A 139,732-nucleotide genomic window follows, 5' to 3' on the forward strand; every position below is an offset into this window, starting at 1 on the left:
AAGAATTTAATCGGTATTTAGATGCGTCACATCACGTGTCGGGTGTGATTGTCACACCCCAACCCCTCTTTGGAAATATACTTACAATAAACAAATACAAATTTAAATAAAGAAAATCATATATTAATTACATCACCATCCAAATACCATAATGACAAAATCCATCATTTATTAGCTTACATACAAATATTCTATATCAGCACACATAACAATAATCATTAATTATCATCAACAGTTTTATATCCATATGCATATGCCTCTATGTTCAATTTATTATTCTGTGACAAATCAAGCATGGTATCTGCCCGGGTTTTCCATTGTATACGACTCGTAGGTCCCATTGCCTTCGTACATATATATATGACCCAAAGGTCCATAGTCATTGTATAATATGACCCGGAGGTCTCATTGTCATTGTATACATATATATGACCCGAAGGTCCATTGTCATTGTATATATGACTCGTAAGTCCATTGACATTGTATATATGACCCGTAGGTCCATTGTCATTGTATATATGACCCGTAGGTCCATTGATATCAGACCAATGGCAACAATCACATATCCATATCATATTCCAATAAATAATTTCAATTTGCACTAATCGCAAATCTATATCATCTTCCACCATTAATATCAAATAACACATAATCATATCAAAGTCATACTATATAATCCAAATATTCACTTTAGTTAGACACTTAGAAAAGCACATAAATATGTAAAATAAAAAAATATAAATTTTCCATATCTAATTATGATGGATAATATAGTCGGACACTAGTAGTACTTCTCGATCTACAATCCTTGATGTATATACTAAACACCCATTAATTTAATATTCCCATTTACATATTTTCTACTTCAGAAGCTGATTTATAATCAAATACATAATGTATAAATATATGTGTATAATTATGATTAAACTTTTAACTTGTTAAATTTGCAATAAAGTCGGCCAAGCCGATATTTTAATGACATTTCTTTTTAAATGAAAAGCATAGACTATGATTCGAAAATATTTATGGGTATTCCAAAATTATGGTGATTGATTTAGTTCTCTCATTTCTAGTTGATACATATATAGTGATATTTATCTATGAGTATAATCCTCTTTTGGTCCTAAACATATGACCGATTTATGATTTTGGTCCAAAACATTCACTTTTTGAAAATCGAGTCCAAATCATACGAAAACGCTCTCGAATAGGTCCTTTTTCGATGGAACCGTCAATTATCGACGGTCAACCGTCAATTAACGAAAATATAACCCGATCAGCTGATTTTAAATACTGTAGCTAATTTAAATTTTTTTATTTCGGATTTTACAATTTAAAATCCTAAATGAAAATAGTGAAAATGGGGTAATATTAAACACAAATCCCAACACTTTATTTCATTCAAATTCCCCCCATCTCCCGCTCCTTCTTCATCTTCCTCCCCAAGAACCCTAATTTTTTTTCTCCATCTCTGCAACAACCAAACACCTTCGAACATGGGTCGTTCGACGTGCAGCCGGGACTCCGTCGACAGTCACCGCGTTCGTGACTTCGGAGACCTCCGATTTAGCTACACTTTCTACTACTGTAAGAAGACGGTAGCGCTCCGTATTGTCACCGGACAAGTTAAACCGTCGAGGGGGAAGCTCTACTTCGTATGTGAGAGGAAGGAATGCAGTTTCTTCAAGTGGTGCGAGCCAAATCGTGATGTTGAAGCTCGAGCTTGTTCTTCGTCAACCTCAGACGGTGGTGCCGATTTTGAGGATTTGGCATTGAATTTAACCGAAATTAAGGTTAAAATCTAGAAATTAGTGAATGTTTTGAGCTATGGTCTTTGTTTTGTTGTTGTTGTAACACTTTTTGGTAGGTTCAAATAATTTGATGGTTTGGTGGAGTGTTTGAAAACCCTAATTTTTGTTCGTATTTGAATTTTGAAGTGAATCGTTCATAATCTTCTTAGAAAAATCGACAGAAATGCTTCTTATTTTGAAGTGAAAACCTAGTTGGACAATCCTAAAATACAAGACAAATTAGTTCTTCATATAAATTATTTACTTCCATTTGGTCCTGAACATTTAAGCACACCAATTGCAGACTTACAAGTACAAAATTTTGTAGTTGATGTTGGTTTCATACGTTATGTGATTGCTTCTTCGTATGTGATTGTTTCTTCGTCGACTATGTCAATAAACTGACATCAAATTGAACCAATAAATGGACAACAAAATACAATACAAAGTGATCCTTCATATTCATTTTTTTACTTCGAATTGGTCCTGAACATTTACACGATCAAAAAGCTATTGTCATAAGGTACTGCATCAATCCTACCACCAACAAAGCTTAAAAACAACCACAGTTACATCCACAAAAAAAATATTGTCATAAGACAATGTATCAACCTTAACACCGTCAACAACCAAAAACCATCAAGACCCAAAAACCATCAAACCCCAAAAACCATCAAGACCAAGTATTCATTGTATTTCTTACACAACATGACACGTTTTTTAAAGTAAAATGCCAACATCAAACACCCTTCTCCTTGTTGGGTGTTTTCTTCTTCGTAGGAACAGAGGAGGCAGCAGCATTCGAGGAGCCGGGTTCTGCAAACATATCCGCAACCGCACTTGAACAACTTGCCCTATTGTGGCCGGGTTGGTGGCACAACGTACAAGTCGGTTGTTCTTTATCACGATTACGTTCCTTCCTAACCATTGGCCTTACAAATAGTTTAGAAAAGAAGTGTCATTGATTATGGTTTACAATTGAATGAAAATAGTTCAAAAAAGAAGTTATACCTTTCGGTATGCTTAATTGAATGCCTTGGGGACATCTCCTTTTGTTGTATCCTTTTTCACCACAAAGCCGACACTTGTACTCCGACATCAGCCCATTCCTCGACATTCTCTGGCGTCCATCCTCCTCATCCCGAACTGTGACAACTTGACGAGCTATCGTTGTTGCCTTTGCTTTGGCCTTGCTTCTTTCAGCTAGTTCTTCAGCCGTTTTTTGCCTTGCTCCCTTCGGATGTCCGGCCAATCGCGTAAGGTCTGGTGGAACGATATTGGGATGGGGAGTCCTCGGCCACATGTCCATGTACCGGGTAGATGACGGGCACATACACCAATTGCAACGTCTCCGTTGAGTAGCATTTAGCTATAAAGGAGTCCACATCATCGCTTGTCATCTCAATAGCAGCAATTGCGTGTTGGCACGGTAACCCGGTCAACATCCAACGCCTACAGCTGCAACTCCGATCTCGTATATCGATCACGAACTGCTCATTGAATTTGGTGTTCACCTGATACACCCATTCACCAGCCTCTCTCACCATACAATCTCCAATCTTTTCCTTTATCTTCTCAAGATTTCTCCTTATCTTGGGCCCGACACAATCCTCCAACTTTGCAGCCATCTTCCGTCGGGAGGTGAACCTGTCCATCAAATACATACGGATGCATTACAGCATGCCTTACAAGGGCTTCTCTCGCACAAACAATAGGACTCTGTTGTAACATTCTGAAATGTTGTTGACTAGAATGTCACAATTAGCATCAAAACCAAAGAAAGCTCGGCTCCAACTCTCCTTGGCAATGTGCGCGGTAAGCTACGTGTGTGCAGCAGTGTTTAGCCCTTTCACCTCCTCTATGACCTTGTCGAAGGCGTATACGTTTGTTGCACGGGCTGCTTCCTAAATCTTGTCCTTTAGCGTTGGGGACGGGAAAACCTTTTTGAAGTTGTTGTGCAAATGCCATACACAGAAGCGGTGTCCGGCATTATGGCAGCAGCTTCGGATGGCATTGATCAAGCCCTGCCTATGACGAAGAAAACGATTAGCTAATAGTTACCGACTACTTTACAATTTAATTCTGTACCTTCTGTCTATCGGAGATGAATGTCCACTTGCTCGAATCCTTGATGTCAAAATCCTTTACCAACAAATTCAAAAACCAGCTCCAAGTATCATTGTTCTCAATGACTACAACACCATATGCAACGGGAAAGATCTGATCGTTCGGGTCTAATCCAATGACAATGAGTAATATGCCCTTCCCTTGTCCTTTGAGGTGGCAACCATCCAATCCTATGATGTGCCTGCAGTGCTGCTTGAAGGAAGTCTTACAAGCTTCATAAGCTATATAGATTCCATTGAACTTGTCAGTTCCATCCGACAGGCGCGTAGTTGCTAGGACAACGGTGCTCCCTGGATTTGTCCTCAAAATCTCTGCCCTATAATCATGCAGCCTCTTGTACTGCTTGATTGTATCACCCTCGATCATCCTCCTTGCACGTGCCATTGCACGCTTCGCCTTTCCCACAGAAATGGTTATCTTCAACTCCTAATGCACCTTCTCCACAAACTGAGCAACAGCCATCCTTGGAAATACCCTCTTATCCTCCTTTAATAGTCGTGACAAGTACTTGACATTAGCACAACTGTGGTTGTAACAAGCACACGCAGAGCTGAAATCTGCCAACAGCCAAGTCCTCTCCTATAGGATATGGTAACCGTCCAAGGTTGTTGGCAAGTCCTCTCCTATAGGATAAGGTAACCGTCCAAGGACAACCTACTTTAACTTTCTTACTTCGCAACAACCTCTTGCAGTAAGAAGCACAACGAATTTTGTCATTCTTCTTGAGCCTCAACTTCTTACCCAACTGGACACCTTGATGACGTATAAGGTCTGTAAAATCTTCCTTGGAATTGAACCGCAACCCTACTTCCAACCTTGGATCATTTATATCCGTGGCAGGCTTATATCTCCGACTCAGAGTTTGGACGACATCACATTCACCTTCACCCGCCAAGTCATCCTCGCTGGACCCCGAGCTAGGTGAGTCACTGCGAAGAATGTCACTTTCCCCACCATCATCTAAATTACCAAGGACTCTCATGGAATTCACCACATCATTCCATCCCTCAACTTGAGCCGTCATGATGTTGTCCTCTTCCTTATCACTTAGATCATAATCATTGTCTACAAATGTAGGCTGCCCCGCGTTGTCGTCATCGGAATCAGCCTTTCCTTTTTCCTTTCCCTTCTCCTTGTAGTTCCCATTTCCCTTTATTTTTCCCTTCACAGCAGCCCTTCCCTCAGCATTAGCTTTCCTTTTTCCCTTTCCCTCAGCCTTTCCCTTCCCCTTTCCAGATCCTTTCCCGTTGCCCTTCACAACCACAACCCTCTCTTCATCAGATTCCTCCTCACTCTCCACCTCGTAATCATTGGTTGAATTCTGTACTAACCAATCATCTCTACCAATTCCTAAACCCCCACCTTCTCCAGCTCCCTCACCCCCACCTTCACCAGTTCCCTCGTCATCACCATCACCAGACCCCCCATCATCACCATTACCATACCCCTTAGCATTACATTCCTCTTCGCTCTCATCGTCTTCACTTGCGGTTAAACCATCTATACGCTCTCTAACCGGACTTTGAATTTTCTCCTGTGTTAACTGACTAACAGGCTGTGAGCCTGTTAACACCTCACCAACACCCCCGGGGTGAATTACATACACATCTATCACCCCAGCACTGACCCCTAGCTCTGCCATTTCGATTGCGGACTTGTTGTCAAAAAGCCGCATCATTCCATCCTTGAAGTTCATCCTAGGAATCCGATAGTAGTACTCTAACCCAGTCACATAGATCCCCATCTTCTCCAACACATCATCAACCTTGAGCTTCGACCATTTGTCTGGATCACATCTGTGAACATATTGAAGCTCATCGTTGACATAATTCTTCTCAAACCCTTCCTCAAGGACACCATTGTAGTGCAATCTTGTAGTGAATGTCTCATCTGTATGCATACATGTATACTGATATCAGGCATCATAACATATTGGTCTCATATTTAAGCAAAACATATCAGATTAGTCCTAAACATTTACAGACAAGATAAATGGTCCCATGTCGTCTGGTTCCTCAACGCCCTTTACAAACCCTTTACAACTCACATTTTTTTACAGATGCAGACAAATAAACCCTTTTTACATAACACCAAGCCCTAAAAATTCTAAAAATCATTAGCATATTCAATGGGACCACTTAATACACCACAACCAATAAATACAAACCCTAGATGCAAACCCTAGTAAACAAACATGAAATCCATACCAGATTTTGAACTTTACCCCACAAAGTCAAACAAATTTCTTTCGAACATTACCTTCTGAATGAAAATCAGGAACTGGAGGAGGAGGAGTTAGAATTTGAGGCGGAGTTCGTCTCTGTTCAGTACGACGAAGTAGATGGCCCGGCGGCTTCGGAATATGGGGATATCGAGACTTCTTCCTCCTCTCAAAATCGGGGTCGTCCACTGAAGGACTAGGGTTCATTTTCCGACTTGCTTCCTCGTCGTCTTCAACTTCTGGGATCGGAGAAGAATGGACTTCTGGAATCGGAGGAGAAGAACTAGGGTTAGAACCCACAACATCCGACGAAGCCGATGCTCCTTGTTCATTAGGCGGACATCCTTGTGTCGTCTTCCTCTTTCTCGAGTATGCGTGCGAGTTGGGCGTAATCCAACTCATGACAACTAACAATAATCGGTCGGAATCATTGGTCGGAATCGGAGCTAGGGTTCTTAGGAGAGGGGCGAGAGAGAAGATAGAAAAGAGAGAGAGTGACGTTTCGTTTTGTTCTTCAAGACTTAGAAGATTTTGGAAGAATGAGGAGTTTTAATTTTGGAAGAATGAGGAGATTTGTTTTTTTTTTATTTCAAATTCTAATATTGAATTGTTTAGCAAAATAATTAACATAATATTAACCAATTAATAATCTCAGATTAAGTCTAATCGGGTCAAATTTTTACTAAATGACGGTTGACCGTCAAGGATTAACGGTTCCGTCAAAAAAGGATGCAAACGATAGCATTTTTCATTTGTTTTGGACTCGATTTTTAAAAAGTGAATGTTTTGGACTAAAATCATAAATCGGCCATATGTTTAGGACCAAAATAGTACTATACTCTTTATCTATTCTATATCTCCAAAAAAAATTATACTATGATTAGTTGACTTAATTACTCTAATCCTATTTTTACAATCCACATGGAAATTGATCACTATATGGCTACATCCTTAATTTGGAGTTATCAATTTCTTACGAAAATGAAAGTATTAGAATAACTTCATATTTTCAATATATACTCCATACATAATAATTATGTGTTCAGTGGTGTGATAAACTACAAACCCTCTATAATACAAATTATACAAACTTTAATCCTACTCACTTAATACAATTAATCAATGGTTAATATAAGAGATTTTTCTAATGTTAACATTTCCTACAAATCTGTACACTTCGTTGACATCGAACAATCAGAATTTGTACACCCCCGTCGACATAATTTGTACACCTTGTTGACATCAGCCCCCGTTGACAGAATTTGTACACTCCGTTGACATCAGCCCCCGTTGACAGAATTTGTATACTCCGTTGACATCAGCCCCTGTTGACATAATTTATACACTCCGTTGATATCAGTTTGTATAGTTTATATTATAGAGAGTTTGTATTTGATCACACCTCTGTGGGTTCATGTGTATATTAATGCATACTTATATAACTAGAAGAGTTCATGTGTATATTAATGCATACTTATATAACTAGAAGAATAAAGCCAAATATTTCCTAACTTTGATTATAGTACTCCTGAAGCCTTTTCATCTTTCTTCTTCTTATTTTTATCTTTCCTTTTTTCTGCTCCCCTAGGAGAACTCTAGATATGGATATTAAATAAATTTTCTCCTCTAACCGACTTAATCATAACCAGTGGCGGATCCAGACTTTTTCAATTGGGGTGCGACTTTCATGCTAAATTAATACACATATAATAAAAAAATATGTTTAAAATTATATCTAAAAATAATGTTCAATTTAAAATCACATATATTAAAATAAAAAATAATATTTTTATTGAAGTGATAATTTCATTTTCGATGTCTTACCAAATACAATATTAATAACAAACAAAATAAATCAATATCTAAAACAGAAAAAATCAAATTTATACAAACACAATAAAATTTAAAATACTCCCTCTGTCCCGTGTTACTTGCACGTATTTCCTTTTTGGGCGTCCCAAGTTATTTGCACTCTTTCCATTTTTAGTAAAAATTATCACCTACAGCAGTAATATTTGACTTTGTCTATCACTCATTCCTTAATCTCCGTGCCGAAAAGGAAACGTTCAAGTAACGCGGGACGGAGGGAATATAAAAGAAGTAGAATAAGTATGTAAAAGGAGTACGATGGTAAAAAAACATAAGCAATGATAAACATAAAAAATTATAGTAAAAGAACTGCAATAATAAAAAGCAAAAAATAAAATATGGGGAAGAATCGAACCCCTGCCCCCAAGTAGGAAAGAGACATCAGCAACCACTAGACCAATGCATATTTTTGAAATTGTAACTCAATTAAGTATATAAGAAGAGATATTGGGGGTACAGTTGTTACCCTTTTTATGAATTGGATCCGCTAGTGATCATAACTGAGATATACAAGAAATAATTTTAGTTATTTTCACTCACACTCCTCACACGTGTATTGTTACAAATAAAAGAAGCTTTTCTATTACTATTTATTTTCCAATATCTGAAATACTAAAATAATAATCACTAATATTCTCTAACCATGCGTCACTAATTTGCATGGAATAAGAGGAAAGGAATAAGTTTACTATTTTGTCTCTACTACCTTATAAAGTAACCACCCATAAAACTATCATAACTAAATCATTTGGTAGCCATACCATAGAAATGAAAATATAATATGTGATGATAATAAAATATGATAAAATACAACATGATGTATATTTCGGATCACGAATGCCACAGTGATAATGCATTCGTACCTTAAAAATTCGAACTATGAAAAACCACATATTTTAATAATATAAAATTGATAAAATGTTAGAGATATAAAAAAAAGTGATTGAAGCTATGTTAGTGGATGATGAATCACACCTAATGGAGAGAAAAGAAATTTATCTAATACTACTATATAAAATGCACAGTTTAAAAGTAGTGAATAAAATAAAAATACTTTATATTTTTTTTTTGATAGTGACTTTATAGTTTTTAAGGAAAGGTGAAGTACTACTTAATATTTAGTGATTTAATATATAGTGATATCAATACGATGCATTATCAATAAGGAAGGGTGTTATTTGCTTTGTAAATACACAGACTTTGACACTTTCTGATTTTTTTTACCCAAGCTTTAATTTTTTAATCTAAATACATAAACTTTGAGATTTTCTTATTTTTCAATTCATAAACATTTCCAGTCAAATCAAAGCTGATGCAGACTACACATGACATATTATCATCTATGTAGCAAGGGTGACAAATCAATATGATATAGTATTACTCTCTCCGTCCCACAAGAATATGCATTGTTTCCTTTTTAGTCCGTTCCATAAGAATATGCACTTTCCAAATTTGGAAAATCTTTTCTCTCTAATAAGATGAGACTCATTCCCCACACTAACAATACTTTAATTATTTTTTCTCTCTACCTCTCTCTTACTTTACCAATTTTGCATTAAAACACGTGTCGAACCAAAGTGCATATTCTTTGGGGACGGAGGAGTATTAGTCTACATATACAACAAACTTTCAACATATTTTGTTTTTTCTCATGAACTTTTATTTCTTCTAATTTAAATGCATAAATTATGAGATTTTTCCCCATAATAACAATTAAAAAATATTTTATGAATTGCTATAATTTTTTCATTTTCTAAATTGAATTGGTTAGTTTTTTAGACCATATATAAGTATTTTTTTCAATTACATTTGACTATGTTTAATGTCTTAAAAAATAAAATTTTAAGAGATTATGAACCGAAATATTTGCAATTTTTGTCTTGCAAATTTCATTTTGTTCGGATGATAATTATTTTAATTTATATATATTATTAATTACTAATGCCTATTTTTTATGATTTAAAATGATTAAAATAATAATGAAATCCATCAGTTACACTGCGAGTAATATCATAACAAGGAAATCAAGTCCTTCTTTACAAAAGAATCACTATTTTCTGCATCTAAATACATATAAAGAAAAACAAATCCACTATGATCACTTAGCTAGAGGTACAAAATGATCACTGAATCAAAAATAAAGTAAAATGAAAATTAACCACTTATTCCCGTTTATTAATTGTTAGAATCCACCGCTCCCTTATTTAGTAAAAGAAAACGGATCCAACTGCGGCGGCGGCGGCCACTGCGCTCGCGGCGGCGGCGTTGGTTCCGTGCTCTGCGGCATCGCTGGCCTTAGCATGCGAGCCGTCAGCCGCCGGTGGGGGAAGCCCGTTCTTCAAGGCTCCTCCGGGGGCGGCCGCCTCGTTGAGAGCGCCGAGCACGGCGTTAGGGTCGACTCCGGCGGCGGCGGCAGCGGGGCCTAGGTTGGCTGCGGCGGCGGGAACGTTGGGTTCTTCGGCGGTGGCTTGCATCCCCACGGCTGCGAAGAAGATGATCAAGGCAACGACATTCATCTGTTGTTTTGCCATTTTTTAGTATTTTCTTCTTTTATTATTATTATTATTATTATTTTTGTATATATTTTTTTATTTGTGATTTTTGAAAGAGAATACCGCAGCTTGTATGTGGAGATGTGAGTTGCGGTGGTGGAAATGGTGGAGGAAGGAGGTAATTTATAGGGCGGAGGAGCGGCGTATGTTGCGGACTATTCATGCATGCAAAATAGGCTGAATTGCGTTATTTCTTCGAGACCATTTGCTATATTTGGCATGAGAGATGGATCATCCAAATATTTTGGCAATTTAGGACCATTTGAATTTGCTACTTTTCTCATTATTTCTTTTTCAAAGTCTTGTATGGCGTAGATATATGTACCCTATTTGAATTTATATATGTCACATTCATATATGCTCTAAAAACTTCTAGGTAAAAAGTGCAACATATATATGGTGTTTTGAGCTTTAATAATATTCTATATTCAATGTGCACAACTTATTTGGGAAATAAGTTGCACGGTTTGATGAAATGTACAAGGACATATCTATGGCCACGAAAATTCAGCTAAAGTAAAAGAAATTCATCAACTCCAGATTCATCTTTCTAACCAGCATGATGCAGAGGTGAAGCTACAGGGAGACAAACGCGTCGTCTTCGTTGAGATTTTCCTTTTGAAATCGTAAAAGAAACTGCAATCTGATGGTCAGTAAGGAACACATGAAATGGTGCTGATGATGGTGGCTTTGTGATTTTGATTTTGACCCGAAAAAGTGTCTTCTTCACTGCTGTAAGAATCTAGTTTGATTGATCTTCATGTATATGAATCAATACATCCCCTTGAAAACTGGGTTCGTGCGGCATATGCTCGCTCCACATTCCTCATACTCGGCCTTCGTATGGCAAGCCTGTGTGAGGAGAAGATATTAAGGTTTAGAATTTAGGTTTGAGAGAGAGAGACAAGAAGTCTACAAGACAGTATCATAGGTTGAATTTATAGAGATCAAAGTCATCAAATGGTAGCAGTTCTTGAATTGTACTCTGAGTTAACTAAATTGAAGCCTTTATCGAGATAGTAATGATGGTGCCACATGTTTCTGGGTATAGTGATGTTAAGCTTTGAGAGGATACGGAGGTAGTAAAACTTACCGTGAAAAACTCAGGAGTGGATGCAAGCACCGAACCTCCAAACCAAACCGCATATCTCTGGATTGGGTGGCTAACAACATTTACTTCCACAGGCTGCGACTGTAAGAAAAAGTTTAAGGCACTCAACTTCAGTAAATGGCGAATCACAACATGTCGTCAACAATCAAGTTAAGAAAAGAGCTAATACCGTTACCTTTATTTCTCCAGCTAGCCTAGCATCAGATGCAAGAACTCGGGCATCAACAATCTTCTTTATATCCCTTTGTAGCCTCCGGTTGAAGTCCTTGAACATGGTTGATCCTCCAGATAATACGATGTTCTACAATATTGCAGATCAGCTCTAGTTAACTGAAAAAGGCAATCTAAGGATGGAAGTTTATAGCTATTTAACTACTAGTTTTTACCTTATACAATGCCCTTCTTGTATCTATTGGTGCGGACTGAATACATTTATCGATGACATCAGGCAGAGGGGAGGTAAAATCAGTAGTGTAGATTTCAGGGTTAAAGAAGACCTGACCACGAAGCACAAAACATAAGTTTCTGTGTTATTCCCGTTGGATATATTCTATACCATTAACATGTGGAAATAACATTAAAAAACATAAATACAAAGGGATGAAAAAACACTCATTATAGAATTTTGGGAACTATGTGATATGATAGGGAACTATGTGTTATGATAGATAAGGCATGGTTTACAGGGGATAAAAAGAATAGTACAAAGAGTGCTGCTCAGGTAAAACACACACATAAACAGCGTAAACGAAGCGAACCTCAGGACCGAGGAACCTTTCGTAGCCTATGTCACAAGAGTACGGAGCCCCAGTCTTAGGCTTGGTACCCCGCCACTGCTTGATGTATTTAGCAGGCTCTCTGTCATGCTTATTGAACTCCTGACTTGCCAAAGAAAACAGATTAGTAAGAATACGAATTATTGATATCTATATAACAGAAATATTATAAAATTTTGCACATTCAAACTTTTTTTTGAAGTATGCTGTGGTATTTGAGAGATTGACCGTATCTACTTTCTTGAGCATTTCGAGAGATTATACACAAAAAATCCTTAGTTAAAAAGTTGGTATTTTTTAGACCATACCTTGACAATGTCCGAACAAGTGTAACAATACATTTCCTTCACTCTCCGGGCTACATCAAAGGAGTCTTCAGGTGGAACATGCTCCCCCCTTTCCTAAACGGAGCAAATGCGGTTGAGAAATAATACTTGGCTCTGAAATACTAGTATGAGCTATACTTTGTCTTAATTACGAATACTGCAACCCCCCTTAAAAAAAGAACACCACAAACAACATCGGATCACAAGAACCCCCCTTAAAAAAAGAACACCACAAACAACATCGGATCACAAGAACGACAAAGAAACAAATATTGTTCGACTAAACCATATACTTCTCATCATATTCTACGAACCCTCTTCAATGATGTACAATCCAAATCGACAAATTTCAGAGTCCAGCATGGAAATACATGTATTTCAACTATTTGCAAACGATTGACCAATTGTAAATACAAAGCAGTGTAGAATCATACTTTCATGAGTTGCTGGATGAACCGAGTTACGTCTTTCCCTGCAATTGGAATGGACTTAATGCTGCTCCCGATAACATAACCATCTGCAACAGGCACCACATGAGTAGCCCCATCTCCCACGTCCACTACAACTCCTGTCATCTCACACTAAGCGAAGTATTGAAGAGTAAGAAAAACAAGAAATCACGAACAAATAGGTTGTGTGATAATAATGTTCATCCTATTGTCCACATGGCTCGTCTTGCTTTATCAGTGGACAGTCAAAATCACAGTAGTTGTGACTAACTATTCAATCTCAAATAAGTAGGTTACGTATGTGGAGTCAATCTGTAAAAGGAAAAAGAAGAATGCCAATCTTCCCAAATTGATGACCGCATATTACTGTTTGGCAATAGGGGTGTGCATTCGGGTTTCGGTTCGGTTTTTTGTCAAAACCGAACCAAAACCGAAAAACCGAATTTAGTTCAAAATCCAAACCGAACCGAACCCGAAAAACCGAAAAACCGAAAACCGAACTTAAAAAACCGAAAAACCCGAACAAAACCGAAAAACCCGAAAAAATAAATATAATATTAATATATATATATGTGTGTAATTTATTTTATTTTATATATACTAATAGAATATTTATATATAATATAAAATTAATAATACATATAATATATATATAATAGTGTAGAATTTATTAAAATAATATACTATATTATATATAATATAATATATTAAATTAATACAATATATATATATATATATATATAATTCTGTTATTCGGTTTTTCGGTTTTTTTCTTCGTCCGAACCGAACCGAACTGAAAAACCGAAATTTTTGTATTTTCAAAACCGAAATAACCGAACCGAATTTCAAAATTTCGGTTTTGTTCGGTTTTTTTTTGCTCACTCCTATTTGGCAATCATTTCCCCCCTTACTGGAACTTTCCTCAGATCGCATATGTCACTGAATCAATGACTCATATTGATAACTTAAAGATATAAACTTTCTGCACATGTTCAGCCATTACACAGACCAGTGATATCCTCAATTAACGAAGATTTGAAGTCAATAGATGCATCTAGCTTAACTCAACTATTGAGTAATTCATCTCACACAAAACTTTACTGAAAGTCACTGGAAATATCTACATAATTTCAACTCCCGTTCTTGAAAATATTAACATGCTAACTCAATGTTAAACAAGTTACTATTATTTCTAAACAATCAATCCCTAAATTTCAAGGAAAAAACAAAAGCATTCCAATTCCGTTATTCCAAGGCTGCTTGAGTTAGCAGTAGCACCAACCTTGGATGTGGTGTATCCAGCAGCCAAAGCAAGCACTGGCTGAACCGCGATATAGAGCCCTGGAATATTAAATGTCTCGAACATGATCTCTCCGGCGTACTCCCGACTCTCCGGTGCAGTCAAGGCACTCTCTGTCAAACAAAAATAGTGATCCTCTGGATCGCACCGCAGATAGTTGAATATACAGTGCTGCCAGAACCTCTCCATTGAATCCCAATCATCCACCTTGCCTTGCTTAATTGGATAGCTCAAATTGTAAGTGCTGCTAGATTTAGATCTAGACAACGCTTCATCGCCTATATAGAAATCCAGATCCGCCATCACCCCTGCATTATGCTGCCCTATCCAATTGCTGTTTTTGGTCGAATTCGGCCGAGGCTGGTTTAAGAACGAGTTGTTTGACGCAACTACAGTCGGAACTATAAAGCACGGCTCCACATTTCCAGCAAATCCCATTTTTGTATACCTAAATCCGATCAAAACACAGCATTCTTTTACAGATCGAAAACAATGAGCTTAAAAATTGATTCATTGAATATTCAGCGAAGTCAACACAACTGGACTCGTTGACGCATTTCAACAAACAGATTCGCCTCAATTTCAAAAAGGGGGAAAGACCATTGAACAAAGCTGGACTCATCATTGACGCATTTCATCAAACAGATTCACAGGAATTTCAATAGGATAAATCAAATACTAATTGAATCCTTCAACTTACCCGGTGCCATTGTCGATTACCACAGCAGGGCGGGAGGCGCCGGAATCCATTAGAGTAAACAATCCAGTTGCTTAAAAATTGCGATAATTTTAAGGAGAAAAGAGATCATAGTCTTTGGAATACGTCAACAGCGTTAGGTGGGAATGAGCTTGACTTCTCAACTCCGGGTTGGTGAAGCAACAAACAAATCTAGTAGATGAAGAAATAGTCGCGAAATTCATCACCCAGACAAAAAAATAGTCGGCTTTCAGCTGGTTTGAACTCTTATTGAAAAAAAACAAAGGTACGAAATTTTATTCTATTTTTTCCTAATTCGAGCAATCAAACAAGTAACGGTTGGAATCTGGATTCTGAATTAAATGCTGTTGCTCGATTTTGGTTGGTGAAAAGGGTACTCATTGATTTGGTAGGCCATATTTATTTTCTTCATTTTCTTTACATGAAAGCAAAATTTTGGTTGTTGAATTGAGTAATGACAATAGTGGACCTGTGTTCGTGTTCATCAAAAATAAAAAAAAAACTGCAAGTACAAAATTTACTAGTAGTAATGATACTTATTCCCTCTGTCCCATTAGAAATGAAACGTTTCCTTTTTGGTCTGTCCCATTAAAAATGAAACGTTTTTAAAAATGTAAACAATACTCTCTCTACTTTTTCTTCTCTCTTACTTTACTCTCTCTTCATTAACTCACAAAACAACACTACATAAAATCATGTGCCGAAAAGCAAATGTTGCATATTTAATGAGATGGAGGGAGTATTTGTTAACACATTTGATATATTTAAGTTTTAGCACGTTTATTACTAGAACCTATGATTAAATATTCTTATATTTTACAAATAATAGATACTCCATTAAATAGAAAACTGAGAGTACAAAATTTACTAATATTCGATGATACGTATAAGAATATTTAACCATGGGTTCTATTTAATCTCTATAATTGTTCATTTGTAAAATATAAGAATATTTAATCATGGGTTCTATTTAATAAAGGTGCTAAAACTGTAACTTAAATCAATTCATATTATTAGTAGTACTAAGAAATAAAGTACTCTACTGCATATCAGATACTTCCCCATACAATACAACAAGCATTTGAAATTTGAATGACGCCTAATGCAATGCAACTTTCCCCAAGTATCTCCCGCATCCTCAAAGCTCATCCTTTGGTGGCGACGGTGGTGGCTGCGGATTATCCGACGATAACTTGATAGGATACGAGGCATCCATCGCGATTCCACACAATCCTTCTCTTTCTCCAACACCGCGTTGCATCCTAATATACCCTTGCTCGCCCCACTCAGGCCCCCACGAGTTCTTCACTATCCAATATTTAGTCCCATCGAGCGCGGATCCATAACCAACAACCGCTACCCCATGGTTCAGCTCCGTGCCACATTCGCCGGTAAACACTCCCTATAATCAAGAAAACGATTTATAAATCTGAAAATAAGATTTTATTGATCTATCATATAACTCAAAGTAAACGCTTCCTTAAGAAAATTTTGAAATGTTAACTGCACCTCAGTGTAAAACTGGAAATTAGAACCACCAGCATCTATAGCAACAGATACAGGTTGATTTGCAACGGCTTTCATCAACGCATCCTCATCGTTTTCTGGCACGTTCTCGTAGCCGTCAATGGTAACCGCCGGTGCATTCATCTGCAACACAATATTACAAGTCATATAAAGAAACACAGTATTATAATAAGTCAGATAAATAGAGAGTGGTTAAAATAAATATGCTGACTTTGGTTACATCACAATTCCCATCGGTGGCTGTATAGGGATAGATGCTCTCCGTTGCTAGGCCACCTTGTTTCTTGATATACTCAAATGCATGTTCCATCAATCCCCCATTGCAACCTTCGTTATCTTGCTCACAATCAACCAATTCTTGCTCAGACAAAGACACCAACTCCCCACTTTTGATCTTGTTGATGCCCTCAACTCCCACCACAGTTGAGAAAGCCCAACAACTACCTACAAAATAAACAAGATTTAAAATATATACACACAAAAAAATACTCTTATATATGATCAAGTAAAGGCCTCCAACCACAGCTCCCTTGATTCTTGACTCCAGTGACAGCACCCTGAGCCCTCCAATCAACCGAGGGAGGAAGATCCCGGGCCTCCTCATGCATGAACCCGGTGCTGGCCCTGGCGCCACGCAGCATCCGGTGGTGCCTGATCTTCGAGGTGTATGAGGCTCTGAACTCGTGGTTGGTCATGTCAGCATACTTGTTGAGCCTCAGCTTGTAAGGCTTGTCCATCTTGTTCACGGTGTGGATGTGGTGCACGTTGGCCTTGAACACGTTGAATCGCCTCTGTTTCTCAGCAAGATCGCGGGAGACTGTGTGGTGGCTCCTCCATCTCTTGTACAAGTCCCACAGGCTCTCATCCGAGCTTAGGTCCTTCTCTGTGAAGTCTATGCTCACTGTGAGGCTGAAAACTGAGGCAATGAGAATAGAGAGAAAGAGAAACTTTGCTATCACCATGATTTGAAATCTAGAAACTGAATTTGTTGAAAATTGGAGGCATGAATGCTCTATTTATGGAGCTTAGATAAAGGTAGTAATCTCGCAACTTTGATTACATACAGACCTGCAGCCCTTTTCATCTTTTTTAGGATAAAGTTGAGGAAAAAAAGTGGCTATTTTTGGAGGAGAGTTATGATATGGCTGCTTAGCATGAAAATCATGCTGTGTTTGTTTAGCTTCTGCTGCAAAAATGTGACGATTTCTGTCATAAAACTGTTTGAAATCTCTTCAATTTTCTATTCTGTGCAGAAATCCAACCTTTTCAAGAAACAGAAAGTGGAAAGCAGGCCATTTTAATTTGTAACTGCACTTCCCATTCTGATTTGTTAGCTTCTCACTCCCTCTCTCCTAGATAATTGCAGTTAGAAATTCTGTATTGTATTACAAGATTCTTGAGCTGCCGAATGCAAATAAAAACGAAAAATGAAAAGGAACATAAACACTCTTCATGAGATGATTGTGATTGATGCAGCACACTTAATTAGTTTTGTTTGGGATTGTTTATGTTAGTTAGGAAAATTTTATAAAAATATACAAAGGATGATCAGAAGCAAAAATATATAAAAAGGAGATCAATCCCATACAATGATTTACTTTATCAAGATATTATAAAGCCTTGTCATGTGACAAAATACAATATTAACATGGTTCATTTTGAACAGAGAACTGAATGGCATGAACTATGAATATGAACACAGACCATTGGGCATTGGCTACAGAGCATATGATCTATTGCTCCCAACGCAGAAAACTCATATCAACAACAGCGAAACTGTCAATGGTAATAAGGCCTATTCAAGAAGAAGCATTCAGATCCCAAACTTCAAAAACAACACAGGCATTCAACACAAAATATACCAGTGAGTTACCAAGCAAGACGAAGAAGTCTGGAATAACGAAGATCAATGGTTTCACACCGCAGTGTTGATCAATCACAAGTTTTACAACACATATCATACAGTAGAAAATAAAAGGAATTGCTGAGAATGATAGACTGGAAGCACAAAAACTGTAAAGTCAATCGATATTCATAGTGAAACGTCAAATCAGCATGTATGGTACAAGATCCACACTTTATCTGAATACAGTCGAGCATTATTGCCAGAATTTAAAAATGACAACAAAAAGATAGACCATGATAGCAAGATTAGACGCTAGCATCCTTCTCTCTCTGTTGCTTATATAACTCTGCTTTCATTCTCCTTATCTCAGCTTCGTTCTCCATTCTCTCTTTCTGCAGTTAACAGCAACATCAAGAGAGAAACTGTGAGTCAACATTTTCGCAGTGAATCAATCTAAGATAATTCATTTGTTAACAAATACAATTCGCAGAGAATCAATTGGTGATCTATCATGCAATGTTAAGACATTAACGGTTCAGGCCAAGAGCTCAACCATAATCCATATAAACGACGACGTTTGACTCTGATGCTAAATATCAGAAGACAGAATTCACCAAGCAAAACCATAACTAAGGTACAATTCTATTGATTACACACCCCAAGCTCAAATTCCAGCTTCCAAACATTCCATGAGTAATTTCAAGGAACCCTAAAAAGATAGGTTTTGTGAATAACGAATTCAGTTAAAACATTATTCTCCCGAAGCAGGAGTCCCATATTTAAGAGAAGAAATCAAAGATCCAAAAGGAAAATTTCCCAATTCCTGTTCAAAGATTTCTCTACTCAAGGAGCTGAACAAGTGAAATGTAATCTGATCCAAACCGAAAACGCCCAATTGAATAAACCCTAAATCTCCAAAAATCGCCAAATTCTAATTTCGAACAAAATTACTCATTTTTCAGCCCTATATGGAACGAAATCAGCCGACTCAAAAACCGCAGATCCCGAAAGAACACGTTAAAATCATCAATCAGAAAAAAGTGAGCGCTCACAAGAGCCAGAGGGTGCGAGAGAAATACCTTCTCATCCTGGTGAAGAGCGATCCAGACATGGACCTTGTCCATTGTTTCCCAGAAAAGGAATGCTCCAAATGACATAGCGAAAAACGTCCCAACTTTCACCATCTTGGAAAAATTGCAGCAAAATCAACGATTTCCCGAGAAGCTGAGTTCACACTACCTGTGAATTTTGGCCATTGTAAAGTTGAAGACTCATATGCGGCATGTCAACCAAAACGACATCGTTTTCATATAAAATTTAAAACGACGGCGTTCAAGCAATCCCATTGCAGTGTAATTTCATCATTGAAAAAATTTGTAAAAAATATTAGCAGAGTGTAATTTGAATAAATTTCAAAACCTTATAAATAAATAATTAAGCAATGGAAAAAGGCTCAAAAACAACTTCCAAATAATACATCGCTGATCGCTTCGATGTGACATCCAAATAATATTCGTAAGTATTCTAGTTTTCATTTTGGTTTATATATACTCGAAGAATATAGAATTGCAAAGAATGCATTTGTTTTTTTAACTTGATAAAATGTATTTTAGTATTCGGTTTTATGTGAAATGACTTCACATTTTCCCTAAATTGTTGCATGCAATGACAAGCCAGTAAAATAAAAGAAGTTGAATGTGACAAACGCAAAAAGATTTCAATTTAGATATTAAAATTGATGGGGAGATAATTTTTCTTTAGAGAGAATTTGTCATTCTCAGGTAAACTAAGTACTCCAGTATTTGATTTTTCTCAAATATACATATCTACACAAATAAAGAAGAAACTGTAATGTTTGTACTTTGTTGAAACAACTTATGTGAAAGTTTTGGTTCTTTACAGTTGGATTAAATCTAATTTTTAGAATAGATTTATAATTCAATTAGAATCTCATAAATAAGATTCTCATAGACTAATATGGGCTATTTCTTCTTCTTCTTTTTTTGGCCGAGTGTGTATACATCATAAAATGTTAAAATGTTTACCAAAATTTTAAGATAGGATTTCGATACATCTGCAGTCATTTGTTTGTTCATATTCTATTATTCTGGTAGATGCTACCTATGATGACTTCAAACATCTGTCTTCATCTTGATCCTGCAATCTAGCCAAAGCCTTGTGCCTGCCTGCATATTATATGATGTCTCCACTTTCATTATTTATACCAAAATCTAGAGAGAGAAGATGTGATCATTACGTGTACTATATATCAAACATTTTCACTACTTACAATCTCAAAAGAAAAAAATGAGAGACCTTTTGAGGTGTGCTGATAGTGTTGACAGACTGCTCATGCTTATAGGCACCGTGGCCGCCATCGGAGAAGGCCTCTCGTCTCCTGTCACCATGTACATGTTGAGCGGAGCAATAGACGCGTTTGGCAGCGCAAATCAGTCCATTTCCAACGGCGTAGTGAATAAGGTTTGATCAAAAAAATTGTTTTTTATATGATTTGAATTATGCCTTTAACATACCTTTTTTTAATCTGTTCTTTTCTCGTGCAGTATGCACTTAGGTTGCTTTATGTTGGTGTAGGAATTGCATTTTGTGGTTTGTTAGGTTTGTATCTATAATCTTGGCCTATTTTTTATAGCAAATAGTAGAAATTTGTGTGCAAGATTGAATTTTTATGCAGAGGGGCTTTGCTGGACAAAAACTGCTGAGAGGCAGACATCAAGAATGAGGGTGGAGTATCTGAGATCAGTTCTAAGGCAAGAAGTCGGATTCTTCGACAGCGAAGATGTTTCTTCTAGAACCTTCCAGATAGTCTCAAGCACATCCACAGATGGTCACACCATCCAAGATGTCATAGCCAACAAGGTTATAGCATTTCTTGATTTCCTCTCTATGTTTGCCTTTTTTATGGGAGTTGAGTGTATCTCTTCTCTTGCAGATTCCAAATTCCCTCGTGCAGTTCTCCTCGCTCGTGTTTGGTGTTGCTGTCGCCTTCTTTCTCTCGTGGAGACTAGCACTAGCCTCTCTCCCATTGGTGATCAGCTTCATCATCCCGGTTTTGGCCTTTGGGAAGGTGATGACTGAGATGGGCATCAAGAGCAAAGATGCATATGGCGAGGCAGGCGACATTGTGGAGCAGGCGGTCTCCAACATACGGACTGTCTACTCGTACGTGGCTGAGGCGAAGACTGTGGAAAACTACAGCAGCGCGCTTCAAGAGAGCACTAATCTCGGGATCAGGCAAGGACTGATGAAAGGGTACATGATAGGGAGCATGGGGGTGATGTTTGCTACGTGGGCGTTTCAGGCGTGGGTCGGGGGCCTCCTCGTCTCAGAAAAGGGCGAAAATGGAGGCCGTGTCTTCATTGCTGGAACCTGCATCATCCTAGGAGGAATGTAAGCTAAGCCCCAAAACATACAAGAAAAAACACATCCCATGTTAAAAAATTAGACCTGATTTGTTATATGTCCATTTTTTTCAGATCCTGCATAACAGCTCTGCCTAATGTGCCATACATCACAGATGCATCGGCTGCTTCAAAGAGGATATTCGAGATGATCAACCGGAACACTGACATTGACGTTGAAGATGAAAATGGGAAGATTTTGGCAGCTGTGAAGGGGCAGATTGAGTTCAGACAAGTTCATTTCAGCTATCCATCAAGAAAAGATGAGGCAGTTTTTAAAGGGCTCTGCCTCAAGATTAGGCCTGGCCAGAAAGTTGGCCTTGTGGGTGGAAGTGGCTCCGGGAAGTCGACAGTCGTCTCGTTGCTCGAGAGATTTTACGATCCTACAAAAGGAGACATATTACTTGATGGCCACAGGATCAAGAAATTGCAGTTGAAATGGTATAGGTCTCAATTTGGCCTAGTAAGCCAAGAGCCAGTGTTGTTTGCCACATCCATAAAGGAAAATATTCTGTTTGGGAAAGAAGATGCTTCTCTTGAAGAGATCATAGCTGCGGCTAGGGTCGCCAACGCGCATGATTTCATCATCGAGTTCCCTCAGGGATACGACACGCAAGTAGGGCAGCTCGGAGTTCAGCTGTCAGGAGGGCAGAAGCAGAGGATCGCGATAGCACGAGCATTAGTCAGGGACCCGAGGATCCTCTTGCTAGATGAAGCTACAAGCGCGCTTGACTCACAGTCCGAGAGCCTCGTACAGGAGGCCATCGAGCAAGCTGCACAGGGCCGGACAACAGTACTAATAGCTCACCGGCTCTCCACAATCCGAGCCGTTGACACAATCATGGTTCTAGAATCAGGGAGGGTGGCAGAATCAGGCAGACATGATGAGCTGATGGAGATCAACGGCGGGATCTACAGACGAATGATGGATCTCCAGACGTCGTCTATGCACAATGAGGCCACATCATACAAAATTGGTCAATTTTCACATAGACTGATGAATTCCCAAAGTTTTAGATCTTTCAACGACTCTAGCATACAGGGTAGCCCTGCTTCCCCCTTCGCGCCTACATTGCCCCTAAGCTTGCTCTCTTCCATCCAAAACAGCCCGACCTCCTCATTCAGTGCCCCTTGTGGAGGAGACGAAGGGTCAGACTGTTCATCTCCTCCAGATCCTTCACTCTGGCAGTTGCTGCATATGAACTCGCCAGAGTGGAGGAGAGCCTTACTAGGCTGCTTAGGAGCAATCGCATTCGGAGCAGTCCACCCCATAAATGCATACTGCATGGGAGCTCTTGTCTCTGCTTACTTCGAGACTACGCCCTCAAAGATCAAGTCAGAGACGAGGCTCTACTGCATTGTCTTTTTAGGACTTGGAGTCGCCACCTTCGTCTCGAATATACTCCAGCACCACAACTTCGCAATCATGGGGGAGAGGCTAACGAAGCGCCTCTCCGTAATGGTCCTTGAGAAAATCCTAACATTTGAGATCGCCTGGTTCGAGAAAAACGTGAATTCGAGTGCTGCAGTTTGTGCTAGGCTCTCCACAGAGGCGAACATGGTCCGTTCTCTCGTGGGGGACCGCATGTCCCTGCTCATGCAGGTCTCCACGAACGCCTTCCTTTCCTTCGCCCTCGGCCTAGTAGTTGCGTGGAGACTCGCGGCCGTGCTGATCGCCATCCAGCCCGTGATCATCACCAGCTTCTACTTAAAATCGGTACTGATGAAACAAATGTCGATCAGAGCCCAGGAAGCCCAATACGAAGGAAGCCAACGAGCAAGTGAAGCAGTGATGCTTCACAGAAGCATCACAGCTTTCTCCTTACAGGGAAAGATTCTTTCCCTGTTTGAGGCCACCCTGGCAGTGCCGCGGGCACAGAGCCTGCGCCACTCCTGGATATCAGGGGCAGGGCTCTGCGCCTCGCAGTTCTTGACAGTGGCCAGCATAGCGTTGGCCTTCTGGTACGGTGGCACACTGATGGCGCGAGGGCAGTTAAGCGCAAGGCAACTCTTCCTCGCCTTCTTCATCCTCATGAGCACCGGCAAGACCATTGCCGATGCTGGCGCCACATCGTCCGACACAGCTAAAAGCCGTAGCGCGGTGATTTCTGTCTTTGCGGTGCTGGCCCGTGAAGGCAAGACTCACAGGGCAGGAGCGAAGGTAGACAAGGTTGAGGGTAAAATAGAATTCGACAACGTCTACTTCTCCTACCCGTCCCGCCCCGCGCAGGTGATCTTGCGGGGGCTTTCCCTTAGGATCGAGGCGGGGAAGACGATAGCGCTTGTTGGAGATAGTGGCTGTGGGAAATCAACCGTTGTCGCGCTGATCGAGAGGTTTTACGATCCAATGAAGGGGACGCTTCTGATTGACGGCCGTGATGTTAGGACATATGATTTGAGAGAGATGAGATTGCAGATTGCGTTGGTGAGCCAAGAACCGGTGCTTTTTGCAGGAACCATCCGTGAAAACATAATCTATGGCAGAGATGGCGCCACGGAGTCTGAAATCGAGCATGCTGCAACGCTAGCAAATGCTCATGAATTCATAAGGTATATCATTTGTTATTTTTCAAATTTTGTAAAGTGTGATGACGATAAGAAATTGAACATCTTTCGTGAGATTTATTTGGGCATTTTCAAATAAAAGGGCAAAACATTTTTTGAAAATCAGTTAATTCAGTTATGTAATTTTTGTCAGTTCAACAAAGGATGGGTACAATACATTTTGTGGGGACAGAGGAATCCAGCTGTCGGGAGGGCAGAAGCAGCGAATAGCGCTGGCTCGCGCCATTTTAAAGAATCCTAAGATCCTTCTTCTTGATGAGGCAACGAGCGCTCTGGACAGCTTGTCGGAAAATCTAGTGCAAGAAGCTCTAGATAAGGTTATGATTGGCCGGACTAGCGTCGTTGTCGCCCACCGCCTCTCGACAATACAGATGGCCGACAACATTGTATTCATCAAGAACGGGAAGGTCGTGGAAGAAGGAAGTCACTCTGATCTAATTGCCCATGGAGATGGTGGTTTCTACTATTCTCTAGTTAAGTTGCAACATCACTCTCTCTCCAAATCCCTTTAGAAATAGAATCCAATAAAATGGAGAATGTGTATGTCGGATGTGGGAAGTTCATTGTATTAGTGATTGTATTGCACTTTTTTTGTTCTTTTTTATGGTGTTAGTGATTGTATTGGCAAATCATGATGAATATACAAACTCAGCTACATGTTTTAAACTCAACTATGTATTGATGATAGCGAAATCGAATGTTCATGTTACAAGCTGATGGAATCGTTTATTAATAGTTGCCATATCACATCACATAATGTTAAAGCCAATGAACAAGGTGTTAAAAATGGGTTGTTTCTTGATTAAGACACGTAAATTACACATTATACAATTATATACTGTACTATAAGGTCCTATTCTTGTTAGGTTGAGATTTTTTAGCTTAATTGAGATGCATTTTCAGCCACTCATCCATAACATTTTCGAAATGTCAACTGCAAGTAGATTATGTCAACTCGGGGGTATTATCGTCAATAGCCTGCACATCAAATGTCAATAACCTGCACATCAAATGTCAACAACTTATAGTTGACATTGTATGTGTATAGTTGACATGAATTGTATATGTAGTTGACATGAATTGTATATGTAGTTGACATGAATTGTATATGTAGTTGACATTATATGTGTGTAGTTGACATGAATTGTATATGTAGTTGACATTATATGTGTAGTTGACATGAATTGTATATGTAGTTGACCAAAAAAAAAATTAATTTTTTTAAAAATTAATTTTTTTTAAAATGTTTATTGAATAAAATGTACCATTAAATTACCATTCTGCCATTTCATAATTAATTAATCTAAAAATATTTTTCATGTGGCAAATTCTGGACCACCCATTTAATAAAAATGAGTGGCTGATAATGCATCTCAATTCTCAATCATGCTAAAAAAATCTCAATTGATCAGAACCCCTGAAATATATAGCTGTCTCATTTGAATTTCAAGAAACATATTCTTATTTTAGACATTCAAACACAACAATCTGTTTTATATAGGGGTGGGTAGGTATGGTATACCTTACCGAAACCATCATACCGTATACCTTACCGAAAATTCGATATGAGAAAAAATCATACCTTTACCTTACCAAAATTTTCGGTATACCGAACTTCGGTATACCTTATTTTCGGTATGACAAATTTCAATATCGATACCATACCTTATTTTAAGTATGTCATATCTAAATTCGGTATACCGTACTTTTGCAGTATACTATCGGACTACAATACGACATACCAAAATATCATTATTTTGTAAATAATTCTAAATACAAACACAAATGAAAATAAAATTTCAAAATACTTAGAAAACATGAAATTTAATCAAACTCAAACATATTCAATAAAAAACTGCAACAATTAAACTCCACGCAATCACATAACGTTCAACGATAATTGTTTGGAACTAATTTAACTAAAATCTTATATTTGTTTGAAACTAATTTGATTCAACGATATCAAGTTTTCCTAATTGTGTTTGTTTGATTTTATATTTACATGATTACCCGACAACTATAATGAGACAAGATTTGATTTCTACATATAAATATTTATTTTTTTGGTAAAAGTATGAATTTACCTGATATAATTTGCCATATATTGATATCGGTATATACCGAAAATTATGGTATATACCATATTTTCGGCATATACCGTATTTTCGATATGCCCCGGTATATTTCGGTATATGAAATTCATACCGTTACCGTACCGAAATAAATCGGTAAGGTATCTGTTGTATACCGGACCCTAGTTTTATAGTATAGTGTTTCAAGGCGGCAGACATATTGACTATGCCAAAAACTTAGATATCATTGAGGATTGATTCCGTGTAATTATGTTATAATCTTGTCTAAATTGACACCACCAAGAATAATCATAAGTTTACACTTAACAACCTGTAAGTTAATGGGATTAATTGTGCAGTTATTTAATTTATTTCAATAATATTATTTGATGCGGATATATCAATTTGATGGACAAGTGGGTCATTAATCTTTTGTCATGGAATAATTCATTTACCAACTATCTCATCTCTACAGAAAAATTCAACAAATTAACCTTCGCTTGTCACATTATTATCCTTTTATTTAAAAAACATTTTTTTACGTTTCGGGTCATTTTTACGTTGTGAACTCATGTAATTATATAATCCATTATTCATTTTTATCTAAAGCAGATACGTAGCTATGTTTTTTAAAATGGAGACTGTAATTATATTTTCTATATTCAATTGGGAACAAATTTGAATGGATGGAATTATATTTTATGCTACAAATAAAAAAGATTAATACAAATACAAAATAGTAATCCATATACCTAATTTCAAGAAAAACTGCACATTCTGTGCTGTAGTATAACATTACACGACTGACATTAACTAATTAACTCATTGTCGAAATTCATTTTCGATCAAGACGAAGAGTCCCAAATTCTGAGAGAATATTCTACTGTCGATATATTATCTCAAATCTATGAATATATACCTAATTAGTTAGGAAATCATAGGAAATTGTGCATTGTGTCAATTAATTATAAAAAAGTGTAGTACGAAAAAGCTCAACTTGGTTAATAAATTAACGACGTCGGCGATTTTGATTATTGACTAAAGAAATTAGATACTCGAAATTTAAAAAATAAACCACTCTATGTAAACGCTCAAACCCAAATGTCGCCTAAAAGCACTCCTTTTGAATTTTAAAAAATGTGCTAACAAATTGAATTGAATCGAGTAAAATATGAGTCTCTCTTCTAGCTTCACCTTCTTTGCATATACTACCTAATTTTTGAAAATTGGTACTCCTTAATTCAGTTTTAATTACATTACTAATTACAAATAATGTTGTTTGGAAATTAGTTGTAATAAAACTTACCTCTTTCAGTTTGAAAGGTTGTATAAATTTGTAAACGGCATTACAATTTACAAAACTAGTCATGACTATTTTGTTTTAATAGAGAAATAATTAAGTAGGGATATGAATTGCAAAAAATATCGCATCTTAATATTTTTTTTGCTAAGTGTGCCGTGGTGGGATTTATCCACAACATGTAATTTGTAAAAAAATGGAGAATTAAGTTGTATGAAGAAATTAATTAGAGAAGAAGAAAATGTATAATTGGAGAAGAAGATGATGAGTTTTTCTTGAATAATGTCGATAAATGCTAATTAATTATGTATTAGAACAATAGCTCTCTATCTCCCTTGATTTATACAAAAGTGGGCATACTTACGAAGAACAAACCAATCTACTTTTTTTTAACAATCCAATTTATCCATTCAAACTATATTTACTAACTAAAATTTTAAAATCTATGCTTAGCTATCGTTTTTGGAAGGAGAATGAGTAGTTAAATTTTATTGGACAATACTCAATTAAGAATGCACAATATATCGTTACTAAATTGGGGAAAAGGTTGAAAATGCCATTTACAATGCTTCAAATCCATATTAACAAGATTGCTAATGGAATTTTTTGTCACACATGATTAGTTAATATTATCAAGATAATATCATGCAACTTTACTTCAATTCCTGCTTAATTACAAAAGTTGGATTCTTTAGCTGACAATAGAGGTTTTATTAGAAAAATATATTGCATGTCTTGTTGCTTTCTATTACGACTACGAGAGTAATCTTTGATTCTTTTGGATGAAATTTTAAAAAATGATGCAAGATCTGAATTCCAGTATAATATACAAATCAACATTTTTAGCTGACTATAGAGATCTTATTAAAAAATTAGACACTTTTCTCATTAAATGTCTTGTTTATTTATATTAAAAGAGTAAAATCTCTAGGATGAAATATGTAAATGGAGGAAAAATTTGAATTCAAATATACTAACACTCAAATTCTCATTAATTGTCTCGTAGTTGATCGATGCAAACTTTAAGAAATTGGTGACTTTATACAAAAGAGATTAAAAAAAATTTAGTGAAAATGTGGTCCAATCACCAAAAATATTGTGAAAGTAAATAAGACAATCATAAGGAAATAATGAAAATGGTAAAATGGGAAAATGAGACAAATAATGAGAATAAGAGGGAGTGATAGACAAAATAAAATACTTCCCTCATATCTTAAAAATAGAAGTTTTTAAAACAGCATGAGTTTTAATGCAGAATTGATAATGTAATAATGAATAAGATAAAAAAATGGGTAAAATAAAAGAAAGGATGACAAAGGTAGTGAAATTAGAATTAGTGAATTGTGGAGTTCCTTTCTTAAAATAAAATATTTCTATTTTTAAGAAATGGATCAAAATATAAAAGAATTTTTATTTTAAAGAAACTGAGGAAGTATTTTGTAAGAGCATCTCCAAGAGTAAAAGGTATATAGAAAATGTATATTATGTACTTACCTTTTTAAAAAGTGAAATATATTCTTCTAAAAAGTAAGACATTCCAAAGGGAAAAAGGTATATAGAAAGGTAAATTAATTTTTAAAAATAAAATAATAGTATAAAATGCATTAAAGAATATAAAGTGTAATACCTTCTCAAATACATTTCCCATTGGAAAATGATTTCTCATGAAAAGAAGGCAAATATGGTAGTTATAAGATTTTACCTCTCAATGAATGAGGAGGTAAAGATACTTCTTCAAAATGAGAAAACGTATAATACCTTTTCAAATACTCCATCTTTCCTTGGAAAATGATTTTTTATGGGGAGGTAAAGACACTTCTTCAAAATGAGAAAATGTATAATACCTTCTCAAATACATCTTCTCTTAGAGAATGAATTTTCATGAAAAAAAGATAAATATGATAGTTATATTAGTTTACCTCTTCATTTACCTCTCCCCTTGTAGATGCGGTAGATGCTCTAAGGTTATAATCAAAATTGAACTGCATATTATTGCATAACAATATAGTAGTACAGTACTAAATTTCAATGTTAGGATCGGATTGATGTTACATGGGCATGACAACATTTATGTAATCCTTTTATACATATTTTCATATACTGAGATAAATATTTCATTGATACTGCATTGATGATTTTTTTATATATTTCTAAAATTTTAACAAAAAAAGCATATCAGTACTTTATGAAGCTACAAAATTAGTTTACAATTAAGTATACTAAAATTATGAAATTATGAAGCTATAAATGTATGTTATTTTGATGTTTAATCTTATATGAAAATAACCCAACATTATTAATTATATGTTCGGATGTTCCCACATTTCCATTCCAAAACACAATCGATATAATCTATATATTAATATATACATACAACCTTTCCTTATCTTTCCCCTCCCGTCCTTATTTGCACTACAACTCTCTCTCTCTTCGCCGGCAGCATACAAAAATGAAGGTCCGATCCTGGCTTTCAACGTGCTCCTCCGCCACCTGCATCGCCACCTCCGCTGACTCCTCCTCCGCCTCCCCATCCCCACCCCCTCCACCAAAATCCCTATTTTACGACACAAGCAGCAGCTACTCCGACTCCCAAACCAACTCCACCATCAGCAGCAGCAGCATTCAATCCAATCTCTCTCTCGTCACCCTCCCCTCTCTCCCTTCCCTCCAAAGGCTCACTCTCTCCCCCCTCAACCCCGCCGCCGCCCCCTCCTCCGCCCTCCTCACCTCCCTCTCCCCCACCCGCCGCGGCCACGTCCACTTCCTCGTCCTCCACAACCACCTCCTCTACGCCGCCTCTGCCGACCAAATCCACGTCTACGAAACCATTACCAACACTCTCCTCGACACCTTCTCCGCCGCCGGAGCCTCCGGCGCCGTAAAATCAATCGCCTTCCGCCGCGGCAGAATTCTCACCGCACACCAGGACTGCAAAATCCGCGCCTGGAAAATCACCGATCGGAAAAAATACAAACTCGTCACGACTCTCCCCACGCTAGAGGATCGCCTCCGCCGCTCCATCCTCCCCCAAAACTACGTCAAAATCCGCCGCCACAACCACCGCCTCTGGATCCAGCACCACGACGCCGTATCCGGCCTCGCCGCCGCCGAAAATCTAATTTTCTCAATCTCATGGGACCGGAGCCTCAAAATATGGAACTCTGAGAATCTACACTGCCTCCAATCGATCAACAAAGCGCACGACGACGCGATCAACGCCGTCGCGGTGTCCAGCGACGGATTGATCTACACCGGCTCCGCGGATCGGAAAATCAAGGTGTGGAGGAGAGAGGAGAAGAAATTCGCGGCGATCGCGACGCTGGAGAAGCATAAGTCGGCGGTTAACGCGCTGGCGCTGAGCGGGGACGGTTCGGTTTTATTTTCCGGTTCGTGCGACCGGTCTATTCTGGTTTGGGAGAGAGAGAACAGCGCCGGGCACATGGCGGTGGCGGGGGCGTTGAGGGGTCATGCAAAGGCAATTTTGTGTTTAATCAACGTCCGAGATTTGCTCATGAGTGGATCGGCTGATCGGACGGTCAGGATTTGGCAGCGCGGATTTGATGGGAGATTCTGCTGTTTGGCGGTATTGGACGGCCACCGGTCGCCCGTGAGGTCGATTGCTGCGGCGGAGTGCGGCGGCGGTGTCAGAGTTTTTAGTGGTAGTTTTGATGGGGAGATTAGAGTGTGGGAACTTGGTTTTTGAATTTGATTTTCATTTAAATTTCTGGAATTAATGTGGAGTAATATTAATTTTGTATAGGTTTTTTACTAGAGTAACATTCGTGTGGAGAGACTTGATGAAATCGAGGATCATACATACTTATTACATACATCCACTTATTTTCAATTGAAATAGGATGAATTGATTCGAAACTTGACAATAATTTCTTTTTTAGAGTTTAGCTAGAACACTCGACTTGAGAGGCCTAATATTTTGCTTGGTTTGACTCATTTATACCCATAAGCAGAGAGTCTTACACTCAAACTTTGTATAATTAGCAAATGCTAACTAACAAAGCTTGATATGGTTATGATTCTTCTGTTTAATTTGGGTGTTGATTTTGATTTCATGCTTTCAATCATCGGTTAAGTAGATGTAGGATTCATGTGAATATAATCTATATCATACTCTCTCCGTCCCATGTTACTTGCACTGTTGTTTTTTGGCTCGTCACAAACTCCTTACACTATTTATAGTTTAAGTTAGAATTAATGCATTTAATTAATATGTTAGTTTAAGTTAAAAGCTCATTTATTAAGTAATGTCTCATTATACTTAAAATTCTAATTTAATTACATTAACAAATTAATCCTAAATTTACGGCCTCAAATGAAAGTGCGAGTAATATGGGACGAATGGCGTATTAATCAGTGTATTTTATATGCACAAAATGATATAAAATAAATAAATCATTTATAATTTCTGACGGAGTTTCTGAGCACTTTTGGATTTAGGCTTAACATTCATCTAGATCGGCACAACTAATGAAATTCCCCAATGCAAGTTTCAGATTCATTATACTTTAATAGGAGTAGTTAAAAACAAATTACGATGTACAATTAAGTTTTTTAGATACTAATTTGTATATGTACATTTCAGAAGAAAAAAAATCCTCAATTATATCACAAACAAGCTTTGCTACAGAGATGATATTTGTCATTTGAAATGACAATAACAATAATAATAAGAATATAAAGCGACTATCTATGTGACTAAGTTGTTAGTTTGAAATACTCCACTTGGCATTCATATCATTTACTAAATCCCAATTTTTAGAGATAAGTGAATGGGACTAACTTTGTCCTATCTCACCAATAAAGAATCTATGTATATACTATAGGCTAGTGGGACTGTGGGAGACTTCAAATTTGGATTTTATGGAAAGATAAAATTCAAACTCTTTTTTTTTTCTCCAATTCTATGACATAGTTTGCATAGTTCTTGAACAATGTTTTATAGTCTCAAACGTTCTTGATCGTCGTGGTGAAGTGGACGAATCTATTGTCAAAACCTATTAGTTTGAATTCATCTAATATTTTCTCACTTTCGAATCTATTACCTAAGATGTTTTAATGAGTACAAATTTGTACTGATTTTTTTTTGTAATATACCAGTTGAGTTCGAATTTTATAATGAAAATTTTTCATTTGAGCTAATTCCACGACAAATGCAATGAATACTACCCCACGACCATATTTTGTATGTTTACTCAATTTACGCAATAAATTAAAACAATATGTAATGAAACAAAACAATGGGCGTAACGTGTATTGCGGAATCAGCCTATCCATGAAGAGGAACTGAGCAATTTATTACGAATAATTTAGGAATCTAATCAGATTCTAATTTCTTTATATTAAATGTTAGCTAAGCTTAAATGCCAAAACTAGAGCACTAGCTAGGTAGGTAGCACGTGCTCATCCATCGTGATTAACTGCTGCTTATAAGGTTAATGTATATCATTAGCATGCAAACTTTTTGTTTGACTTAACTAAATCTGATTATTTTTAGTTACCAAAGGTCGTCCATAGAGACAAATCATACCTTTTTTTTATCGCCAGTTTACTTCATTAATTAATTAACTTTGTTTAATTAATAGGAGTACTAGTATTCTTTTCTAGTAAGTTGGATACAAATTTGAAACTTGAAATCTACTATTTTAGGCTTTTATGTTGTAAATGGTGTATTTTTAAAGTAATGTGAAAAACAAAATCGGTGCAAAATTTTATGTTTTTTTTCTATAAACATCCCTTAATTATATATGTGATTAAAGATTTACTAGAATGAAAAATTTAAATGTATTCCGTCAACTAACCTCTTCTATTTTTATGTAACATCACCTATTTGATTCTATAATAATCGAATAAGGGTGTTTATAATTAACGATTCTATAATTTATAATTAAATAAGGGATGTTAATACATGAGTTCTATTTAATCTCTATTATTTGTAAAATATAAAAATATTTAATCATGGGTTCTATTTAATAAACGTGCTAAAACTTCATATATATATATGAGGTTTTATTCGTAGTACTAAGAAATAAAGTACTCTACTACATATCAGATACTTCCCCATACAATACAACAAGCATTTGAAATTTGAATGACGCCTAATGCAATGCAACTTTCCCCAAGTATCTCCCGCATCCTCAAAGCTCATCCTTTGGTGGCGACGGTGGTGGCTGCGGATTATCCGACGATAACTTGATAGGATACGAGGCATCCATCGCGATTCCACACAATCCTTCTCTTTCTCCAACACCGCGTTGCATCCTAATATACCCTTGCTCAGCCCACTCAGGCCCCCACAAGTTCTTCACTATCCAATATTTAGTCCCACTCCCATCTAGCGCGGATCCATAACCAACAACCGCTACCCCATGGTTCAGCTCCGAGCCACATTCGCCCGTAAACACTCCCTATAATCAAGAATACAATTTATAAATCTGAAAATACGACTTTAAAGTTTAACAAAGTTTGTCACTTTTACAGAGGAATTGCTGCAAAGATATTTCTTTGCAGCAATTGCAAATTGCCTAAAGCCCAAGGCTCAAAACTATCTATAGTTGAGGACAGTTGTGCGGCAAAAGTTGGTGGAAAATGTAGCTTTCTCACATTTGCTTGCTTAAAAACAAGCCAACAATGCTTAGAAAAAGAGAAAAAATAAAATAAACAAGCTAGCTAGCAAATCTTGGACGAACTTGAATGATAAAAAGCAAAAACTATGATATCCGATTTTTTCTTTCCTTTAGGCAACTTGGCAAGTTGATTTGAAAACGGGTAATTAAATACATAAATTTAATTTCTATAAAGTTGTGTAGAATGTTGAACTGGTCACCATTTCAATCCATGGTTCAGTCTATATTGGAAATCCTACGATATCACTATATATGTGTGTCAGTGTGTAATGATATGATATCCACATATTTATATTTAAGCTTTTTCATCCCTAAAGATTTAATCCAAAAACTTGTAACATCCTCCACAACCCACATTTTAGTCTTTTTTTCATTGAACTCAAGTGTATCTAAAATGATACTGTCCTAGCTTGAAAACCTGAGATTCAATAAAATAGACTAAAACGCCCTTGAGTGGCATAAATGTAAAAAGGGGCATAAAAGATGGAAATAGCGAAAAAAAATGTTCGAAATGTGATTACCCTAAGTTTAGATCCCTCTGTACCCAGGTACCTGAAATATTCGAACTCAATTATCCATATCATTATTTTGTACTCCCTTCGTCCACCATTTAAAGAGTCATTTTGACTCGGCACGGGTTTTAAGAAATTATTTAACTTTGTGAAGAAAAGTAAAGAGAGAAAGTGAGTGGAATGTGAGACTCATTTAACGTATTAGTTTTATATTGAATTATGAGTGTAAAAAGTTGGTGAAATGTGAGGCCCGCATACTAAATGTGGAATAAAGTAAATGTTTCTATAAATCGTGGACAAACAAAAATGGGAAAAATGTTCTTTAAATGAGTAATTCAAGCATAGTAAAATTACAAAATTGAAAAAAACCAAGCTATTCATAACTTCCGAGTAATTGAGTCTTTAGGGTAGCGCAACAAAGCATCATTGACTCCAACTAGTTTCATTTTCGCGGCCATAAGGAGTCGAAGATGTGGTCGCTGTCTTCTATCACATTGGACGACTTCTACTCGACGTTTGGCTGGCTCACCTCAAGAGCTTTTTCATAAGCACTCTTCATTCTCTTACTTCTACCGTCGGAATCGGAACCACCAGATCCCCATTTCTAGCCGTCTCACTTTAACTCTCTTTACTCGATCAACTAAATAATCGAATAATCAATATCACATTTTGACGTGTTGGCTGTCATCGGACCACATAAACATTTTAGAGATTCTGTTTTCTTTTTGGCTTCGTTCCTGGTTTCGTAGCCTAATAAACCTTCGTAACAAACCTCCCACAATTCTTGTTTTACTTACAAAATTTCTCTAGATAATTTGTATTAGAATTTTCTATGATATAGAATTATAGAGTCTATATATATATATATATATACCTCTCTATATATATGATTTTAATCTATCTAAAGAAGGGCCTTAGAGCATCCACAACCGTGCTCTTGCCAGCGGCACGGTTGTGGGCCCGGGCGGTACTATTCATGCCTGCTCTCTGGCAAGAGCACAACACCCACAGCTGTGCTCTTCCGCAAGGACGAGCACAATTAATTTAAAATTCAATTAAACAATAACATTTCCATAATACTAAAATTCATTAAAAAACCACAATAAATATTACAAATTACAAATAAAATAAAAAAGACATAATTAAAATCCTAAAAATTAAAAATTACATAATTAAAATACTAAAAATTAAAAATTACATAATTAAACTCCTAAAAATTAAAAATTACATAATTAAAATCCTAAAAATTGAGATTGAGAGAGTTGTTTAGTATAGTGTCATTTTTTGTGTTTGAAATGAGAGTATTTATAGATGAAAGTATGAATTTTGGGGTAAAAATAATGAAAAAAATAAATTAAAAGTGTGGAAAAAATGGATATATTTTATTAGGAAGTGAGACAATATTTTTTTTATTAATTTTGAATTTTTCAGATTTTTTCGATTTTTTTTAAAAAATAAATAAATAAATGATAAATCAACGGGCCAATCGGAAGCTGCCACGTCGACGCGCTGTGCTCTTGCCGCTGGCACGGACGTGCTCTATGCATAGAGCAGCGCCCTGCCAGCGGCAAGAGCGCAATGGTGGCGGAGCGTGTCCTTGCCAGCGGCAAGGACGGACGGTGAGCTGCTGCTCACCGTTGGGAATGCTCTTAAGTACCAAAATACACCCAAAAATGGTCGTCAGATCTGTACATGAATGGCCACGATCTGTTTTATATTCTGTGAAATTTGTGTCATAGTAAGATCAATTTGCGTCATGTGAAGGGTATTTTCGGCAAATCAAATTAGTGGAACTGTTTCATATGGGCGGATTTAATGGGATTACTAAACTACACACTCTACAATGTGGTTTTGTTTCCAATGCCATTTATTAAGTGAGAGAGAATAAAATTTCAGTCATTTATTCCCCAAATCAAGCAGAATTCGATCCAATCCCCCCAAATCCACCATTCCAACAAAACACAAATCAGCATCCAAAAACCCTATCTAGTCTACATCGCTACTCAAATCAACAACAATCCTCTCACCGACAATGGTGAACACTCGTTCTGCCGGAACATCGAAGTATGAAGAACAGGTTAGTTAGTGTTCCTAATTCATTAGACTTCCAGAATGTTCAATTGAAACTAACGCAAATTTATCTTGTTTTGGTATGTTGTTAAGTAGTATATATAAGGATTGCTGTGAAGAAGAAGCTACCGTACCAACCGCAATAAAAAGTATTTTGTTTAAAATATCTGTTCATATTGTTTGAGATTACAGTTGAATTTTCGTTTGACACACCTTTCCTGTTGGTGTTTTCCTTCTAAAACAACAAATCCAGCAATTGAGAGGAGTTCGAATGAAACGGGAGAGTGCATCTATGACCGTCGACAAGAAGGTCATTCTTAAAATGACCGAAAAATACACTAACTATGACCTAAACAAGCTCTTTCATTTTGGATCATCCAATATTAACATGACGGAAAACTGCACTTACAATGACATAAACATACTCTATGTATGATTTTGTATTCATGTCGAGTTTTGTGTACATCAAATCCTACTTTGAAATTACGTAAACAATGTTTTGGGTGAAGTGCAAATATTGAATAGTACATCAGTCGTTTGACTAAAAATCGAATCGTTTTAAGGCCTTTAAGGGTATTGCAATCCCCTTGATTTGTATGGTCGAAATATCAAACCATGACATAATGTTTACACTTTGTGTCATACTAAGTGTATATTTGGGTCATTTCAGAATATTGTTATCTACATATGGACTTAGATTGAATTTCGTACAACGGAATACGTCCAGGGTTTAGATACGTCATACTAAATGGAACATTGAGTCATTTTAACAATAACAACAAAATTACTATACCATTTCATCTTATGGGTAATTTGTGTCATAATAATCCAATATTCGAGTCATTATATAATATTATAGAGTACCAAAATGCGTCATACAAATTTGATCAAAATGAGTACAATCAGGGGTAATGTATGTCATATAACTCTGATCAACCGGTCATAGCTAAAAAAGCAAACAATAACTGTTCATATCAAGCAAACGGACAATGCAAGTAAATGGCGTACAAAATGAAAATTAAACTGAATTGAGTTCAAACTTCAGAATATCTTCTAGATCTCCGCTTTTCTTTCTCTTTAAATTTCACAACAGAACCTGTGCTTTCAAGCACGTCATCGGAGATTGTCTGATTGTCTTCAAGCGAAGAAGGATCTGCTACGATTTTCATTTGTGGAGAAACGGTGCGTTTGACCTAAAGCACAAAAAAACCCACCACAAATTGATAACAAAATCGTGAAAAAAAATTTACAAAACTTAATTTACACATAAAACAATGAATACCGACTGATGAAATTAATTAGAAGATGAAAAACTGATATGAACATAAATTACCGTTGAAATAAAGTGGCGACGGATTGTAGAATAATATTATAAACACACACGAGATCTGTTGAAGAAGATGTAAAAATGGTAGGAGTTGAAGAAAATGATTATTAACTCCCCAATCAATCACGCAAGGAAAATGAGAATGGAAAAAAGATAGACGTACATGATTATAGGGATTGGAATAACAATCTAATGAACTTGAATGACAATATTAACCATTTGGTATTATAAGGGAATAAATAAATATGACTTGCGAAAATAATTGAGTCGTTAGATCTGTCCATCTCAAGATTAAAATATCCAATCCTATGGTCTAAATTTGGCCTTCATTTCTTGATTTAAAGTGATACTTGTTTTGATAAAAAATCTATATATATATATATATATATATATATATATATATATATATATCTAGATTTTTAGAATAGAATTAAAATTCTAAAATATGGAAGAATGTCAGCATATATGGTTGTGTAACATTCTTCACAAGTTGAGAAGTGAAATAATTTAAGTTTGCCAAAATTATCAAATATTCTAAACTATTTTTTCATATAGTAAACCACATTATCCTCCTAAATATTTTCTCTAAACTATATTAGTTCTACTACATATCTCTTATTTAAAAAAAATGAATGTGTTATAATATCAAGTTAGATGGACCGAAAATAGACTCAAATTTGGATGAAGAAATACTTTGGGGTAATCTGAATGAATTAGTTGAAAGAATGAAAGAAAAATATATTAAGAATAAAGTAAAATTAAAAGAAATTTGGCAAAAATCTTAGTAATTAATTAATTATATAAACTTAAGAAATTTGATATATTTGCTAAAAAGTTAATCCTGTACTTGAGTTTGATATTTGTGGAACAGATGCAAAAATGTAAAAAAAAAACAAACAATGCAGATCTTATTAATGAGCAGATAGTAATAGTAATATGGCATCAATACATATCACTCAGCAGCCAGCAACACCAACACCGCTGACTATCCTCAACAAAACAGAACTATAAAAAAAACATACAAACATCTTCAAATTTTTATTTCATGCCAAACAATGCATGCCAACCACTCCCCACCACCTCCTCCTCAGTCGGTGCAGCAGCGGTACATAACAAACTTGTCCATCATCTTCCCACACTCGGTGCACACGACTGTCTCCGGTATGTAGCCGGCCTGCCCAGGAAGTATGAGGCGGTGGCAGTGGTGGTCGGGGTGGAACCCGGAGAGGTGCTTGTCCAGCACCGGCACGAACTTGTCCGGGTGGTCCACCTCGTACGCCCACTCGGCGTACCTCTCGACCACGGGCAGCACCTTCTCCCCGATCCCCATCGTGATCTCGTAGTTTCCCCTGCTGAAAACGGCCCACCCCTTCTCGCTGCTGTCGAACGTCAAAAGGTCCAGAATGCCCTTCATGATGCGGTCGTCCTCCACGGTCCGTCCGATCTGCTTCTTGGAGTTCCACATGCTGGCCAGGCGCTCCCAGAAGTACCACACGTAGTCGTAGTACTCTGGGGCGAAGATGTGGCTCAGATTCTCCCGGGTTATGACGTCGTGGCACTGGCGCACCTTCTCGCGAGGGTTGCGCTTCCCCACGTAGAGCATCTCGAGGGTCACCCCGACCGAGCGCGCAGCAGCACGCGCGGCCGCGGTGAAGTTCCGGATCCAGACGATGTCGTCCCCACCGTAGAGGCAGATCACCTTGTTCGCGTTAATCTATCAAGAGTAAAATAGTAAAAATGATTATCTTTAATAATATGCGCAAGGCAGAGGCAGGGGCAGAGGGAAACAAAGGTAAAATTGTAAAAGTGAATACTATATAAAGAGGTTGTGGCAAAGACAGGAATTACCCATTCTTGGATGCGGGGGTCAATGTGATCTGCGAGGAGTTCGATGTTCCAGTCAGACTCCTCCCAGAGCTTCCTCTCCCAATCCTTGGTGAAGGGGAACGCCTTGGCGCCCCAGATCCACATCATTGGGAGGGCGTTGTGGTTGGAGAGCTTCCCATGCGGGTCGAGGACCACCAGCATCGGCCTATGAGTGAAGTGGAGCTCCTCACGGGCGTACCGGATGGCCACCGGGTTGACCATGTTCGGGTGGTCAGCAGAGTACCATGGCATGCTATTGCGGAGGTCGTAGAATTTCTTCTCATCAAACTCAGTCATGGTACTCCCGTGGGCCATGATCGGGAGCCAAAGCACCTCGTAGTCGTGCCTCACCGACCTCTCGTTGTGGATGATGTGGAGCACGTGGAGCTCCTCCGGGGGAAGCTCCAGGTCCGAGATCAGGAGCAGGACGTATTTCATCTTCAGCACTGTTAGTTGCTCCTGTTATGAAATCAACAGCCGGTTTCAAGTTAATCATTGCAGTTATTGAAAAACAATCGAGGTGAATATAAAGTCATAGAAATCCGACATTAGTCCTTCTTGAGCCGTCGTAGAGAGGCCTTTGGTCTTCTCTGAACCGGAAGAGCTCGGTCAGGACTCGCATGTTGTCGATGTGAGCCGTTTCTAGAAGCCTCTTGAACTTGATGTAGGCATCTTCAAACTTCTTCCTCTCTGCAAACCAACATAGTTAGTAGTATTAATTAAGAAATATATTTACCAATCAATTTTGCTTAATGCTTGAGATTCTCACCAATGATTTCCTTGCAAATCTTCATTTGATTCTGCAAGTGATCAAGGATGACTTTGAGCTTGTGGGCCAGGTTGAGTATCTCCCACGAAGCAGAGGTAGAGGTCATGAACTCATGGCCGCCGCCAATGAGGTTGAGGAGCGTGGATGCGCAGACGAGTAGGCCTCGGATGCTCCAGTAGACGGCAGAGGGGATGTGGGCCGTGGCAGCAGTGATCTCAGGCGACTGAGTGTTGATGTAGAGAGGCGGCAGCTCCTTGAACTGGATGATGCAGTGGGTGACCTTGAGTATCTCGGTGAGCAAGTCGATGACAGCGTCGAACTGCTTCCTCAGCTCGCCTCCCCCGGCCACAGCCATCGTGTCCGGGAGGTCTTTCAGAGTGGCAATGTTCTTGGCCAGAGGGTTCTTGGTGTGGAGGTGCTCCACTAGCCAGAACTCGCCGTAGTTGATGGCAAAGGCCGCGAAGGCGATCACGATCTTGGCATCCCAGGTGTAGCTGCCTAGGGATTTCAGGAGGTCCATTGTCACTTGGTGTGACTCTCCCCCACCCGCAGATTTGCAGACGATCTGTTTCCGGATTGGGGGAGGAAAAAAAATCAGGTGTGACATCGGACCTATAAAAGTCGAAAAATGACTTGTTTTGGGGTGCGTACCTCGCATGAGACCTTGTTGATCGGGAAGGCTAGTATTTTGACAATCTCCGTCTCGAGATAAGAGGTGTTGTGGTAGGCCTTCTCGTCGCGATAAGAAGGTTGGTAGGCCTTCTCATCGCGATAGCCAGTCTGATAAGGCTTCTCGTCGTGGTATGCACCGCGGGAGACCTTATCGGCCGACATTTCCAAGTGGGGATGAGTCTGAGCTCCCTGAAAAAAAAAAGAGACACATTAATTAGAATAATTGATTAATAAGGCAATGTGATTTGTAGCAGCAATCTTACATGAGTAGTAGTAGCAAGAGCATTAGTGGGGATATGTTCCTCGGCTGAAGGTCGGGCGAGGCGCAGGATGTCCTCGATGATGGCGAGGACCGGCCTCACGTTGATGTCCTCCATATCGGGTGCGTGAGTGGCCTGGATCTGCTTGTTGAGGGCACTCTCGTCGGACGAGAAGAAGCCGCGCTCCCCAGACATCGGGTGGCTGCGACCGGTCAAGCCCGGTCTCAGGGAGAGGGGCATAGTGGAGACGTGATCATGTTCATGGCTAGGCCTCAAACTGTGATCCGCCACGGGAGTGTTGGCCCTGTGGTCAGTCACAGGATTATGCATCCTGTGATCGACCAAAGGGGTGAGAGTGGATGCTCCTCCAGTCAGAGCCGGGGTGGTTTTGGTGCCCTGAGGGGGTTTCTCACCGGCCAAGGGGGGGTTCTTGGTGGTTGCCGGCACAAGATCGCGGCCCGCCATTGCAAAATGAAGGGAAGGGAAAGGATGTGTGAGTGTGTGTTGTAATGAGAAGAGAGTTGGTTGTGTTTCATTTGGTTAGTTTTCTAGGCCTTATATAGTGTAGGAAATATGGCTTTTTTCTTCATGCGCAAGAGATATCAGAGAGAGGTTTTGATGATTAGAATAAAGTGGTGATGCATCTTGTTCTTTGCTTCCGTTGTGAACTTATGTTTTGAATTTCAGTTACTATAATTTTCAATTCAATGAGATAGACAAATCCTCTTTCGTTACAAAGTAAAAGGCCATTGTCCTAAGTTTTCTAGCAATTATTATTGATTTATTTCTAGCTTTTTTTCTGTTTCAAGAGGAATCAATCCCACAACGTGAATCATGTTTGAACCTTCCTTACTTGCTGTCAACACTATCCCCAAACAAAAATCTTGTACTTGGATATTGGATCAAGTTTGTTGTTTAAATTCTTGATTTATTGGTACGTACGATCAATAAACAAAAATACGTTCACAAATTATTATTTTTGTCGATATATTTTGTACATCTAAATAGTCTGCAAGTGAAATATCTCGAGACATTTTTTGTACAATTCTTGTTCGCTACTGAGATTGTGCTGTCTGTACTAAGTAACATTTTCAATCTTGAATTAGACAAAGAGGTTGATTTTGATAGGAATAATCTTTAGGTTTGTCTATATCTCAATCTGTGCTACTTTGCTTGACACTTTAGGTTATTTTAATGTTCCCCTAAGATTCTTACTATTTAAAGTGCACTTCAAGCTGTTGAACTATTTCCTGTTTAAGCCACTCCTGCTCTTAGTCTGTATTATTGTTGTAAAGGTTCCACGCTTTTTGTAGTAACAATACCATAATCATAATGTATTCTACGCACTAATCTCCTTAGTAAATATTTTAATAATGTAAATTTTCGTTTATAATTCTAGCAATCTAACAAGTTAGCTAGCACTCCATTTATCTCACCCCGTGCAATGTACGGCCCATTGCATTCCTTTAAAATTAGGAGTATATCAAATTAATATGCATCAAAATTAGAAGAAAAAAACATTTATTAAAATTAACCCATAAATAAGGATTTGGAATTGAATTTAAATAAATTAGATTCTAATGTGAAGAGGAGAAGGATAATGTTAGGACCCATATTATTATACTCCGTTTAAGGAGTTGCAATGGTGGGTCATAGTGATATAAATTGTAAATAAATTGATGTATACATGTAACGAGTAGGGGACAACTTTCCATAAATGAAAATGCTCATATACTGAAATATAAAGTGCGCATATTTTTATGGGACGGAGGATTATAATTTAATAATTAACCGTGAGTGTGAGATAGCCTAGTGGCACCAAAAGTTTTGGATTCGAGTCCAATTCGACCGCAATTTTTATTATCCATTTGCATATAATAAAAGTACTTATAAAAGAATTGGTATGGATTATACTTATATAATTCCAAATTTTTTGCTGAGTAATTCTTCAAAATTCAAGGATTTATATAGGAACCGAACTATTTTATACTTTTATTATTCAAGTTTATGCTATTTATATAATGCTCTTATTTGATATCTTATAAATCCAAAATTGTGCTACTAAATACCCAAAAGCCAAATATCGGATCCAAACCACACCGAAATTAACCTTATCAACATAACTAAGCTACTCTCAGACACAAGTTCCTTAATTTATGTCGTTTTGATAATAAAATAATCAAATATTTTCTGCAAATATCTCAAATGGAAACCTTGAAGAATGTAATTTGTTTTTGGGTGACTTGTGAAAGCCCTATAGTACGCATAATATGTTAATCATACAACAGGTTTTTTTACTAATTTTTACTACTAAAATGTGAAGTACTAGCATAATTTCTTACTTTATTTGGTTGTTAATTTAAAATTTGCTAAATACAAAGCCTAGTATGATAATCGACTCAAAACTTAAATAAATAGTACTCTTAATTAAGAAATTATAAGCATGTGAATTTTAGCTCTCGGTTTTCTTAGGTTCTTAAAGCTCAAGTTATTGTTTCCCAAAGTGTGAGTCGCAACCCACAGCAAGACCACCTACGAAAATAACGACTTGATTTTGATTTTCAATGTATTTTATAAATATAGATATTCTCAGTATATATGACATCATATGATCTTGATCATTTTGTAGCAAAATAGACACAAAATACATGTTATATTCTATGTCAATGTCAAAACAATTATGCGACATCAATTTCTTGGTATTGTGAACGTAATGTGTATTTTGGAATTGAAAAGTCATTTAAATTATTACATTAATTTGTAAAATTCGTCTAAATTTAACATCGGAGCAAAAATTGTGTATGTAAAGTTGGGTTGGATTTAAGCCCATCTGATCGGCCCAAAGGATGATTATGGGAAATTATTTATGGCCCACTAAAAGCAAGGTTGCACCAAAATTAGATGATCTCACACCACTCTCTGAAAAGGGTCAAAAAAAACACTAACAACAACAAATTGTAAGTGTTATCTGTCTCAAAACAAACAGTAATACACACAAACATTCTCTATGCCTCACATTTGTAGACAACAAACTTCTCCATAGGAACTCTGCATGACCCACAAATCTTTGTTTTCTCAGCCAATCCTTCTTCATATTCTACCACTTCGTCATGCTTGCACCCCCTACCGTCACCCGGACCCTCGAGGGCGCCCGCCAAGCCTGTCACCGTCTCATTTCCACGCCACATCTGCAAGGCCTCGAGGCCTTGCTCTAGCACTCCTTGCTCGAGCATCACCACGTCTTTTGACCACCCCTTCCCAATCACCCCCCATCCATCTTTGCTCCCCGAATCCAGCAGCTCCCCCACCCGGGCTGCAATCTCATCACATCTGCCAGCCCGGCCCTGCTGCCCTATCGATCTTTTTAAGGTCTCGAGCCTAAACCAGAAGAAATCTACACTGCTGAGAGTGATGGAACTGCTCAAATCTTCTTGATCAATGGTGTGTATGATGCTCCTTACATTTTCACCAGGATTCTTGCACCTGACATATACTGCTTCAAGATCGAACCCTAAAGCTTGTATTTTCTTGATCTTTTTGCTGAAGTTTCTGATCCAATCAATGTTGTCACTACCATAAATGCAGAGGTTCCTGCCTTGCTCAATCTGAAAGTTCACAACATAAAGTGTTAAGGCAAATGCACATTGCTTAAAGTGAGAACTTCACTAATTCAGACAGTCTCTTACCCATTGAGACAATAAGGGGCTGATCCCATCAACCAAGAGGCCTACTGTCCTATTTGCTTGCTCCCACAGCACTTTTTCCCTCTCACTTGTGAAGGGAAAAGCTCTAGGCCCCCATATCCACACCATATCCATCGCGTTTGTGTTGGAAACCAGACCATCTTCGTTCAACACGACCAAAACCGGATCATCTCCGAGTCCCCACTCCTGCTTGAAGAAGCTCACAACAGCTGGATGCAGCGACCACGGCCTTCGGACACAGAGCCATGGCACGCGACTTGAGAAGAACTCGAAGCTCGTCTTAGCAGCTGAGCTTCACCCGTTTGTAGACAGAACTGGGGTCCACAGCACCACACAATCCTCTGCACCAGTTGTTTGCTGTACTAGAAAATATGCTTTGTCTAAAGGGAGCAGATCAGGCTTTGTGATCAAGAGCAGAACTATCTTACTCTTCAATTCAAGAATGCCAATCTGTTTTAATTCAAATAGTAATTACTAATTTATCCGAATTCTTAAAAGATTTGGTAAAAAAACTCACCTTTTTTGAAGAATAATCCTTGAAAGGAAACTCATCCTGCCAAGAGAAGAAGGCGTGCAGCGCCTTCTGATTGTCTCCCTTCTCCTTAAACACATGAAGCAGCTTCTCATACAGCCTTCTTTCTGCAAGAAAACAGCCTTAGATTTCCCAAACTAAGCAAAGATGAAACATAGTTTCAACACAAATAAGCAACCTATTTGCTGCTGGCATGTATCAATACATTCTCCAAGATCATTGCACAAACAGCTCAACTTGTTGCCTAAACTGTAAAGCCCCCATGCTGCTACAACAGCTCTGTCTGAACACCTGCAGAGAGAGATGGAGAGAGTTTACATGTCTCTTAAACTGAAACGACATGAAAAACAACAGAAAACAGAAACATGGAATGGAAAGAACATGCACTTGCTCAAGGCTAAAGTTTCTCAAGTCCGCAATCTGTGAAAAGCAAACCAGTAAGCTTCTACAGATATGGTGCGACAAACCGGCTCCTCTGATGCAGATAGATCATAGTCGAAGAACGTGTCTTGATCAAAATCCTACAACAAAAAAACAAAAGAACATGTGTAATGCAGCAGGTGAAGTTGGGACAAAATCAAGAAAACTACAATGCAGAAGGCAACCTACGATTGGATTCTCTGTCATGCAGCTGAAAATGGCCTCTACTAGAGTCAGCAGCAGGTCGGGATCGAGCTGCTGCTGATCATCAGGGTCGTGCGTGAGCACGATCTCCCTTATTAGAAAATCATCAACATTTCTTGTAGGTGAAGAAGCATGATGCATGAATTTATCAATCAATCAAAAATGATGCTTGTTGTGGTGGAGAGAAGCAAAGATCCTCATTTGAAGAGAACAAGCAGCAGCCCTTTTTGCAAGATTCCATCTTGTGTAATCTTGAAGAAACAATATCAAATTTTGTACTGCCATTTTTACATTATGGCTTAAGACACTATACTTAGTTGAGGCTTCACTTTGGTAAGAATTGTTTTTTTGGGGGGCCCTTTTTCTTTTTTTGTTGTAAGTTAACTTTAGCTTTGGAATCTGTTGATTAAAGCTGGTGCTGCAATGCCAAATTTGGGTGAGGAAACTCACGATATTTATGGGTGAAACAAGTGGAATCTAGGGTTAGGGCCAGAGGACGCTCCCGGGGTCCGGCCCGGCCTAGGGTTAATTGGTTCGGGACGGACATTTTTTTGCCTATTTTTACCCATTTCTTCAACATTCTTCCACCAATTTCTCCATTTCTATCCTTTAAATTATTTCAATATTTTTTCTAGGCCTTGTAATTTTTATTCTCTAGGGCTTAATAATTTTTTTTTAGGATTTATAATTTTGTTTTTTCGACTGAACAATGTATTTTCCTGGTTTGAATTGTTCAACTATTGGTAAAATAAGTTGAAGTTGTGAATAGTGCAATTTTGGTTTGAATTGTTCAACGTATTGCATTTACGAGTAAAATAAGTTGAAGTTGTGAATATTGCAATTGATTAGCTGTGGCCCCGGGTTGGGGCTTGCAGGGTTATAGCAGTTGTGACCTGATATTCAAATTTAAGGAAATGGTGATGTGGAAGGGACTTAGGGCTTGATTCCTGGCCAGGGTTAAGGATGCCCTAAGAACCCGTGCCGCTCGAGGAAGGGTCATCTTCCTTCGGACGGAGGGAGTATTTCTTTGTAAGATTAAGAATTTACTGGAAATCTGTACGTGTTTTAGTATAATTCGAACAATTCATAAATTTGTTTGAAAATGAAAATGAAGTGTAGTGCACATATTGAGTTGAATTTTTATTCAATGTATGGCGGCTTAGGGTTTAGCTTAATTTTTTTTTCCCATGTGTCGATTTAGTTACGAATAGAAGAAAGACGTCTCATTGTGATAAATGATGGGTGTTGCTTGTTATGAAAAGAAGAAAGATCTGGTTTGACTCAGAATTAGCTACTGAGATTAATTAGTAGTTGATGAATACGCTACAGGATGCTGTGATTCTCGGAGCAACTGAAGGCTGAGTATCTTAGAAATTCAATTCTTGATTCATATATTTGCTAATTAGTAGGTGTTAAGTATCGACTCATTGTGTCAAAAATATCTACTAGTACTGATATTTTGTCTTGTTTTGTATGATTGTGCCATTTCATAGGCATGGTTTAGTTCCCAGCTGAAGCTGCACTTAAACTTGCTGCTATGGGTGTTCTTGACTCTTGAGTCTAGGTAGGCCTGATTGTAAGCTCTCTTTCTTGGACTTAGAGAATTAGAGAAGTTCATATTCTTTTGAGTTTAATGATATATTGTGATTTAGCAGAGGGATGAAGGAATTGAAATGGTTGCTGATGCTATCTGCTCTGGGATATTTAATGATCTTGGCAGCGCCAACAACGTTGATGTATGGATGAATTTTGATATCCTTGTTGTTTCCTGCATCTGAACTTTTTGCCTTATCATACCTCTACACGTTTCCAGGGAAGCGAGACTGCTCATTGCCAAATCCCCACACATATGTTTGAGAAGGGCTATTTGAGAAACCGGCAAGTGTCTTCTTGTCTGACTAGCTAGCGAAGCTCAGGTGATTCTATCACGGAAAATGCCTTATTGCACTGTGATGTTGTATACATTTGTAGATTTATCCCTGTTGGTGTTCTGCGTTATTGCTCATGAAGATCACTCCACTGAGTGAGGTGGCGAATGGAGGAATGAGATTTCAGTAATAACTCAGAAAACAATCTACTTCAGTCAAAAATTCTAGACATATTTCTATGCACATCACAAATCCATCAAATCACAGAAAGTAAAAAATCAAAAAAGTAAAAAATGAAGCTTTTAAATCTTGATGTAGAGTGTTCTACATCTCCATTATTGATCAGAACCAGTTAGAATACTGTCTTCTGCTTCTTCAAACTATTTACAGGGGTGCTCTGCGTATGTGAGTCGATCTTAAGCATTAGTCGACCCCTGCAATGGTTTCATTCAGGCGACATAATCTTCAAGACTAGCAGCAGTTGATGGCTAAGGATACAGCTTTATTCTGGTTGTGATGATGCTCCTGCAAATCGGACAGTCTTCGAGGTACACTCCACACTCACAACAGGTCTGTTTTGGCACCAAATCCACACACAGTTCAGTGATTTTACTACTTTCTTGAACTGAAATGGCTGCTTTTATTACCTGGTGTCCACAGCCAAAAGCCATGTCTTTCACGTTGCTGAGGCATATGGGACAGATCTATTCAAGAAAACACAATCCCAGCTCATAAACACAAGCTTAAAACAGATATGGATTGTCAGAATCACAAGACACCATGTTTAGGAGGATTCTTCTTACCTTGCTGTCATAAAGAGAGGTGGAAGATGAGGCTGTGCTGTGAGCGGGAGCAGGAGCTGTTGTTTCGTGTGGATCGGGATAGTATGAACCATTTATGTGGAAACTGCTACTCGAGCTGCTGTAAGGACTGTATCGGTTGCTGCTGGAGTTGCTGCCACCCCTCGCTGAGGAAGGCGGCCGCAGAGCAATTCTGCTCGGATCTTGACCTGTTTGCCGGCTGTTCGAAAACAGACAAAGCCACTAATTAGTACACATTTGTCTGAAGGTAAAACGTATCAGGATGATCATGCAGGATCAAAAAATTTGTTTACTTTAAAATGTTGAGCTCTAGTGTAGCTTGGTACTGTGTTGGAATCTCCATAAGAGCAGACAGTGCAAACTCTGCCTCTTTTCTTGATTGCTCCACATTTCTTGACATTATGCCTGTGAAGTTGACAAACTGAAACACCCAATATTGTGAATAATTGGGAAAAAAGAGTAAAATATAGTATACTTATTAATTTGTGATCCATGGATGGGTGGCTTACTTGAAAGTTGTCAAATGCTCTCTGGGGGAGGTTGTCGTCGAACTCCTTCATCATGTCCCAGGGGCCATCGCCGACACCAACGACAACGATGGACAGCGGATAGTAGCTGGCATTGCTTGTCCCAAGATTGTTAGGATTTGAAGAAATGAAATGTGTTTAATTTGCAAGAGGGATTGTCCTTACCTTGCTCTAACAATGGCATCTACTGTTTGTCTCTCTTGATGGCTGAGTTGTCCATATGGAGTGTCAACACTTCTTGTTACCTGAATCATCTCCCATTTTTAGATGAAGATCAAAGTTTTGATTGATGGATGAGAGAGGGAGAGAATTTACTTGTCCATCTGCTATAATGAGGAGAACATGGTATTGGCCACGGCTCTCGTCGACGATGCTCATAGCCATCTCGATAACCGGGGCGAACGACGTCGGCCCAGAAAGGCGAAGCTGGGGGACTAATTCTCTGTATCGCGTCAGGACCTCCTCGAACCCCTCACAAAACCTTCCGTCCCCGTAAAAGCTAAAGACGTCTTGATCGTGTGTCGATGCTATAAAAATGAACTCAGCTAGTAACACGCTTCTCTTTCAACCATGTTATAAATAGTTTAGTCAATGAAAAAAAAGGAAAAAAAAGTACCATCTCCAAATCCGAAACATGGAATCAAATTATCATCATCAAAAGCAGACAAAGTTTTTCCAATGATTGAGATGGCTTGCTCATAGGGATTTGGTCCACTCCCAATTGTGTGTAAGCTTTTCCTATTGAATGATCTTGCCCCTACAATTATCTTCAAATAATTACTAAAAACTAAAAAAATAACTAAATCAAACAAAATTAAAATATAGATGAGAAATTCAACCTGTCCACTCATTGCTCTTAGTAAAATCAATGCCAACTATCAGATTTGATGACTCCAATCCCGACCTAGAAAGAGCTTCCGTAACCTAAGACGAAGACGATACGAAAGATTATTACAAAATGTGAAAAATAAATTCAAAATTATTTTTTCTTAAAAAAAAATTGACTTGGGTTGACTTCATGCTAACCTGATCGAGAGTTTGGTAGTTATCGGCGATTCTCGAGAATTTCCGGTCAAGGCGACGGCGGGGCGGGGAAGGAGTCGGGGGAGGTGGCGCGTAGCTGTAAGCCGCGGGGGCGTGGTGATGGCGTGGGGTGCAGCACGGGTGGCGCGGCGTGGCGGTGTAAGAAGGCGGCTGGCGGAAGGCATATTGATCATGATCAAATGAAGATGAAGAAGTGAAGAATCTTCTTGCACTTGAATTCTTGTTTCCCATCAAATAAACTATCCCAAAAAACAAAATCAGCAAGAACCACATAAAACTGTTTTTTTTATTTATGTGACACTCAACTTCTTTTGCAGGGATTTAGTGCTTTTGTAGAGTTGCATACTTGCTTTTCTATGCAATATAATAGTGCTATATATATGACTTTTTTGTTGGAACAATTCGTGACTTATCCTATTCGTTTACATTTAAGTAGTTTTATGGTTGTTTGGGAATCGCCTAATTCAGATCTAAAATATGTTTCACTTTGTTTAAATTACTAACTTGGAACTCGAGATCACAAAAATGGTTTTATATTCTCATAATAATTAAGGTAATAAAATTTATTATCCTTGAGCTATTATATTATTAAAACCTAATCTCCAAGTATTAACAAAGTGATAATAATTTTTAGTAAGAAGCAAATCTTGAACATGCGAAGACTTGGTGCAGTTTGGTCAACGGAAATAAACTTAATATACATGACTTTTTTTCCTAAAGTTCAATTAACTCTCAAATTAATTTCTAGAAAAGTGATTGTTTTCTATTCACATGCAATTTCCAAGAAACTTTGGCGGTTGGAAAACTGCGACAAGTAGTTTCTCACCATTATACCATGAAATAAATATGGTCAGTCAAAAATTATAAAAGTGTAGTGATTAATTAAAAAGTCGTTTGATTTTGATGCAAGAAATGAGCATCTTGTACGTAATCGTTGAGAGGGCACCACGACAGCCCATTTAGGTCAACTAGCTATCTGCAGTTAAATTTTATTTTATCAATTTCTATATTTTTATATATCACATTGTGAGGAGGAAATGTGTTGTCCATCTTTATCTAATCAGAGGGAATCCAAGAAATTATATGTTATAATGTGGTAGTTACAAATTTGAATGACTTGTTTGTTTGTAGGGATTTTTGGGTCCTACTTAGATATAATCTTCCTTTAGATAAGAAAAAAAGGTTATGTCTATTGATGAAAGTATTCCTAATTAATCATACCTCCCATTTTGTTTCTTTGGGTAATCTCGTTTGAATTTGGGCTATATTTATAATACTACTACTGAATATTGTTTAACTCTTATAATAGTGTCTCATCCATATTTTTATCACCTCGTTTAATTTTTTTTTAATTAGATTCGTCCTTGAATGATAATAATACATTTTGATATTTGTATAATTTGGGCTTCTTGTCTGGGCTTGTATAAGCCCACAAATGGTTTAGGAACTGAAATGACAGGTGAAAGTTGAAACTAGGGGTGAGCAAAAAAACCGGAAACCGAATATCCGAACCAAACCAAACCGAAATTTTGAAATTCGGTTCGGTTATTTCGGTTTTTCGGTTCGGTTTGGTTTTGAAAATAGAAAAATTTCGGTTTTTCGGTTCGGTTCGGTTCGGGCGAAGAAAAAAACCGAATAACCGAATTATATATATTCTATTAATTTAATATATTATATTATATATAATATATAGTATATTATTTTAATAAATTCTACTATATTATATATATTATATGTATTATTAATTTTATATTATATATAAATATTCTATTAGTATATATAAAATAAAATAAATTACACACACATATATATATTAATATTATATTTATTTTTTCGGGTTTTTCGATTTTTTCGGTTTTGTTCGGGTTTTTCGGTTTTTTAAGTTCGGTTTTTGGTTTTTCGGTTTCGGTTTTTCGGTTTTTCGGGTTCGGTTCGGTTTGGATTTTGAACTAAATTCGGTTTTTCGGTTTTGGTTCGGTTTGGACAAAAAACCGAACCGAAACCCGAATGCACACCCCTAGTTGAAACACACAAAACATGTACACTATATGATATAGCCAGGCCTGTTTAATCGGCCGGTTCGGGTTCTACCCGGTCCGGTTGACCAGATACCCGATTACAAATTTTCATGAATCTCGGATCCGGCCGGTTCCGGTTCGGAACCGATCGGGTAAGAACCGATCTGTCCCGGTTCTGAACCGGAACCGATTTATAGTTTTAAATTTTATTTTATTTTAGTAATTCAACATCTAAAAATATAGCAATTAATACCTAAAAATTCAAATAAACACAAGCATAGTATAAATCAACAAGATAACAATATTCACCGTCAAATATTCTAACACCAAAAAATTACAATCTACACACAACAAAATACAAGTATACGACCAATATTCTAATAAAGCAATAATATTCAAAAGACCAAAATCTTAATTACTATATTTTGATTTTAATAAAAAATTGATATACTACCTTCAATAATTCACTTTAAACTTGATTTTTTGTTAATAAAAAAATCTTAATTAATTATGAGTTATCTTTGAAAAAATTAAATCATTTAATTTGAATACATTAAAATAGAAATGAATATATTTTGAATAGGAGCAAATCAACAAATAACTTAGATCTAATAATTTGGTGCGAAAGATTGAAGATAGATCACACAAAAATTAAAAAAATAGTCATTTTGCAAAGGTAGTAATCTCTTTTGCTGATAGGATATCAAAAATATTTAAGAATTATAAAACAAATGAAATATCCTTAGTTTAGTATATTAATAATTTTATAAAATCTAAAATTTAAAATTGATATATTATTCAGTTCCGGATAAGAACCGGTACCGGAACCAGAACCGATTTTCCGGTTCCCGGTTCCTCAATTACTCGATCGATTCCGGTTCCGATTCCGAGTACCCGAGAACCGAAGAACAGGTTAAGCAGGCCTAGATATAGCATATGTGAGCAAGATTTAACAGTATTTAATTAATTGAATATATATTTTGTGTATTTTTGTTTCTTTAAATTAACATTTTGTGTGTATTTTTTCATCCTGTATTTATAATAAATATTCGGCGTTATATCAACTTCAATGTTATATAATCAGTTATTTCAATCTTATTTACATTTTTTAATTTTTATATAATTAAAAATTCGTTATATCAATTTCAATGGAGTATTATATAATGAGTTATTATTTTATATAATTAAAATAATTTGTAATTATATTATGTGAAAATAGTTTATTCATGCAATTAATTTAAATTAATAATAATAAAACAATAAAACTGTAGTAATTTGCCAACCTGTAATCTTTGGCTTACTCACTCTCTCTCTTCCCCATCGCTTTCTCTGTATTGAAAAACAGCAACCTTTGTTGAACGGATCTTCTATAATTTTGTATCCTCTCTTTAATTATTTAATAATAACAATAGGAAAAAAGAATCTCCTTTCCTCACTTCGCAGTAATCAAATCTATGCTGTTCATGCCCAACGACCAATTCACTAGTTCATGTAAGTTTTCTTTTTAAATCTATTTCTCTTTCAGTTATTGATGCGATTTCTAGCTATTCTATAGTATTTTAGCTTAGATTGGTCTTTGTCGAATCCAATTTTCTCCTTTGATTTTGGGCAGTTTTTTTTTGGTCTCCTGAAAGCTATGTAGTGGGTTTTTTTTAGTGAGGGATTTGGGTTATAAAAATTGGTTGAATTATTTGAGATTGGAGTATTAATTATTGACTTTGGGATGTTTTTTTTCTGTGAAAAATTGTTGTTGTGGGGTTTAATTGAATTGGGGAATTTGTGAAAAGCTTCGTCTTTTGGGGTTCATTGCCCTAATTTGATGTGTACTTGTGGGAATTGGGAAGTTCAGTTTAGGGTTTTTTTTGTGGAAATGTGACTGAGATGTGTTGGGCTCTTGTTTATATATAGTACTAATTTTTTAGGCTTGATTTTGGTTCATTGCCTTAATTTGATGTTTACTTGTGGGAATTGGGAAGTTCAGTTTAGGTTTTTTTTTGGTATAAATGTGACTGAGATGTGTTGGGCTCTTGTTTTTATGTAGTACTACTAATTTTCTAGGCTTGATTTCGGTGTGGTTTATGATAGGGTTATCGAAAGAAATTCTCAATAGGTTTTCTTGGTTTTACAGATTGGCAGTTTATGTTTTGAGATGTTAAGGGAAGAAGAGAAAGATCAGGGATCCAGTGTTGGTTGGAAGACGTTCTCGAGGTCGGTCTCATGGACTGAGCGTCCACCGAGGAAATCTAATTCTAATTCACAATGGAATAGCAAGGCGAGGGCGTGTTTGTCGCCTCTTCAGCCTCTTTCTATTGCCCGACCAAGTATTGAAGAATGGCCAAGAGCTGGGTCAGATGATTTAGGTGTATGGCCTGATCCTCCGACTCCCGGTGCAAGGCCTGGATCAAAAACACCGCGCGGAACCTCGAGTTCTGATCTACCTCCAAGAGAGTTTAAGTGCAGGAAGGACAAGCTTGCGTTTTTTGACAAGGAGTGCTCAAGGATTTTGGATCATATATATTTGGGAAGTGACGTGATTGCCAAGAACCGTGAGATCCTCCGCCAGAGAGGGATTACCCATGTGCTGAACTGTGTGGGGTTTGTTTGCCCGGAATATTTCAGGAATGAGCTCGTTTATAAGACCCTTTGGCTACAGGACAGTCCGTCTGAGGATATCACTAGTATTCTCTATGATGTGTTCGATTACTTCGAAGATAATCGTGAACAAGGTGGGCGTGTCCTTGTACACTGTTGTCATGGGGTATCTCGATCAACCTCATTGGTCATTGCATATCTTATGTGGAAAGAAGGGCAGAGTTTTGATGATGCTTTCCAACATGTCAAAACAGCTAGAGGAGTGACTAATCCGAACGTGGGATTCGCTTGCCAACTTTTACAATGCCAGAAGCGTGTGCATGCTTTGCCTGCCAGCCCAACTTCTGTTCTTAGAATGTATCGTATGGCACCTCACTCACCTTATGACCCCCTTCATCTTGTACCGAAAATGTTATGTGAAGCAGAAGCCAACAGGCTCGATTCCCGTGGAGCATTCATAATTCACATTCCTTCTGCTTTATATATCTGGATAGGGAAGCACTGCTCCTCAGTGATGTCTGACAATGCAAGGGCAGCTGCTTCCCAAATTATTCGTTACGAGAGGGTTAAAGGTCCAGTTATGTTCATCAACGAAGGTGAAGAGACAGTTGAATTTTGGGATGCTTTTAGCCATAGGAAAGGTCTGGCTGAAGGCTGTCATGTGAAACCTGTGGAGATAAAGGGGCTCTCTGCAGGGGTTGACATGTCTACTACTGTTCCATGTCTGAATCAAAGGAAACTTGATGAGTATGATTTGGATTTTGATATCTTCCACATGGCACTTTCTGGTGGGGTCATACCGCCTTGTCCATCATCTGAAACAGGATCCGAGACATGTATTCCTTCCCGAGAGAATGGTTGGAACAGATTAAGAAGTAAGTTTACAGATGGCACTATGAAGGAATTTGCAACAGATTCTGTTGTCTTGCAGGGATGTGATAAAGTTGAACCGGTAGATATGTGTTCAGTGAAAGACACTGTCTCGTCTGCTGATATATCGAGCTCTTCGAGTATGAAGAATGATTCCCAGGATTCATTCGCTTCTTGTGTATCCAGTAGCCTAGGTTCTGATACTTCTCTAGTGGAATCTCCACCGTTCAATCTGGTGGATTCTTTTTCTTCATTCTTTGTTAGTAAACCGAAATCGAACTCAACGTCGCCGTCAATCTCACCTTCAACATCTGATTATTCAAGTTCATTTAGCTTCTCTCCATCGTCCTCTAATTTGTCTGACTCATCATTTGTATCTGCTCAACCATCGCCTCACACACTTGGATCAAGTGATAGTGATCATAGTAAAAGAGGTCCTACAGAGGAATGTCTTCGTTGTGTAGCTGAAAGTACATGTTTACGTGACATCGCAACTTCTCCTCTATCAGGAGAAGCAACCTTCCCTTGTCATGTTTCAAGAGCCGCTGGTTTATGTTCATCCTCTGGACAGAGTTTGCCCTCCCTTGCAGAGCGTAGAGGTAGCAGTCTTCCTTCTCGGATGATCTTGGCCTCCATCGATGAGGAGTCTCATGTTTCAGAAAATTTGCCAAGATTCTTGGAAGATGATGCCTTCAAGGATGTTGACTGCGAAAACTCCCATCCTGGCGTTTCTCTGGAAAGTACAAAGGAAGAACCTATTCGAGATGCAAACGGCCATGTTGCTGATGTTGACTGTCCAACCACATCTCCAGTTGAAAAGAAGTATGACATTTCATGTTACAGCGGATGATTTGACAGATAAAAAAACATTAACTACTAATCTAGGAGTATCATTTAAGTCATCTTCTATGCATAAATTGGACATGCTTTAGGCATCTTTAGTTCTAGATCAGTTTGTAGTATACTTTTTCTCCTACAAAGCTTTCTACTCAAATTTCCGTATTCCTTTTATGTGTGGATAGGGTGTAATGGGACATTGAAGGGAAGTCATAGTTAGATGACTCAGTACAAAAGTCATAATTTTCTCTTGAGGAGGCTTTCGGCATAGGTGCTCTAGTTAAGGTAACGTAATCCTCATCTAAACTTATTACACATGCATTGACCATGTTAGGCTGAAAAACTTATATGTACACGCTGGGTGGGGAATGTATTGTGAGCAATCTAAGTCGTAGATCGTACCTGTGTTTTTTATCATCTATTTTAACCTAAGAAACTGGTGCTCTACTAATCACAATTATCAGTATATGCAAACCAAATCTAGAATTTTCTATATGGGTATCTACTACTTAAAGCTTCCTGAGTGCTTAATATTGAGGATGCCCCTTTCTTAATATGTCGAAATTTTGTAGATGTGTGTATATATGTGTGAGAGATGTATGTCTAATGAATAATAAATGTGAAATATTTGTTTTGTCTAAGTAAGAGAGTTTGTTTTAATGCATGTATAGTGTTAAGTGTTAACCATACATATGCATTATATGAATCTCTAACATAAATGACCAGCAATTCAAGTCGGATGGACACATAGATGTTAGATTAGTAATATTGATGACAATCTATTGTGCAGTGGCTAAGTTCTTGAATTTGCCTTTTTCATGTCTTCCCAGATAGTCAAGGAAGGTGAAGAACCATTGTAGCTCCTCAAGCATCTGGCGTGCTTCTTGTTAGACAAGTATCTAGATAGTGGGATCGAGCAACGATGAGAACCACCGTACAGGTAGGCAGCATCTTTATTTTTTTCTCTTTCCAACCTTTGATCACAGCTCTAATGTTGACAGCTCTAATGAGTTGCAGTGGCATCCCAAAGCAGGAGATGTAATGACAATTCATTTTTAATTCTAAAAACAGGGAATAATTGTGTATGTCTATACGAAGGATTTTATACTACAAGTCTTCATGTAATAAGTGCTATACCACCCTTTCTATAATCATCTTCGTCTAATTATGTCGCCGTCTCTCTCGCCATACAAGGATTTTGAGCTATGATTTTACTATATTAGTGTTGTCTGCATTCAAGTATTTTATTTATTCTTCGAATGGTTCTTGATTTCAAGGTCTACTAATCCATGCTTCTGCTGTTCTTGAAATATGATGCTCTTGAAATACTTCTGCAAATCCATGATTTAGAGGTCTCTTGCTGCAAATATTATCTAGATTTTTTGCCCTATTTGGATCAGAAATCATGCTAGTGAAAACTGCACAAATTCACATTGTTCCATGTCCAATTCTTGAAATTTGTAATGGTATGTAGACTATGTTCCTCTTTATTAGAAGAGAGTAAAATTAAATGATTTTGTTGACCACTTATAATATGGAGTATGTAGTATGCAGTGACGCAATTGTTACAATTATTTCATTATTGTGAAAGGTGATGCACTTGCCCCAATTGAGGGAATATTCAAAATGCCTAGAGGAATCTTAATAGTTATATAAAAACATTAAAGCAAATAAAGTGCATGGGCACGATCAAAAATTGTACAATTAAGATTCAAATTTGTGATCTTTTTGTTACGATATCTCCTTCTAGCCAAATCTTACACTTATCATTAAGCTAAGGAAATTATCCATTTTCATAATAGTTAATGCATTGTTTTTTCTTGCACGCCTTTTCTTATGATTTTTTTGTAGGAAGCTTTCATTCAGCTAACATAGTCAAGGCTTGTATTAAAAGTTCTAAATCAATTTGGCTACACATTTTCATTATTAGAATCCTTTTGTCGATTGTTGTCATGCGACTCACACTAGTATAAATAAATATTTCCATCACACGATATCATTAAATGCCTAGATATACGTTATACTTAAATATGCTTATATAGAAACATTTTTTTGAACAAAATATCAAATTGAGTTGACCTAACGTTAAATATACACATCAATATAATCCCATATTTCCACCCTTCCATTTCATTTCCTCCAATCATTTTTTCCTTATATCTAACTTGATCCTCGAGTGTATATATCGTCTTGAAAGAAATAATTAAAATAGACTTTAACAAGCCACGCGCTAACATAATTTGACTTTATATATTTATTCAATATTTTATTTTTTAACTGAAAAAAATCTCACAAATAAAAAGAATTTAAAGACTCCTATATCACCAAAATCATGGTACCAAATTAAATGTATTCACTAAAATCAAAGCATATCATAAAAAAAATCTTCCATCATCTACTGACGAATAGTATGGAGCAGCCATATAAGGACATGATAAGGTCATTTTCAAGATCAATAGCAAACTTATGTAACCATATTCAATCTAGAAACCATAGTTTATCTTTATTAGTTATCATTACAAAACTTAGAATATCCCATATTAATTCTCGCTTTGTTCATATTTTGCCGCCTTCTTTGGTCTTCCTCAGTTCAAGGATCTCTCTGTCACGCCCGCATTTCCTAAGGATAGGAAGTACGGTGGACCGCGACTAGGGGAGGAGTAAAGAAGCGGGGAAGAAAGGGGGAACGAGAATATTTGACCCGAAAACATTTAGTAAAAGGAAATTCAATTCAAAACAAAGTACTGTGACGACATTCTTGAGTTAAAGTATTCAGAGTTTTAAATGAAAACATCGTGACGGTTTACAAGCAGCGGAAAAGACCAAAAGACAGATGATGCCGGGTATGACGACACGACACCATCCAAAAGATAAAAACACCCTTTGGCTTTAACTGCTCAACATCCGTCCTCCCCATCGCCGCTCAACCTGCACATTAAGAAAACAACATGCAGGGCTGAGTACTTATTGCACTCAGTGGACACACGCCAAAAACATAGTTTGTCATGCCATAACAGTGTAACATTGGGGTTTTGAGTGTAATGAAAATAACCCAAGTACACAAAAATACATTTCATAAATTCGACTGCGCAGTCATTTTCCGATATTGCCACCCTTATTCCCTCAATCATACACTATCTGATCCAAACCATGACAAGGGGCGTGGCCACACCCCAGGTCATCTAGACCGGCCAACTTGCTCTCAGATGGCACCCAGTCTCGTGTACACTAGCCTGAGGGTTCGCAGCCCAACAGACCCGAATTCGATTAAACATATGTGGTAAACCACTTCAGATAGGTTTCAAAACAAAACAATTGGCAAGACAAACACTTCACCTCCATAAACATTTCCGGAACAAAGTCCGTATTTAAAGATAACCCACATAAAAGTAGGGTAGAAAAGCCCACCTCGATTGCTTAGCTTTTAAAACAGTTCCCTTCAACCACACTTTCCTCGAAAAAGATCACCCTTTTGAAAGATAAATAATATCATGATTAGAGTCAGGGTAAACGAGGTTTAAACGACAATGCATGATTCCTACGTGGACGACTTCAACATCTAGCACGTTACACGTACATACACTTAACAACATATTACAAAACAAACACACAAAGTCACACGTTCGAAACACACCCCGCACGCAAACGGCGTACCCAAAACGCGCACACGACACCCGAACACAGCACTCCAAGTCCTGGCATACCCTTACTGTGCAACGGCTCACTTGGCTCGGAAAAGGTTCGGAAAAAGCTCGGAAAAAGGATCGGCGTCTCGGCCTGGCTCGGTGTCTCGGCCGCCTGGCTCGGCACCTCGGCCGACCGTCTCGGCCGCCTGGCTCGGCACCTCGGCCGACCATCTCGGCCGCCTGGCTCGGCACCTCGGCCGACCGTCTCGGCCGCCTGGCTCGGCACCTCGGCCGACCGTCTCGGCCGCCTGGCTCGGCACCTCGGCCGCCTGTCTCGGCACAGCTCGGCACCTGTCTCGGCACAGCTCGGCACTTGTCTCGGCATAGCTCGGCACCTATCTCGGCACAGCTCGGCACCTGTCTCGGCATAGCTCGGCACCTGTCTCGGCTCAGCTCGGCACCTGTCTCGGCACAGCTCGGCACCTCGGCCGACCATCTCGGCCGTCCGGCTCGGCACCTCGGCCGACCGTCTCGGCCGCCTGTTCGGCACCTCGGCCGACCATCTCGGCCGTCCGGCTCGGCACCTCGACCGACCGTCTCGGCCGCCTGCTCGGCACCTCGGCATCTTATGCTCGGCACCTCGGCCGTCTGTTCGGCACCTCGGCCATCTGTTCGGCACCTCGGCCGCTGGTTCCGTGTACACTCACTTTCCTTCAACTTCCGATTCTCAAACCCTATACGACATTCCCACCACGTATTCTACGTCCCAAAACACACCCAAACACCTGGGATCGTCCCTTCAAAACTTCCCACCAGCCTGCCCTAGGCCGGACCCTAGATCTCTCGGCCAACCCACACAAAACCCTTGAGCCAAACACAGATTTTCCCGAGCCATCTCTTGGCCAAACACACCCACATTCAACACAAAAACATAACACTCAGAAACCCAACCATTGCACATGAAAACATCACCCAGAACACACCACACGCAGAACTGCGCAGTTTACTTGCAAAAATCATAATAAATTCATACGACATCCAATGAAGCTGAAAATTACACACCACACAGAAGACACACCAAAGTTTATACAGTTAAAAAAATCGTACCAAAAGGAGGTCGTTTGCTCAGTCAAAAAGGGGTCGGAACCCACTGTCAGTTATCACCGAAAACATGTTCAACACAAGCACATAGCCACAAATCCTACTCAACATCTAACCCAACCAAAAACGTCCTATATGCATGAGTTTTCGAATTAAACAAGGGTTAGGGGTTACCTTCCCCGGATGGTTCAAACGAAACGCAAAAGCTTTACTTCCTTTTCCGACTCCGATTCACGACGAAGGAGGGTATCACCTTGAGGAATTCAAGACGATGATGAGAGGGAGTGAATGAAAAAGATGAGAACCGAGAGGGAGAAGGAGAGAGGGAGCTTACCGGTGTTGAGAGCAATTGCAAGAGAGAAAAGAGAGAAAACGATGTGGGGAGAGATTGGAAAGGGAATGATGTATCGGTTAAGAGGGAGTGGGGGAGGTTGAGAAATTAGTGGGGAGGGGGTGAGAAACCGAGAGAGAGAGAGAGAGAGAGAGATTTAATTTTAATTAGGATTTTTAAAAACATGGCTTAATTAATTATTTAATTACATTTAATTTGCCTAGGTAGAAAATACCACATCCACAACAATCAAATAAACACAAAATATTTTCCACACCAAATTTTAAACACAAAAACATAGAAAAGAATTTCATCCTTAATTAAAAGAATAAAATTCCACAAATTTTCGGGTATTACATTCCTCCCACCTTAACAAAAATTTCGTCCCGAAATTTGTTAGATTACTCAAACAGTTCTGGAAACTTCTCTCTCATCTTATCTTCTGATTCCCATGTTGCCTCCTCGACTCCATGATTCCTCCACCGTACCTTCACCGAAACAACTGACTTATTCCTCAATTCTTGCACTCTTCGATCCACAATGGCCTCGGGCTTCTCCTCATAGCTTAGATCGGGATTTAGGACCATCATTTCTTCTTGGTGAACGATGTGTGTGGGGTCATACACATACTTCCTCAATTGTGACACATGGAAAACGTTGTGCACATTTCCGAAGCTTGGTGGTAGGGCCAATCTGTATGCTACCACGCCGACTCTATCCAAAATCTCGTATGGACCAATAAATCGGGGTCTCAGCTTTCCCTTCACTCCAAAACGAGTTATTCCCTTAGAAGGGGAAACTTTCAGAAAGACCTTTTCTCCGACCTCGAATTGTAAATCGGTCCTTCGAACATCCGCATAAGATTTCTGTCGATCCTGTGCCTCCTTGATCCTCCCACGGATGTGTGATGATATGATGACGTGAATGTTGATGTGAGCTTTTATGTGAGTATGTGTTGGCCTTTTGAATGTTTGAACTTAGGCGTGATAGAATTTCACTAGTGCTTCTTGGACCTAGGATAGATAAGAGCTTTTGGCCTTTGAACACCAGCGGGTTTGGGTTAGAACAGCGATACGTGCATACACTCTCTCTCTCTTCTTCGGTTATGTACTCTGTTTTTATACGCGAGGCGGTTGTTTCTGTTTTTCTATAGATGGCGCGTATGTTCCGAGCCCCGCGACGGAGTGATCGCGATAGACTTAGGGCACAGAGGGTGCTCAGAGATTATAGAGTGTACCGGAAGAAGGATCACGTACCGTTGATCGAGTTCGTGGCACACTTCGACACCCTCTGGAGGGCAGCTCAGGAGTTCGGAGTGACAGAGCATGACGGCATTGAGAAGCTAATAGATTTGCTTCCCGATAGCTGGAAGGAGTGGGCCGAAAGAACGGCGAGGAGGTACACGTGGCATGAGCCCGCTACCGATGACATGGTGGGTGACATGGCTGGCTTTCGGAAAGCCGTGTATTGTGCACTGGTGGACTCTCGAGAGGAGCAGCCCCCACAGGAGGTGGAAGAGAGGGTCGTGTATCAGGACAAGTATGTGAGCATGTACGAGGGTGAACAAGGGTATGAAGATGTTTATGAGGAGGCTCTGCCAGGGAACTCCGAGGAGGACGACGACGAAGACCCGGAGGAAGGGCCTATGGATGAGGATGATAGAGTCGTAGTCTAGAATTAGAATAGTTCGTTGTCTTTTCAGTTTTGCTTTCTGTACGATCTACTCTTGGGAACAATGTTGGCCTTCTTTCTTTTAATGAGAATTTTGATTTTGATTTATATCCTATGTGTTGCATCTTATACTACATGAAGGTTTTATAAGAAAATTTTGAGAAAGTGGTAATTTTGGATGAGAATTGTAGTAACACTTTTTGGATATTGAATCAGAATGCCGCCAAGACGTGCACGCCAACCACGACAAGAACCCCACGTGGAGGCACCACCTCCACCACCTCCACCACCACCACCTCCACCCCCGCCTCAACAAGAAAGGTTCATAGTTACGTTCTCAAGGCAGAATCCCCCAAAATTTGATGGACAAGGAGATCCATCAAAAGCCGAAGAGTGGATACGCAGCCTCGAACGTATTTTCAGGGTTATGGAGTGCACAGATCAGGAGCGCATTGCTTGCGCCACCTTTCAACTATCGGGTGATGCCGATTATTGGTGGGAGACTCGGCAAAGGACTATGAATCCTGCACGCCTGGAAGCGCTAACATGGGAGGAGTTTAAGGTGGAGATTGACAACAAGTATGTCCCAAAGACGTACAGACGGGCCAAGGTGGTAGAGTTCCACACACTAAGCCAAGGCCGAATGACGGTAACCGAGTATGACCGAGCCCTCGCGCAGATGGCACGATATGCGCCCGAGTTGATGGACACCGATGAGAAATGGGCGGTGAAGTTCCGGGCCGGGCTCAGAGATGAGATAAAGGCCGCATTGGCCTGTCGAGGAGAACTCTCCTACTCGGAGATCTTGACTTGTGCACTGGACGTGGAAGATGCACTCCCTAAGCCAAGAGTTGTGGCAACAACAAACGCGACACCTCTACAAGCTCAGCCGGGCCACCAAGAGAAGAGGAGGTGGGATGGTGACCAGGCTCAGTATGGTGGTAAGAGGCCACAACACATGAGGAACCCACCCTACAATGGCGGGAGACAGAATACTTTCCAACCGAGGGCAAACTTTCCGCCGAGGAACCCTCAATGTGGAAGGTGCTTCAAGTACCACGCCGGGGAGTGTCGAGACCCTAGGTGCTTCAACTGTGGTGGGAGTGGCCACTACATCCGAAATTGCCCAAACAAGCACATGGGAACGGGAACGAGACAGAACCAGCTAGGTTTCCGTCCACAATCCCAGGCACTACCTGCACCTCCACCGCAACAACGCCGCCAAGGATTACCATCGCAAGCAAGGGCCTACGCCTTGAAGGGGAAACAGCCGGCAAACGGGAAAGAAACCTTTGAGCAAGGAAACTTGGCAGGTATGGGCACACTTCTAAATATGCCTATAGTTGTCTTGTTTGATACGGGTGCGTCGCATTCCTTTATATCAACGTCTTGTGTGGATACTTTGGAATTACCTACTGTTAAGACCGAACCCACTATGAGTGTGACCTCACCGGTAGGCGGGGCTATAGATATATCCCGATCTTGTGCATGTGTGAACTTTGGAATAGGTGAACTCAGTTTAGTGGCTTATAATTTGCAAGTAATGACGATGGGTAGCGTAGACATAATCTTGGGTATGGATTGGTTAGCGGAGAACCACGTTACCCTTCATTGTAGAGAAAGGAAAATTTCGTTTGAAACCCCCGGAAAAGAGCCGATGAGGTTTCACGGAGTCCCAATGAGCCGACGCAAGTCCATTATCTCTGCGCTGCAAGCCACTACAATGATGAGGAAGGGATGTCCAGCGTACCTTGTTTATTTGAATGGGGAGGAGAAGAAAGACAGGAAGATAGAAGATGTGGCGATAGTGAGTGAATATCCCGACGTCTTCCCCGATGCGTTGCCAGGACCCCCACCCGACAGGCAAGTAGAATTCACGATCGATCTGGAGCCCGGATCGGCACCAATATCCAAAGCACCTTATAGAATGGCGCCAAAAGAGTTGGAGGAGCTTAAGGTGCAACTGCAAGAGCTACTGGAATTGGGATTCATTAGACCTAGCGTGTCACCATGGGGAGCACCAGTGTTGTTCGTAAAGAAGAAGGATGGAACGATGAGGATGTGCATCGACTACCGGGAGCTAAACAAACTAACGCTGAAGAACAAGTATCCACTACCAAGGATAGACGACTTGTTTGACCAACTTCGAGGGGCAGGAGTCTTCTCTAAGATGGATTTGAGGTCTGGGTACCATCAGCTGAGGGTTCGGCGAGAAGATGTACCCAAGACAGCTTTTCGAACAAGATATGGTCATTATGAGTTCGTTGTAATGCCTTTTGGACTGACGAACGCCCCGGCAGTGTTCATGGACCTTATGAACCGCGTGTTCCATCCATTTCTGGATCGGTTTGTCCTGGTTTTCATCGATGACGTGCTTGTTTACTCAAAGAACGAGGAGGAGCACAAAGAGCACTTGAGAACCGTCCTAGCAACTCTAAGGGACGAGAAACTATATGCCAAGTTCAGTAAATGCGAGTTTTGGCTCAAGGAAGTAAATTTTCTTGGACATGTAGTAACTTCAGATGGAATTCGTGTAGATCCGGCCAAGGTAGAAGCGGTGCAGGAGTGGAAGTCACCTTCTACACAAAACGAAATCCGAAGCTTTTTAGGACTGGCGGGCTATTATCGAAGATTCATCGAGGGATTCTCGAAGATAGCAAGGCCAATGACGCAACAACTGAAAAAGGGAGTCAAGATGATTTGGACGCCAGAATGTGAGGCGAGCTTTCAGTTGTTGAAGGAGAAATTGACCACCGCACCAATCTTAGCTGTGCCGGAGCCAGAGACTGACTATGCGGTATATACGGATGCGTCGAAGGTGGGACTGGGATGTGTGCTTATGCAGAAGGGGAAAGTGATTGCATATGCATCGAGACAATTGAAGCCCCATGAACTGAATTATCCGACGCATGACTTGGAACTGGCAGCTGTGGTACATGCTTTGAAGATCTGGAGACATCATCTTTATGGAGTCCGTTGTGAGATATACACGGACCATAAGAGTCTAAAGTACTTCTTTGAGCAAAAGGAGTTGAACATGCGCCAACGTAGGTGGCTCGAGTTGGTAAAGGACTACGATTGTGGTATAAATTACCATCCGGGAAAAGCAAACGTAGTGGCCGATGCTCTTAGTAGGAAGTCTCAATCTCAGCTGGCCACCTTTCTTACTATCGAAGAGAGTATAATCCAAGAGTTCAGTAAGATGCGCTTGGAAGTGGTGAGAATGCCCGAGACTGTGGAAGGGATAGTAGCCACGTTGGTGATGGAACCCGACTTAAGAGCCAGAATTGTAGAAGCTCAACGGCGAGATACGTTACTAGAAAAGATTCGCTCAGAAGTGAGGACGGGTGAACTCGGAAATTTTCGTGAGGCAGCGGATAATGGTCTCACATACAAGGGAAGGTTGTGTGTGCCTAAGGATGAAGGCCTGAGGATGGAAATCATGAGAGAAGCACATGAAACCCCATACGCTGCTCATCCAGGGAGCACCAAAATGTATCAAGACTTGAAAAGACAGTTTTGGTGGAACGGTATGAAAAAGCATGTTGCGGCGTTTGTGGAGAGATGCCTAGCATGTCAACAAGTAAAGGCGCTACACCAACGGCCCTATGGGAAATTGCAACCCCTCGAGATTCCGGAATGGAAGTGGGAACATATTGCAATGGACTTTGTGGTAGGACTGCCAAAATCCCAGCGAGGGAACACGGTGATTTGGGTGATTATAGATCGCCTCACCAAATCTGCCCATTTTGTGCCGGTTCGTGCCACTTATGGATCCGATCAGTTGGCTAAGGTATATGTACGGGAAATTATACGCTTGCATGGAGTTCCAGCGACAATCACATCTGATCGTGATGCTAAATTCACTTCTAGATTTTGGACAAGCCTGCAGCGCGAGTTGGGGACTAAGTTGAATTTCAGTACAGCGTTCCACCCGCAAACCGACGGGCAGTCGGAGAGAACGATACAAGCATTGGAGGACATGCTACGAGCCGTGGTGCTAGATCGAGGCGTAGGTTGGGAAGAAGTGTTGCCCTTGGTAGAGTTCGCTTACAATAATAGTTACCAGGCGACTATCAAGATGGCTCCATATGAGGCCTTGTATGGAAAGAAGTGTAGATCGCCACTTTATTGGGATGAAGTGGGTGAGAGAAGAATTCTCGGACCAGACTCTGTAGAAGAGATGATAGAGATTGTCCGACAAATCCGTGGGAGGATCAAGGAGGCACAAGATCGACAGAAATCTTATGCGGATGTTCGAAGGACCGATTTACAGTTCGAGGTCGGAGAAAAGGTCTTTCTGAAAGTTTCCCCTTCTAAGGGAATAACTCGTTTTGGAGTGAAAGGAAAGCTTAGACCCCGATTCATCGGTCCATACGAGATTTTGGATAGAGTCGGCGCGGTAGCATACAGATTGGCCCTACCACCAAGCTTCGGAAATGTGCACAACGTCTTCCATGTGTCACAATTGAGGAAGTATGTGTATGACCCCACACACATCGTTCACCAAGAAGAAATGATGGTCCTAAATCCTGATCTAAGCTATGAAGAGAAGCCCGAGGCCATTTTGGATCGAAGAGTGCAAGAATTGAGGAATAAGTCAGTTGTTTCGGTGAAGGTACGGTGGAGGAATCATGGAGTCGAGGAGGCAACATGGGAATCAGAAGATAAGATGAGAGAGAGGTTTCCAGAGCTGTTTGAGTGATCTAACAAATTTCGGGACGAAATTTTTGTTAAGGTGGGAGGAATGTAATACCCAAAAATTTGTGGAATTTTATTCTTTTAATTAAGGATGAAATTCTTTTCTATGTTTTTGTGTTAAAATTTGGTGTGGAAAATATTTTGTGTTTATTTGATTGTTGTGGATGTGGTATTTTCTACCTAGGCAAATTAAATGTAAGTAAATAATTAATTAAGCCATGTTTTTAAAAATCCTAATTAAAATTAAATCTCTCTCTCTTTCTCTCTCTCTCTCGGTTTCTCACCCCCTCCCCACTAATTTCTCAACCTCCCCCACTCCCTCTTAACCGATACATCTTTCCCTTTCCAATCTCCCCCCACATCGTTTTCTCTCCTTTCTCTCTTGCAATTGCTCTCAACACCGGTAAGCTCCCTCTCTCCTTCTCCCTCTCGGTTCTCATCTTTTTCATTCACTCCCTCTCATCATCGTCTTGAATTCCTCAAGGTGATACCCTCCTTCGTCGTGAATCGGAGTCGGAAAAGGAAGTAAAGCTTTTGCGTTTCGTTTGAACCATCCGGGGAAGGTAACCCCTAACCCTTGTTTAATTCGAAAACTCATGCATATAGGACGTTTTGGTTGGTTTAGTTGCTGAATAGGGTTTGTGGCTGTGTGATATGGTTGAGCATGTTTTTGATAGTAACTGACAGTGGGTTCCGACCCCTTTTTGACTGAGCAAACGACCTCCTTTTGGTACGATTTTTTTAACTGTATAAACTTTGGTGTGTCTTCTGTGTGGTGTGTAATTTTCAGCTTCATTGGATGTCGTATGAATTTATTATGATTTTTGCAAGTAAACTGCGCAGTTCTGCGTGTGGTGTGTTCTGGGTGATGTTTTCATGTGCAATGGTTGGGTTTCTGAGTGTTATGTTTTTGTGTTGAATGTGGGTGTGTTTGGCCAAGAGATGGCTCGGGAAAATCTGTGTTTGGCTCAAGGGTTTTGTGTGGGTTGGCCGAGAGATCTAGGGTCCGGCCTAGGGCAGGCTGGTGGGAAGTTTTGAAGGGATGATCCCAGGTGTTTGGGTGTGTTTTGGGACGTAGAATGCGTGGTGGGAATGTCGTATAGGGTTTGAGAATCGGAAGTTGAAGGAAAGTGAGTGTACACGGAACCAGCGGCCGAGGTGCCGAACAGATGGCCGAGGTGCCGAACAGACGGCCGAGGTGCCGAGCATAAGATGCCGAGGTGCCGAGCAGGCGGCCGAGACGGTCGGTCGAGGTGCCGAGCCGGACGGCCGAGATGGTCGGCCGAGGTGCCGAACAGGCGGCCGAGACGGTCGGCCGAGGTGCCGAGCCGGACGGCCGAGATGGTCGGCCGAGGTGCCGAGCTGTGCCGAGCCGGACGGCCGAGATGGTCGGCCGAGGTGCCGAGCTGTGCCGAGACAGGTGCCGAGTTGAGCCGAGACAGGTGCCGAGCTGTGCCGAGACAGGTGCCGAGCTGTGCCGAGATAGGTGCCGAGCTATGCCGAGACAAGTGCCGAGCTGTGCCGAGACAGGTGCCGAGCTGTGCCGAGACAGGCGGCCGAGGTGCCGAGCTAGGCGGCCGAGACGGTCGGCCGAGGTGCCGAGCCAGGCGGCCGAGACGGTCGGCCGAGGTGCCGAGCCAGGCGGCCGAGGTGCCGAGCCAGGCGGCCGAGATGGTCGGCCGAGGTGCCGAGCCAGTCGGCCGAGACGGTCGGCCGAGGTGCCGAGCCAGGCGGCCGAGACACCGAGCCATGTCGAGACGCCGATCCTTTTTCCGAGTTTTTCCGAACCTTTTCCGAGCCAAGTGAGCCGTTGGCACAGTAAGGGTATGCCAGGACTTGGAGTGCTGTGTTCGTGTGTCGTGTGCGCGTTTTGGGTACGTCGTTTGCGTGCGGGGTGTGTTTCGAACGTGTGACTTTGTGTGTTTGTTTTGTAATATGTTGTTAAGTGTATGTACGTGTAACGTGCTAGATGTTGAAGTCGTCCACGTAGGAATCATGCTTTGTCGTTTAAAGTCTCGTCTCTTCTGACTCTAATCATGATATTATTTATCTTTCAAAAGGGTGATCTTTTTCGAGGAAAGTGTGGTTGAAGGGAACTGTTTTAAAAGCTAAGCAATCGAGGTGGGCTTTTCTACCCTACTTTTATGTGGGTTATCTTTAAATACGGACTTTGTTCCGGAAATGTTTATGGAGGTGAACTGTTTGTCTTGCCAATTATTTTGTTTTGAAACCTATCTGAAGTGGTTTACCACATATGGTTAATCGAATTCGGGTCTGTTGGGCTGCGAACCCTCAGGCTAGTGTACACGAGACTGGGTGCCATCTGAGAGCAAGTTGGCCGGTCTAGATGACCTGGGGTGTGGCCACGCCCCTTGTCATGGTTTGGATCAGATAGTGTATGATTGAGGGAATAAGGGTGGCAATATCGGAAAATGACTGCGCAGTCGAATTTATGAAATGTATTTTTGTGTACTTGGGTTATTTTCATTACACTCAAAACCCCAATGTTACACTGTTATGGCATGACAAACTATGTTTTTGGCGTGTGTCCACTGAGTGCAATAAGTACTCAGCCCTGCATGTTGTTTTCTTAATGTGCAGGTTGAGCGGCGATGGGGAGGACGGATGTTGAGCAGTTAAAGCCAAAGTGTGTTTTTATCTTTCGGATGGTGTCGTGTCGTCATACCCGGCATCATCTGTCTTTTGGGTCTTTTCCGCTGCTTGTAAACCGTCACGATGTTTTCATTTCAAACTCTGAATACTTTAACTCAAGAATGTCGTCACAGTACTTTGTTTTGAATTGAATTTCCTTTTATTAAATGTTTTCGAGTCAAATATTCCTGTTTTTCCCCTTTCTTCCCCGCTTCTTTATTCCTCCCCTAGTCGCGGTCCACCGTACTTCCTATCCTTAGGAAATGCGGGCGTGACAACGCCAAAAACATTGTTTGTCATGCCATAACAGTGTAACATTGGGGTTTTGAGTGTAATGAAAATAACCCAAGTACACAAAAATACATTTCATAAATTCGACTGCGCAGTCATTTTCCGATATTGCCACCCTTATTCCCTCAATCATACACTATCTGATCCAAACCATGACAAGGGGCGTGGCCACACCCCAGGTCATCTAGACCGGCCAACTTGCTCTCAGATGGCACCCAGTCTCGTGTACACTAGCCTGAGGGTTCGCAGCCCAACAGACCCGAATTCGATTAAACATATGTGGTAAACCACTTCAGATAGGTTTCAAAACAAAACAATTGGCAAGACAAACACTTCACCTCCATAAACATTTCCGGAACAAAGTCCGTATTTAAAGATAACCCACATAAAAGTAGGGTAGAAAAGCCCACCTCGATTGCTTAGCTTTTAAAACAGTTCCCTTCAACCACACTTTCCTCGAAAAAGATCACCCTTTTGAAAGATAAATAATATCATGATTAGAGTCAGGGTAAACGAGGTTTAAACGACAATGCATGATTCCTACGTGGACGACTTCAACATCTAGCACGTTACACGTACATACACTTAACAACATATTACAAAACAAACACACAAAGTCACACGTTCGAAACACACCCCGCACGCAAACGGCGTACCCAAAACGCGCACACGACACCCGAACACAGCACTCCAAGTCCTGGCATACCCTTACTGTGCAACGGCTCACTTGGCTCGGAAAAGGTTCGGAAAAAGCTCGGAAAAAGGATCGGCGTCTCGGCCTGGCTCGGTGTCTCGGCCGCCTGGCTCGGCACCTCGGCCGACCGTCTCGGCCGCCTGGCTCGGCACCTCGGCCGACCATCTCGGCCGCCTGGCTCGGCACCTCGGCCGCCTGGCTCGGCACCTCGGCCGACCGTCTCGGCCGCCTGGCTCGGCACCTCGGCCGACCGTCTCGGCCGCCTGGCTCGGCACCTCGGCCGCCTGTCTCGGCACAGCTCGGCACCTGTCTCGGCACAGCTCGGCACTTGTCTCGGCATAGCTCGGCACCTATCTCGGCACAGCTCGGCACCTGTCTCGGCATAGCTCGGCACCTGTCTCGGCTCAGCTCGGCACCTGTCTCGGCACAGCTCGGCACCTCGGCCGACCATCTCGGCCGTCCGGCTCGGCACCTCGGCCGACCGTCTCGGCCGCCTGTTCGGCACCTCGGCCGACCATCTCGGCCGTCCGGCTCGGCACCTCGACCGACCGTCTCGGCCGCCTGCTCGGCACCTCGGCATCTTATGCTCGGCACCTCGGCCGTCTGTTCGGCACCTCGGCCATCTGTTCGGCACCTCGGCCGCTGGTTCCGTGTACACTCACTTTCCTTCAACTTCCGATTCTCAAACCCTATACGACATTCCCACCACGTATTCTACGTCCCAAAACACACCCAAACACCTGGGATCGTCCCTTCAAAACTTCCCACCAGCCTGCCCTAGGCCGGACCCTAGATCTCTCGGCCAACCCACACAAAACCCTTGAGCCAAACACAGATTTTCCCGAGCCATCTCTTGGCCAAACACACCCACATTCAACACAAAAACATAACACTCAGAAACCCAACCATTGCACATGAAAACATCACCCAGAACACACCACACGCAGAACTGCGCAGTTTACTTGCAAAAATCATAATAAATTCATACGACATCCAATGAAGCTGAAAATTACACACCACACAGAAGACACACCAAAGTTTATACAGTTAAAAAAATCGTACCAAAAGGAGGTCGTTTGCTCAGTCAAAAAGGGGTCGGAACCCACTGTCAGTTATCACCGAAAACATGTTCAACACAAGCACATAGCCACAAATCCTACTCAACATCTAACCCAACCAAAAACGTCCTATATGCATGAGTTTTCGAATTAAACAAGGGTTAGGGGTTACCTTCCCCGGATGGTTCAAACGAAACGCAAAAGCTTTACTTCCTTTTCCGACTCCGATTCACGACGAAGGAGGGTATCACCTTGAGGAATTCAAGACGATGATGAGAGGGAGTGAATGAAAAAGATGAGAACCGAGAGGGAGAAGGAGAGAGGGAGCTTACCGGTGTTGAGAGCAATTGCAAGAGAGAAAAGAGAGAAAACGATGTGGGGAGAGATTGGAAAGGGAATGATGTATCGGTTAAGAGGGAGTGGGGGAGGTTGAGAAATTAGTGGGGAGGGGGTGAGAAACCGAGAGAGAGAGAGAGAGAGAGAGATTTAATTTTAATTAGGATTTTTAAAAACATGGCTTAATTAATTATTTAATTACATTTAATTTGCCTAGGTAGAAAATACCACATCCACAACAATCAAATAAACACAAAATATTTTCCACACCAAATTTTAAACACAAAAACATAGAAAAGAATTTCATCCTTAATTAAAAGAATAAAATTCCACAAATTTTCGGGTATTACACTCTCTCTCAACGATCTTCTCCATTTCAACTCCGACAAACCCACAAAAAAAAATGGGATCTTTCACAGCAAGAACACACCTTTCTACATCTCCTCCATCCTTCTTCACAAACCCACCAAAAATAAATTTCATGGACGCAGGCCCCTCACACATCCACCTCAATCCACGAACACCCGCCTCCAAAAATCCCCCAATTTCAAGATTTCCCTTAAACCCCACGTCGAAAAATCCAATCTTTCCGCTCTCCTGCGTCGCAATTGAGCATTACAACAAGGTACAACCCTCCTCAAGCGTGTCGGAAAAACTGCAGAGATTAGGCTTCGAATTCCGATCTCTACCGGCGCCGATTGACAGAGTAAGAAGACTGCTGAAATACGCCGAGATTCTGCCCCCATTCGATGAATCTTGGAGGGTTCAAGAGAATCGGGTGCAGGGCTGCGCGACCCAGGTTTGGCTGGAGGCGGCCATGGACGGGAATGGGGCGACGAGGTTTCGAATCGACAGTGATTCGGAGATTACGAAAGGGTTCTGTTCTTGCCTGATTTGGGTGCTCGACGGCGCTGCGGCGGAGGAGGTGTTGAGCGTGAGGGCGGATGATTTGGTGGCGATGAACGTGGGGCTGCCTAGTAAGGGGAATTCGAGGGTGAATGCGTGGAATAATGTGTTGATGAGTATGCAGAGGAGGACTAAGGTTTTGGTTGAGGAGAGGAGGACAGAATGTGTTCCTTCTTTTATTTGTTGTAATCAAACTCAGGTATGAAAGTTTTGTTGTACCTTGCAAGAATTTGAAGGTTTTTTTGTTTCAGTTTTGATACTTGCTTTTGGTGGAATTGCATGTGCAAGTCTCATTGGTTTGTCTTGATTGTGTTGAGAGAGAGATGAGAATTTGGACATGCTTATTGATTGTGTTGAGTTTTGCAAGAAGTTGCAAATTTTCTGATCAGTTTATGAGTGTGTTTGAATTCTTAGCTCATTAGGGATGATTGCATATTTGATATATCCATAGGTGATGATTCATGAGAGGGAGAGAGAGCTGCTTGTGAGAAGATCTTTTTGATTAGGGACATCAATGATCACATAGGCGATATTAGAGGGAGAGAGAGAGAGAGTTTGGAAGATCCCATCACAGAAATATCTTTTCTTTAAGATCCGTAGTGATATCTGATGCAATAATTTTGGAAGACCAAAAAGTGGAGTGCTTATTGTATTTCAGTCCTACTTGTGTTGATGAGGATGGTGGTGACTGGAGAGATACTATAATGGAAAGATGTTGTATCCATTTCAATACTAATTATAGTCATGGGGATTGGTCCCATATCTAACTTTCTTGATTGATGGAGTACGTACTGAACAAGCCCAACAGCAGTAAAGCCCAAGACAGAGTATCAGTTCGGCATGACTAAAGAGTATCAGTCCGGCGTGACTAAAGAGTTCAGTTCGGCACAACCAAAGAGTTCGGCCCCAGCCTACAGCTCGGTGAAAGCCAACTCATCAAGCTCTGCTCTCAGGTCGGCATCAAGCTCTACTCTCAGATCGGCAAAAGCTGCTCGGCAATAATTCAGCAGTTCGGTCTCAGTATTCGACCGAACTAGGAGATAGTGGACTCATGCAAGATTTCCACCTCCACTACACCGACGATCTATTTAGTGGTGTCAAGCAGTCATTAACTCATGCAGGATAGTGGACCCATGCAAGGTCGCCACGATCTCCACGACATCCACTACCTAATAAATGCTGCATGCCACGATCTTGGTTCACTGTATAAATAGAACCTAGGTCAGATAGATAAGGTCTCTTCTGTTAAATTCTAAAAAAGCTCTCTAGAGAGAATATCATAAAGCAGGCCAGTGTTGTAAGCTGTAATTCGCAGATCAAGCAATACAAACCTGCCCCCATTTCTCCCCGTGGACGTAGATTTACCTCAGTAAATCGAACCACGTAAAATCTCTGTGTTGATCTTCATTTATTTCCTGCATTTACAAACATCAAAAATTCATCTTCATTTATTTCCTGCATTTACAAACATCAAAAATTCGCCGCCTCATCACTGGCGCCGTCTGTGGGAAACAGAGAACCAAATTTGTGATAAAGCGAGTTTTTGATCCTCTTCTACCAAAAAAAAAAAAAAAAAATGCATACCAGATCACATAACACCCGTGCCTCCGTCCGTGATAACCATGAGGAAGCTAATCCAGCAGCCCATAGGCCTGGAAAGCAGCCTCGTGAAAAATCTACTTCCAGTTCTCACGGAGAAGGAGCAAGCCGCTCAAAAGGTCCACACACCGAGTCTTCCCAGCAGCCTGATTTGAACGAGGCTGTCAAGCTGTTCTTGGCCGAGAAGCAGGAGGAGTTCTTAACCTTCCTGCAGAAGAGCCAACAGTCGGAGAAGACAACGGCGGATTCTCCCTCCTCATCCAGACATGAAAGTCACTACCGCAGTAGTGACGTGTCTTCCAGGAGAAAGAATCCTCAACCCCGACATGTTCCTCCTCGGTACTGGAACCACAGGAGAACTCCATCTCCTCCGTACCGAAGAGATGTCGGGTTCGCCATGTACGGAGCATTAAAGACTCCATTCTCGGACGACATCACCCGAACTCCTTTGCCGCGGAACTACCGGACACCGTCAATGACTTATGACGGGCTGGAGGATCCTCATGACTTCCTGGGACGCTATCAATATAATATGGCGAACCAGGGTCTCAATGAGGTCCACATGTGCAAGCTGTTCCCCGAGCTACTCATCGGGAACGCCAGAAGGTGGTTCGACAGCCTTCCTCAAGGCAGCATCAGATCCTACCGAGATCTCATGGATGCTTTCCACAGGAGGTTCTTTCAGAAAGCGGAAGCCCGAATCACTTCGGCTCAGCTGCTTTCTATACGTCAAGGTCGCGACGAAAAGATCAGCGACTTCCTGACGAGATTCCATAAGGAATGCCTACAAGTAGATAATCTCAATGATCTACTTGTCATCTCGGCATTCCAAAATGGAATCCTGCCCGGAGCTCTCTACAGAAAGCTCGTGGAGTGTGGTCCGCAAACAGCTCAAGAAATGTGGGACATTGCGGACCAGTTTTCTCGTGCGGATGAGGCAGACCGTCGAAAACGGTCGTTAGACAGCTCATCCCAAGGAGACAAAAGGAAGCCCGATCAAAGCGACCAGGTGCTTCCTCGCCGAACTCCTTTTGAAAGAATTCAAAGGGCACCGGTACAAGGCAGATTGGGGCCACGTCTCAATCCTGAGAAGCCGCCCGCTCAGTTCGTACCATTAAACAAGTCAAGAGCGGAAATTTTCGAACTACATTCCGATATGTTCGAAAAACCAAAGCGGATGACGAAATCAGCCGCACGGCGACTTCAGGATCAATATTGCTCCTTCCATCAAACCCACGGTCACGATACCGAGGAGTGCCGAGATTTGGCTGCAGGTATTGATGTTCTTGTGAAAACAGGAACGTTAAAAAAATACCAAAGCAAGCAGCCGAAAAAGAACAAAAGGCAGAGAAGTGCGAACTGCAATCCTCAGGATCCGAAAAGGCATGAGGATCCCGAAGACGACGACGAGCCGCAATACGATGGAGTAATCCTGACTATTGATGCTCTCCCAGCCGGGAAGACTAAGTCGTCCCTAAAAGCAGAACGCAGAGGTTCCAATCAAGAGGAACCAACACATAAAAGGCTGAAGAAAGACGAAGAGATTACATTTTCAGATGCCGATCCCGTCCCAGCCATCTCTCCTCACCAAGACGCTATTGTCATTCAAGCCGGGGTGGCAAACAAACTGGTCCACAGAGTATTTGTGGATACAGGAGCGTCAGTCAGCATTCTTTTTAAAGAATGTTTCGATAAAATGGAAGTGGATCCAGCTCGGCTCAGTCCGGCTCCACTTCCTCTGAAAAGTTTCGCCCAGGAGGACACCCGCCCTGAAGGTATTATCAGCCTTCCGATCACGGTGGGAAAAGCGCCTACAAGCTCCAATACGATGATCGAGTTCTTTGTGGTAAAAGCTCGGTCTCCGTACAACATCATCCTGGGGAGAGACTGGCTCAACACAGTTCGGGCCGTTTGCTCTACTTATCACCTCACCATCAAGATCCCCACTAAAGGTGGGATAGCGGTCATCCGAGGTGATCAAAAGAGAGCAAAAGAATGTCTGCAGATTGCGCTTAAAAGTGCCGAGCAATCAGTTCGGCACCATCAAGCATAACAATCACAGCAACCGGAGTCGGAGGCAAGCGAGATGACCGAAGTCACTTCAGAGCCGAACTCAATGACCGTTCAGTTATACGAAGATGATCCATCCAGAACGGTCAACGTCGGCTTCGCAGGAACGCCTCTACTCCGGGAAAAGACCATTCAGCTCCTCAAGGAGTACAAAGATGTCTTTGCATGGTCTCCGTTGGACATGACCGGAGTGCCCCCCGAGGTAATCACTCATCGGTTAAATATTGATCCTTCAATCCGGCCAGTAAAACAGAAGCAAAGACTCTTTGCGGCAGAAAGAAGCCAAGTCATCCATGACGAAGTCCGCCAATTACTAAAAGCGGATGTACTATTCGAGGTAAAATATCCTTCTTGGGTGGCCAATCCTGTGATGATCAAGAAAAAAGGAGGAGGATGGCGGATGTGCATAGATTTTACCGATCTAAACAAGCACTGTCCAAAAGATTGCTATCCCCTTCCGAATATAGATAAAAAAGTAGAAGCTTTGATCGGCTTCGAAATTTTCTGTTTTCTTGATTTATACAAAGGATATCACCAAGTGTTGATGGATGAGAGTGACGCTCCGAAAACAGCTTTCATTACCGATTTCGGCATTTTCGCTTATAAAAAGATGCCATTCGGTTTAAAGAATGCCGGAGCCACTTATCAAAGGATGGTAGACAAGCTTTTTCGGCACCTAATCGGGAAACAGGTTGAAGTGTATGTCGACGACATAGTTGTCAAAAGCAAAAGCACTTCGGAGTACGAAGACAACCTCAAATCCACTCTCGACGTGCTCCGAAAAGCCAACCTCAAACTCAACCCCCAAAAATGTACCTTTTTGGTAGATTCAGGAAAATTTCTGGGTTGTTGGGTTTCAAAGGACGGACTCAAGGCAAACCCTTCAAAAGTTCAAGTCGTTCAAAACATGGCAATGCCGAAGTCCATACATGACGTGCAAAGGCTAACCGGATGTCTAGCCGCACTGAATCGATTCCTTTCCCAAGCAGCCGAAAAGCAACTGCCGTTCTTCAAGGTGTTGAAAAAGGCACCAAAGTTCGAGTGGGGAGCCGAGCAGAAAAAGGCCTTTGACGAGCTCAAAAGTTATCTAGCCGAGCTTCCTATTCTCTCTGCTCCAACCGAAGCCGAAGTAATATTCTTATACTTAGCGGCATCGGATCAAACCATCAGCGCGGTGCTTGTACGAGAAGAAGGCCTAAAGCAGTTTCCCATCTACTTTACAAGCCGAGCATTAAGAGGTCCAGAAACAAGGTATCAACCTCTGGAAAAAATTGCTCTGGCGTTAGTAAATGCAGCAAGGAGACTGCGGCCATACTTCTACGCTCACAAGGTATGCGTCTTAACCGATCTGCCTCTTCGGCAAGTTTTGACCAAACCAGAAGCATCAGGCAGAATCGCCAAATGGGCCATAGAGCTGGGAGAACACTCAATCGAGTATCTACCTCGGAAAGCTATCAAGGGACAAGCCTTGGCAGATTTTCTTGCAGAAGCAAAGTTCGATCAAGCAATTCCTGTTATTGCCGAACAGAAGAATTCTGCCAATGCCGAACTAGTACAGCCCTTGGAATCCGAAGTAGAGCCGCCGGACTGCTGGAGCGGATTCGTAGATGGAGCTTCAAACAAGATGGGAAGTGGAGCTGGTATTTTACTTGTCGCTCCCGACGGACACGAGGTAACCTACTCACTTCAGTTCCTATTCCCCACTACTAATAATGAAGCCGAGTACGAAGCCCTCCTGGCCGGACTCCAGTTAGCGCAAAGTCTGCTCGTCAAATCTCTCAAAGTCCATTGTGATTCACAAGTCATAGTAAATCACATGTTGGGTACAAGTGAAGCTCGTGACGAGAGAATGAAGGAGTATTTGGACAAAGCGCAAAGCATCAGCCGAAGTTTCTCCTATTTTCGGATAATCCGCATTCCCAGAGCGGAAAATAGCCGAGCAGATACCTTAAGTAAGTTGGCCTCAGATCCGAGCTCAAAGGCGGAAGAATTAATGCATCGAAGCATTGATGAAGCCGAGGTACATTCAGTATCCAGCTCGCCGAACTGGATGACGCCGATCTTGCAGTATCTGGATCAAGGACAATTGCCCGAGGATAGGAGAGAAGCTCGGAAGATCACGTGCCGAGCACTTCGGTACGAACTTCATGAAGGAGTCCTCTTTAGAAAGTCTTACCTCCAGCCATTATTGCGGTGCGTAGGACCAGAAGAGACGGACTACATCCTCAGAGAAGTTCATGAAGGATCGTGCGGTAGCCACATCGGAGCCAGAGCTTTAGCTAAAAAAGTTCTGAGATGGGGATATTATTGGCCAACCTTGGTACAAGAAGCAGTGCAGCTCGTCAAGACATGCTCGAAGTGCCAAATCCATGCAAATATCCCAAGGATGCCGCAGACCGATCTATCCACTATGCAAAGCCCTTGGCCTTTCATGCAATGGGGCATAGACATAGTGGGACCACTTCCTCAAGCTCCTCGGCAAATGAAATTCCTAATCGTTGCCGTGGACTACTTTACGAAGTGGGTGGAAGCTGAACCATTAGCTACGATAACGAGTTCGAAGGCATTGGATTTCGTCTGGAAGAACATAGTGTGCCGATTTGGCATACCCCACATCCTCATCTCGGATAACGGGACTCAGTTCACCGACAAGACGTTCAAGAATTGGTGCCAAGAGCTGAATATTCAACAGCGGTTCACTTCGGTCTCTCATCCACAAGCAAATGGACAAACGGAGGTAACAAATCGTATCCTGGTGAAAGGGTTAAAAGCTCGGTTAGAACAAGCCAAAGGACAATGGGTAGAAAATCTCCCTCAAGTCCTATGGTCCTACCGAACTACACCCACAACCTCCAACGGTGAAACTCCGTACAATCTGGTATACGGCACTGAAGCTGTGATTCCGGTGGAGATCGGCGTACCCAGTCCCCGAACTCTAAATTTCTCCTCAGAAATGAATGACGACGGACTGAGAGCCGAGCTAGATCTTGCCGAAGAAAGAAGAGAATTGGCATGCATAAAAGCAGCCAAGTACAAGGAGCAAGTAGCCCGGTAATACAACCAAAGGGTGAAGAAGCTGCAATTTCAAGTGGGAGATCTCGTCCTGAGAAACAACGAAGTAAGCCGAGCAGAAAAGCTGGGCAAGCTCGAACCCACATGGGAAGGTCCGTATCGGGTATCAGAAGTCCTCGGCAAAGGGTCTTACAAATTGGCTCACATATCAGGAGAACAGGTACCCCGAACATGGCACATTTCCAACCTCAAAAAGTTCCATTTGTAAGAGACAGTCCGGTCAGTCAGTCTTGAGTCCTGTTTGCTCAATGTGCTTTATTTGGTTTACTTGGTCTTTATTTGTCTCTGTGCGTTTTATTTGTGTGTTTTGTCTGTCTCTGTGCGTGTCGTCTCTTACAAATGTTACTGAGGTATCTTGTTCTTCGAAGGCTGATCCCCTTCTTAGAACATATACAAGCTAAACAATTGTGAGTCAAAGCTTCTACAGAAGATACAAGACCACAATTCAGCTTAAACAAGCAGTTCGTCTGAAACGAGCTGCAACAAGCCAACAATTGTGAGTCAAAGCTTCTACAGAAGATACAAGACCACAATTCAGCTTAAACAAGCAGTTCGTCTGAAACGAGCTGCAACAAGCCAACGATTGCGAGTCAAAGCTTCTACAGAAGATACAAGACCACAATTCGGCTTAAGAATCAAGCACTTCGTCTGAAACGAACTGCAACAAAAGTCTGATTCTCGCGATAAAACTTGCCTGAATTACGACTAGGGAAAGTCCGATCCACGCGATAAAACTCGCCGAATTAGGACAAGGGAAAGTCCGATCCCCAAATTAGGACAAGGGAAAGTCCGATCCCCAAATTAGGACAACGGAAAGTTCGATCCGAGCGATAAAACTCGCCAAATTAGGACACAAACCAAGTCCGGTCAAAGAAGAGTTCACTTCATGAGACCGTGGACAAACATCAACTTACCCCATACTTTTATCCAGAATGCCGAAGTGATTCACTTCGCTTTTCGGGGGGGGTAGTGATGGAGTACGTACTAAACAAGCCCAACAGCAGTAAAGCCCAAGACAGAGTATCAGTTCGGCATGACTAAAGAGTATCAGTCCGGCGTGACTAAAGAGTTCAGTTCGGCACAACCAAAGAGTTCGGCCCCAGCCTACAGCTCGGTGAAAGCCAACTCATCAAGCTCTGCTCTCAGGTCGGCATCAAGCTCTACTCTCAGATCGGCAAAAGCTGCTCGGCAATAATTCAGCAGTTCGGTCTCAGTATTCGACCGAACTAGGAGATAGTGGACTCATGCAAGATTTCCACCTCCACTACACCGACGATCTATTTAGTGGTGTCAAGCAGTCATTAACTCATGCAGGATAGTGGACCCATGCAAGGTCGCCACGATCTCCACGACATCCACTACCTAATAAATGCTGCATGCCACGATCTTGGTTCACTGTATAAATAGAACCTAGGTCAGATAGATAAGGTCTCTTCTGTTAAATTCTAAAAAAGCTCTCTAGAGAGAATATCATAAAGCAGGCCAGTGTTGTAAGCTGTAATTCGCAGATCAAGCAATACAAACCTGCCCCCATTTCTCCCCGTGGACGTAGATTTACCTCAGTAAATCGAACCACGTAAAATCTCTGTGTTGATCTTCATTTATTTCCTGCATTTACAAACATCAAAAATTCATCTTCATTTATTTCCTGCATTTACAAACATCAAAAATTCGCCGCCTCATCATTGATGTTTATGGCTCCAAACATGCATTACCAAGAATTAAGATTCTTTTCAACTAGTTTAGTACTTACTATGGTTGGAGACAGGGAAGGTGAAGGCCTTGAATCATGACAGATGGTGTTTTCAAAGATGAAATGAATGCAATAAGATAAGCATTTTGATAGGTGACATAAGGGAATTTTGTTGTGCATATATTGGTGATATATAGCTATAGATTATGTCACTGTTAGATCATACTACAACAATGTATTTATTGTGTGTTGAAGTATGTAGGTTTCTTGATGAAGAGTAATTTTAGTATCCCATATGCTAAATTGCCTAATTTACAAGTTGGAATATAGAAACAAGTGGTTAAAGTCAAGATTTAAAACGTGAACTAGTTTGCTTAAATTTTGTAGGAATACGAAGTCATTTAGATAGCTGTCCTAGCAATTTTTCATTAAAAGTAAAGGCACCGATGACATCCACAAATTGTGTTTAGGTAAGAAAATGACACTTCATATGTTTAGCCTTGAAATAGTGCAACACCTCGATTTTCTAATCCATATCTACATTTATACGTTTGAATTACAATGTTTGGAAAGCAACACTGTCGTAGCGAATTTTTCTATTTAAACGTGTATCTATTTCCACTTTGATTGTTTCAACACTTACATTTATATAGGTATGAATTTATAATTTTTACTATTTAAACGTGTATTTATTTTCCACCATATTAGCTCTATTGCGAAGTCTAGCTAGCTCATAGAGGGAATGTTTTTTGTTTCTGCAAAAGTGGAAAAAGATCAAGTTTCCCCTTTCACAAATATTTTAGAATTTCTATATCGTGAAGTGACAAAAATAATTAGTTTAGATCCACCATCACAATATTTTTTTGGTTTATATGGTGTTGAAGGTTCTAGTCTTAATCAAGAATTTGACTAGTCCAAAATAATGTAAATGTTTATGTGTATTTTAGAAAATCACTAATTTTAATCGACCTTACAACCACATATTATACTAATTTTTGCAAAATGTTTAAATTACAGTATCTATTTTCATGCTAAAAGGTTTTTTTTTACAATTTAAAAACAGCAATTCATTTTTCATCAAAACGAATCCGACAAAATGATATTATTGGGGAAAAGTTTATCTTAATTCTTAAACACAAAACTATTTTTGCAAAAGGATATAAATAAATTAATAATTTGAATCAGTAATCATGTACTATTATTAATTGTTCTATTTTAATAATATATCAACAATTTTAAAATTTAAAATTATAATATAAAATTGAAAATTTGAAAAAATGTACAATTCTATAAAAAAGGTTTAGGTGAGCAATCATAATGGCTGTGTAACATCATTCTATCTTAAAACACATTTAATCCATTTTGTCGGAAATTGTAGATTAAACAACTAGATAATTGCCATTTATATCTCAATCTTTAGACATGTCGCCAATTAGATTCATATATTTAAGATATATTACAATAAATAATAATTCAATCGTTTCATTTGTAGCAAGCCAGGCTCACATATTTTAAATTGATTTACTTGGTTTCAAGCCTATTGTTTGTTAATCTTGTCATTTGACACGTGGTTAAAATCAATAATATGAACGACAATTCAACCAATCAATTTTGATCCCTGAGATTAAATAATGTCTAATCTCATTTATAGTCTCAGCAAACATATTAGAAGGAGGAATTTGCCAAAAATGGTAATAGTGACTTTTTTAAGAGAAAACAGAGAAGCGTAGAAAAGACATTCACCAATTAAAAACGAGACATTAATAAAACATTTTAGTTGTAAATAAAATTCAATGTTTTGAGATTTGAATGTTAATATCTCTTAAATGATCATTAAATAAATAAACAAGCCAATATTTGATTTCTCCACGCTCACTATCGCTAACAGTTTATGTCTTAACCAATCAAATTACTCCACGCCATCAAAATTTATTTGGGGCACCCTAAACTCTGCTTCGTCCAGAAAAAAATAGTTACTAGTAATATTTTAGCTGCTCAACGCTGTACTAACCGTATAGTTTTTTAGAAATAAATATTTATCTAAAATATTTACTAATATTAAAAAATTACTCCATATAGAGTGGCAGCCAATGAAAAGATTCCACATGACTTTAACGTATTTTTGTAAATAATTTTAATTTAATGTGTGAGTCGTGACCTTGTTGGCTTAACTGTAGTCTGAATACATCTCTTCTCTTTCTATATTTAAACTCTCAGATTTTGGGGGAAACGAGAAAAAAAGGAAATTGTACTCCACAAAATTCACATTTAATTGCCAGAGATCTTTGCACCAAATGTCGAAATCGCCATGGGGAGTCGGCGCCTGGGCCGCCGAGACCGAGAGGGAGGAGGCCGAGCAGCGCGAGGCTGAGGAGAACGCCGCTGCTGCGGCGGCGGCGGCGCCCGCGGCCAGCTTCCCTAGCCTCAAGGAAGGTGTGAGCACCGCCAAGCAGAAGAAGAAGACCAAAATGTCACTCCAGGAATTTAGGGTTATGCCTTCTCATGGCCGCGGACTGACGCCGGAGGAAATGCTCCGCCTCCCCACGGGGCCCAAGGAGCGCTCGGCCGAGGAAATGCAGTACGGCAGATTGGGCGGCGGCTTTTCCAATTACGGGTCCAGACCCGGCTCCAGCGGCCCTAATTCGGGTCGGAGGGAGTTTGAGGGCCGGAGATCTTACGGATTTGAGGATGATGGGCGGAGGGGGCCTCCGCAGCAATCTAGGGTTTCGGAATTCGATCAGCCTTCGCGAGCTGATGAGGTGGATAATTGGGCGTCGATGAAGAAGCAAACGATCCTACCTGATCACGATTCGCGTGAATCCCGGGCTGGGGGTAAGTACACCTCACTTGGGGGAAGCAGCGGCGGAGCATCGCGCGCCGATGAAGTGGACAATTGGGCGTCTATGAAGAAGCCTGTTTCACAGCCGCAGCAGTCGAGAAATTCGAGCTTTGGCTCGGGCTTTTCGAGGCCTGAGACTGATCGTTGGACCCGTAATGAGAGCTTTGGGTCTGGAGTCTCAAAGCCTGAATCCGACCGGTGGGGGGGTCGGAGTGAGCAAAATCCGAGCTTGAGTTTGAGTTCACTTAAAATTGAGGATGGGGACGCGGTGAAGGTTAACAAGCCGAGGGAGGTTAACAAGCCGAATCCTTTTGGGGCAGCCAGGCCGAGGGAGGAAGTGCTGGCTGAGAAAGGTTTGGATTGGAAGAAGCTGGACTTGGAGGTTGCAGAGAAGAAACACTCGGTCAGTGGTGGGAGTAGGCCCACAAGTTCTCACTCGACTGGTCTGGAGTCTCCGCAGGTGAGCGGGTCAGAGGCACCTCCTGCATTGGGTGGAGCTGGTGAAGCTATAGTGAGGCAGAAACCTAAAGTAAATCCGTTTGGGGATGCTAAGCCTAGAGAAGTACTGCTGGAGCAGAAGGGCTTGGATTGGAAGAAGATTGATCTTAAGTTGGACAGACGTGTGGACAGGTAGTTATTAATTATGCAATGCATTTTGTTGCTGTCGTTTCATTTTTGGAAAGGTGTAATTCTAGGGCTGTGATGACAAGTTTATGGTTTTTTTGGTAATGTCCATTTTGGCTTGATACATGCATTCATGGAAATTGGTGAGTTTTTTGTAGTTATTATTGACTTTTAGGGGTATGGTTTAGTTTTGGCATCATAATGATGGAGAAAGGAATATTTGGAGGCGATATGGTCTCTATTGTTTCGTATCATCAATTATAAATGTGGTAACATGTATAAAATGAATTTTCATATGTGAATTGAATGGGACTTTGTAAGTGTCCTTATGATGAAAAAGTGAACTTTGGCAGTTTAAATATCTGTATCCAAGGGATATTTCTGTCAAAAAATCTTGAAGCCCACTGAGTAAAGCTGTATCCAGTTAGAGCATTTATGACAAACTCTGATTTATATCCAGTAAGATCATTTATGACTAACTCCAGACATACATTTGTTTGGTTAAGGAATTAGAAGTTCAATATCAACCCAATATGATTAATTTATATAGTTACGCAGAGATGTGAGCTAATGGTGACTGGTGGATGGGACTAAGGATGGATGTTTGGGTTATAGTTGCGAGGTTTATAAGTGTTTTTTTTAACTCCTAGTATTATGTTGTAATAAACAATGTAATTTTATGGGTCAAGGTAACATAAGATTGGCAAGTATGCCCAGAATATCAGATGGAGGTATGGAATTCAGTTGCAGACAAAAGGCCTAGAGGATTGCAATTAGTTTAGAGCAAGTTATTTCTTGATTTATGCATAATTCACTTCAGTTTAGATGAATGCAGAGGTTTCCCTTAAGGTGTCACAATGCTTTTTAAACGCTTGATGTAATAGCACTTGTACTGTTTTATGTTCTTGATTGTGATATGGGAGAAGGTGCTGATGGTGTACTATTTTTAATAGTTGTAAACTGTTTGTGGTATCTTTTAATTCATTCTCTTGAGGTAGTACTAGATTGGATATATTCGTTTAATCTAGATGGGCATAAACATAATCGGTGTTACCTCTTTTACCTACAGCGAATCTGAAAAAAATTGAAATGGTAAATGCTTTAGCATGGGTACAAGATACTTTTGTTTTTAGCTGAAGAGATAACATTTTCAGGCCTGAGACAGAAGAAGAGAAGAATTTGAAGGAAGAAATTGAGCAACTGAAAAAGGAATTGCCGCAAAAAACTGGTGAAGAAGAAGCTGGCGTGCAAGACCAAATACATAAAAAGGAGCAGGAGTTGGAACTTCTGGTCTCTCAGTTGGATGACAAAGTTCGCTATAGTCAGAGAAATTTCGAGCGGCAAAGCCCCGGGGCAGTTCGAGGTGCTGGATTTAATGATAGACCTCCTTCTCGAACCGGATTTAATGAGGGCAGATCCGGCTTTCATGACCGACCTCCTTCTGCGCCTGGGCAATATGAGGAACCTAGAGCAGGCTATCAAGAGAGACCTCGATCTCGTCCAGGTGCATATGAGAATTCAATAGCTGGCTTTGCTGAGAGACCTCCTTCTCGACCAGGGGCACATGAAGATCCCCAAGCTGGGTTACATGAAAGACCCCGTTCGAGGCAGGGATCCTATCAAGATACCAGATCTTCCTATTCTCAGAGAGCTTCTTATGCAGATGGAGCATATCAAGATCCCAGAGCTCTAGATGGCAATGAGAGGCCTCATTCGCGTGGCTCTGTAAATCCATGGGCGAGACCAAGTGACGACAGAAGATATATTCAAGGAAGTGGAGGCAGAGGATTTTCAGGTGGTAGAGATGTCAACAGGTACTGCGTTCTCTTTTGATTTTTCTGTGTTTCATATTTTCTCCTGCTGTCCTGCACTTGCAAGTTACCTGACCCAGCTCTTACTGCTATAAACCTAGTGATCTTTGTCATTTATTAACTAGCAATACGAGTAAGAGAAGTGGCTTCATATAAAAACCATTCAAGTCTGTTATTTCTATTGGTAACTTTAGAAGGGACTGTTGTAGCCCTTTTGGATGTGTGTACTTGGAAAATGCCTTAGATGAAGGTGTCTCCTTTTTCTTGCATTACAATTCTCACTTGCATGGCTATATCATGTAACTGAGCTTCTAGCTTTGCTGGGGGAACTTGTACTGGTAAGTCGATGATGTTTGAAACAGTAGTCAATTCAACTGTGATACTTGGACACTCCATGCTGCCTCATTATTTCTACTCATCGCACTTAGGATATTCTTACACGCACACTGTTAACTTCTTTCAATTTCTGCTAAAGTATGATGAACTCATATGATCACTGATAACATAGAACTTCCCCTATAATATCATATCTGGTGGTATAGAACCCACGATTGATCGTTGTGCTTGTGTCATTTGGCAGGTCAGGGTCGAGGTGGTGAACTCCTGCACGATATTCTCCCAGGACTCGATTTCTTCCAGTTGTCCTATTGCTCGATCTCTAACTAGTTAGATGCAATAATACATTGGCACCCCTATTCATCATTTCATGATTTTTGCTGTGCGGAATGGAGCTGGAATATCTAAATTCTGACAACATACAACTCTTGCATTAATTGTTGTTGCATCTTGATGATGTGTAAAATTCTCATTTCCCCCCCTTTTTTCCTTACTTTCTATCCTTTTGTAGTGGGATCAAATTTCCATATTCTCCAAAAAGGGGACATTGTAATGCACAACACTGCCCTGGTTTTTGGTCTTACTCTGTTTTTACCTCGGAATATATTTGTTTGTGTACACTGTTCCTGCCTTAATCCTATATTGTTTGACAATTCTTACTCTAACAAGCAATGTTGTTCCCATGTCCTTGCTAAAAATAGTCAAAACTATCCAGGCTGCTATGCTTCTTGGTCTTCGTCTTCTTGTTTTCTGTTTAAAATGAGGGCCTATATGTTCGATACGATAGATGACACTCTAATGATTCTCTTGTTGCAAAAATGAGCCATTTGCTATCATTTTCTTCATTCGATTAAATGAATTGGAAGAGTCGATGAATTCCAGTTGGAAAAGTCAGTTTGATGGGGAGAGTTCTGGAAGGCAACTTACGTGCTCAAACTTATGCATCTCAGCAGCAAAACTAGTCAAACATGATGTGATGTGTATCTGTCTATTCTTCCCAATTTTTCACTCTATAAATCCAATAATTGACATACTAAAATGTCCCATCATAAAACTACCTCATATTTCAAGGAGTTCAAGGTTTCCACACTGCATTTCCTGCTCACAGCTCAGATACTGAACCCAAGTTCAGCTCTTGGCTCAAACACCTGCAAATTCCCAGCCATCTTCAACTTTGGCGACTCGAATTCTGACACCGGTGGCTTCTCTGCAGCATTTGGCCAAGTTCCTCCTCCCTATGGGGAGACATTCTTTCACGCCCCGGCCGGTCGCAACAGCGATGGCCGTCTCATCATCGATTTTATAGGTCTGTACCATTTCCTTGATTCTTGAAATTATATGTTTGTGTTGACAACTTATATTGTCTCAGCTCAGAGCCTAAGACTGCCTTATCTCAGCGCTTTTCTTGATTCTGTTGGCTCAAACTTCAGCCATGGAGCTAACTATGCAACTGCTACTGCAACCATAAGGCCTCAAAACTTATCCCTTTTCAGTGGAGGGTACAGCCCGATCTCCCTCGATGTGCAGCAGGTCGAGTACTCGGATTTCGTGACAAGATCGCAAGTTGTTAGAGAAAAAGGTGCCTACTTTAGCATATTTTCATGCCTGGCTGGTTCTCACCTCATATTAGATATATTCCTGTAAAGGGTTCTTCCGCAGCTTGCTGCCGGAGAGGGGCTACTTCTCCCGTGCTTTGTACACGTTCGACATAGGCCAGAACGACATAACCGCAGCCTATGATCTCGGCTTGACCACAGAGGAAGTCAAGGCACAAGTTCCTGACAGTTCTCCTCTGTCATTAAGGTTTTAACCCACCTTACTCCTTTTGGAAAAACCAATTTTTTCTGTTTTTTTTTTAACTTTTGGGGCTTCTTAAAATCTCGTTAAAAATCTTGTTTGTGGGGCAGAAAATATACAGTTTAGGAGGGAGAACATTTTGGATACACAACACAGGACCATTAGGTTGTTTGACCTATGTTATTGATGCTCAAGCAGCTACTACACTGGAGGTTGATAGATATGGTTGTTTGATCCCTTTTAACGAGGCTTCGCAGCATTTCAACGTGAAGCTACACGAAGCTGTGTTGCAGCTGAGGGAGGAGCTCCCTCTTGCTGCAATCACATATGTTGATATCTACTCAGCCAAGTTTGCTCTCATAAGCCAGGCAAAGAAACTAGGTGAGTACTAAAAGATGCTGTCGTTTGAGATTTGTCGAGCCATGTTGAAAGTTCATTTGTGCAGGATTTGAGGATCCATTCCGAGTCTGCTGTGGCTATGGAGGGAAGTACAACTACAGCAGGTTTTCTAGGTGTGGGGACAAGACAGTAGTGAACGGGACAGAGGTCGTTCTTGGATCAACTGGGATGGGGTTCACTTCACAGAGGCAGCTAATAAGTGGATCTTTGATCAGATTACAAATGGCTCATTTTCAGATCCTCCGGTTTCACTTGAATCCGCATGTAACAGAAGCAGCTGAAGATGGCATTAGCTCTTCCTACAGTTCCATTGATCTCATGAGTTGTTGAATGCTAGGCATTTGTTAGTGTATTACGGAGTTTTATAGTAGCAACTTTGCGTCACACTGCTGTATAAACCGCGCTCTTTTCTTCCGTTTCAGAGCGTTCCATTTTTCAGTTCAAAATGATAGTGAATCAGCAAGACCATAAGTGAATTATCTTCTTAAAAAGTCACATAACCTCTTTGTATGGAAATCACAACTTTGTAGTGAATGTGAAGCAAAATATTAGGCTACAAAGTGAACAAGATATGTTTCAATATATTATCACAAACATTGCTGATTAATCAAAATATTATTCATAAAGATTGCTGATTAGTCAAAATGGAACACAACAAAATAGTAGTAGTATTAGTCAATGATAAGGTTGGTCAGCTGTCTATTTTACCCAGTTTCTCACTCATGACATATCACAATTAAAAAAAATAGAACAAAGAAAAACTTAGTGCTGACTATACTTTTGCCTAATCAAATCCTATAAATAGAAAATTCAGCTTTAAACATTCTGAAAATCTTGTCATAAAACCATCTCAGATTTCATGGAGTCTAAGGTTTATTCTCTGCTTGTGATATTTCTTCTTCCGCCAAACTCAGTTCTTGGCTCAAACAAGTGTAACTTTCCAGCCATTTTCAACTTTGGCGACTCGAATTCAGATACCGGTGGCTTCCGCATTTCGTCAAGTTCCTCCTCCCTATGGAGAAACATTCTTCCATGCCCCTGCTGGCCGTTGGAGCGACGGCCGTCTCATCATAGATTTCATAGGTCTGTGAATTTCCATATCATAACTGAGTATCCATTTTCTTGATTATTGAAAGTGTATGATGAGACGGCCGTCTTATTGAAAGTTTATATATAGTGTTGCTTTTGTTACAGCTGAGAGTTTGGGATTGCCTTATCTCAGTGCTTTTCTTAATTCTGTGGGCTCAAACTTCAGCCATGGGGCCAATTTTGCAACTCATGCATCAACCATTAGCCCTCAGAAATTGTCCCTTTCCGCGGGAGGCTACAGCCCGATCTCTCTCGACGTGCAGCAAGTCGAGTATTCTGGTTTCATGACAAGATCAGAAGCTGTTAGAGAAAAAGGTGCCTATTTCAACATATAAAATGGTCTGTTTTTGCCTATTTTTCATAGTTCATTTCCATAAAGGGCTGTTCCTCGACTCTCTCCTGGAAAAGGACTACTTCTCCCGGGCATTGTACACGTTCGACATAGGCCAAAACGACCTCACTGCCGGCTTGGATCTCAACTTGACCCTGGAAGAAATCAAGGCACAAGTTCCTGATATGATAGGACAGTACTCCTCTGTGATTAAGGTATGTACATTTTTATCACTTGCTTCTTTAAGAAAGTTTTCGAGCACGAGTGAAATCATGTTTTGTGAGGCAGGAAATATACAGGCTAGGAGGGAGATCATTCTGGATACACAACACAGCACCACTAGGCTGTTTTGCATATGTTCTTGATGCTCTAGCTGCCACTACACCAGAGGTTGATAAATATGGTTGCTTGATCCCATACAACGACGTTTCAAAGTTTTTCAACGTGAAACTATACGAAGCCGTGGAGGTTCCGAGGGAGGAAATCCCTCTGGCTGCAGTCACATATGTTGACATGTACTCAGCCAAGTATGCTATCATCAGTCAGGCAAAGGAACTAGGTGAGTGAGTAGTAAAACATGCACATTTTTAAAGATTTGTGTAGCTAATGTTGAAAGGTGGTTGGTGCAGGATTTGAGGATCCATTCCTTCCGAGCATGCTGTGGCTATGGAGGGGACTACAACTACAGCCGGTATGCTAGGTGCGGGAGCAAGGCAGTTGTGAACGGGACAGAGGTGGTGGTGGCTAAGTCGTGCAAGGATCCGTCTACTTGGATCAGTTGGGATGGGATCCACTTCACCGAGGCGGCTAGCAAGTGGATCTTTGATCAGATTGTGGATGGCTCGTTTTCAGACCCTCCGGTTTCACTTGAATCCGCGTGCAGCAGAAGCAACTAAAGATGACATTAGGCCTTCCTATTTTGCTCCATTTTATGTATTTTGAGTTGTTTCTTTGCTGCAAATAGGTGAAATTCAATTAGGCCTTTTTCCTACTGTTACATTGATCTACAAATTCAGAAATACTAATGTGAAACCATCTTGTTTTGATAAATGAAAATAAAACTGAGAGATTTGGTGTCGAAAAAACAGAGTCAAAGTCTATTTTGGACAATCTAAGCATCCACTTAGAAATTTTCAAATTAGTGAAATATTTTGTTCAGTTGTGTTGACTTCTATCCAATGGGGTCGACCATATTATAACAACTCAAATCATACAAACAAAGTGATGTGTACCTAATATTCTACTGTTACTACAATCCACCACAAACGACAACCTCAATACTGACGTTGGCCAATTTATTATTATCACCCTAAACAAATTCAAATTGTAACATGCACAATCTTTCTTTTTTATTCAACAAATATTAAGAGAGAGAGAGAGAGAGAGAGCTACTCAGCTACAGACTTCAGTTGCTTCTAAAAAAGTATGGACTTCAAATTCAGTGTACTCAAATTGCATTTAATTGCCCTATTTCTTCTTCCAACCTCAACACTAGGTTTTAACTACTGCAATTTTCCCGCCATTTTCAACTTCGGCGATTCCAATTCCGACACCGGCGGCCTATCTGCGGCGTTCGGCCAAGCTCCTCCTCCCAACGGAGCCACATTCTTCCACTCCCCCTCCGGCCGCTACTGTGATGGCCGCCTTCTAATCGATTTCATAGGTCTCTCTCTCTCTCTCTCTCTCTCTCTCTCTCTCTCTCTCTCTCTCTCTCTCTCTCTCTCTCTCTCTCTCCCTCTCTCTGTTTTTGGAAGTGGATTAATCTGCTTTTGCTGCAGCTGAAAGTGTGGGATTGCCTTACCTCGATGCATTCCTGGACTCGATGGGAACAAATTTCAGGCATGGATGCAATTTTGCGACTGCTGGATCGACGATCAGGCGTCAGAACACAACCATTTGGCAGAGTGGGTACAGCCCCATCTCCCTCGATGTTCAACAACTCCAATTTTCGGATTTTCTAACAAGATCACAACATTTTAGAGAAAAAGGTATGAATATTTTTTTCATTCTGCACTTTTTTTATACATGAATCGAACATTGCACATTACCGAGAGAGAGAGAGAAAAGTGTGCTGAAAAATGGAGCTTGATTCAAAATTAACACACAACTTGATATGGTTTAACTGCATTTTCCCTTAAAAGGGTTGTTTCAGAACCTGTTTCCAGAGGAGGATTATTTCTCCCGAGCTTTATACACTTTCGACATAGGCCAGAATGACCTCACTGCCGGCTACAAACTCAATTTGTCGACTGAGGAAGTCAAGGCCTACGTTCCTGATGTGTTAGGACAACTCTCTCATGTAATCAAGGTAAGAAAACAACCGTAACCCTTCGCGGTTTAGCCCTCACCATTGTTGCCAGATGCAAATAATGGCTGTTTTACTGTTAAACAGCTGATTTATGGCCAAGGGGGGAGGATATTTTGGGTACACAACACAGGGCCTGTTGGTTGCTTGCCGTATGTCATGGACAGGTTCTGGGTCACTGCAGCTCAGATTGACAAACATGGCTGCTCGTCTCCATACAACGATGTCTCACAGTATTTCAACCTCAAACTGAGGGAGCTCGTCTTGCAGCTCAGGGACGAGCTCCCTGCAGCTGCAATCACGTATGTGGATGTTTACGCGGTTAAGTATTCTCTCATCAGCCAAGCAAAGAAACTAGGTATGAGTTTCCCACTTTTTTTCTGTTTCTGCTGAGGGATCTGTGTTTTTTCGTGTTTTAGTCTGTGTTGATGAGAAAAATGGCAGGATTTGAGAATCCATTCGTTGCTTGCTGCGGCCATGGAGGGAAATACAACTACAATAGGTTCGTCAAATGTGGTAGCAAGACGGTTGTCAATGGGACAGAGACTGTTCTTGCTGTTTCGTGCAAGGATCCCTCGACGAGGATCAGTTGGGATGGGACACACTTCACTGAGGCAGCAAATAGGTGGATCTTCGATCAAGTTGTTGGTGGGGCGTTTTCGGACCCTCCTGTTTCGTTGAAGTTTGCTTGTAATAAGATGAACACCTCACAGAAGTAGCTGTGATCTGTCCTCAAACACAGATCTTGAAACATTGTTGTACAATGAATAAATATTTCACATTTCTTGCAGCCTTAGTAGATGTGAATTTTTATGAAGCATTAAACCTTAAATCTGTGAAAAAAATACCACATTTATAAAATAGATCAGAAGCTACTTAGCAACTACTAAGGATTCATGGTTGTAATGGTTCAAATCAATTATCATGACAGTTATGTCATCCAAACTACCCCTGCCAACAGCAAGATCAGCAAGCTTCTTGCACGCGGCTAGAAGCCCTCTCTCGTTCAAAAATCTGTTCTCGTTTTCTGGGAAACATGCCTTCATCTTCGTCTTCTTCACCACTGAAATTCTCCTGGACTTGGCTGGAGGGCTTCCATCCTCGTCTGCACTTCCTCTCTGTCGTATGCTCTCCATTTTCCGTCCACTAGGGTTTTGTATGCGTTGCTTCTTGGCACTTGAACACAACTGCATCACGACATCTACTGCTTCTTCATTGCTCACCTATCACCATTGCACAACACATAAACAAGATCGCCGGTGAGCAGCTGAATTCTTGCAAAACTACATCAAAATCGCGATTTTCACTCACCTCTTCCCAGAGGCCGTCGGATGCTAAAAGGAGGTACTTCATATCCGGATCCAAGCATACAACCTTCGTGTCGGGTTCTGCCATCACCCAGTCCTTGAGATGAGCATCTCCGATGCTTCTGGAAACTGCGAGGGTCCCATGAACTCTCCAAGTGCCGCGATGAATCTCCACATATCCACCCTATGTTGGTACATGATCATCAAATAAGCTCCAAAACTCATTTCAAGATTCACTAATTTTGTGCATATGATCAGAAAAGGAAGGACTCATGAGAAGTAAAAATACTTTATCCTCTATTCGCCTTCGCTCCTCTTCTCGCATGGGTCTGTGGTCCGTCGTTAGAGCTTCTGCCGATCCACCTCCCATACACAAAACCGCTCTGCAGTCGCCCAAGTTCGAAACCACCATTTCCCTCCCATCAATCAGTGCAGTCACACAACAAGCACCACTATCCAGCCCCTGCAATTTCAGTGAAAAGATTGACTTCTTTTTTTTTTGACAAATTGTTGATTTCATGACTGAGTTTTGCGCAGAAACTCATCATATGTTCCATTTCAAGAAAAAGAAGAAAGATTATTACCTGTTTCAAGAATTCCTCATCTGTTTTCAAATAGCCAGCTTTGCATGCTGCTTCCTTTTCTTTATTTTCTGAAATGCTTTCTAACATTTCAAAAATCTTTAGATGCAAATTCTCTGCCACAAATGCTGCTGCTTTGCTTCCTCCATGCCCATCATACACTCCAAAGAATCTCTACATTTCAAAACACTATCACTTTCCAAAAATCGCACACACACACACACGTATGAATTGATGGCAAAAGCTCCTATCGCAGAAACAGCAAGAATCCTAAACCCCAACTCTCCAAACACCAAAAAATTATCTCCCCAATACATGAAAATGATAAAAAAAACTAAACAAAATCCCAAGAATCGATTTTTACACCTACCTTATCACCATTTGCAGAAGCAAAAACTTTGTAGGAATCTTCCATGAACTTCTTCTTCCCCTTCAACGAATAAACACCCACCCCAGAATCAGCAAAACAACACACAGGATCATCGTAGGATTCCTCAAAATTGGGAATCTCAGACAACACAGCTGGAATCTCGATTCTCAGCGGCCGTTTTCTCTTCAACGCTCCGCTCAAACTCGGCCCCCCGGCGATTACAGCTCCATCGTTCATTTCTTGGAAGGTTTGAGCTCGAAAATTGTGAAATTGCGAATGGCGTAGTTCTGATTTTTAGGTCGTATGATTGTGTGTAACGGTTGGGAATTTAGGTGGGGTCAAAAAACAGCATTTTTGTGGGAGTTTTTAATGTTTGATTTTGATAAAGTCAGAGGTGATTGGTCGGAGCTTTGAATGTTTGTTACAGAGCCGTTAAGGATTTGGAGTTATTTAATAAGCATATGATTATGTCAAACCTATATTCAATTGTTTAATTATGAAATTTATAATTGTATATTGATTAAATTAAGTACGTAATTGAGAAATCTTGTATGCTGAAATGAAACTATCCACTAAAATAAAATGGTAAATGGAATTTGTTTTAAATAATACATGAGCATATAAGTATAGAAATATTATAATACAATTTTATTTATTTTTATTGGATTGGCAAAGTTATCTTTACTCACAGTCGCTACATCATAGACATGTCAATTAATTTCAAAATTTTCACTTTATTCAAATTATGTCATAGTAACGTTTGTTTAATCTTTTATGTCAAGTATATACTAAATAAATAATTAAATATAATTAACTTTTGTCAATCAATCTTGAAATTTTCAATACTGAAGTTGAGCTCATAACCTGATAACAATTAACAAATGAAATAATCTTTTGAATTTATCTAATTATTTGACATAGACAATGGTTCTAGATCATTGCCATTTGCCGGCACCATTCTTCATTAATTCTTCAACTTTTTCATTGAAATATAGCAACCTAGTTACTTGTTCAAATGCATGTCACAATTTTAGTATTTTACATTGTGAAGTAATTGACCCACTCAACTTTTTATACTAGGACTTGGAGTATTATGCAGTGGTGGCAACTTGCAAGACCCAAAAAATTGGAAAGTGACGCCTACAAATCTATATCAAGATGATATTCAATCCTACCAATCACACTCATTAATTCTCAATCTTCAAATATCATGTTGTGCCTTAATTAGCTACCTCAAAACACTAAAAATTGCACCAAATTAAAATGTACAAATATACTCAAATGTGGCATCGTCATATAGTAACGAAAACAAATCAAAACTCAAAAGATGTCACACTAATGAATTGCCTCCATAAATATACCAACAAAGAGCAATTAAAAATCATCCAATCTCAACCAAATAAGAGCCATTAAAAACTAGTATCTACTTATTTACCGATATAAAATCATCATATTCATAATAGCTACCTCTAGATAATCACTCATTCACTCTACTAATTCCCCAACCTCAACCAATAATACTTGATCCGATTAATACGGTGCAAGTCAATTCTTGATATATTACTCTCAAAATGTAACACAACTTCCTCTCTTCAATCCTAAACCACATCCCCTAAAAACCATGCAAAACCAAATCCCATCACCAACCCTTCTCTCAAAACCAATCTAATCCAACACTATGCAAAGAAATCCCACTCAACCCATGCATCTCATCACCCCACCATGCAAGAAAACCCCCATCCCCACCACCCTCCTCCTCCTCATTCTCCTCCTCCATCTCCACTCCACAAACTCCGAGATCCAAACCTACCACCTCCACTCCGACATCCGCCCTTTCATCCTCTTCCAAGACTTCGGCTTCACCTCCCCCGGCTTCATCTCCATCTCCGTCTCCTCCATCTCCATCTCCTCCTATCCCACCCCCACCCCCGCCCTCCTCTCCTCCATCGGCTGCTACTACGCCCCCTCCCCCGCCCGCCCTGCCCTCGAGCAAGCCCTCCTCCAACACACCTGCATAACCTCCGACCCCTTCGTCTTCCCCATCTTCACCCTCGACGACCCACTCAAACACTTCAACCAAACCATCCTCATCTCCATCCCCGATCTATACTTCATCTTCTTCCTCAACTGCGCCCACAACTCCTCCGTCTCAATGACCCTAAATCTCGAAACCTACAACGTTAAACCTAATGGCGATCTTGATTTCATTGATGACCAATTCGCCAATCTTCCCAACACCCTTTTCCTCTTCTCCTTCATCTATCTCTCCTTCCTCCTCGCTTGGTCTTATTACTGCAACAAAAACAAACAATTCGTGAGAAAAATTCATGAAGTTATGGCCCTTTTGCTTTTCTTTAGGGTTTTTGAGCTCCTTTTCCATGCCTGCAGCCAGCACCGGATCAAACAGATCGGATCTCCCCACTTGTGGAAAACCTTGTGGCTTTTCATTTATTTTATTAGAAATGTTTTGTTTATACATGTGATCATGCTAATTCGGGCTGGATGGTCACTTTTTAGACCTAATTTGCAAAATTTGCAAACCAGGGCTATTTTTGTAACTGTTGGGCTTCAACTTGTTGCTAGTACTTGCTTTGTTTTGAGTAATGGACTAGGCACCTCGAGCAGCAGCTATGGGTTATGGACAGTGACGTACTACGCCGTGGACTTCATATGTTGTGTCATCATGACCTTGCCGGTGAGCCCGTCCATCAACAATGTGGTGGTGAGTGCGAAGATCGAGGAGAAGGAGGAGAAGAAGTGGGTGTACAAGAGGGCTTATGAGAGCTTTGCATTGGCTCTTTATATCTATGTTGGGTTTACTAGGCTTGGGATGTTCTTGATTAGGTCTATCACGAGTTATAATATGTGGGGTTTGAGCATTGCTTTGGAGTTGACGATTGAGCTTATATTTTATGGTGTTGTGTATTCAATGTTTTGTCCTAGTGAGAGGTATGATTATGTTGTTCTTGAGGATAGGGAGGAGGATCATTGTGGTAATGGTAGTTTGGCTGATTTGAGGTTGTTGGGGTTTTGAATGTTGATGTAAAGACTTAATTTTTATGATGATGATTCTTGTGATTTCTTGTGGTTGTGATTGTAGATGTTTTTGTTTGTAGAAAAGTGGGAATTTTGAGGCTTGGAGTACTTAGTTTCTTGTTTAACTAGAGTTTTGAAGTTGATGTAATTTAATGATTGTTTATTGTGTGCATAATTAAGTCCAAATTCGAACTTTGAATGTGAGACTTTTATGTTGATTAAAGATTCGATCTTTATGTTATTGGTTTGAAATGAATCGGCAGTGAGTTTCACTAAGTGTGATTAATTTAAGGTCAGAGCTTTGAAGTTGATGAAATTTTATTGTTGCTTTTATCGTACATAAGTGCGAAATGGAGCTTTGAATGTGAACTTAGGTATTAAAAACATTCGATCTTTATGTTATTTGGTTGCAATAAATGTAAACTTTGTTTTTGTATCTTGTGTACCTAGCTAAAATTTATGCAGAAGAAGTCGGCTTAGTAATAAAATGTTAATTGCTTTTAGACGATGATTTAACATATTCTTGAAGTTAATTATTTGTTGGTATACATATGAGACAGAATGAAAGACAAGCCTCTCTCTCTCTCATTGCTGGCTTCTATATGCAACATTCTTAAATGTCAATATCATTTCTGGGATTTTCCCAATGGTATCTTTCTTGGGTAGATGCATTACTATGTTTTGAAGCCACTGATTTTGATTTTTATGATTCTTCAAATTATTCAAGTAAGCCCAGTTGTTAATTTGCTTGATTTTAGCCTTGTTCTATCTTATAGTTCTTGAGGGTTGCACATGGAAGGTTGCTTGATAAGTTTTAAAATATTGTAACTTTTTGCTGATATAAGCTTCTGCAAATGTCAAAGGGTAGCACATGGAAGGTTGCTTGCTATTCATGGACAAAATTGGCATGTTGTTCTTAACTTATGATACATGAATCAGTTCCATATTGGAACTTTGCTCATACTAGAAGGGATTTCATATGTTAGAATTTAAAATATTGTATATATTTAATTGCTTCTCATCATTGAGACATGCATAGTACTCTTTCTGAGCTAGTGAATATTGACAATCCCTCTGCATTTTGTGATTCTTCATCCTCTGTCTTCGGTTAGCTGATCCAGACAGCGCATTGCAGACATTGGACTTGTGAGCATGGATTCAGTAAAGGGCAGATACATTGGGCACAGGTTGGTTTCTTTTGATTGCAATGCTTTCAACTATTTTTCAAGAATGCCAAATTCATTTTTTTTCCTTGTATTTTTTCTCAGCACAATGGCTAAGAAACCAATTGAGAACATCAGGTTTCTCATCAGTGTTAGCGTTGGAATCATGTTTGGTTTCTTCATGGGAGTGTTGATTCCCAAACTCCCACAAATTAAGGTGACTTTTGAGTCTGGTTTTGTGATCCATGGTTTTTTCATTTTATGAATGTGTTTTGCATCGGTTTCTTTGTCAGATAGGCACGGCGTCTGTTGTTCTAGATGCTTCCATGATCTACGGGGGCAACGTCTCTGCTGCCTCCACAGAAATTAGCAGAAACGTATCTATTGGAAACCAGCAAATTTCAAAGGTTCAAATCTCTATTTTTCCCTTAATGCATACAACCGTTAAGATAGTTCATTCTCGTATCAACTGTTTACCGTTCAGATTTGGGCGCCTTCTAATCCGAGAGGCGCGGAGAGGCTTCCTCCGGGCATCATGGCATCAGAGTCGGACCTCTATCAACGAAGACTGTGGGGACTGCCTACAGAGGTGAAACATAAACTTTTGATTCTTTTTGGTTTCTATTGTAAGCATGCATCTTGATATATGAATTTATGTTTCTTATTAATTTATGATGTTTTAGGATCTGCCCATTACACCAAAGTATCTAGTGACTTTCACAGTTGGTTATAAGCAGAGGTTTAACATTGACAAAGCAGTTAAAAAGGTTAGTTTAAGCCTTTCTCTCTGTCTCTCTCTGTCTCTGCATCTCTCACTATCTGCATTCTTGCATCAGTTTTCAGAAAATTTTACAATCCTTCTGTTCCATTATGATGGAATAACCACTGAGTGGGACGAGTTCGAGTGGTCTAAGCGTGCCATTCACATCAGTGCTCGAAAACAGACAAAATGGTAATAAGACTCATAAACTTCTCTAAGACAGTAATGGTTAGTCTGATTTGAGTAAAGCTGACACATGTATTGTCAAAGGTGGTATGCAAAGAGGTTTTTGCATCCGGACATTGTTGCATCCTACGACTACGTCTTCATATGGGACGAGGACCTTGGAGTCGAGCACTTTGATGCAGAAGAGTAAGAAGCCTAGCCAGTTTCACAGGAAAATATTGGCCTAAAACAAACTCTCACAATTCTGTTCTTGCACAAATATGTCAGATACATTAAGCTTGTGAGGAAACATGGTCTTGAGATTTCCCAGCCGGGCCTCGAGCCAACCAAGAGCATGCCATGGAGGATGACAAGGAAACGCGATCACAGTGAAATTCACAAGTACATCCTCCACAAGAAAATACCATCTAATACTAATATAAGGCACATTTCTTTCTTTTCTTTGGTTTCTTACACACTTTGTTTTGAATGTAGGGTCACAGAGGAGAAACCGGGCTTGTGTCCGGATCCACATTTACCACCGTGTGCAGCGTAAGACGCCTCATTCAACTCAAAATCTCTCCGTTTCATTGGCCTACAACCTCAAGTTCTTACCTCTTTTCACAATATACACAGCTTTGTGGAGATCATGGCTCCTGTCTTCTCTAGAGAGGCTTGGCATTGCGTGTGGCATCTGATTCAGGTAGTTTGTCCTTGCTCGACTCTGCTTATGACAACGTTCTTTCTTATCTTACAAACGCAATTTTTTAAGAATGACTTGGTCCATGGATGGGGTCTGGACTTTGCCCTCCAAAAATGCGTTGAGGTCAGTTTCAACTTCTTGAAATCTTGCAAAATGCTTTCATAAATGTATATCTTTAGCTGCTGATCATGCTTTGATCATAGCCTGCACATGAGAAAATCGGAGTCGTTGATGAGCAATGGATTGTTCATCAAATTGTTCCTTCATTGGGAGGCCAGGTAAATATTTTGCTTTGAGATGAACCTAAGCTAAAAAAAATAGACATCTCTTTCTTTTCTTTTTTGATGATGCATATATGTGTAGGGTGAATCTACTAATGGAAGGGCTCCATGGCAAGAGGTAAGTAGCCTTTCTTTCATTTGGATTGTTTGCAGTTCGGATCCTCTATTGCAAAGATTACTAGTGAAAAATGAAATAGAATGCAAGATTGAAATTTTATTTTATTTTTTTGTGATTGTGTTAACTTAGGTGAGACTAAGATGTACTAGAGAATGGGCAATGTTCAAAGCTAGGATGGCCAATGCAGAGAGAGATTATCACAAGTCTATGGAGATTGATTCATCTAATTTGACTACTTGAGGTGTTTGGATAGAGCCTTCAACTTCAAACACTCAACAACATTGTGTAGAGATATCATAAGTCAAAATTTATTTTGAGAAATAGATTTAATTTTTGAAAGGACATACATCATTTTAATTTATAAACATTGATCATTCAATAGTGGTTCCCAAACAAACAACTCCACTTATTTAGTAGTGGAATTCTTGAATATTTTTAGCCAAAATCCCTTCATCATCATATGCTATTACAACATCTTCCATTTGCAGAAGCAAAAACCTTGTAGATCTTGGCCGACATCATTCTACATCGAGTCCTAAGACTTTTCAAGATGATAATAAACTATACTGCATTGAAATAGAGCAACCTAGCTACTTGTTCAAAATGCATGTCACAATTTTAGTATTTTACCTTGTGAAGTAATTAACCCACTCAACTTAATTTACAGTGACGGATCCAGAACAATAAGACGGGAGAGACAAAATAAAATTAAATTAAAAATGCTTTAAAACTCTTTCTAAACAAATTAATTATAAATTTCAAGTCACAAATTAAATAACAAGAATGCAAGAAAAAAAATGTATGTATGATTAAATATCAATAGACAAAACTTAGAAAACGTGGCTTTTCATGTAATCAACAATAGAAAGAGGTATTACTACAAGATTGCAATTCTAATAAGCTAGAGATAACCCCAATAATTTTAACTAAGCAAGAAAATAAAATATAAAGTATAAGTCTAAACTTATTCATAACTCCAACCAAAACCATTGACTCTCTAAATCATCTGAATTATGTAAAATACTTAAATCATTTAATTGTAACCATTTAACTAGAATAAAACCAAGTCCAAAAATTTTATTGATAAGATAATCTCCAACCATAATACAGTAAAATGTACAACAACAATCACGGTAAATATTAATACATACTTGTAATTAAAAAATAATACTACTATTTCAATGTAAATTAATGGAAATTTCATTCTTAAACGTCAATATCATTTCTGGGATTTTCCCAATGGTGTTAAATATTCCCAACTTGTTTTATCTTTGATTATTCTTGGGGTTGATACATTACTATTACTATGTTTTTGAAGCCATTGATTTTGTTTTTTATAATTCTTCAAATTATACAAGTAAGCTCAGTTGTTAATTTGCTTGATTTACACTTGTTGTAACTTATAGTAGTTCTCGAGGGTTGCAGGGGAAAAAGCTAAGTTTTAAAATATTGAGACTTTATGGTGATATAAGTTTCTGCAAATGTCAAAGGGTTGCACATGGAGAAAATGGGGGTAGATAATTTTTGACACCATACGAAAACCCGACACAATATGCATGAAGTTCATGAGTTATGGTCAAGTCTTATTGTATTTGAGTCCTTATCAAGTTGACCCAAATAAGAAATCAATGATTTCAGTTTAGATTTGGGTTATCTGTAAAATTATTATTTTAATTATTTTTTATTAACTTAAGAAATATTATACTTTGATATAAAACATGATAAAGTTTTCATCATGATATAACACATCTTAAGTGTGCAATATCATATTTTATAGTGTAATATCATGTTTTAATCGTGCAATATCATATTGTGGTTGTTATCGTGCCGTGTCAGATTAAATTGCATTAACGTTAACAGTAGGGCTGACAATTTTCGACATGAATACATACGAAGTTAATGTTAGGACGTTATAAGAACCCGATGATTTCAGGTTGGGTTAAGGTTTGACTTTATTGGATTGGATCGATATCGAGTTGACCCAATATCGACCCTATCCGCATGATTTGAATCAGTTTAATATTGGAAATTAACACGTTCTTGTTAACTTGTAGTATCAGTTTAATAGTGGAACTTCACTCATACTTAAAGGGATTTGATATGTTGGAATGTCTACATATTTAATTGCTTCTCATCATTGAGACATACATATTGACAATCTTTTTGTGATTCTTCATCTATCTGTATGAGCATGGATGCAGTAAAGGGCAACAGCAAGAAATATATTGGGCACAGGTTGGTTTCTGTTGATGCAAGGCTTTCAACTGTTTTTCAGCAAAGCCATTTTTTTTTTCTCAGCACAATGGCTAAGAAACCAATTGAGAACATCAAGTTTGTCATCAGTGCTAGGGTTGGAATCATGTTTAGTTTCTTCATGGGAGTGTTATTTACCAAACTAACACAAATTAAGGTGACTTTTCATATTGATATAAATCGGAGGTCGATCGGTTGAGCAAGAACAAAGGAAAAACAACACACAAGGATTTTACGTGGTTCGATCGAATCGATCTACGTCCACGGGCGAGGAAGGAAGTAATGTTATTGATGGTGATTTACAGAGATTACAAAACAGAATCAATGATCAGAACTCAGCTCTTACTTCTAATCTAGCTTCACTCCAAGCTTAATCAAGTGATGAGAAAACCCCCAACTGAATCTTGATTCTAATGAGAATGAACACACGCGTACATTGTGAGCTGTTGAGCTCCTAATCTTATACATCAACGTGGCAGCTCTTCCTCTCAACTTGTGGTCCCAGCTGAGGCGCGCATCAATGTAGTTCGTTCATCTCAAGTCGACCGTTGCACTTGAATGCAAGCCGTTGATCTCGGTTGATCAACAAAACCGACGGCTCATACATCTTGATGCATGGTTACTATTTATCACATATCATACATCTTTTGCTGCTGATAACGACGATCATGCTTTGATCACAGCCTGCACAGGAGAAAATTGGAGGAATTCTTGAACACACACACATACAACTCCACTTATTTAGTAGAGGAATTCTTGAATATTTTTACCCAAAAATCCCTTCATCATCATCATCATATGCTATTACAACATCAGTCTACAATGCTCTTGAATTCCCAAACTGAAAACTTCTGATTAGGTGGACAATATTGCCCCTAGTGGGCCCCATATCCGCCATGCTTCACCCCTCCTCCTTGATGACCAAAATACCCCTAATGACCCCCATAACCACTACCATGCTTCTCCTCCTTGTGAAGTCCAGAGTGCACTTGGTTGGCCTCGTACCCACCGCCATACTTCATCCCCTCTTCGTGATGACCTTAATGACCCCCATAATCATAACCACCGCCATATTGCTTCATCCCCATCCCCTCCTTTTCATGACCAAAATACCCTTGATGAGCCCCATAACCACCACCATGCTTCTCCTCCTTGTGAATACCAAAGTGCCCATGATTGCCCCCGTATCCACCACCATGCTCCACCCCTTCTCCGTGATGGCCATAATGCCCCTGACCACCACCATGTTGCTTCATCCCCATCCCCTCCTTGTGACCTTCGTGGTGCATCTTGCCACCTTGACCATAATAGTCACTCTTGGCGCCGCCCCAGCCTTCATGCTTCATCTCTGACGTGGTTGCCACTGGTGTAGGAATTATTGTAGTCGATCTTTGGCACGCAATGCTCAACAGGAGGCTTCATCATGTGCATTGAGCCATTGCTGTAGCTGTATTCGTCTTTGTAGAGGAATTCCTCTTCCGTGGAGTAGTAGTCTTCCTTGTACATCTGCATTTTTCTTGATCTCTCTCTCTCACACAATTGAATGGTGGTGGTGTTGTATTTGCAGCTTCTACTTATAAGGTTTATCTTGATGGGGATGAACCATCTGCATCAGTTCCCATTATGGGTAAAGTTGGCTTCTTTTTCATTTGGAATTTCTTTGAGGAATTTTCTTACAGCTTCGATCCCACTTTGGGAAGAATCTTGCATGGTGATCGTGCATTTGGACATGGGAATGGGGCCTTGAATCGACAGTTGAGATTCTAACTGTCGATTCTCACATTAGTGTAGATAAGATAAACATTGAGGCCACATATTTCGAAGATTTGTGAGAATCATTTAGTTTGTGGAGGATAGAGTTATTCTATTTTTTGTCCCTTATTGATTTAGCCAATAATAATAATAATATAATAACAAAGATATGAAGACATGAAGTATAATAAGGTTTTTGGTTTAAATTATAGTACTACAATTTGCAAGTGTTTTTAATAAAGCAAATGTAATGAGCTGCACATCCATCAGTGGCAATTCATGACTATATTTTCTTGAAAAAAGTATTCGGACATGCCAACCTTGAACAATGCCAAAAACCATCATAAATTATTGAGGGTATCAGATTCTTTCTTTCATTTGACTTTTTTCTTAATTTCTTTTTTTTTACCAATAATTCATAGTTCAACAAACAAGAAACATTGAGAATCCTCTGTTTAAGACAAAAATTAGCTGTAAAACAAATTGAGGAAAAACAGCAAGAAAATCTCAATTTCAAGAGCTGAATCATATCATTCTCAATCAGAAATTCAAAACAGTTGGAGAGATCCAAAATGAAGTTCACGGTCTGCAAATGAATCTATTAGCTCACATCAAAAAATTTCCTAAGAAAAACGGACAGCAACAACAATGAACCAACCCCCCCGCTTTCAAGGGGGGCATAATGCACAGTTATATCGCGTTTATGTAATTATGCAATGCTCTAGTTACAACGAGTAGTTCCTAGCAGAGCCGTCTTCACCTTTTCCCTCTCACTCAGTCCACTGATGCTATCCGTTTGCTAGAAAATCGAGTCTAACAAAGATTATATACAAACCTCAACCTAAGAAGTCTGAGAGATATGTCCATTTTTTTCGCTATCTCAAAAGCTCGAAGGCAAGAATGATATAAGCATGTAGCATGGTTATAAAAATAACACACTGCAGCCATGAATTTGGTTAAAGGACACCCTTACCCGGGAGTCGAGCAGAAGCTTGCTTCCCCGCCTGTACAAGAAGATACACAGCTCATTTGTGTAGTTTCAGCCACTCTCTCTTTCTCTTATGCAATTCCCAGGCAGAAGGAATTTGTATTGATCAGCTGCTTCCAAGATATATGCAGGGAGATGAACGGCCGAGTAGGAATGTGGGATCGGCCCCATCTTCCCAATTATCTCCTTGAACGTGTACTCCTCGGGAAGCATGTCAAACAAGTCAGCCCCTTTGCAGATCACTTTCTGGATTCTCTTAGGGCTCAGGAAATGAGAGAATCTCACTCGATCCACGTGGCTGTAGGCTTTCATCTTGAATATAAACTCGCTGATTCGTCTGAAGCAGAAGCTACAATGCCACCCTGCATCGGCCAAGATCTCATCAGATTGTCGATAATGAGCATATTTCGTCTTCCCAGACTGGTATACATGGACAGACGCCCTCCAGCTGTTGTTATCAACAAAGAACTCGAACGAGTACAAATAATTCTTGAGACGGAGATGAAGAATTGGGGGTATGTCATCGCACCACCTCAAGAGATTAATCGTGTGCCTACTTGGGATCTCATCAACATCCGACATTATCAACAAGTCATCATCTTGAATCCCGGCTTGCTTGAGAAGATAATCCAACGCATATCTCTGATACGCCTCTTCAACAAAAGGGTTCTCCCCTCTCTTGAATCTCCCCGGGACTTGGCCATAAGTTAACCGGGGCTCAACAAATTTGAACTGATCACGGACAGTTGAGAAGAGGTAAGGCTTTGGCAGCCCGGTGAAGGTGGAGTTCGACTCAAGGAGGACAAACTCTGTCACATATGGATATAACTCCTTCCAGCGCATCTTCAGGAGGTCTGCCTCGTAGCTGAACAGCACTGCATCATACACACGTCTAGGATACTCACGAATTCCCCAGCCATGAAGCTTGCAGAGATTCTCCATAGACACATTCTCGTGATAGTAGTGAGGTCTCTCGTGGAAAGACTTAGGCGGGGACTCCCACAACGGTCTCAGAAAGTACGTGATCTTCTGGCCGTGGACATATATAACTAAGCCGCATGTAGGGATCAACACAAAGAGAAAGAGCAATGCTTTGAAATCGAGCCCCCGGAGAATACATCTCAATCTGGTCATGCTTAAAGGCCTTCCTGAATCCTGCAGTTTTTACAAACACCAAACAATTTATGAAAACTGCAACAATCATATCATATAATGTTAAACACCAACTCTAACAAACATATACACAACTTCCACAAGTAGATTTTCTCCAATGTTTTGTTTATTTCAATATGGACCCTCACAAATTACAAATAAAGCAAGAATCTTACTTTCCCTATAGCATTTTTAAGGAGTTCAAACAGCTTATTAATGGTCTTCAATAGATTAATGAAAACCACCCAACAAATCACAAAATAATTCCTGCAGGCATAACACCAATACAATTGAAAATTCAAGCACAAGAGCTAAAAATATATTGAGAAAAAGGACATTCCATTCAGATATCATTCTGATAAAAAAACACAGGATCTTCAAATTTCTTGGAGGTGATATATATCACCAGAAAAATTAAAAATGTGAGAATTTGACCTAATCCCCTAAAAAAAGACACAAAACGTGGTCTAAAATTGCTCTAATCAAAACAAATGTCAAATGTTCCTCATCCCAACATCCAAAAGCCAAAATTTATGTCTCATCCTTTACTCTGATAGTCTGATTTATAAAAAAAAAGTTTAAAAACTCAAAAAGGCAACAGAAACAAGACATTCAAGAATTTTCTAAAGAAAAAGAAGGGGATGTGAAAAAACCCACACTTTTGGTATGGCATACATTAGCAAAAAAGCAACCCCAAAAAGAAAAGAAGAAAAAAAAAGATCGAATTTTTACCTCACCACAGGCATCACCACATATATCATCAGATTTCTTCGAACAATTCCGAGATCCTCCTTCGGTCATCATATTCACCTTCTCCCAAATTTTTGATACACCGCTCATCTCTCTCTCTAAAATAACCAAACAATCACCCTCTTTATCCCAATAAAATGCAGACCCAAATCAAATCAAACCAAACAAAACCCAGATGAGATCTCCCTCAAAGCTAGAAACTTGACGCTCCGGCCGCAGAGAGGGAATGCAACAAGTGACCCTAACGTAATTTCCTGAATTAATATTTATATCACAATAATAAAATAAGCCTTTTTGCGAATGACCCAAAAAAATAATTTTAAAGAGTATGGAATACGAATATAAAGAGAGTATTTGTGGCGTGTTGAATCTGTGGCAGTTGTCAAGATTACGATGTATGCCGTTTACTCTGTCTTGTAGCAGACAGATTTATAGGCTCCAACGTTAGAGAATAGTAGTAGGGTTTATTTGGCGAAATTGCCCTTGTTGGTGGCCTGATTATACGGGGATAAGCATGGGTGATTTGGTCTTATCCAGTTGTCTAATGGGTTTAGGATTGTTAGACGAGTCGTTATCCCCATTCAACTTGTATTAGTATTAGAATTATAAATATGTTAATGAATTATGTTGATTAAAATCAAGTATTGACCTTTTCTTTTGAAAGGTTGTGATATAGTAGCAAATTGAGGAATTATTAGAGTGGTTTGAAGGATATAATCAGTGTGATTGATTAGGAACTTTTCTCCATTTCTATTTTTTTCAAATAAATTGTTGTTTGGATTGAGTTGAACATGGTCTTACTTTAGCCACTAGCTAGGTCAACTCTCTATCATTTACATGATGTCAATAGATTTTTGTACCTATATTTGTTGTTTGTAATTTACATTTACTATATAGAACTTAATAACATTAATCATAAACATATTATGGACAATAATTTAGAGATATTAATGTCTTTTCCATAATAAGAATTAATTTAAAATTTTTATATAGCCTTTATCTAAATATTTTTTTTTATATAGCCTTTATCTATAAAATCCAAATTTTAATTTTTAATATAAATTTACTTTATTTTGTTTTATTAATACAACAAATAAAATCATCATGAAACGGTTACTTAGCTCTTTTTATGAGAATATTATGATACGAATTAAAATTGATATACGATATGTTCGGAAAAAATAAATTTAAGATGAACTAGTTATTGATCATTTAAAGTTTTAACACAGTAGTTAATTATCTAAAACTAAAGAACAATATGTAACTCCTTATTTCATAAATTTTAACTAAATTTTAATAAAATTTAGAACAAAAATTAACCCCTTACGTTTAAACAATTCAATGCATGTTCTGATCCGGTCGATGTTGCAAGTATGCATTCAATTTCAAATTGTGTATATGTATAAATTAATGATATTATGATGATATGAATGTTTAATGAATATGTACAACTATAAATTTGGATAAGAATATTCAATTTTATTTTATTTATCTCTATCAAGAATACTACCATTACAATATAATGTAGTATTAATTAAATATAAAATATAATAAAAAAGACACAATGATATATAGATATTGTGCGATTTTTTTTTGTTATATGTATATTGTAATTAGGTTATATTAATTGCTCAATATTTCGTCATATCCAATGGAGCTTTGGATGGACCTGAATAATATCTGGACAACATTCGCAGAGCTGTATGTATTGGACAATATTAAATTATTGTATATGCATAACATGAATGAGTAGAATTCAATGCGACCAACAATATTTTTCAGCTATTAATTTATTTAAATACTATACAATACGTATAATTTCGTTGTATTGGTCTATCTCTAAACAACAATTACCCCAATTGTTTTGGTAGAAATTTAGTTATCTCGAGCATGATAATAGTACGTACTAGTATTATCCATTGTCACATTTTAAATTTGAATTCGTTATAGTATTCTTTCGAAATATAAGTTGAAAATTGTTTTTATATAATCTAATCCCAAATCAGCGGCGCACATGGTCTTTTAATCATTGGCATATTGTAAAGTTGTTAACGATTATTTTGGAATTTTCTTTATCAAAATATATTCTGAATTGGTTTATGCTCCAACTCCATTTATTCCTCTTTTGTTAAAAACAACAGTTTCTCAAACTTGAATCCATCCAATTAACAGTTTCTTTATCCGAATACGAAACACTATTATTCACTTAAATATGCCTATAATTATTAGGTGTTTGAACTTTGTGTGATAGCGAGCTATAGACTTGATGGTTAAAAATATATAGTCGAGCATTTAAAGAATTTGATCATTAAATAAATCTTAAATTAGTTCTATCAAAATATATAATAAATTAATTGTGCTATTATTATGTATATATCACAAAAATCGAACGCAATCCCAATATAATCTATTTTTTTGCAATTAACAAATACATGAAGATATTAGTTGTTCTTAATTCCAAGGACATTAAATATATATTAAGTGAATAATACTGGTATATTATTTTATTTGATAAATTAATAGTATAAATTTAAAAGTTGTGTTAATGGACTCGAGATGTTAAACACTCTACTACTAGGCAACACAAGTATATATAGTAGCACATTTTATAGTACTAATTTATATGGGATGTGGGAATAAGTATCACGATCGACACACTATTTCATTTGATCTGACCCCAAACTAAAACTCATACAGTAATATAATGGAGTTCTTATTATAAATAATTAAACAGGTTTGCTGGTTGTCCCTCAAACCTTGACTGAGAATTCAAAGAAAATTAGGGCCTAGCTAGTTAATACTAACATTTAAATAACTAAGACAGTTGAGAAATACACTAAAGTAGAAAACCTAAATTAATAATTGCAGTGCAAAATAAAATCCAACTTGGGAGATGAGACATTAATCCTTAGACCATCCACAACGCGTCTCGCGCCGGGCTCGCGTCTCGTCTCGGAGAGACGAGACCCCCGCGAGACGCATTGCAGCGGCCATCTCGTCTCCAGCTCGCGACCGGCTCGTCGCGTAGCTCGTCTCGGAGAGACACGAGACGAGCTGTCTCGCCACGCGCCCGAGACACGTGGCACGTCCCCATGCGTGCGTGACGCCCACTCGCTGGCCCGCGAGTGGGCGTCGTCACTGATGACGCAATAATTCATTTTTTTTTAAAAAAAAATCGATTTTTAATAAAAAAAAAATTTTTTTTTTTTTCAAACGGTAATATTACCGTTAAATATTTATTTTCATTTTTTAAATTTTTAATTTTTTTACTCTATAAATAATTCTATTCCATACTCATTTCAAACACAAACACACATCTATTCCTCTCAAATCCTCTCTATCACTCCAATTTCCATCTTCAATCAACTCAAACAAATGGATCCTTTTGAGCAAATGCGTCAATTAATGGAACAATCACTCGAAGAAGATCGACGACGAGAGGCGGAGGAAGCCGCACCACCCCCACGAAGTGGAGCGCATCCATCTATACAAGAACGGTTGGCTATTCGGGCAAGGACACGCGACTCTAGCGCCCACACCCAACTCCAAGAGGATCTAATTGAGCACATTTGGGAAAACTTTGGCGGAGAATATTAAATTATGTCATTTTTATTTTTTTAGAATTTTAATTATGTCTTCGCTTTTTTAATGTTAAGTTGTAATATTGTTTTAATTTTAATAAAGTGTGTTTGTTTAAATTGAATTGGGTTTTAAAAAAAATTATAAATTAAATTGAATGAATAGTAATTAAGAGACGGTATAGAGACGGTTAAGAGACGGAGCGTTGCAGCCTCCGTCTCTTAGTTAAGAGATGGAGGAAAAAAGGACAGTGGGGCCCTCAAATAGTGCTCAAATAGTAGTTAAGAGACGGTTTAAGAGACGGTATAGAGACAGCGTTGTGGATGGCCTTAGCATCTGCGAAATGATCACATGATTTGACCTTGTAATGTGTGACTTTTTCAATTAGCCTTTTTCCCAACGCTTTTGGAAAATTAATTAATTAGTTTTCAAGCGGACAAGGTTTTGATATTATTATTTGTTTAATGGTGCAAAAAGTCAAATCTCAATCTTGCACATTGTTGGAAACGATAGTTTTAACTTTTAAGGCCGATAATATGAGAGAGAGAGATATATAATTGTATACAACAAATTTTGTATATGGTATAATTTATTCAAATAACAGATGGAGTTTGTTTTACACGTGTGTACTTATTTGCCAAGTTTGACGAACTAATATTTAAGCTTGATTTAAATTAAATGTCACTTATAAATGCAATAATTTACTCATGTTTGGTGATAAGTGGTTTAATATTCTCCATAAAGATATAGTCCAATACTATGAAATTTCCTAGAAATTAATATATTTTTGGTTTTATTATACTAAGAAAAGGCAACAATGGTAATGTAACCAAATATAAGACGTAAAGGATTGATAAATTACCATTTTGAGGGATATCTATGAGTTTTCAAGGAAGCAATATATTACTACTTCAATCTATATCACTAAGATCTCAAACGTAGCAACTAAATACATGTATATACATAGAAAAAACAGTTTTCTCAAGGATATGTAATCATAGACTCCAAGTTCATTATTTTCCAAAGAGATCATTGGTCTTGATTAAAAAAAAAAGTGGACAGATAAACTATATTCATGAAAATGAAGTTAGTTAAACAACATTCTCACTTGGCATAAGGTGGAAATATGTAAGTTAGTTATAAAAATGTCTCTAACACAAACCTTATTATATATATTTAATTAGATTGAATCTTGTCATAAAAAAAAATCCGATCCCAGACAAAAAGAACATACATTCTAGATCATGCTCGTCGCACATCACTTCCACATATAATATTCCGATAAGATCGATCATGATGATTAAGCTAAAAATTATGTTTTGACGATTGATTATTAATTATCACTCGTGTAAACCGTCTAGCTAGGGCAGTTTTCAACTGGGGTTTGCCTAATTAGTGCCTTGTTTGGGTCAACTATTTATCTATAAATCCGACTACACAATCCCACGCCATCTATACACGTTTTGATACGACTGCTCAATGCTAGCGTTGATTGCTCAGTCAATTAAAATTTGCACTTTAGAAAAAAATGCCAAACATGTCGCTATCTTTGGCCACATTGACTTGGTAGTCATATAATTATAGTTGGGTTATCAATGGGCATTGACTTGAATAAAGAAAATAAGTGAAAATTTTTCTCAAGTCATTTCCTCGAAATTAATAAGATATGTATATATTGCTCAAATCAAGTTGGGTCATTACATAGTTGCCACTCGTCGCTATTATCTTTATTTATTTCTTTGTCTTCAACCCCATTTGGAAATTTGGAAATTGAAACGACCAATTTCAAGTTGCGAGTTGCTACTTGCCTAGCTACTTGGTTGAAATAATAATTATAAGTTGCTATCTTATTTATTACTCCTATTATTCAAATTTTAGAGTGACTTATTTGACTAGTCCGTGTGTATACTAAGGATGCATCGATCAAAGAACCGTCGGTTCTGATTTTGAAAAAGTTGGAACTGATTCACAATTTACAAATCATAAGTTTTTTTGGTGATTTTTGGGAAATCTTTAATTTTCAACAATTTTTTTTTTTCAATTTTGGCAAATCAGTGTTACAATTAAAAATATAGAAACAGAACCAGATTGATAGAACCAGTAGGCCAATTCCGATAGATGCGATAGGTATCGGTTTAAGCCAGACATCCATAGAGTACACAAGACAAGAACCTTTTAAATCTTTAGGTGATTACAGGTTACTGGTAGGCTAAATTTCAATTGTCTCCATGTGAATTTTTTAAACTATAACTAGATAAACATTTAATAAATTATTTCACTTCGTATTGTAATTAATTGATATACTGGGACATTTCTTAGCGTGTGACAAATTATCTAAACTAAAATTATTAGTGTATTGAGTTGATCAAGATCAAGACTCATTTTTTGAGAAAGCACTTCCAAAAACTAGCCTTTGGATTCAAACCGGAAGTGACAGTTGGATTGGCAGTTATAACAGAATTTGGGAAGAGGCTAGCGGTTGAGCTGAATTGATCGAGCTTAACTTCATTTAAGAAGCAACGATTCTTCCATTAAAAAAAACAACAGAATTCAAGAGAGATCGAGTGAAGAAGAGAGATTTTCAGCTGTGCATTTGTGCTCTCGGAAAAGGAATGGAAAGAAGAAGTCACAAAAGAAGCCTTGGAAGAGTGAAGCAACTGATGGAAATGAGACTAGATCATGCCACTATTGCAAGAAACCTGGCCACTTAAAGAAGAATTGCTGCTCTTGGAAGAAGAAGCAAGCTGAGGATGAGGCTGGGAAGAATACTGCTGATCTTGCATAAGAGTTGGAAATCCCAAAGGCTCTGTGTGTGTCTGAGGATATAGAGGAACTTCCTTGGATCATGGACTCCGGTTGTAGCTTTCACATGTGCCCAACCAGAAGCTATTTTGATGAAATAAGAGATGCAACTGGATCGGTTCTATTGGGAAATAATCAGATATGCAGGATCAGAGGAATAGGGGACATCAGACTCAGGCTGCATAATGGATCTGTAAGGTTACTCACTGGTGTGAGATTCATTCCAGAAACTAAGAGAAACTTGATTTCCATTGGAGTCTTGGATGTTGCAGGGTATTCTTGCATATTATCTGGTGGAATCATGAACATTGTCATGAATAGCAAGGTTGTCATGATGGCTGAGAGAAGAAAGAGCTTGTACTATCTAAAGGCAAATGTAATATCTGGATCAGTGAACCTAGTGCAGACTTTGAATCTGAGAACCTGGCATCTCAGGCTTGGACATCTATGGGAGACAGGAATTAAAGAATTGGCTAAGAAGGGCCTGATCAAGCTGGAAGATCCCACTGAGCAGCTGGGATTGTGTGAGCAGTGTGTGCTCGGGAAAAGTAAGAAATTACCCTTTGCAAGGGGCATTCACAGTTCAACAACTCCATTGGACTATGCCCACAGTGACTTGTGGGGGCCAGCTACACCAACCACATTAGGTGGAGGAAAATATTTCATGTCCATCATTGATGATTTCTCTAGAAAGTTATGAGTATTCATCTTGAAAGAGAAGTCAGAGACTTTTGCAAGATTTAAGGAATGGTGCAGAGAAGTTGAAGTTGAAAAGGGTTGTTCACTGAAGTGCTTGAGAACTGATAATGGGTTAGAATTCCTAAGCAATGAGTTTGATTCCTTCTGCAAGGAGAAAGGGATGAGAAGGCACATGACAGCTCCATGCAATCCCCAGCAAAATGGGGTTGCTGAGCGCATGAACAGAACCATCCTAGAGAGGGTGAGGTGTATGTTGTTTAGCTCTGGAATGTCTAAGAGATTCTGGGGTGAGGCTGTGAGTATGGTTGCAGTCCTTATTAATAGAAGTCCATCTTCAGCAGTAGCTTTTGATACTCCTGATCAGAGGTGGTATGGGAGAGTTGTGGACTAATCAAATATGAGAATTTTTTGTTATATGTCTTATGCTCACATCAGACAAAGCAAGTTAGAGCCAAGAGCTTTGAGATGTGTGATGATTGGATACTAGAGGGGAGTAAAGGGCTACAGGCTGTGGTGCATAGAACCAGGAAATCAGAAGATTATTATATCTAGAGATGTGCAATTTGAAGAGAGTAGAATGTCATTTCTGGAAAAGGCCCAGGACAGTGAGAGGCCAGCTCACCCAAGAAAGGAGCCATAGCATGAAAAAATAATGGAGATGGAGATTTTAGAACCCGAGGAATCGGATCAGGTGGAGGCTTCTGGAGCTGACAGAGATGCTGGGGCTGAACAGCAATCAGAGGCTCATAATGAGGAAGAGGAGCCAAGCACTGGTGCTATGGATCCTGAGGAGTCTCAACAAGTTCCAAGTGACTATGTCCTAGCTAGAGACAGGGTCAGAAGAGTCCCTAAGCCATCAACCAGATACAGTGAGGCAGAATACTTGCTCTATGCACTTTATATTGCAGAAACTATTGAGTATGCAGAACCTGCAAACTTCAAAGAGGCTATGAAATCAAAGGAGAGCAAGGAATGGATGGAAGCTATGATAGAAGAGATACAGTCTTTACTCAAGAACAAGACCTGTGTGATTGTGAATAGATCATCCACACAGAGGCCAGTGAGCTGTAAATGGATATACAAGAAAAAGGTGGAGGCTGGGAAGAAGATCAGATTTAAAGCAAGACTTGTGGCTAGAGGCTTCACACATGAGAAAGGAATAGACTATAATGAGATGTTTTCTCCAGTGGTGAAGCATGCCTCAATTAGAATTTTACTAGCCATAGTTACACAAAGAAACTGGCTTCTGGATCAACTTAATGTGAAGACAGTCTTTCTTCATGGAGATCTTGAAGAGACTATATATATGGATCAACCAGAGGGATTTGTGATACATGACAGTGAGGATAAAGTATGTCTACTGAAAAAGAGCCTCTACGGTTTGAAACAAGCAAGCAGGCAATGGCATATCAAATTTGATGAGCGCAGAAAATGAGATTTGTAAATTCCAAGTATGATAGTTGTGTTTACTTGAAATCTGATTCTGAGGGGCTAGCAGTGTATCTAATGTTGTATGTAGATGACATATTACTTGCTGGACCAGATAGGCAAGAGTTGGTAGAGTGAAATGATTGCTAAATGAGGGCTTTGAGATCAAGGACCTGGGGAGTGCAAGGAAGATACTGGGCATGGACATATTTAGAGATAGAGACAAGGGAGCTTTGTGGTTGTCTCAGGAAGATTATATCAAGAAGGTTATACAAAAGTACCATATTGAAATAAGCAAGGCAACAATAGTCCCAATATCTCAGCAGATAAAGTTGTCAAATGAGCAGTGCCCCAGAAATCAGCAAGAAGAAAGAGAGATGAGCCGAATACCTTACTCCAACATAGTGGGCAGTGTGATATACATGATGATATGCACGATGCCTGATATTTCTCATGCAGTGAGTGTAGTCAGCAGATACATGTCCTGTCTAGGAAAAGAGCATTGGTTAGCTTTGAAGGGAATTCTCAAGTATCTCAAGGGAAGCACTGATCTGGGAATTATGTTCAAGGTAGAGAATGAAGATAATGGAGATGCTACTATTGGTTTTTGCGACTCAGATTACGCAGCTAATCTCGACAATAGGCGCTCACAATCCGGATACATTTTTTACCTTATTTGGATCTACAGTGAGCTGGAAGTCTAATCTTCAATCTGTAGTAGCTTTGTCAACAAGGGAGGCCGAGTATATAACATTGACTGAGGCCGTGAAGGAGAGTTTCTGGCTCAAAGGAATGATTGGTGATTTTGGAGTGAAGCAAGAAAGTGTTGCTATCAAATGCGATAGTAATAGTGCAATTTGTCTTGCGAAGCATCAAACTTTTCATGAGCACAGCAAACACATCGATGTAAGGTTACATTTCATCCGAGATGAGATTGACAAAGGTGCGGTCAGAGTTGAGAAGGTGAGCACCGAGCACAATGCAGCTAATGTTCTTACAAAAGCCTTGCCAAAGTCTAAGTTTCAACATTGCTTAGATTTGGTTGGGGTGGTTCAGAATTTGTAAGTGTAAGAAGAAAGGTGGAGCTAGATGTATGGGATTCTTGGATCGCTCGAGGTGGAGGATTTGTTAGTGTATTGAGCTGATCAAGATCAAGACTCGTTTTTGGAGAAAGCACTTCCAGAAACTAGCCGTTGGACTCAAACCGGAAGTGACCGTTGGATTGGCGGTTATAACAGAATTTGGGAAGAGGCTAGCGGTTGAGGTGAATTGATCGAGCTTAACTTCATATAAGAAGCAACGATTCTTCCATTAAAAAAAACAACAGAATTCAAGAGAGATCGAGTGAAGAAGAGAGATTTTCAGTTGTGCATTTGTGCTCTCGGAGCAGGCTGACTTCGAGCGAGTTGAGAGTGTTTTCACTTGTAAATCTCCGAGGGAATAGAGCGTTCTTGTAAATATTTCATTGAGTGATCAATAAATGCATACACTAGTTTTCTGCCCGTGGACGTAGGCCTAGTGCCGAACCACGTAATTGCTGTGTTTTCTTCTCTTGTTGTTTATCATTTAATCGTACAATTAGTGTTTCACGACTACTCGGTTTGATATTCACAAAAATGGAACATATTTTAATTGGAACCCAACTGCTCTAGATACTATGCATGTGCTTGAAAGGACAATATAAAGAGAGAACATAATTAGGCCATAAACCAAATATTTATTGCCTTTAGGACAAACAGCTCACGTGCTTTCTCTACCAAGTCTATAAAAAATTCAATCTCTTTTCAGCCCATTATTAATCTTTATTCTTCAAGAACTTCTACCTGCTTTACAACAAGATATGGATAAATAAATATATACATATATAAAGTGAAAAAGCAGTCCCAGTACTCCCACCTCGAACAACATTAAAAGCCTTTAATTAGTTTAAGGTAAGAAATCATGGTAGGTTTTAACATATGGTGTGTGAGATTATGGTTGGTGCATAGGGTTGTGTGTATCATTTTCTTTCTTTTTTTAAGAATAGGGTTGTGAGAGGTATATACCATTAGGTCTGTCAAATCGAGTACCCGCGAAAATTCGATCCGAAAATTTCGGGTACCCGATCCCGAATTTCCCAAAATCTAATACCCGATACCCGATCCGAAAATTATTTCGGGTACCTAGATACCCGACTCGGGTATCCAGTCCCAAAAAATCGGGTATCCAGACCCGATTGTGGATTTTTTTAATATTTTTTTAATTATTTTTTAAGAAAATTAACTACAAAATTTTAGAAATACAATCTTGTAGTTCGAATTTGATACAAACTTGAAGTACTTCGAGTTTAAGATTAAAAAAACAAACTACTACAAATTATCAGAAATAAAAAAATTCATATCATTCATCCATAATAACCATTACAAATCATACCTTAACCCTAAATGTGACTTAAGAGTGAAGGATTTCGGGAGTACATTTGATTTTTTAAATAATAAAATAGATACATAATTTATTAAATTTAAAAGAAATTTAAAAAATCGGGTAATTCGGATAATTTGGGTTTACCCGATCGGATATCGGGTTACCCGATACCCAATAATCCAAAAAACCTATACCCGAACCGGATCCCGAAACCCGAAAAATTGGATATTGGGTATCCAATTACCCGATATCCATTTTGACACCCCTATATACCATATACTTCATCGATATTCGGAAATGTGCTATGATCATTTATCAAAACGTATATCATAGAAATAACCAAGTTCACTCTTATTATATGTCATTATTGCATGGAATGATGACATATAAAAATGAGACATTTATCTGAGAATCATATTTATTTTTGAGTATAATACATATTCGAAAATTGAAAGAGTATATACACCATGATTATGGAGCAAAATGTTGCGAGGTTTATGTTTAGTAAATATTTATTGCGTGTAGCATCTTATAAATGTACAAGTTAATATATGTATTATGGGCATGTATTATGTAGTACCAAACCAGTCTTAAAACACAAAAAGTAGAACACTTCATTATAAGATTACAAGAAATTCATAATAACTTTATTTGTAGTACATTATAGAGAATTCAGATTTTAAAAAACAAGGATGTTATCTGTATAATTTAGAAAATAATTTTTAGAAACAAGCATATTTGTTTGGCGTTTAGCATTTATACCTAGTTTGGTGTTGATCACACTCCATATGTATAATGTATGGGATAATCTGGAATTACTTGATATTATTGCATATATTTTTAAAAGTGATCCGATTTTATAGCTTTGAAGGATTGATCAATAATGAATGTAGAGTAAAGTGAAACATATATGCCCAATGATAGTTATTTGGGCTTACAAATGAGAAGCTGAAACTGAATAAATTTCTTATCTCTTACAAATGGATCTTAAATACAATCAAGGGCTTTAACCTGGCCCAATATCCATTTTATTAAATGGGCCACTGGATTTTATCATATTTTCCGAATTATGAATTCCTGTGTGATTCTTGATTTATAAAACTAAAAATCAACCAAAATTCGAGAACAAATGGTTAAAGAGAAATAAAACAAGTGCCTTTAAAATTACAAAAATAGAGCCCCGTTAACAAAATCCCATAGATAAATCCCTAAGAAAGCACAATATTAGATGACATCAACATACATAAAAACAAAATCACATCTAGGTTTTGGATATGGATGGCATGCACGTGTGTGAGTATAGACATGTTTGGTAATATGATTTTGTCAATGTCCCTTTACCAAGAGGCCATTTAACTCTTTCACTTGAGATTTAGTGTGGTCAACTATTTCATTTTGGGGCCATGATTTAACATTTTATCAAACGAAATCAATGCCTATTTGTTCATCCATTTATAGGTTAATTATTAGCATGTAAGTACATGAGTTATAGACTCATAGGCCATATACGAAATTTGTCTACATGGACTTGACTTGTGAAATGTTGATGTATTTTTGGCTTGTTATTGGTGTTTACTAATTTAGGAGAAATTCCGACATCCATGTTAGCTTAAACTTAGAGGAATTACAATCTCTTGGTGATCTCAAATAAACCATGCAATCACATAGATAATAGAATATTGATATTCACAATGTTTTATCCAAACCTTCTATAGGGGCATCCAACCAATTTGTGAACCAAGTCTTCTTTAGTAAGCCATATGGATACATGAACTTAGACGCTTACACCATTTGTATTAGAGACTACTAAAAATATTAGTATCACATAGAAAGATGTGTTTGATGTTCTTTCATTCTTTTTATTTAAAAATATGCATATATCATCCTTATTCCATCGATATCAAGTCTGCCGAGTCTTTCATTAGTATTTGATAAAAAAAAATTAGGATGAATCATATTTGAAGTTGTGCTCGTGATAGAAAAACATTCTTCAAGACCATCCACCATATGTATATTTAATGTTTAATTAATGCTTAGTTTATTTAAAACCTTTCAACTTTTCCATGTATAAAAGAATTATAAATAATAGTAGTAGATAAATATAATGATTGACATGTGGTTCTAGTTCTAGATATTTCCTCAAAAGCATGGACGACACTTATCTATAAAGATTGCGTCACAAGATTAAATTTATTTAATTATAAGTGTATTATCTTTCGCCTTTAAAACTCATCATTTTTTCGCACTTTAGTAAAACAGATGACCCATAATTATCTCTAATTGATTCTCATCAAATCATATACTCCTACTTATCTTTCCCAAAATAAATTAGCCCACATCAAACTGGGACGACATGTATACTGAATGATATAATTATCGATAATCATATCATTCATAATGTAGAGATGTATGTAAGGATCAATTTATAAAAAAAATTAATTAGAAAGGATAAGGTCATCGATAACATTGAAGCATCATTAGATTATTAACTCCTTTATCGTTTTACTTTGGTCGGAAATTTGACATTAATTGTCTAACGTAAAATATGTTCATATTTATCAGGCATAAATTTATCAGAAAATAAATTTGTACTTATCGTAATTAAACTATGGAGTATTTCATTATTTAGTGTAATATAGTAATTGATGCAATGTAGCATCTACAAGTTCATTAATAGAGCATAACTCATATATTTACAATTTAATAAGTTCTTTTCCTACGAAACGATTAATAAAATAAAATATCCAAACTAAAATTTGATACTCCATAATATAGAATTATTTTTATACAAACAATGATTGCGCATTTTTTCAAGGTGAATTTAGGTCATGTCACACTCATAGTGTCTTCCCCAAAGAGCATCTTTGACAAGCACTACATGTTAAATATTAGCTTGGAAAACCGTAATGCTAAAAGAAAATGAGAAAACCTAATCTCTGAAACACATAACTGTAAATTTATAATTGGATCATAAAATGATTGTTATGGTTGACAAAGATATTGTTCTCTTCTTTTTCGTGGTAGCATTGTATGTGATTCACGGCAATGAAATCATTGAAGTATTAATAATGCGGAAGCAATTATTCACTATTAATTGACTATTGAAATCTTCCATTATTTCAACTTTGTGATGTGGGAAATCCATAGCCACATTTGTGGTTGCCTTTTCTCTCTCTTTTTCGGTAACATATACACAATCAAACAACTCTCATTTTACGATATAGTTGAAGTACTTAATTAATCATAATAACAAAAACAAGATATGGATTAAAAAAAAGGCGATACATTGAAAATTACTCTTATATTATTGTTATTTTATTATTTATAGAAAAAAGAGGCCCACAAGAGGCCCAATGGAGAAAATGATGCAGTGTGGCCCATTTAGGGGAAAGGAGAGAGGGACAGTTGAGTGATAGAAATTGTAGAGTCTAGCGACTGCAACCGTCACAGACCAATCAACGATGTTTACAACTCAAAACCTTAAAGCAAAAGATACACACACAGCGGTCTGTGACAGTAGCAGTTACACATCAATTTCAGTTGTGCATGTGTGCGTGCACACTCTTATGCATGCACGACTCTACCCCAAATCAAATTGCATAGAAATTACAAGGCTTATTTAGTTTGCCCTCAATAAATACAAATACATTCCGGGAAAACTCCGGAAATTTTTTTATTTGAGATATCTTTTTTAAATTTTATTCGAAAAAAAAATTAGTTGATTCAGATCATTAATATGGATTTTTAACAATCTGAATCACCTAAAAATATTTTGTTTGAATAAATTTTAATCGAACAAAGGCTCTAAATTTTATTAAAAAAAAAAATTCAGACCATTAATTTCTTTACGAAATGGTTATTTAGAAGTTTAAGAATTTAACATAAAGTGATTGCCAAAAAAGAAAATGTATCAAGAATTTAATTATAAAAAAATATGGGTAGAATGAGTTATATATTGAGGTCAATATCTTCCCAATAGAGTACAACATTTTTGTGTATAAATTTAGCGATAAAAGGGTTAATATATAATGTCAAAATTCATATGCAAATGAATCGACATTGAACTTATAATTTCAACTCAATACATTATAGCAGTATATAAATTTCACACTGTATCTCTCTCTACAGACCAATGTAAATCGATAATATAGAGGAATGTATAGTGCATATTTAATGTTATGTTCTTGAAATGTCCTAAGATATGGGGCACCGACAGACAGGAAAATTGATTTCTTGGCTAGAAATTTTAGCTTAGACCGGACCCTGCTCTCTTCTTTGATATCCACCTATCACTCTTCCAAACACTACGGTTGAAAATATTTATTATATGATTAAAACGCAATTTAAAAGCAATAAAAAAATTAAATTTCGAGGATGAGCAATGACATTGATTAGTTAATGTCTATCACAACCATATATAGTTAAATCTCCATAGCTTATGTCATAAATATAATCAACACTGAGAAAGAAGAAAATGAATCAACGTGAAAATCAAAATATACTTTTATGTGTAAAAAATTCGGATATGCTCTAAAATATCCCATGTTTTTGTACGTGGTCATATTTGAATTGCTTGATTGATTCAAAATTTGACAGACAAGATATGGGCCTGGTTACCACAAAAATTTATACTATGAAAAATAATTCCTAAAACTTGAAAATCGAAATTGCAATTTGGCAACATGTGAGTAAAAGTGAAAGGTGTGTATTTTGGCAAAGCTCTAAATTGAGGCAAAGAAGAGAAGGGGCCATCTTTAAAGAATAAGGGGGCATTTGGGACCCTTATGTCTATTGGTTGCCTAGCAAGGATTAAGACTCTCATCCACTAGACTTAAAATGACGAAATTGCCCTTGAGACGTAGCCCGTGGTCCAGTCGAGACGAACCCATCTTACAATTCACGAGCTTCACTAAAATCGAATTCACAACCTTAACTCCACGTCAAATTTGTGAATTTGGAAAAACCAGTATTCTATAGTTAAGTTGATGAGCAGAATGATATCTCTAAAAATCAAAAATGATATCTTTATTTGAACACTTGATCACATTGTCACAAAACACATCGGGGGTGTAGCTCATATGGTAGAGCGCTCGCTTCGCATGCGAGAGGCACGGGGTTCGATTCCCCGCACCTCCACATTCATTAATTTTCAACTATTTTTCCTTATTTTTTTTTGTTGTATTTACTTTTTATTTTCCTTTCAATTCAATTGTAGCCTCAAAATTCCACACATTGGTTTTCTAGATTTTTTGCAATCTACCCAGTTGTTATTTTAGTCTTAGATGACAACGTATGTGTGTAGGATTTACTTTCCTTTTGGGATTAAAAAAAAAGGAAAAAACTTTTACCAAAGAATCCAAGGCAGAAAATTAGGATGAGCCCCACCAACTGACATATTACCTAAACTCTAACTAACAAAGTATAATTATTATTATGTTCATAGCAAGACTTAGAGTTAAAACACACGTACACACACAATGAGGGAAAAAAACACCAGCGAATGATTGTGTGAACAAAAACAACAATTTTCAGTATGCATAATGATCTAATCAAATTTATGCAGTATTATCTACATAGGGCGTGAATCAAAATTTGATCTTTTTTTAGCGATAATAATAATTTGATGGGATGTAGATTCTTTTTTTGTTTCTCATGTCCATGTCAATTGGGGTAGACAATTTGACTAAAGTGATATGGATTTATGGACTGGTCTGATTATTTGAGATTCAATTTTTATTTTTAGATTTTTCACTAGTTCATCATTATATATAGTACAAAAATATCATTAATACGGTGGCTAGTTGTTACTACTACATGTGAGTGTATTTCTTGTAATATTTCTAATTTTTTTAAGAAAAAAATTCACCTTTAGCTTCAAGTTTCCTCAAGGTAAAGTGGGATTTCAGTTTCTGTTTTCCTTTTTCTGCAATTTTGGTGGGAGGATTCCAATGTCTGTTGTTGTTCTAACAAAGTGAAGAACATGCTTTCCTTTTTGTCTATTGTTCTTGTGTGAATCTCAAAAATGGTGTTTTGAGTTGGATTTGGCTAGTTTTAGGAATAGGAAAGAAATACTCAGAGATGAAGTTCATGAAGCTGGGATCTCGGCCTGACACATTCTACACCACAGAGGCTGTGAGGTGATTTTTTTTGTTTTTCTGAACAAAATTCTATTTTATTATTTTCAAGAAATGATTGAATCTTTGAACCCTTTTAGCTTAACTGCATGAATTCTTGAGCAAAATGCAATCTTGCTGTAGTTTGATGGAATTAAGGAGTTCTTTTTGTTTTTGCTGTGAGGTGATTGTTTTTAAAAACTCAATCATATCTTAATGTTTTCAAGAAACGATTGAATCTTTGAACCCTTTTAGCTTAACTGCATGAATTCCTGAACAAAATGCAATCTTGCTGTATTTTGATGGAACTAAGGTGTGTATTGCTTGTTTTTTAGGTCTGTTTCATGTGAAGTTTCAAGTGATCTTATAATCCAAGTAAAAGGGAGCAGATATTTACTCCATAAGGTGAATTTCATACTCATTTTCATTGCATTTGAGCTCTTTCAGTATACAAATATAAGAAATTATCCAAATGCATAAATTTGCTGTTTGCAAGCACAGTTTCCTCTGCTATCCAAATGCCTCCGCCTGCAGAGGCTGTATGCAGAGAGCCCTGAGTCGACCTCGGAGCTCCAGCTGATCAAGCTCCACGGCTTACCGGGAGGGGTGGAGGCGTTCGAGCTCTGTGCCAAGTTCTGTTACGGCATCACCATCACACTCAGTGCCTTCAACATTGTCTCGATCCGTTGTGCAGCAGAGTATCTCCAGATGACAGAGGATGTGGAGAAAGGCAATCTCATATACAAAGTTGAGGTGTTCTTGAATTCTTACATCCTTCAAGGCTGGAGGGACTCAATTGTGACATTGCAGACCACCAAGGCTTTCCCCTCACTGTCGGAGGAGGTGGGGGTGACCGGGAGGTGCATTGAGGCAGTTGCCTCGAGGGTTTCAGCCCACCCGGATAAGGTAGGCCGGGCCCACAGCTGCTATTCGAGCAACGGAACAGAGAGCCATAGGCATAAGGATAAAGGGTGGTGGGGTGAGGACTTGGCAGAATTGGAGATAGATCTTTATTGGAGAGTGATGGAGGCAATCAAGTCTGGCGGGAAGGTCCCCCCTCGCCTCATCGGGGATGCTTTGAGAGCCTATGCGTCGCGTTGGCTCCCAAACTTGGGTAAGGCCATGGATGGTGAAGGTGATGATGATGGTGAGGTAGATTCAAGAAATAGGCTGATTTTGGAATCAATTGTTAGCTTATTACCAGCAGAGAAAGGGGCTGTTTCTTGCAGTTTTCTGCTGAAACTGCTCAAGGCAGCTAATGTGCTAAAAGCCTCTGTCTCATCCAAGAAAGAGCTGGCAACAAGGGCAGGGCTTCAACTAGATGAGGCCACGGTTGCTGACATTCTACTTCCCCGTTGCTGTGAAAATGGGACGTGGCATGATGTGGACACCGTTTTGGTCATGTTGGAGGAGTTCGTGTGGCGGGAGCCGAGCCCCCCTAGAGTTGATGTTGAGTTTCAAGAGATGAGGAGATCATCCTCTGCATCACACACCTCCAATCTCAAGGTTGCAAAGCTTGTTGATAGGTTCTTACAAGAGATTGGTAAAGATGCAAATCTGCCTATGTCCAAATTCATTTCCATTGCTGAAGCAGTCCCAAATTTTGCAAGGCTTAATCATGATGATCTCTACAAAGCCATTGATGCTTACCTAAAGGTAGCAAAGAGATTTCAATTCATTGGTAATTTTTTTTAGAAGAATGTGTAGTGATTGAGACTAATTGTGCAGGAGCATCCGGAGCTGAGCAAGGGTGAGAGGAAGCGTCTGTGGCAAATCCTCGACTGCAAGAAGCTATCCGTGGAAGCTTGTATGCACGCTGCACAGAATGAGAGACTCCCTCTAAGGGTGGTGGTGCAGGTCCTCTTCTTTGAGCAGGCACGGGCTTCAATGGCGGGTGGCCAGCTTCCTAACAACATGAAGGTGCTCTTGGAAGGGCAGCCGACTCCATCAAAGGCGAAGACCTCGTTCAGCACCTTGCCACCGGAGGACCAGTGGAGCGCCTCCGGTATAAAGTCCCCAAAGTCTAGTGTTTCGACACTAAAGATGAAGCTGGCTGAGGATCACGATCGCGTGGCTAAGCCTTCCAAGATGCCTAGCAAACCTAAGAGGATTTTCAGCAAACTCTGGCCTATTAGTACAAGTGGAAGTCCCAAGAATTGACAGTTTTTTTGTTCAATATGCTCTAATTCTAGAAGACCTCATTAGGAGATTTGGACTCAACCAAGATTAGCTAGATCATAAGGGAATAGTTTACTTCATTTGTAATTTTGTATAATAAATGTATTTCTTGTCAATTATAATTGTAGCTTGTTATAAGGTGTTGATGATGATTTTATACTTTGTTGTTGATTTGGTGTTATAAGTTGATGGAGTTTAATTTGGTGCAAAAGTTGTGAATGAGACCAAGATCAGTCAAGATTTTGGATATAGGAAATTTTAGTAACAAACGACGTCGTTATGAAGTCCCAAACTCGCTGACCATACACATCCGATAGATGCGTATGATCAGCCTAAACATACACATAGACATGACATCTATGACTACTGAGCATCCACTGCATTGCTCTGCATAGGCACAAACGGCGTCGTTTCACCTTTACTTTTAGATTCCCCGTACGCAATGCTCTTGCTCCTACGGAGGGTAGGGGAGCGATGCAGCCTGCAACGGAACGAGCCAGCGTGCGTGGTAGGGGAGCAAAGGCAAGAAATGGACTTGGTCCTTGGCAATGGAGGTGGTGTCACCTCTGGTATTTCCACCTTTATCTCTTTTCTCATCACTCCTTCATTTTCCATTGCATCAAAAAACAAGGCTTCTTGATTTTGGAGTGGATTTGTGCAAGAGTTGGAGAAGCTAAACTACTACTTGTTTGGGGAGTTTAAATAGAGAGAATTGAATAATTGAGAAAAGAAAGGTGGTGGACATTATTGGGTTGGTATATTTTATTTCATCATCAATCTTTATCATTCACATGTTGGATAGTCTAGTAACCAAACATTGAGTCAAATCCAACCACAAGAAAAAAAACCCACTTTTTATAAAGCTTCTTTTACCCACTCTAGTGATTACACATACAAAGATCAACAGGAAATTTTATCCGAATCTTTTTACTTTTTGATAATGTATTGATCTATTTTGTTTTTATACATGTTCTTGCTTTGGATGAATCATCAGAATTACGAGGCAACAAGAGCACTTTCAGGAAGGGTCCCATTTTCCATGCCTTCATTTGTATCATATGGTTGGCCACTAATTGTTAGGCCTAATTTATTTTGGCATATAAGAATTGCTTAGGAAATCATTATTCGTTTATATATTGAATGCTTACCTTTTTTTATTAATACTCCATTCTTATAAATAATTTTCAAAACTAGTAGTATTTGGTAAAAAAAAATAGTGCTCATACATTTTTAGAGTGATTCGTGCATATTTATTTGTTTAGATGTCCGCAATCTCAAAGAAATGAACTCAATTTGCACCCAAATCAACAATAGATAGAAGAAAAAGAAAATGAAAATGAAAAGAAGTACTAATATGACATGCCAATTCCTAGTTCAAAATGTTTGTGCTTTGGGTCATTAGGTGTAACTGGGCCTCAATATTGGGCTCACTTCGGATATCTTATTTATCTAGGCGTTGGGCCATTCATAATAATAATATGACTGGACTGGATGTTTGATTTGTATTCTTCCATGTCGGATAATTTCTGGGTGGTTTGTTTTTAAGTGGCAATTAAATAGTGGAGTAGTATTAACTTTTTATTTTGTGTGGGAGATATGCATTAATACATTTAAAATACTACAAGATATTAGGCTTAAATTGTGACACACGTTAATTAATTAAACGAGGTAAAAGGGTCTCCGATGAGGCGAGACACCGAGGGAAATGCCGGCGGCGTAGGGTCGCTGCCCGGAGCGACGCACTGAACGGAGGAGAAGGAGGGAGCGGTGGATTTCATGTTAGGGATTCGATATTCCCCAATTTGGGAATGTTGAAAGTGAAAAGGAATGAGGCCGACGTGTTGGTGGAAGAAGGGAGTCTTTTTTTAAAACAAATGGGCCACTGCCCATTCTTCCTTATTTGGGCCTGCCGTCTCCTTTCTTTTTAAACTGAGCCTCTAATTAACATTATGGACTAAGGGATTTAATGATAGAAATGGGCTGCCATTTTTTTTAGTTGCACATAAGGAGTTTGGGCCACTGCCTTAATGATTTTGGGCCATAGAATTTAAATTCTTTGGGGCCATGAAAAATGTGGGTCAATTTAATACTTTGACAAATAATTATTTAAATTGGACCTTTGCCATTTAAAAATCCCATTTAACCGTGTAGTGAAGACGTGATTTTATGTGGGTCAATTTAAATTGGACCTTTGACAAATCCTTTTTCTTTCAAAATGTGATTTTATGTGAAGACATGAATATTTTTGAATGAGTTTGTCATGCCATGTTTTATTTATGATTACCTATCTGTTGGCTATGCCAAGCAAGTTAAATCGAATTCGGGTTCCAGTAGGGCCGCAAACCCTACTCGGACTAGTGTATACATATGGGACCGTGTGCTAGCGTTAGAGTTGGCCGGTCCAGTGATCGTCGTGGAATGTGACCACATTCCCAGTTCACACAAGATCAGATATGGTATATTATGAGATGTTATGTGACTGTGCAGTCAAACTTATGAAAAGATAAAAGTTTTAGTGACCGAGAATTATTTTAAGAAAAATCCCGCGCTCACTCAAGTATGACTGACAACTAAAAGAGAAATGTTTTTGGCACTAAGTCCACTGGGTATATCAAATACTCAGCCCTGCAAGTTGTTTTTTTTAACGTGCAGGTTGATCGTGATCGGAGCAGAGGAGGTGTTGGGAGAGAATTTTAAATAAGTAGGTAGGTAGCTGATTTAATATGTCTTCATACATATTACTTCGTCTTGGAGCCTTCCGCTGCAAGTTTAAGAATCGTTTTAGAAAAGACCATGCACTCAGTTAATTACTCTGATTTCGATGAGGTTGTACCCTTTAACTATGAGACAATTGTTTCCTTGAATTGAGTACTTATTTATGACGAGCTTGTGACCATTGAATTAGTTTAGTCGCGAAATAGCTACATTTTCTATTACTAGGGAGTTGTGGTCGTGACAAGTATAAAATTGAGACTCAAATTTCACTATTTTTTTTTTATCAATTTTCCTTTGTACATAGTATTTCTTAGAGCATCCACAATAGCGCCTAGCGCACCGCCTAGCCGAGCACCGGCGCTAGGCGGTGCGCTAGGCGGTCTATTGCAGCCGCCCAGCGATTTTCGCGAAAAAAAACCGCCTAGCGCTCGGCGGTTCCGTGGCGCTAGGCGATCCGCTAGGCGCTATTGCAGCGTCCGGATCGCCTAGCGCACCGCCTAGCGCGAATTTTTAATTTTTTTTGTTTCCGAAACACTATATATACGCGACTTGCCCGTCATTATGTAATTTTTTTAATTAATGTACTTTTAATATTTTAATAATATTATTGAATTTTCTCGTATATGTATCGTAAATTAAATTGCGTATTTTGTGTGATTGTTAATTATTTGTTTTATATAATTTTGAGTGATGTGGCTATTGATGTGGCTGGGCTATTTATGATGTGGCTAGGCTATGGCTGAGCTATTTATAATGTGGCAGGAGGAGTTTGTGACTAGGCTATGGCTGGGCTATTGCTGGACTATTCCTATTGTGGATGGCCTTAAAATTTGTGATGAACTCAATCTGGAATCCTAATAACTGATGGAACGGTGGTATATATTCGCCCCACATTAAAAAAAGCTCGTGTGAATCATCAATACTACAAAGACAAATGAATTGATGTATTGTTGCAAGATTAAAAACTATTGTGATTATAAAGTCGCATAAAAATTATTGTCCATCTTCAAGATTATGTTGATTCAATAAGTTGGTTTTCTCATAAAAGCAGCCGCACACGATTTACATTAAAACTCTTTTAAATTTCTATTGCTTAGACTTTATAAGACCGCGTTTGGCTCCTCTATGATTGAGCCCACGTCACAAATGAAAATAATACTACTCCACAACTTACTAAATAGAAGTAATACATTACTCGTTTATTTATTACTATAAAAGGAAATACATCATTAATCGTATATCATTGGTGATCAAATAATATTAATATAAAAGGAAATACATTATTCGTATATCACATCAAATAAATATTCTACCCAAGATGCGCATAATCCTAGCGATTGAAACCTTGCAAACCAATGCATATTCGTATGATCATCTCACATATTTTTGTTTCAATCTCAAATATAAGGTGCATATATATGATCTTTTTGTGGTTGATTTCTAATGTAGAAATCATTCGTTGGGTCCTTATTAATTTAGAAATGAAGAAATATTTTGAAGTTAGACGCCAACAAAATTATACCCTCTCCGTCACAAATTAATTTAATCGTATTCACTTTTGACCTATCCAAACTATTCTAGTCATTTTTATGGCAAAAAAAAATATTTTCTTTCCTACTTTATTTATTTTCATACTTTATTCTCTCTTTCTTCCAAAATTATCAAACACCACCACTATCATAAATCTTATGCCCAAAAAACATAAACACTACAAAAAATAACAAATTTACGAAAGTAATTTTCCATCAGCGATTCCAATTTTACCGTCGATAAATAGTGTTACCGACGAATTTTTTTAGCTATGGACTTCGGGAATTTCGTCGGTAATCCATCAAATCCGCCGGTACAAATGTTTTCCATCGGTAATCGGCAGTAGGTGCCACTGTCGGTAATTCAAATTATTTTTTTAGTGAAGTATATTCGCACATAGTACAAATACGACACCAACATGAAAGCAACACAATTTAATTTGTGTTGACATAACTTAATAATGACACGACAACCATACAAAGTCCAAATTCTCTAATACTCAAATAAAGCATAACTAGTAAACTAAAATAATTAAAATAATAAATTTTAAAAAGAAAGTAATAATATTAATGACAACGTGTTACACGAATCCGATAAAATCACGAACCAAATACGAAATTATCATATTGATATATAAAAATACTAATACAGTATAAGAATTAACACTACCCGATTTAGGTACAATCTGATTGATATTAACGCGTCAATAATCACATGTTTGTCGTTTGGAGATACACCAACCTGATTGAAAATATTTGATTAAAATTCTAGACTCATGACAAAAACAAATTTAATCGTGAGATTATTAAATTTACATTTAAATTTTAATGGAATATTCTTGTAATTACGAGATATTCAATGTCGTCTTAACTTAATAGTTTTCCAAATGCAACATTCAAACCCTATAGGCTATAGCTATTTTTTATTTCCAATTGTGTTATGGTTTCGGATTAATTAATTAATTGTGAAATTAGATCTCAGAGTTTGTGATTTTAATTTTAAACCTTCTCTTCCGAAATAAGTGGCTTGTGATTTTTTTTTTGATAAGTATAAGTGACTTGTGAATTTATTTAAATGTGGACTTATAATCAACCAAATAAATTAAAATCTTACATTTAACACCAGATCAGAAGACTAGTTTATAGTCCATAAACAAGAAATTAAATACACAGAATTTGACAATAATATTCCATGAAATTGAAGAACAATTTCAGGTGGTTCAATTCATGCATTCTGCATGTTAGCTTCAAGCAGATTCCCACTCTCTTGATAGTTGAAAATCTCTGATAAAATCCCATTTGTTTGATTAATCGACCCCTCAAATTCACTCTCAACAAATCCAAAATAGTTGTTCAATTTCCCAAATTGCGGAGTTGCACCGAAGTCACCAGAAAACCCTAAATATTCATCCCCTTTAGGCAGAGCAAATTCCTCCTCTTCAATTACGTTTTTTGTCGAATTTGGGAGAAATCCGTTGAGAACATCATGCAATAGGCCGGAATCAGACCTCTCAGTTGGGAAGAAATCCATGCAATTATTCTCATTCCACAGAGCTTCGCCGTTTTTGTTCTCGATATTTTCTAAGCTGAGCGGCGCGGCGGCGAAGGCGGTTTCGGATGTGGCCGTGGCGCAGAGAGAGGAGGAAGAAGATCCAGTGAAATTGGAGGAATTTCTCAAAAAATCGGAGCTCAGAGTGAAATTGGAGGAATTTCTCAAAAAATCGGAGCTCGGAGTGAAATTGGAATTGGTATCCAGATACTTAGCAGTGGATGAGCTGATGTAATCGCGAAGGAGAAATCGGTGAGAATTTAGGGAATTTCTGGTGAAATCGAATTGCGCGGGAGAGAGGAATTGGCGTGAGGAGGAGAGGATCGACGGCTGAGATAGCTTCCCGTAGGTGAAGGAAGGGAGGAGATTCTCGGAGGGAGGGTGGAGGTGAGAGGGCGAGGCCGGGTACACGAAGTTGGTGCGGGCCTTCACGCCCCGCATGGCGCGTGCGGCGCAGTCGTACGCGCAGGCCGCCTCCTCGGCCGTGTCGAACGTGCCCAGCCACCGCCGCTCCTTCGACTGAGGGTCCCGGATCTCCGCCGCGTACCGCCCCCAGGGCCTCCTCCGCACCCCGCGGTACCGCATGTTGGTGCCGCCGCCCGCGGCGTCCTTGTGTGGACGCTTGGCAGCGGAGCACCGCTTTGACGCGGCGGTCTTGGTAGTTGGGGCGGCGTTGAGCCTTCTCAAAGCCTCTTCCATTGTGATGAAAATAGATTTTTGTGTGTGTTTTTTTGTTTGGAAGAAATGTAAAATTTTAGGGTTGAGAAATGATTGAGAAGTGAGGTAGATTAGTAGATGTTTTATAATGAGAAGGGCATTGATGAGGAGGTGTAGTTAGTAGTGTAATGGCGAGGACATACATTTTTAATGTAAAAATAATTAGAAAAATATAAAATTGAGTAGGAGCTAGGTATTCATAAATATTTACTATTTTTTTTTTATCTTTGATAAGTACATGCTTTTAAGTACAAATTCGATGTGTCAATAGTATCTACATCTGAAGGTAGTCTAGTGTTTGTCAATTATATACGTATGATCGTATATGTGCTTGGGAAATGATGGGGTACGAACTAAACAACTAAACCCTAGTTGCGAGCCCAATAACAGTGACGGCCCATCAGCCCAAAACCCAAGAAAGAGTATCAGTTCGGCACAACCAAAGAGTTCGGTCACAGCCTATAGCTCGGTAAAAGCCGACCAATCGAGCTCAACTCTCAGATCGGCACAACCAAAGAGTTCGGTCACAGCCCATAGCTCGGTAAAAGCCGACCAATCGAGCTCAACTCTCAGATCGGCAAAAGCTGATCGGCAAAGTTCAGCAGTTCGGTCTCAGCAGTTCGGTCTCAGTATTCGACCGAACAAGGAGATAGTGGACCCATGCAGGATCTCCACGACCTCCACTACACCCACGATCTATTTAGTGGTATTAAGCAGTTATCAACCCCACTACCAGGGCTGCAAACCACGATCTTAGTTCGAATGTATAAATAGAACATAGATCAGATAGACGAGGGTTAAGCTCTCTAGATCCTGAATCTTATAGCAAATCAGTATTGTAATCTGTAAGCGAAACCAAGCAATACAAATTTGCCCTCTCTTCTTCCCGTGGACGTAGATTTACCTCAGTAAATCGAACCACGTAATCTTCCGTGTTGTGATCGTTTATTACTTGCATTTATTCCCATCAAAAATTCGCCACATCATCACTGGCGCCGTCTGTGGGAACAGAGAACCAAAACTGTGATAAAAGCGAGTTTTTGATCCTCTTCCACCAAAAAATGCATACCAGATCACATAATACCCATACTTCCGTCCGTGATGAACGTGAGGAAGCTAGTCCAGCCCGTAGGCCCGGAAAACAGCCTCGGGAGAAATCTGCCTCCAGTTCTCACGGTGAAAGAACAAACCACTCCAAAAGTCATCGCACCGAGCCTCCCCAGCAGCTCGCTTTGAATGAGGCTGTCAAGTCGTTCTTGGCTGAGAAGCAGGATGAGTTCTTAACATTCCTGCAAAAGAGCCAGAAGCCGGAGAAGAAAACGGCGGATTCTCCCTCCCCCTCCAGACATGAAAGTCACTACCGCAGTAGTGTCGTATCTTCCAGGAGAAAGAATCCTCACCACCGACATGTTCCTTCTCCTCCTCGGTACCGAAATCACAGGAGAACTCCATCTCCACCATACCGAAGAGATGTCGGATTCGCCATGTATGGAGCGCTGAAGACTCCATTTTCGGATGATATCACCCGAACTCCATTGCCACAGAATTACCGAACTCCGTCAATGACTTATGACGGGTTAGTGGATCCTCATGATTTCCTGGGACGCTATCAGTATAATATGGCGAACCAAGGTCTCAATGAGGTTCACATGTGTAAGCTGTTTCCCGAGCTGCTTATCGGGAACGCAAGAAGGTGGTTTGACAGCCTCCCTCAAGGGAGCATTAGATCTTACAGAGATCTAATGGATGCTTTTCACAGGAGATTCTTCCAGAAAGCGGAAGCCCGAATCACTTCGGCTCAGCTGCTTTCTATGCGTCAAGGTCGCGATGAAAAAATCAGCGACTTCATGACGAGATTCCACAAGGAATGCCTACAAGTAGATGATCTCAATGATCTACTTGTCATTTCGGCATTCCAAAATGGAATTCTGCCCGGAGCTCTCTACAGAAAGCTCGTTGAGTGCAGTCCGCAAACAGCTCAAGAGATGTGGGACATTGCGGACCAGTTTTCTCGTGCCGATGAGGCAGACCGTCGAAAACGGTCTTTAGACAGCTCATCCAGAGGAGACAAAAAGAAGCCCGATCATAGCGATCAGGGGCTTCCTCGCCGAACTCCTTTTGAAAGAATTCAAAGGGCACCGGTACAAGGCAGATTGGGACCACGTCTCGATCTTGAGAAACCGCCCGCTCAGTTCGTACCATTGAACAAGCCGAGAGCGGAAATTTTCGAACTGCATTCTGATATGTTCGAAAAACCAAAGCGGATGACGAAATCAGCCACGCGCCGAAGTCAGGATACGTACTGCTCCTACCATCAAGACCACGGTCACGATACCGAGGAGTGCCGAAATTTGGCAGCAGGTATTGATGTTCTTGTGAAAGCAGGGACGTTAAAAAAATACCAAAGCAAGCTGCCGAAGAAGAATAAGAAACCGAGAGGTGCGAACTGCGCTCCTCAGGATCCTAAAAGGCAACAGGATCCCGAAGACGATGACGAGCCGCAATATGACGGAGTAATCCAGACTATTGACGCTCTCCCAGGAAGACTAAGTCGTCTCTAAAAGCAGAACGCAGAGGCGTCAATCGAGAGGAGCCTATGCATAAAAGGCTGAAGAAGGAGGAAGTAATCACGTTTTCAGATGCAGATCCCGTCCCGGCCATTTCTCCTCATCAAGACGCGATTGTCATCCAAGCCGGAGTGGCAAACAAACTGATCCACAGAGTGTTTGTGGATACAGGAGCGTCGGTTAGCATTCTTTTTAAAGAATGTTTTGATAAACTGGAAGTGGATCCAGCTCGGCTCAGTCCGGCCCCACTTCCTCTGAAAAGTTTCGCCCAGGAAGACACCCGCCCTGAAGGTACTATCAGCCTTCCGATTACGGTGGGAAGAGCGCCTACTAGCTCCAGTACGATGATCGAGTTTTTTGTGGTAAAAGCTCGGTCCCCGTATAACATCATCCTGGGAAGAGACTGGCTCAACACAGTTCGGGCCATTTGCTCTACTTATCACCTCACAATCAAGATCCCCACTAAAGGAGGGATTGCAGTCATCCGAGGTGATCAAAAGAGAGCAAAAGAATGTTTGCAGATTGCGCTTAAAAGTGCCGAGCAATCAGATCGGCACCATCAAGCATAGCAATCACAGCAGCCGGAGTCAGAGGCAGGCGAAATGACCGAAGTCACACCGGAGCCGAACTCGATGACAGTTCAGTTATACGAAGATGATCCATCCAGAACGGTCAAGATCGGTTTCGCGGGAACACCTCTGCTCCGGGAAAAGACCATCCAGCTCCTCAAAGAGTACAAAGATGTCTTTGCGTGGTCTCCGTTGGACATGACCGGAGTGTCTTCCGAGGTAATTACACATCGGTTAAATATTGATCCTTCAGTCCGGCCTATAAAACAGAAGCAAAGACTCTTTGCGGCAGAAAGAAATCAAGTCATCCATGACGAAGTCCGCCAATTACTGAAAGCGGATGTATTATTCGAAGTAAAATATCCTTCTTGGGTGGCCAATCCTGTGATGATCAAGAAAAAAGGAGGAGGATGGCGGATGTGCATAGATTTTACCGATCTAAACAAGCACTGTCCTAAAGATTGCTACCCCCCTTCCGAACATAGATAAAAAAGTAGAAGCTTTGATAGGCTTCGAAATTTTCTGTTTTCTTGATTTGTATAAAGGATACCACCAAGTTTTAATGGATGAGAATGATGCTTCAAAAACGGCTTTCATTACTGACTTCGGCATTTTTGCTTATAAAAAGATGCCATTCGGTTTAAAGAA

The 139,732-nt window shown here is 39.4% G+C and overlaps 16 protein-coding genes, 1 long non-coding RNA gene, 1 other non-coding gene and 3 pseudogenes across 28 annotated transcripts; 12 read left to right on the top strand and 9 right to left on the bottom strand.

Moving 5' to 3' along the window:
• Nucleotides 1-10,956: 10,956 nt before the first annotated feature.
• Nucleotides 10,957-15,724, bottom strand: LOC121769244 (actin-related protein 3-like). The gene is made up of 9 exons (XM_042165988.1): nucleotides 15,222-15,724; nucleotides 14,504-14,969; nucleotides 13,207-13,353; nucleotides 12,755-12,847; nucleotides 12,429-12,548; nucleotides 12,057-12,167; nucleotides 11,846-11,971; nucleotides 11,653-11,751; nucleotides 10,957-11,411 (listed from the first exon to the last, which is right to left on the bottom strand). The coding sequence occupies exons 1-9, from the start codon at nucleotides 15,269-15,271 to the stop codon at nucleotides 11,331-11,333; spliced, it is 1,293 nt and encodes a 430-aa protein (XP_042021922.1). The 5' UTR covers nucleotides 15,272-15,724; the 3' UTR covers nucleotides 10,957-11,330.
• A 504-nt stretch (nucleotides 15,725-16,228) lies between these two features.
• Nucleotides 16,229-18,909, bottom strand: LOC121768109 (vignain-like). Its single transcript, XM_042164479.1, has 4 exons — nucleotides 17,287-18,909; nucleotides 16,978-17,210; nucleotides 16,749-16,889; nucleotides 16,229-16,641 (listed from the first exon to the last, which is right to left on the bottom strand). Exons 1-4 carry the CDS (start codon nucleotides 17,726-17,728, stop codon nucleotides 16,378-16,380), a joined length of 1,080 nt encoding a protein of 359 aa, XP_042020413.1. The 5' UTR covers nucleotides 17,729-18,909; the 3' UTR covers nucleotides 16,229-16,377.
• Nucleotides 18,910-20,919: 2,010 nt separating this feature from the next.
• Nucleotides 20,920-25,111, top strand: LOC121766651 (ABC transporter B family member 15-like). Its single transcript, XM_042162928.1, has 6 exons — nucleotides 20,920-21,093; nucleotides 21,177-21,231; nucleotides 21,308-21,492; nucleotides 21,566-22,023; nucleotides 22,110-24,584; nucleotides 24,733-25,111. Exons 1-6 carry the CDS (start codon nucleotides 20,920-20,922, stop codon nucleotides 25,109-25,111), a joined length of 3,726 nt encoding a protein of 1,241 aa, XP_042018862.1.
• A 5,309-nt stretch (nucleotides 25,112-30,420) lies between these two features.
• Nucleotides 30,421-31,674, top strand: LOC121766652 (protein JINGUBANG-like). Its single transcript, XM_042162929.1, has one exon. It carries the CDS (start codon nucleotides 30,421-30,423, stop codon nucleotides 31,672-31,674), a length of 1,254 nt encoding a protein of 417 aa, XP_042018863.1.
• Nucleotides 31,675-39,403: 7,729 nt separating this feature from the next.
• LOC121767289 (protein SIEVE ELEMENT OCCLUSION B-like) lies at nucleotides 39,404-42,611 on the bottom strand. Its single transcript, XM_042163530.1, has 6 exons — nucleotides 42,092-42,611; nucleotides 41,808-42,017; nucleotides 41,157-41,721; nucleotides 40,935-41,077; nucleotides 40,370-40,846; nucleotides 39,404-40,235 (listed from the first exon to the last, which is right to left on the bottom strand). Exons 1-6 carry the CDS (start codon nucleotides 42,551-42,553, stop codon nucleotides 39,609-39,611), a joined length of 2,484 nt encoding a protein of 827 aa, XP_042019464.1. The 5' UTR covers nucleotides 42,554-42,611; the 3' UTR covers nucleotides 39,404-39,608.
• Nucleotides 42,612-44,824: 2,213 nt separating this feature from the next.
• Nucleotides 44,825-47,172, bottom strand: LOC121766653 (annotated as a pseudogene).
• A 667-nt stretch (nucleotides 47,173-47,839) lies between these two features.
• On the top strand, nucleotides 47,840-49,612 carry LOC121767460. 4 transcript variants are annotated; one of them, XR_006043111.1, is made up of 6 exons: nucleotides 47,840-48,004; nucleotides 48,442-48,512; nucleotides 48,604-48,684; nucleotides 48,762-48,864; nucleotides 49,207-49,364; nucleotides 49,477-49,612. It is a non-coding gene; the product is annotated as an uncharacterized LOC121767460 (long non-coding RNA). The 4 variants fall into 4 exon arrangements; XR_006043110.1 differs by lacking the exon at nucleotides 47,840-48,004 and adding an exon at nucleotides 48,016-48,353; XR_006043108.1 differs by lacking the exon at nucleotides 47,840-48,004 and having other exon boundaries at nucleotides 48,016-48,512.
• On the bottom strand, nucleotides 48,998-51,587 carry LOC121767459 (E3 ubiquitin-protein ligase RGLG5-like). Its single transcript, XM_042163729.1, has 10 exons — nucleotides 51,191-51,587; nucleotides 51,004-51,088; nucleotides 50,781-50,921; nucleotides 50,480-50,691; nucleotides 50,330-50,409; nucleotides 50,147-50,252; nucleotides 49,931-50,058; nucleotides 49,620-49,836; nucleotides 49,464-49,520; nucleotides 48,998-49,388 (listed from the first exon to the last, which is right to left on the bottom strand). The coding sequence occupies exons 1-10, from the start codon at nucleotides 51,479-51,481 to the stop codon at nucleotides 49,305-49,307; spliced, it is 1,401 nt and encodes a 466-aa protein (XP_042019663.1). The 5' UTR covers nucleotides 51,482-51,587; the 3' UTR covers nucleotides 48,998-49,304.
• Nucleotides 51,588-54,537: 2,950 nt separating this feature from the next.
• On the top strand, nucleotides 54,538-59,152 carry LOC121768830 (protein-tyrosine-phosphatase MKP1-like). 5 transcript variants are annotated; one of them, XR_006043425.1, is made up of 5 exons: nucleotides 54,539-54,717; nucleotides 55,355-57,510; nucleotides 57,711-57,810; nucleotides 58,356-58,465; nucleotides 58,803-59,152. XR_006043425.1 is itself a non-coding variant. In XM_042165397.1 (3 exons), exons 2-3 carry the CDS (start codon nucleotides 55,376-55,378, stop codon nucleotides 58,357-58,359), a joined length of 2,139 nt encoding a protein of 712 aa, XP_042021331.1. In that variant the 5' UTR covers nucleotides 54,538-54,717; nucleotides 55,355-55,375; the 3' UTR covers nucleotides 58,360-58,693. The 5 variants fall into 5 exon arrangements, 1 of the variants encoding a protein (XP_042021331.1); XR_006043424.1 differs by lacking the exon at nucleotides 58,803-59,152 and adding an exon at nucleotides 58,527-58,693; XR_006043423.1 differs by lacking the exon at nucleotides 58,803-59,152 and adding an exon at nucleotides 58,543-58,693.
• A 15,160-nt stretch (nucleotides 59,153-74,312) lies between these two features.
• On the top strand, nucleotides 74,313-84,002 carry LOC121767241 (sufE-like protein 2, chloroplastic). Of its 2 annotated transcripts, none has more exons than XM_042163469.1 (2): nucleotides 74,313-75,091; nucleotides 83,402-84,002. In XM_042163469.1, the coding sequence occupies exons 1-2, from the start codon at nucleotides 74,390-74,392 to the stop codon at nucleotides 83,408-83,410; spliced, it is 711 nt and encodes a 236-aa protein (XP_042019403.1). In that variant the 5' UTR covers nucleotides 74,313-74,389; the 3' UTR covers nucleotides 83,411-84,002. The 2 variants fall into 2 exon arrangements, with proteins under 2 accessions (XP_042019403.1, XP_042019402.1); XM_042163468.1 differs by lacking the exon at nucleotides 83,402-84,002 and adding an exon at nucleotides 75,344-75,652.
• Nucleotides 84,003-85,494: 1,492 nt separating this feature from the next.
• On the top strand, nucleotides 85,495-89,571 carry LOC121766395 (eukaryotic translation initiation factor 4B1-like). The gene is made up of 3 exons (XM_042162686.1): nucleotides 85,495-86,795; nucleotides 87,944-88,603; nucleotides 89,181-89,571. The coding sequence occupies exons 1-3, from the start codon at nucleotides 85,621-85,623 to the stop codon at nucleotides 89,197-89,199; spliced, it is 1,854 nt and encodes a 617-aa protein (XP_042018620.1). The 5' UTR covers nucleotides 85,495-85,620; the 3' UTR covers nucleotides 89,200-89,571.
• A 341-nt stretch (nucleotides 89,572-89,912) lies between these two features.
• On the top strand, nucleotides 89,913-91,623 carry LOC121768732 (annotated as a pseudogene).
• Nucleotides 91,624-91,965: 342 nt separating this feature from the next.
• LOC121766654 lies at nucleotides 91,966-95,653 on the top strand (annotated as a pseudogene).
• Nucleotides 95,654-95,695: 42 nt separating this feature from the next.
• LOC121768733 (probable protein phosphatase 2C 14) lies at nucleotides 95,696-97,501 on the bottom strand. Its single transcript, XM_042165269.1, has 5 exons — nucleotides 97,116-97,501; nucleotides 96,749-96,919; nucleotides 96,454-96,627; nucleotides 96,169-96,348; nucleotides 95,696-96,080 (listed from the first exon to the last, which is right to left on the bottom strand). Exons 1-5 carry the CDS (start codon nucleotides 97,350-97,352, stop codon nucleotides 95,730-95,732), a joined length of 1,113 nt encoding a protein of 370 aa, XP_042021203.1. The 5' UTR covers nucleotides 97,353-97,501; the 3' UTR covers nucleotides 95,696-95,729.
• A 1,316-nt stretch (nucleotides 97,502-98,817) lies between these two features.
• LOC121766655 (protein CANDIDATE G-PROTEIN COUPLED RECEPTOR 7-like) lies at nucleotides 98,818-100,149 on the top strand. The gene has a single exon (XM_042162930.1). It carries the CDS (start codon nucleotides 98,818-98,820, stop codon nucleotides 100,147-100,149), a length of 1,332 nt encoding a protein of 443 aa, XP_042018864.1.
• Nucleotides 100,150-101,149: 1,000 nt separating this feature from the next.
• LOC121767385 lies at nucleotides 101,150-103,771 on the top strand. 3 transcript variants are annotated; one of them, XM_042163645.1, is made up of 14 exons: nucleotides 101,150-101,338; nucleotides 101,420-101,531; nucleotides 101,608-101,721; nucleotides 101,799-101,903; nucleotides 101,998-102,081; nucleotides 102,151-102,266; nucleotides 102,345-102,446; nucleotides 102,528-102,641; nucleotides 102,735-102,791; nucleotides 102,876-102,942; nucleotides 103,012-103,065; nucleotides 103,146-103,220; nucleotides 103,306-103,341; nucleotides 103,471-103,771. In XM_042163645.1, exons 1-14 carry the CDS (start codon nucleotides 101,304-101,306, stop codon nucleotides 103,579-103,581), a joined length of 1,182 nt encoding a protein of 393 aa, XP_042019579.1. In that variant the 5' UTR covers nucleotides 101,150-101,303; the 3' UTR covers nucleotides 103,582-103,771. The 3 variants fall into 3 exon arrangements, with proteins under 3 accessions (XP_042019579.1, XP_042019577.1, XP_042019580.1); XM_042163643.1 differs by having other exon boundaries at nucleotides 101,151-101,338; nucleotides 102,876-103,065; XM_042163646.1 differs by having other exon boundaries at nucleotides 101,312-101,338; nucleotides 101,612-101,721; nucleotides 102,876-103,065.
• A 2,534-nt stretch (nucleotides 103,772-106,305) lies between these two features.
• On the bottom strand, nucleotides 106,306-110,617 carry LOC121768741. The gene is made up of 2 exons (XM_042165279.1): nucleotides 110,219-110,617; nucleotides 106,306-109,489 (listed from the first exon to the last, which is right to left on the bottom strand). Exons 1-2 carry the CDS (start codon nucleotides 110,324-110,326, stop codon nucleotides 108,386-108,388), a joined length of 1,212 nt encoding a protein of 403 aa, XP_042021213.1. The 5' UTR covers nucleotides 110,327-110,617; the 3' UTR covers nucleotides 106,306-108,385.
• LOC121766656 (glycine-rich cell wall structural protein-like) lies at nucleotides 106,635-106,940 on the bottom strand. Its single transcript, XM_042162931.1, has one exon. The coding sequence runs from the start codon at nucleotides 106,938-106,940 to the stop codon at nucleotides 106,635-106,637; it is 306 nt and encodes a 101-aa protein (XP_042018865.1).
• Nucleotides 110,618-126,210: 15,593 nt separating the features above from the next.
• Nucleotides 126,211-126,283, top strand: TRNAA-CGC. The gene has a single exon. It is a non-coding gene; the product is annotated as a tRNA-Ala (tRNA).
• Nucleotides 126,284-126,651: 368 nt separating this feature from the next.
• LOC121769270 (BTB/POZ domain-containing protein At1g67900-like) lies at nucleotides 126,652-129,619 on the top strand. Its single transcript, XM_042166017.1, has 4 exons — nucleotides 126,652-127,284; nucleotides 127,596-127,665; nucleotides 127,762-128,916; nucleotides 128,989-129,619. Exons 1-4 carry the CDS (start codon nucleotides 127,226-127,228, stop codon nucleotides 129,418-129,420), a joined length of 1,716 nt encoding a protein of 571 aa, XP_042021951.1. The 5' UTR covers nucleotides 126,652-127,225; the 3' UTR covers nucleotides 129,421-129,619.
• A 5,288-nt stretch (nucleotides 129,620-134,907) lies between these two features.
• LOC121766658 (ethylene-responsive transcription factor ESR2-like) lies at nucleotides 134,908-135,930 on the bottom strand. Its single transcript, XM_042162933.1, has one exon. The coding sequence runs from the start codon at nucleotides 135,928-135,930 to the stop codon at nucleotides 134,908-134,910; it is 1,023 nt and encodes a 340-aa protein (XP_042018867.1).
• Nucleotides 135,931-139,732: the final 3,802 nt, after the last annotated feature.

The sequence above is a fragment of the Salvia splendens genome, chromosome 15 (genome assembly GCF_004379255.2).
Source record: "Salvia splendens isolate huo1 chromosome 15, SspV2, whole genome shotgun sequence".
NCBI classification, from domain to species: domain Eukaryota; kingdom Viridiplantae; phylum Streptophyta; class Magnoliopsida; order Lamiales; family Lamiaceae; genus Salvia; species Salvia splendens.

Coding starts and splice junctions, on each gene's coding strand:
- LOC121769244 (XM_042165988.1), bottom strand. CDS start 15,271: ATGGATTCCGGCGCCTCCCGCCCTGCTGTGGTAATCGACAATGGCACC. Junction 13,354..14,503: donor CTGGATACACCACATCCAAG/GTTGGTGCTACT, acceptor TACTTCGCTTAG/TGTGAGATGACAGGAGTTGT. Junction 12,168..12,428: donor AAAGGTTCCTCGGTCCTGAG/GTTCGCTTCGTT, acceptor CTTCGTGGTCAG/GTCTTCTTTAACCCTGAAAT.
- LOC121768109 (XM_042164479.1), bottom strand. CDS start 17,728: ATGGTGATAGCAAAGTTTCTCTTTCTCTCTATTCTCATTGCCTCAGTT. Junction 16,890..16,977: donor GGAATTGTGATGTAACCAAA/GTCAGCATATTT, acceptor ATTGTGTTGCAG/ATGAATGCACCGGCGGTTAC. Junction 16,642..16,748: donor ATTTCCAGTTTTACACTGAG/GTGCAGTTAACA, acceptor TCTTGATTATAG/GGAGTGTTTACCGGCGAATG.
- LOC121766651 (XM_042162928.1), top strand. CDS start 20,920: ATGAGAGACCTTTTGAGGTGTGCTGATAGTGTTGACAGACTGCTCATG. Junction 21,094..21,176: donor CCAACGGCGTAGTGAATAAG/GTTTGATCAAAA, acceptor TTTCTCGTGCAG/TATGCACTTAGGTTGCTTTA. Junction 21,232..21,307: donor TGCATTTTGTGGTTTGTTAG/GTTTGTATCTAT, acceptor ATTTTTATGCAG/AGGGGCTTTGCTGGACAAAA.
- LOC121766652 (XM_042162929.1), top strand. CDS start 30,421: ATGAAGGTCCGATCCTGGCTTTCAACGTGCTCCTCCGCCACCTGCATC.
- LOC121767289 (XM_042163530.1), bottom strand. CDS start 42,553: ATGGCGGGCCGCGATCTTGTGCCGGCAACCACCAAGAACCCCCCCTTG. Junction 42,018..42,091: donor CTCTTGCTACTACTACTCAT/GTAAGATTGCTG, acceptor TTTTTTTTTCAG/GGAGCTCAGACTCATCCCCA. Junction 41,722..41,807: donor TCAACAAGGTCTCATGCGAG/GTACGCACCCCA, acceptor ATCCGGAAACAG/ATCGTCTGCAAATCTGCGGG.
- LOC121767459 (XM_042163729.1), bottom strand. CDS start 51,481: ATGTGGTTCTTGCTGATTTTGTTTTTTGGGATAGTTTATTTGATGGGA. Junction 50,059..50,146: donor GAGCATTTGACAACTTTCAA/GTAAGCCACCCA, acceptor TGGGTGTTTCAG/TTTGTCAACTTCACAGGCAT. Junction 49,521..49,619: donor CCTCTCTTTATGACAGCAAG/GTAAGAAGAATC, acceptor TTTCTTGAATAG/ATCTGTCCCATATGCCTCAG.
- LOC121768830 (XM_042165397.1), top strand. CDS start 55,376: ATGTTAAGGGAAGAAGAGAAAGATCAGGGATCCAGTGTTGGTTGGAAG.
- LOC121767241 (XM_042163468.1), top strand. CDS start 74,390: ATGGGATCTTTCACAGCAAGAACACACCTTTCTACATCTCCTCCATCC. Junction 75,092..75,343: donor TTTGTTGTAATCAAACTCAG/GTATGAAAGTTT, acceptor ATATATCCATAG/GTGATGATTCATGAGAGGGA.
- LOC121766395 (XM_042162686.1), top strand. CDS start 85,621: ATGTCGAAATCGCCATGGGGAGTCGGCGCCTGGGCCGCCGAGACCGAG. Junction 86,796..87,943: donor TTGGACAGACGTGTGGACAG/GTAGTTATTAAT, acceptor TAACATTTTCAG/GCCTGAGACAGAAGAAGAGA.
- LOC121768733 (XM_042165269.1), bottom strand. CDS start 97,352: ATGAACGATGGAGCTGTAATCGCCGGGGGGCCGAGTTTGAGCGGAGCG. Junction 96,628..96,748: donor ATGAGGAATTCTTGAAACAG/GTAATAATCTTT, acceptor CTGAAATTGCAG/GGGCTGGATAGTGGTGCTTG. Junction 96,081..96,168: donor CCGACGGCCTCTGGGAAGAG/GTGAGTGAAAAT, acceptor CAATGGTGATAG/GTGAGCAATGAAGAAGCAGT.
- LOC121766655 (XM_042162930.1), top strand. CDS start 98,818: ATGCATCTCATCACCCCACCATGCAAGAAAACCCCCATCCCCACCACC.
- LOC121767385 (XM_042163643.1), top strand. CDS start 101,304: ATGGATTCAGTAAAGGGCAGATACATTGGGCACAG. Junction 102,082..102,150: donor TTGACAAAGCAGTTAAAAAG/GTTAGTTTAAGC, acceptor TTCTTGCATCAG/TTTTCAGAAAATTTTACAAT. Junction 103,066..103,145: donor CCCTCCAAAAATGCGTTGAG/GTCAGTTTCAAC, acceptor CTTTGATCATAG/CCTGCACATGAGAAAATCGG.
- LOC121766656 (XM_042162931.1), bottom strand. CDS start 106,940: ATGAAGCATGAAGGCTGGGGCGGCGCCAAGAGTGACTATTATGGTCAA.
- LOC121768741 (XM_042165279.1), bottom strand. CDS start 110,326: ATGAGCGGTGTATCAAAAATTTGGGAGAAGGTGAATATGATGACCGAA. Junction 109,490..110,218: donor GTGGTGATGCCTGTGGTGAG/GTAAAAATTCGA, acceptor TAAAAACTGCAG/GATTCAGGAAGGCCTTTAAG.
- LOC121769270 (XM_042166017.1), top strand. CDS start 127,226: ATGAAGTTCATGAAGCTGGGATCTCGGCCTGACACATTCTACACCACA. Junction 127,285..127,595: donor TACACCACAGAGGCTGTGAG/GTGATTTTTTTT, acceptor CTTGTTTTTTAG/GTCTGTTTCATGTGAAGTTT. Junction 128,917..128,988: donor CCATTGATGCTTACCTAAAG/GTAGCAAAGAGA, acceptor CTAATTGTGCAG/GAGCATCCGGAGCTGAGCAA.
- LOC121766658 (XM_042162933.1), bottom strand. CDS start 135,930: ATGGAAGAGGCTTTGAGAAGGCTCAACGCCGCCCCAACTACCAAGACC.